At 36.4% G+C, this 144,179-nt stretch overlaps 2 protein-coding genes and 1 long non-coding RNA gene across 3 annotated transcripts in view; all 3 read left to right on the top strand.

The window, feature by feature from the left end:
• The window catches only part of fat3b (FAT atypical cadherin 3b), a 94,327-nt gene extending 34,072 nt beyond the window's left edge, over positions 1–60,255 (top strand). Inside the window, exons 19-53 of the mRNA XM_030153902.1 lie at positions 1–85; positions 532–882; positions 3,358–3,531; positions 3,630–4,160; positions 6,036–6,400; positions 6,742–6,895; positions 7,570–7,677; positions 7,771–7,954; positions 9,045–9,265; positions 10,988–11,440; positions 11,864–11,998; positions 14,846–15,239; positions 16,126–16,322; positions 21,666–21,819; positions 21,909–22,142; positions 22,392–22,570; positions 25,427–25,640; positions 27,260–27,474; positions 29,563–29,700; positions 29,894–30,037; positions 30,119–30,316; positions 30,878–31,155; positions 31,276–31,838; positions 34,368–34,499; positions 34,621–34,778; positions 34,891–35,422; positions 36,760–36,913; positions 38,360–38,513; positions 39,493–39,909; positions 43,781–44,036; positions 51,741–51,842; positions 53,820–53,879; positions 54,151–54,189; positions 57,140–57,205; positions 58,431–60,255. The exon at positions 1–85 is cut by the window's left edge and continues 197 nt beyond it. Of these exons, the coding sequence (XP_030009762.1) occupies positions 1–85; positions 532–882; positions 3,358–3,531; positions 3,630–4,160; positions 6,036–6,400; positions 6,742–6,895; positions 7,570–7,677; positions 7,771–7,954; positions 9,045–9,265; positions 10,988–11,440; positions 11,864–11,998; positions 14,846–15,239; positions 16,126–16,322; positions 21,666–21,819; positions 21,909–22,142; positions 22,392–22,570; positions 25,427–25,640; positions 27,260–27,474; positions 29,563–29,700; positions 29,894–30,037; positions 30,119–30,316; positions 30,878–31,155; positions 31,276–31,838; positions 34,368–34,499; positions 34,621–34,778; positions 34,891–35,422; positions 36,760–36,913; positions 38,360–38,513; positions 39,493–39,909; positions 43,781–44,036; positions 51,741–51,842; positions 53,820–53,879; positions 54,151–54,189; positions 57,140–57,205; positions 58,431–59,176 (8,485 nt within the window). The 3' untranslated portion in view covers positions 59,177–60,255. The remainder of the gene's footprint in view (positions 86–531; positions 883–3,357; positions 3,532–3,629; positions 4,161–6,035; positions 6,401–6,741; positions 6,896–7,569; positions 7,678–7,770; positions 7,955–9,044; positions 9,266–10,987; positions 11,441–11,863; positions 11,999–14,845; positions 15,240–16,125; positions 16,323–21,665; positions 21,820–21,908; positions 22,143–22,391; positions 22,571–25,426; positions 25,641–27,259; positions 27,475–29,562; positions 29,701–29,893; positions 30,038–30,118; positions 30,317–30,877; positions 31,156–31,275; positions 31,839–34,367; positions 34,500–34,620; positions 34,779–34,890; positions 35,423–36,759; positions 36,914–38,359; positions 38,514–39,492; positions 39,910–43,780; positions 44,037–51,740; positions 51,843–53,819; positions 53,880–54,150; positions 54,190–57,139; positions 57,206–58,430) is intronic.
• Positions 60,256–75,572: 15,317 nt separating this feature from the next.
• On the top strand, positions 75,573–126,112 carry mtnr1bb (melatonin receptor 1Bb). The gene is made up of 4 exons (XM_030154303.1): positions 75,573–76,803; positions 123,345–123,463; positions 123,550–123,894; positions 125,383–126,112. The coding sequence occupies exons 1-4, from the start codon at positions 76,596–76,598 to the stop codon at positions 125,803–125,805; spliced, it is 1,095 nt and encodes a 364-aa protein (XP_030010163.1). The 5' UTR covers positions 75,573–76,595; the 3' UTR covers positions 125,806–126,112.
• On the top strand, positions 98,302–122,242 carry LOC115433090 (uncharacterized). Its single transcript, XR_003937306.1, has 3 exons — positions 98,302–98,338; positions 108,373–108,377; positions 122,161–122,242. It is a non-coding gene; the product is annotated as an uncharacterized LOC115433090 (long non-coding RNA).
• Positions 126,113–144,179: the final 18,067 nt, after the last annotated feature.

Raw genomic sequence — 144,179 nt, 5'->3', positions numbered from 1 at the left:
ATACTTCTCTGTGGAGCGCTACACTGGGATCGTGACTGTCATTAATCCAAACCTGAGCAAAGACCGCTACCGGTTTAATGTGAAGGTGAATGATTCCACACAACACAACTGAATTTCTATTTTTTTCTCTTACTAGCTTGGATGAGCAACATACAGTTGACCTAAAAAGGCTTATATAATAATGATTTCCTCAGGGAGGTCAGCACACAGGGTCAGCTGCAGAGCTGTGCACCCAGAACCCATATTAATTCACTGTCTAGTTTCAGAATGCTTCAGCTTGTTGACAGAGTTTCTGCATTGTAGAGGACTTGTCTCTAAGCACCCCATGCCATCCTACTGCCCTTGGGTTGTTTTGTTATTTTTGTTAAGAAAAGGGCAAAACATGTTTCTGAATACACATTATGACCCAGCAGAGCCTTACCTGCATTGACATTATTCTGAGTCAGCTATCAGAAATATTCAGAGATCCCTTATGTATTCAGTGGAATTGTTCTAATGAGGCACCTATTTGTCAATTTTCTTTGTTTTAAGGTATGGGATGGTCGTTTCTCCAGCATGGCATTGGTCACAGTGCTTGTCCGAGAAGCTATAGACAGCGGTCTTCTCTTCACTCTCCCAGTCTACTCTGCCTCTATCCCAGAGAATGTACCTAATGTGACCTTGGTGACGGTTGTCAACACGGTCGGCCACCGTCTTAATGAGCCCCTGAAGTACACTCTGCTAAACCCCGGTGGCCGCTTTACAATTCGACCAACCTGTGGAGTGTTGCTGACCACGGGGATGCCTTTTGACAGAGAGGAGCAGGGGAGTTATAAGCTAGTGGTGGAGGTCAGGAGAGAAGATGAGATCCTGAGGGTGGCCAGGGTTATGGTGCACGTGCAAGTGAGTGTGGAAATATGTTTGTGTGTTTTTAGGTCGGCATGAATATTTTTAGCCTCACACAGCCCTGTTTTATGACTCATTCAACAATAAACAAGTGGATCAGTTGCATGTACAGCATATTGTGTGTTCTAATGGTGGCATGAAACTAAGTGCATTTACTCAAGTACTGCACTGTTTTGAAATACATATACTTGTCGTCGGCTTCCTGATAAAAACCTGCTAAGTGACATTTTTGGTTGGGAATAAAAACCTGCTATCTCCCCTATTATAGCTTCAAATTTCAGTCTCCTGTGAAAGTTGTTTACATTCCATCATAAGTACCAACATTAAAGGAACACATATTTTTTGTCATATTTCACAGTTTCCTGTTATATAAATAGTTTTTTGTTTCTCCTGTAAAATTTGCCAAAAGTCACATTGCAGGTTTTATCAGGAAGCCGACGTTTGTTCTTTAGTTATATATTTCCATTGTGTACAGGTTTTACTTTTGGTCTACTGCAACTTCTACTACAACCAAATCATGTTTTTCTATTTTCTACTTTCTACTGTTTTGAATTAGCTGAAATTTCCCGGAAATGCAAGTATGGTTTTCATGAAAAGCTGAGTTTGACAAAAAAGTTCATACTTTTTTACACCTGTTGTTCTCACAGGATAATGATGCTAAAAACATACAACTCCAGTGATAATCTATAAAACAATGCATTACTATAGAACAGAGGTGCCAAACATGCGGCCCGGGGGCCAAATCCAGCCCACCAAAGGGTCCAGTCTGGCCCCTTGGATAAATTTGTGAAATGCAAAAATTATACTGTAGATATTAATCATTTTAGTTCAGGTTCCACATACAGACCAATTTAATCTCCAGTGGGTTGGATCAGTAAAATACTATCATAATAACCTATAAATACTCACAACTCCACATTTTTCTCTTTGTTAATGTTAACATTTTAATGTCATTTTACTGTATTTACACTAAAACAAACTATCATTTTACAAAATACAAATAACCTGAACAAATATGAACACTTTTAAATGTCTGAAGTGCAAGTTTACCAATATTCTGCCTGTTATTAAATGTTTGGGTATTTGTAGATCCATTGTGATCTGTAAGTTTATATGTGTAAATGATAAACTGAGACATAATATTGTTAAAATTGCACTTCAATTTGTTCATGTTTGTCACATTGCTTTAAAGGATAGTTGGTAGCTGTAAACATTTTCATCGCATAATTTGACTTTTTCTTGCTCTAAAACATACAGGAAAGTTTGGAGTTGACATTATTTATATATTATTATGTTATTACTTAACTGGTCCGGCCCACTTCAGATCAAATTTGGCTTAATGTAGTCCCTGAACTGAAATGAGTGTGACACCCCTGCCATAGATTGAATTACCTGTCAGTGTATAAAGTAGCTGAAATGAGCTGAACTTAAACTATCTACAGCAGCCAAATGTAGTTTACACCTGAATACAGGAGGAGAATCAATACTTAAACAGCTATACTTAAACATAAAAGTGTCCTTATAGCACTTGTCATTACAGTATCTTTGTGAAGCTGCTGCCAGTGGTGAATAAACAGATGATCAATAATGTAAAATTCTGGGTATCATGCAATTATTTTGACAGATAATTCAGTAGATGGTATTACAGATTTGAAACACCAGAGAAACAATATAGTTGGTTTGTGAGTGTGGGGAGTTCTGTGAGTATGTATTTCTGCTAATTAGATATCCAATTTGAGATTTTTACTCTGGGCAGATTTCATTATAGACCATTTTGTAAATATGGAGAGGAATCTGAAACTGAAGCTCCCCAGCTCAGATGTGAAACAAGAGCAAACTGCATCCAAATGGAAAATGGCATGTTCGTTCCAACTTGTCATTAACGCAAAATCTGATGTTTTGAAAATAGAGCAGATTGCAGGCATCAGTGCAACTCACAGTTTTATTAACAGGCACAATCCATTCCTTATGGAGTTAGTTGTTTTGCTTTGCTAACATTTTAAATGAAGAATCTGAATACTTCTACAATCTCTGTCCTAGTCAGTCCGTTGTATCCTTGGGCAAGACACTTCACCCTCCTTGCCTCCAGTGCCACCCACACTGGTGTATGAATGTTCGGTGGTAGTCGGAGGGGCCGTAGGTGCAAAATGGCAGCCACGCTTCTGTCAGTCTGCCCCAGGGCAGCTGTGGCTACAGATGTAGTTTACCACCACCAGAGGGAGAATGTGAGCGCGAATGAATAATAGGACAATAATGCAAAGCACTTTGGGTGTCTAGAAAGGCGCTGTATAAATCCAATCCATTATTATAATTATTATTATAATCCTTTCATTAAACATCCTTAAGTATTTAATCCCTACCAAAATTTTCTTCCAGCTTTTACAATATATATATATATATATATATATATATATATATATATATATATTTTTTTTTTTTTTTTTTTAATATGAATTGCTCTTCTGTTTTCAGGTGGAGGATGCCAATGACAATACCCCTGAGTTTGTAAACCTCCCTTACTACGCTGCAGTGCAAGTGGAGGCAGAGCCAGGATCTTCTATCTTTGGGGTCTCGGCTATTGACTCAGACAGTGGTCCGAATGGAGTAGTGACCTACAGTCTGAAAGAGCAACATCGAAACTTTCAGGTGAAAATCGAATTGAAGTTAAATTAGTTGCTCATGTGAATTGTGTGAAGAACCATAGAATAGATTGAAGTCATTTTGTTCCTAAATATTTCTTACAGGTGAATCCTGTGACTGGAGAGGTGACGTTAAAGAGGCCCTTTGAAGTTGATTTATCCAATGCTGAGTATAAGGTGGTCATAGTGGCCACTGACGGTGGATTTCCGTCGTTGTCCAGTGAGGTGGAGCTGCCCATCACCATTGTGAATAAAGCCATGCCTGTGTTTGACAAGCCTTTTTATGGGGTCACTGTCAGAGAGGACGTGGCCATCTCTACCTCTATCCTGTCTATAAACGCCACCAGCCCAGAGGGCCAGAGCGTTATCTTCACCATCACTGATGGGGACCTTTCCCTCCAGTTTGACATTGGCTTTGACACAGGGGTCATCAGTGTGATTTACCCCCTGGACTATGAGACAAACCAGTACTATCGGTTAACAGTGCAGGCTACAGATACACTGACAGGTGCCAAGTCTGAAGTCGATGTGGATATTATTGTGCTGGATGTGAACGACAGCCCTCCACTGTTCCAGAATAATTCATACTCCACTGTGCTGAGTGAGAACTCCATGATTGGAACGTCAGTGTTGCAGGTGTGTGTGCTATTGTTTACTGAATTATGTCTTTGTGTACACTAACTGAATGAGTATATATACTTGAGATGCACCTCAGGAAGACTGTGGATGAATATTAGATGCCAGAATATTTATTCATTATAGAGTGATATTTTTCCTGGAAATTTCCCAGTGGTAACTCTTGACCTTTTGTGATTCATAGACTAGCTCCTTGTTCCTGTGGCACTAGTAATTGTTGGCACAGAAGTAGATACAAAGTTATGTAAATTATGTATTCTGTCTTGAAATTTTCAAAGTAATTCCAGTTATATTTTACTGTTTTATTGGCTTTTAAAAGAATCAGAAAGGACATGTCTACATATTGGATGACTTGAATATTTCTCATGTTAGATACACCGAAGAAAGCTCAGTGGTATTTAAATAGTGTCACTACATTCTGCAGGCCATGCATAGTGCATGGTTAGCCCCTGGCTTATAATTTAAAGTTTGTTTTTTTGTGCCTTGAAACAATATTCATTCTGCATCAAGGTTATTATTGTTAACAAAAACTAATGAAATGATGAAAACTAGAATTGAAAAAGCATTTTCATTAACTGAAATAAATAAAAACTATAATTACAAGAAAAAATGATAAATAACTGAAACTGTATTGTGCGCTTACAAAACTAACTTAAATGTATGAAAGTTATGGATGAAATATCCTTTGTTTTCGTCTTTGCCAGTGTCGGATTGATATGAAACCGATTTATTTCATTAGAACAATTTTAGCTGACAGCACTTCACGTTGTGTCTTCTCATCCCCAACTCTACCTGGCAACAGGGAGGCTAAAGTTGGGAGAAAGCAGCATCCTGTATGGGATTTCTTTGACTATGACGGCGAGGAAGATAAAAGATGGAAAAAGCTAAAACTAAACTAAAACCAAGCATTTTAGAAAAAAAACTAAAATTAATGAAAACTAGCAAACCTGCGCTAAAAACTAAATAAGACGAAATGAACTAAATAAAACTAAACTATAATGAAAAATCCAAAATTATTATAACCTTGTTCTGCAAATGAACAGCAAGCAGTGTGTGTTTTTGTTACCTTTGTTACCAGATGGCTCATGGCTGGCAATAAGAATAGAGGCCACACACAGAAATGTGACTTTAAAGCTTCATTTATTCATTCAAATTAATAACCTAAATAACTAGTGTGATGTGGAAAAATGAGAGTGATCAATCTTGTCAGCGGTGCCGGGATGATTGAAAGTATGGTGTAATGCATGTTGTCTGGTTCAATAACCCACAGAAAAAAGGAACGAATCAGGTGGATGGAGGCTGGGCTCAGATAAAGGCCAGAAGGACAGTCCTTTCTGTCTTTTGTAAGCCCAGCACGCATAGGCAGTTAAAAGCAGACCACCCTCCCACCTATGAGGCCAGGCTCAGTCAGGACCCGGTAACTGCAATTTGGACAACAGAGCATTACAATTATAGCACAGACAGGCAGAGTGGAAGGGGGTGTCACACAGTCTTATTATAATTCAGGTCTGCAGGATAAAATCAGAGGAAATTATGAAATTCACTATTTTAAACCTGCAGTACTGTGATATAAAACTAAACCAAGAGTAAAAGTTAAGTTTGTTCTGCTCTAACTTCTATATAGCAGCATTAGGACAAATTTTGTGTTTGTGGAATTGATTACCTGACACTGGTCGTGTGTTTTGCAGTTTTCTGTTCTTTTCATACTGCAGCAATTGTTGAAGCCAAAAGTTTAACAAATTAAATTCCAAAATTTATTTACTTTTCTCATCTGTGGGTCTTGTACCACTAAATGGAATATAGTAGGAAACAAAACAGAGTTTTTCTTGAATAATGCATGAAGTTGTGTAAAGTTTAATGCCACTCTCCCTGTAGTTGTTTGCCCAGGATCAAGACTCAGAGAAGAATGCCCTGGTGAGTTACCAGATCCTATCTGACATCTACAACAGCACCGACTACTTCAGCATTGACAGGACCACCGGACTGGTATTCACTGCACGCTTACTTGACTATGAGCTCATACAGCGCTACAACTTCATTGTCAGAGCGACAGACAGTGGAGACCCTGCCCTCAGCAGTGATGTTACTGTCACTGTGACTGTAACTGACACAAACGACAACCCACCTAATTTCAGCCAGGCGCTGTACGAGGCCTTTGTCAGCGAGCTGGCTCCCAGAGGACACTTTGTGACTTGTGTTCAGGCGTCAGATGCTGACATCTGCGATGCTCATAGGCTGAGGTAAGGAAAAAAAGTTTTAAGAGGTCCTCTGTTAGGTATTTTCTCTGTAATGTCTTGTATTATTAATGAATAGGAGTTAGTACAAGGTTTCTGTTGATGCCTTTTTGAACTCAATCTGGAACTTTTACATTCCTCATGTTAAAGCAGAACAATACCTGCAAAACAATTTTGTGGTCTTGTTTTTGTTGTGAAAATTGTAGTAATTTTCATTCTGTCATTCATTTTTGTTTTTCTCTAGTGAATTTGGCTCAGTACACCTGAAAAAATATAGACCCACGTACATTCAGCTGTTACTGAATAGAACATCATTGTAGAAAAATATTACCCTTTCTTGCCTTTAGGTACAGTATTCTCTCTGGGAATGAGAGGATGACTTTTATGATGAACCCAGATACAGGAGTGCTTAGTCTGTCTAACAAGAGGAGACAAGGCATGAAACTCTCCTATCAACTCAATGTGTCTGTGTCAGATGGAGTCTTCACCAACACTGCTCAGGTGAGACAGATTCTTCGCAATTTTTTTCCTTTTAGTTCCGGAAAGTAAGTGGCTCTTTTTTTATACTTTGCAGCAGTGCCACACTAAACACAGTTTCCTGCTCTAATGACTTCTTGCTTCAGGTTTATTACATTCAGACCTCACAGATGTCCACTATGACTGCAGTTTTGCACCGCTTGTGGCTACACTCCTCTGATAGTGCAGTTGGAGGTTAATGTGTGTTTGTGCTATTTCAGATTTACAGAGAGGCTGAGCTGCCAACTGTAAAAAATGTTCACATCTGTCTCCTAGTTGTGATTATAAGTGGAACATGAGTTTTTTTTTGGGTCTGATATGCCACTTTGAACATAAACAGCAGCTCATTTCACTCTTTTCCATTGTTTTATTTATTTATTTATTTATTTTTGATGTGACATAAAATAGAAGACAAAACCAACCTAACACTGAAAATAAAATTACCCTGAATGCAGTTTTCAGAGAGCTATGGGTGTTTTTCCATCTGGTCTGTGAACACATTAGCGACTCTGTCGTTTATTAGCCTGGTCTGCATGCGATGCAAATGTGCTTGTTAAATAAACACTGATGGTTGTCGTGATGGTACTACTGATCTGTCAGCAGACATGAGGATGTGTGATTATGGTGACATTGTTTGTAACGTTGATGATTATCCTCAGGTGATTGTGCGTGTCCTAGGAGCTAATCTGTACAGCCCTGTGTTCAGCCAGAGGTTCTACCTGGCTGAGGTCAGTGAAAATGCCCCTCCTGGGTCAAAGGTCATACAGGTAAGCTCACTTTTTCTCATTCACATCAAGAGTTTTAATACAAAGGTTTCAAGATAAACATTGTTTTATATTTTTTTTCTCTATAACCTCTAGGTTCAGGCAACTGATGAGGACTCCGGGTTATTTGGGCAGATCACTTACTCCTTTATCAATGACCTGGGAAAATCACAGTTCAATATAGATGCAGACGGGGTCATATCCACTGTTCAGAAGTTAGACAGAGAGAACCCTTTCAATAAAGACATGGTGCTGACCGTCATGGCCCTGGATGGAGGAGGTACAGTATTTTACATGCATAATATGTGATATAAGTTATCACCTGGTATATAGTGCCTGCTGTCTTAAAGTTTTACTCTTGACTCTTTTATTTTGTAATATTTATCTTTGTGAAGATTTAAAACTCTTTAAGAGTGTTTGCATTAACCCATAAAGATCCAGTGCTACTTTTTTCCCTATATATAACCATTTTTAAGTGATTTATCACCATTTCTGATAATATTATCCTCTGTATTTTGCATTTTTCAGTGTAAATCATGTCTTTTCCTATATTTAATTTACTGATCATGTAAATTTTCATGAAAACTCAGAGTAAATTTAAAGGAAAAGAAAAGAATTGAAGAACTCCATGGGTTTTACTGATGAATCAATGTTGTAGAAGATGACGGTGTTTCCATGTTCATTATGGAGCCTCTGAGCATCCAAGTGGCTCATATCTGATGATGATTTATAGCTGAGAAACTGCATTTTACCTCAGTTATTTACATGTATCGATAGGTTTATTGGATCAACAAGGATTAAACAGTTTAGATCAGTAGATTTTGGTTGCCTGTGACTTTTTGGGTCTTTATGGTTAAATTCTGACTGACTTATATAGTGTGACAGACTGAGAGAAACAGTAGAATAAAGACAGTCTCTTGTTTTTGGTTTTCTTTTGTTTGTTTTTATACTTTGTTTTTGACAGATTTTAATTTTTTTTTAACAAACAGACAATAAAAGGAAAATGCAAAAGACATAAGAGCTTCAACAAGCACAGACAGGGCAGTATCAAAACTTGAAGTACAACAGTAACAAAGTCGGTCAATGAGTCACAATATTATTCCATCATGATAAGAGGGTTGAGTTAGCTTAGGTATTGTTCTGTTTCAGTCCATGTCATGTCTTTGAGATATATTCTCATGTTACATCAGATCATGTCCACATGTGCGAAATGGTTCCTCTGTGACATCACTTTGTATTCATGAAGGAACTTCATACATTTTGCTATTACATGTAATTGAGGACATAATAGAATAAAGACAATCTCATCTATTTTCATATATTTTGAAGACTGAAAGCTTTATGATAAATTTCTTCACTTTTTGTTACAGGCCGTGCCTCATTTTGCACAGTAAGGGTGGTCCTTGCTGATGAGAATGACAACGCCCCTCGGTTCAGAGCAGTGGAATACCGTATGAGTATCAAAGCAAATGTAGCCAAAGGCTCCCTCGTCACACAGATCCAGGCCACAGATCCTGACGCTGGGTCTAATGGAAAGATCACCTATTCCCTTTACAGTGAAGCACGTCTGTCACTGGTTGATGTGCTGGAGGTTGGTGCATCGCTGTGGACACTCATCAAGAGACTTTTGATTTTAGACACTAAACTTATGCCTCTACTATCCAGATGTGCACTTGATAGGGTTGTAAATGTCATGAAAATGATATTTGAAGCTCTGCTATTGAAAGATTTGTCCTGCTCAATTAGTCCTTCATTGTGAATTGTTTTAAATTAGATTCATCCCTGAGCAAATTAATTTAATGAGAATAAACTCTACTAAAAGCAAGTGTATGCTGTAACCTTGATTTGCCTTTTGAAGGTGTTCTTAACTAACCTTCCCCTCAGTGGATTAACAGCCATCTGTTTACTGTATATTGCACATTTCTCCTCATTAGTATGTGTGGGATCAGGCTTAAACTAGAGTTCTTATAGTTGTCATCATTGCTTTTTATTTACTATTTCACTTTTTACTTCAGTTTAGTTTGACCTCAAACATGATTCATAAAGCCATTATCATTGGATATCCCAAGCTGCTATAGTTACATTGAAGGAAAACAAATACAAATCTGATTTTACTTGCAGTTCTCTTTCATTTCAGCTGATTTGGCTTTTTTCAATATATTTTTACCCCGACCCCTGAAGGAGAGGCAAGGGGTATTGTTTTTAGTTTGGTTTGTTTGTTTGTTAACACTCTAGCAGCAAAATTGTTGGTTGAATTCATACTAAATTTGGTTTATAGATTGCCATTGATCCAGAATCGATGTCATTACATTTTGGGAAAAGCAGGTCCAAGTTTCAATTTTTTATGAATTTTTAAAATCCTTTTTTTCCGCCATTTACTCATAATGGGTGAAATTTCAAATGTCTGTAGCAGTAAAACTATTGGGTGAATTCATACTAAATTGACTTTTAGATTGCTAGTGACCCAGAATGGATCTCATTGCATTTTGTGAAAAGTAGGTCAAAGTTCAAATTTTACATGAATTTTTTAAATCTTCCCATTTATTCATAATGGGCAAAATTTCAAATGTCTGTAGCAGCAAAACTATTGGATGAATTCATACCAAATTGACTTTATAGATTGCCAGTGACCCAGAATGGATCTCATTACATTTTGGGAAAAGTAGGTCAAAGTTCAAATTTTTCATGAATTTTTTAAATCTTCCCATTTATTCATAATGGGTGAAATTTCAAATGTCTGTAGCAGCAAAACTATTGGATGAATTCATACCAAATTGACTTTATAGATTGCCAGTGACCCAGAATGGATCTCATTACATTTTGGGAAAAGTAGATCAAAGTTAAAATTTTTCATGAATTCTTAAATCTTCCCATTTACTTATAATGGGCAAAATATGTGTGAGGACCGGGGTTTGTTATGCCTGGTACCACTCATTTGTTAAAGTTTTGGTTGTAGAAAACTTTATTTCGATCAACAACATGTTTCCAAAGTAGTTTAGTTAGTTAGTTTAATTTTAGTCATAGTTTTTCGTATAAGAAACTATGAAAAAAAACAATAAATAAACTTCAGTTATAAACTTTAAGAATAAATACATAATAAATGATTAAAAAGGTTTGTATGAATGAATGGAGCAACTGTAACACACACTAATTCCCCTCTGGTGATTAATAAAGTATTCTGATTCTGAAAAACAATACAATGGTTATAGTATAGTTAAAGTGCGTGTTCAATTGTCAATATCACATAATGGTAGCGCAGATGTTCAGACTTTAAAGGTCGTGGAGATAACCCTGAGCCTTTGCTTGTGTCCAGGTGGAGCCAGACAGTGGGTGGATGATGACAAAGAGCACTGTGGACCACCTCCAGGGGACTATGCTCTCTTTCTTTGTCAAAGCCACAGACTGTGGATCACCGCCCAAACATTCCCTGGTCTCAGCCTTTATTCACGTGGTTCCTCCAGATGCGTTTGTTCCATCCTTTAGCCAACCTCAGTACTCCTTCACCATCCCTGAGGACACAGCAGCAGGAACAGCCCTGGGATCTGTGTACATGGGCCCTGGACAGACCGGGTTCTTCACTGCAGTTGGAGGAGACACGCCGGATAGCAACCAGGGAGGAACGTTCGTGGTGGAGAGGGAATCTGGTCTTATTCGTCTGGTTAAGCCTCTAGATTATGAACAGGTCAGCATCTTCCGCTTCAAGGTTTCGGCCACAACAAGAAGAGATCTGATCGAGTCTATCTCCACCGTGGACCTAGAGGTTAAGGTTTGTGGCAGTAAAGCATGTCTTTTGAATTCTATTGCTTACTTAAATAATGTCACTTTTGCTCCGTTTAAGTGTTAATAAATGAGAAATAAAACAGAAAATCGACATCTAGCACAGAGCTCATACAGCCAGATAACAACACAATAGCTTTTATTGAAAATGCTGCCACAGTCCAATATCTTGCTAACAATACAGAATGGGGAAAAAAAAAAAGAAATCAAATTCGGTGTAGTGAGCAAGAGCAATCTTAAAGCAATGCATAAGTGTAAGAGCTGCAAATTAAAGAAATAAATGAATTCCAGTAAGCCGTCTAAATTACTTTCTAAATGTTGTTTGTTTTTCTGAAAAAATTGGAATTTGAGTGAAACTAATTCTACAATGTTTAATCTTACCGGCTGTTTTTGTGAATCTGTTATTTTGCAGATACTTGATGTGAATGATAACAAACCAGTTTTTGAGACCAACAGTTATGTAGCCACTGTGATGGAGGGAATGCCTATAGGGACGAGAGTAGTGCAAGTACGTGCACTTGATCCAGACTGGGGCTCAAATGGACAAGTGAGTAATACCATACTGTGGCGTGCTTGCTGCATTGCATCGTGGGTATTATGCTTGATTATGTTCTGTGCTATGTGCAGGGGTTGAGTGGGGTTATTGTGTTTGTGTAAATTAGGTTAGTGTGTGTGTATGAAGATGAAAGCTTTAAACTGAACAATCCCGTACCTATTAATCTGTGGTTGTCAATGTACATTCACGGAAAAAAATATTAGACCACCCCTTGTTTTCTTCAATTTCTTGTTCATTTTAATGCCTGGTACAACAAAAGGTACAACTGTTTGGACAAATATAATGATAACAACAAAAATAGCTCATAAAAGTTTAATTTCAGAGCTGATATCTAGCCATTTTGTTTTTTTTTTTTTTGATAAAAACCAAAATCACTTAACCCATAGAGATCCAAACAGCCACCGGTGACACAAACCATCTACTGATCTAAACAGTTTAATACCTGTTGACCCACTAATCCTATCATTTTTTATAATGAACATGGAAAGATCGTCATCTTCTACAACACTGATTAACCAGTAAAATCCATGGAGTTTGATCAGTGACAGTGGATGGAGACACTTGTTTTTATATTCAGTTCGCAATATCTTTGCTGAAAAAGTCACTTTTTCTTCATTTTTCTCTGTTTTGATATAATTAACTTTGAATTTACTCTGCATTTTCATGAACATCTACATGATCTGTGAATTAAATATAGGAAAAGACATGATTTACACCAAAAAATGCTAAATACAAAGGATATTATTATAAAAGAAATGGTGATAAATCAGTTAAGAAAGGTAGAAGTAGAGAAACATTTATTTGGAAAGTGCCACAAAAGTAGCACTGGTTCTTTATGGGTTCAGTTCTTATATCAATAGCTATGACATTGTACTGCCAAAAACAGTGCTTTTAGGCATTCCATGTTTTCTTTTCTGTCTGTTTTAGTCACATGATACACGCAAGAGTTCGTACTTGATTGCATAACCATTGTTTTTGATGACTTTTGATAGTCTAATAATTTTGTCTGCGACTGTATAATGATCTACTACTGTAAATATATCAGCTCTTCCTGTGATCCTCAAACTTCCTGCCATTCCTCCCATCCACATTACAATATTCTAGTAATTGTAATAAAATCACCTGTTGCACACTCTGTTTAATATCTTAAAAAATCATGCTTTGACTGGCAGAAGATTTGCTTCAAATCCCAAATACAAACAATAAATACCCATTTTAAATTACTTCAGTAGAATATATGTAGCACCAACTCGGCTAAACAAATTCAACCCCAATATTCCAGACACATGCTACAAATGTGGCAGAAAGGGCACATTATACCATTGCCTGTGGGACTGCCCACAAATCCAGGCTTTTTGGAGTGAAGTTATAGATATGATTTTTAATGTTACTGGTATAAAATTATTAATAGATGCCAAACTGTGTATTTTTGTTTTTTTTTTTCATGCAAATCATAACCTTAGCGAGACCAACAAATACATGGTTACCTTATGCATGCTACAAGCTAAATACACCATAGCCAAATGTTGGAAATCCACTATTAAACCAAGTGTTAGTGCATGGCTTGCAGGACTGTCGAATACTCTACCACTGGAAAAACTCACCTTTATGTTAAAGGGTAAATCTCTCATCTTTGACAGAATGTGGAGATCTTTTATGATGTTCTTAGAGGGGATGAAAGTATTGGAGGCATGCTCTTTGAATATGTCCATCAACAAATGAGTATTGTTATGTATTTTGTATATGTCTTTTTTTTTTTTTTGTTCATTTTATTTGAAACATGTCTCACTCTGAGACCACTAAGTGAACTCTTGGATCATCAGTGACCTTTAACCCCCCGGTATCCGGGTGCGCCTTTTAGGCACACTTTGCACTTCATTTTAAAAAACTTAACATTATTTTTCACAATTTAAATAAGGTTAGAATTCAAAAGTTGTTCATTTTTGCATGATCTTTAAAATTCTGGCCACCAACTAAAATGTGCACATTGTAAACAAAAGAAAATTACAAGACCAGCATCTGTCTCCTAAGTGTGCCTAAATCACGCTATTTCTTCCATTTGATATGTATGATTAGGGCTGACTTTGATTTACAAGAATAAAATCAAATTAGAGCAGAAAAATAAATCAATATATATTTAATAGTTTGATTTATAGGTGTGCATTTTACGCACACTTGGTGACAGATGCTAGTACTTTTGAACATTTGACCTAGTGCCAAAAATAATAATGCAAATTAACCAGTGTTGCTGTTAATCATTGACATATGCCAGGCTGCAAAAATCAAATAATATGTGATCTACTTTTTATGTAGTATATTGAAAAACTTTTTTTTTTTTTGTTTTTTGCATCCAAAAGAATGGTTTGTTTACATTACAAACACAGCATTTAAAGGGTTAAAAAAAAGTAACAGTTATTGGGTATTTGGTGTTTTTATTTACGGCTCAAGTTGATGAAATAGAAAAAAGTGTAAAAGAATTAAAAACAAACTGTATGAAAATTTTTTTAGACATTATTCCACAAGTGTGCCAAAAAGGCACACTTGGTGCTTAGTAAGGGCCTTGCTGGACGGGATACCGGAGGGTTAAGGATGATAAAAAAGATTTACGTCTTGGACTGTACCAACTATAATGCATGTTATTGCCCTGTCATGTTTGTTATATTGAATATGAGCCTTACTGTGATAATTGTGTTTTGCACCTATATTATTGTTTGTATTATTATTTATTGTATCAATTATTATTAATTATTTGTTGTAAAGGGATTATTTTCTTTGGAAAAATAAATAAATACACTTGTGGGAAAAAAAAAATCATGCTTTACTATACTCTGACTGCAGGTAACGTATGGCCTTGGTACTCTGCTAACGTACAACCTGGACCTGACCAAAGACGCTCAGTCCTACAGTGGCCCCTTCACTACCAGCTCTGTGTTCGCCATCGACAGTAAAACAGGTTGGATCACCACAGTCAGTCAGATGGACCACGAGGCCTGTTCCAGCTACAGCTTTGAAGTTGTGGCCTCTGATCTGGGGGAGTCACAGTCCCTCTCATCCACTACAGTCGTGACCATCATGGTGTCAGATGTAAATGACAACCCCCCTCAGTTTGAGAGGGAGCTGTATCGCGGTGCAGTAAAGGAGAGCGATCCCCTCGGTGAAGTGGTCGCAGTTCTCAAAACCAAAGACAGGGATGGCACAGATCAAAACCGACTCGTCAGCTTTTACATCACTGGTGAGAAAACTATAAAAAACACCCATGTAATAAAGTTCAGCATGTTCTCCTCTGTACTGGAAGAGATAAGGTTCAGCTGAAAATGAAATTATACTTTGGCCAAATGAAATTTTTTTATTAAAGGTCACATTTGAAATTAATGTTAACTCAGATATCAAATATGAGTAATCTCTTTCATTATATTCTATTTTAATTACGACATCAGAAGATATGCATATACAACAGAATGTCACACAAAACCAAAAACTCCATTTTTATTTAAAGAAAAAAGGTGAAATAAAGCTACCAAATAACTCACTATAGGTGAAATGTCTGTGAAAACAGTTACGCCTGTCCATACTGAATATAGATGAGGGGTTAGAGGACTTCAACAATCAGTGCACAAGTCTGTGATTTTTGCAAAACTTTGTGGCAGATAAGAACGTTAAATGGTAATTCTTAAATGCCGCAAGTAATAAAAGACAAACTTCCGTCACTCTTTTTAATGGGTGTAATAAAAACAATGAGAAGCTTCTCTGCTGGCACTTTCTCCTTGACACTGTGAATGTTTTTCTCCATTAACGTAACACATCAGCGATGATATATTTTGGCCTTGTATTCTGGCATTTAAAGCTACTGATTGGCCAAATGGACGTGTCGTAATAAAAGGTCATTTTTTTAGATTTTAAAGGCCGTAGCTGCTACACCACCAGTATGGTTTACATTATGAAGATAGATGATTATTGATTGTGTCAAAGGGTACCTGTAGCATTTGTGTGTGCATGATGTTTGCAGATGGTCAGTCACGTTTAATACCGCTGGTGAATTATTAAGATTTTAGCTCTCAAGAGTCTCATCCAGTATATCTTCCTGTCGGTGTTATAATCCTTGTCTTTGTATTCCCCAGGAGGAAACCTGCGCGGTGTGTTTGGATTGGCTCTCGTGCAGGGGGAGTGGAAGGTTTATGTGAGTGGACTACTGGACCGTGAGCAACAGGACTGGTATCTGCTCAACATCACAGCCAGCGATGGCCTATATGTTGCTCGTACTGCGGTGGAAGTTACCATCATGGATGCCAATGACAACAGCCCCATCTGCAACCAGGTCAGGCGTACACACAGAGTACCAAATGCAAACAAGCACAGAGCAGATGCACTGTAGCAGAATAAACAGCCACTGTATGTAAATGTGCTTTTTCCCTAATCATATTTCAATATTATTTGTATTTCCTCTGTGTGGATCATGCAGAAACAGCCTTTTTAGGTTCTCATAGTAATTGACGTGTCATTAATGGTTGTGTACCACATCACTCTCTATAAAGGAGAGGTAAATATGTACAGTAGCGAGTCATTGTTGATTCTGTTTGAATTTTACCATGAACTACACATATGATGTTTGTCAGTCTAAAATTAAATGTTGCAAGCTTAAAAAAGTTGCTGTTTGTTGGAAAAAATTGCAAAGTTGTGCAGACTAGATTTCTCACCTTATCTCCTACACTAAAAGGGCACCTCTGCATGTTCCACCGTCTTCTGTGAAAGAAAGTGGAAAAGTATTAAATAAGATACAAAATTTTACAAGTCAGGTCATGTAGAGAGATCCAGCAGCGAAGCAGACTGTGAAGAGAAAACACTTTTTGACTTTTGGGTGTGTAGTTTTTCTAATTACATATTTTCATACTTTTTAAAGAGTTTTACAACCTGCAACTTTCTGGATTTGGAAAATTTTCGTCTAAATAAATAAACATCAGTCACACACACAATATTTCCTCAAGGTCGTTTTATTGCACATTTAAATCAACGCAAAGTGCTGTACAAATCTGCAGATTCCAATGGAAGATGTATTAAAAACTAGTAAAATAATAATTGATACAAGCTATACTAAAACAGATAAAAAAACAGATACACAGTAATAAGATAAATAGCAACCAGAAGATAAAACAAATAAAAGCAACACATTTGTTGTTATAAAAACCAGTGCAAATACATGTAGGTGTGTCTTTAAAAGAGATTTAAAGTGCTCAATGGACTGTGCACATGTGACCTGTTGGAGGCAGAGTGTTCCAGAACCTTGGACCTGCTAAAGAAAAGGCTTCAGGCGGGTTCTAGGTACGTCTAAAAACAGGCAATTTTAGGAACATGTTTCTCTGGCTGAGATGTGCACAGTTAAAAGCTCTGAAAGGTAAAGGGGTGCCAAACCATTCAGGCACTGAAAAACATACAAGAAAACCTTCAACTGGATCCTGTGAGTGATAGGAAGCCAGTGGAGGGAGAAGCCAATACGGGGTTACTGTTGGACCGCCTTGAACTTTGATTACTAAATACATTCGCTGTGGCATTGTCTATAGCTGCCCAACACTTATGCAATGTCACTGTAAATATCACATTTATTTATTTCCATGAATTTTGCATGAATTTTTTTTGCCAAAATCATGTATTGATGCTGTTCAGATGTGATACTGGTGAGAGTCGGACTACTCTGTCTTCTCTAAGTCTTCTGCGTCACATCCCAAACATTCTCATTGGGGTTCAGGTCTAGACTCTGTGGTGACCAATCCATGTGTCTGAGCCTGATGAATCCTTTGCTTGTGTCAATAAGGAAGAAAAACCTGGTCATTCAGTGTATTCAGGTTCATCTGACCTCATTTTATGGATACATAACATTTCTGAACCTAGACCTGACCGACTACTTCTGTTGAGAGTTTCAAATCCCTCCTTAAACCTTGCTTTTTTGCACTGGCTCTTAATATGAGCTGAGCCAGGCATTTGACTTACAGTATCTTAGAGTTTTAAATTATTGTTTTGAGTGTTTATTTTTATTGTTTTAATGTTTTAACGCATGAACCATGTGTCAGCATTATTTTATTCTATTTATTGTTTTTTATTTACATTCTGTTTATGATTATGTACAGCACTTTGGGGCAGTAGTGTCTGTTTTTAAATGTGCTATATAGATAAACCTTGAACTGAATCAACCCCAGATCATAGCACTGCCATCACAGGCTTGTACTGTAGGCACTAGGCCTGATGGGTAATCACTTCATCTGCCTCTCTTCTCACCCTGACATCACATCACTCTCACACAGCGTCAATCTGGACTCATCAGACCACATGACCTTTTCTTTTCTCCACAATCCAGTCTTTGCTTCCTATCAAACATCCTTATTTAGTAAATTACACTTTTTTTTTTTGCTGGGCAGTATATTTCACCATTGATTACTGCACATATTTCTTCTAAATTATGGATCAGGATTTTGCTTCTGTATGAGATTCAACTAAACTAAATTTTAAATCCATGTTATGAGTAAACTCTTTTCAATCTTGTCTTTTAAATGCACTTCTTAGCTTTTTAGCTTACCGGCCGACAGGCCGTAAGCTATTGTCGTCATGCGGCATCTGGTGGCGTCTGTTGTCGTCTGTCATTGTCGTCGTCTGTCGTCCGTTACAAAAAGTTCAATCGTCTTCTTCTCCGAAACTACAATTCTGATTGACTTCAAACTTTGTATACAGCTTCTATATGATGATGTCAACAAAAGTTAGTGAAATTATTTGGATCTGGATCTGATTCTCAATTTGGTGCAACTTTAAAATATTTCCCCATTATAAGAGATAGGAAGTGGATCGATGCAATAACTCAGTAAATATAAATGATATCAAGTTGAAATTTCTACAGTCCAGCCCTGATGAGGAGATGACCAAAACATAATGTCCACATGCTGATCAGGATCTTCTTCTGGATCTGGGAACTTACGGAAAATTTAACATGGGCTCTTATGGGGAAAAAATTTCAATCGTCTTCTTCTCCCAAACTACAGTTCTGATTGACTTCAAACTTGGTATACAGCTTCTTTATGATGATGTCAACACAAGGTATTGAAATTATTTCGATCCGGATCTGATTCTGGATTTGATGTGACTTTGACAAATTTTCCCATTATAACAGATAGGAAGTAGATTGATACAATAAATCAGTAAGTATCAATGATATCAAGTTGGAATTTGAATTTTTTACAGATCTGATTGGAATATGACCAAAACATGGGCTATTTCTATAATATAATGAATATACATAACTAGGTGATAATAAATGCCATCGGGATACATTTCCCAAAGTTTTTAATTTGGCCGGTAAGCTACAGGGCCATTGGTCCTATTTTTTATTTTAACGTCTTGCTTTGCTGTATTTTCATTTTAATGTATGATTTTAATATAATTAATGTCTTTCTTTTATTCTGTGAATGCATTTTAAAATCACGTTTTATCTCTGACGATTTTAATGTGTTTTTTTTTTCCCTTGTTTTGATTTTAATATAATTTCAAAGTCTTGCTTTTGTCTTACTTTTTTTATGTCTTTGTAAAGCACTTTGAGTTACCCTATGTATGAGTAGTACTATACAAATAAACTTACCTTGCCTTGCCTAAATTTCAAGCCCTTTTCACACTGGACCATTTTCTACCCTATCAAATGAATCCTGGTATAAATAAGCAATAGTAGCAACTCTGAATTAGATTCATCTCTTTATATTGTGCCGAAAGTAGATCTGTGAGAAGAAAACTGCTGTGGAAATGGCAGATAATTGGGCTGTGTGGTCTTCTGGGAATAGAATATTCTTTTTCATTTAGTAGCAATCTGCAATTCAACAATTTAAAATAATTAGTTGAGAAAGTTTGACTCACTAAACTCTTACTCATTCACTTTGAAATCAATGCTTTTTTGTTCTCAGACAAGTTAGATCTGAGTAACTACAAAGTGCCATTAGCGGGTGGCAACAGTGAATGATTCAAAAGATATTTAGAGGCAGACCTTGCACTACTCGCTCTGAAATGAGTAGTATTTGTAAAGATGGCAATGACTGCTGTTTTATGCTTAAGGAATTACAAGTGAAAGCCATTGAAAGAGCAGTTAGTAAACAGCAGTATATGTATTATGTATTTTACTGTTGTAGTAGCAATCACGACAGATGCAGTATATGGCATTAACAGGAAATGTTAAAAGTAAATAGTATTAATGTTAAGCTGGTAGAAGTTAAATGTTGCTATGTCTGTTAAATGCACATGTGTCATGCCTTGAACAACATCCATGCATTTGCTGTTTATCTTTGATATGTATAGCAATTTTGTGTTTTGTGCATAGTCAGAATTTAGTCTGATATGTGTAGGATTTTTGAGTTACTTATAGGATCTGACATAGGAATTTAGGGTAGAAGAATAACTTAAACTTCATCTCACTCCTTTTTGAATATTAGACTTTCTTTTATATAATCATTTTGTTGTTTGGATTTAATGCTAATTTGAAATAAATAAACAAATATACAAAACATGTGTGTTACACCAGTAGCCTTATTAGGGCCAATAATCAATAAGCCATCATTTGGTAGCACATCCAAGCACGGACCACCAGACTCCAAAACAGAATTTATCCAGAGGCAGTTAGACTAATGAACTCTTATTGAACTTGAGCCCTGGAATGCACTTTTAATTGGCACTTTACTGCTGTGCACTTTAGAAATAGAAATTGTAGTTATTTTAGTTCTTTACAGGTAACTTTTAGGGGGGTGGGGTGGGGTGGAGGGGTTATTGTTTTTTTTTATCAGTCTTTTATTATTTTTATCAGTATTTTATACTATTTACTAAATGCTGCTGACAATTAGGGACCTGAGTGCAATGTTTTGTTTCTGTACATATTATATCCTGAAATGACAAATACATTTGAATCTTGAATCTTAGCAGCTGTTGAACTAATACAGTCGCGGAAAAAAATATTAGACCATTGAAAGTCATCAAAAACAATGGTTATGCAGTCCAGTACTAACTCCTGTGTGTGTCATGTGACTAAAGCAGACAGAAAAAAAAACATGGAATGCCTAAAAGCACTGTTTTTGTCAGTACAATGCCATAGCTATTGATGTAGGACTGAAGTGATTTTTGTTATTATCAAGAAAACATGGAAAATGTCTAGATATCAGCTCTGAAATTAAACTCTTATGAGCTATTTTTGTCGTTATCATTATATTTGTCCAAATAAATGTACCTTCAGTTTTACCAGGCATTAAAATGAACAAGAAATTGAAGAAAGCAAGGGTGGTCTAATAATTTTTTCCCCGACTGTAATTTCCTGAAAGTTGTAGAACAACATTAACTTGTGCAAAGGCAGAGTGGGATCTACTGCATGTCCTTGGACACACTACAAAAGATTTCCCATTGTATTAGTCTGTTTTTAGTGAAACAGAGAGGTCACAAAGGTTCATTTCCATCATTTCCAACTGGCAGAAGTGAAGGCAGGGGCAGAGAAGGGCACTTAACTCTGTTGTACTCGTTCTGTCAGCAGAGATAATGGATGCAGGACAGGACAGTTTTATGTGTGTGTTTGAAGCACTGGACCAGATTTTTTAGACAGTATAGTTTGACTGTGTTTTTGTCTACATGTGTATATGTGTGTGCTTTGTACTAGGCGGTGTATAGTGCATCTTTTCCTGAGGACATCCCTACTAACAAGGGCATTCTGACAGTGGGCGCAACAGATGCTGATTCAGGATCCAGTGCTGAGATCCAGTATTCGTTATTTGGCATTGGTGTTGAAGATTTCTACATGGATGCAAATACTGGTAAACTTTTATCGCTCTTTTGTTTTAATAATGAAAACAGACCATATTTCTGACACTGTCTCACTTGCTCTCTGCATTTTTATGTTAAGGTGAGCTGCGTACAGCAACTGTTATGGACAGAGAAGTGACTCCTAGCTATAAGCTCATCGCCCAGGCAACAGATGGAGGCGGGCTGTTTTGCCGCTCTGACATTTCTCTCAAGGTGTTGGATGTGAATGATAATGCCCCCTCTTTTTCCTCTGCTCATTACATGACAAGTGTGTATGAGAGTGCTGTTCCCAAGGCTTTGCTTACCCGACTGCAAGCCAGTGACCCTGATGAAGGTGAGCTGATATGATGTGATTCTGCTTTATGTTGAATGTGTGATATACCAAGCAGGGAACATTTCCTCCATACACTTAATTAAACTGCTGTCTCACGAAGGATGATAAGAACTCCGCTCGCACAGTTTTGCGTATATTCATTTTGGCTCTCTGGGAAAACAACAGAAATGAGACATTAACAGAAATTGTACACTTGAGTGTAATATATCACACTCTTGACTGTGTATAAATGTATCCTGTCCTCTTAAGGTTTTAACCGCACCGTAGTCTACTCCCTGGTGGATTCTGTAAATGGATTCTTCTCCATTGACCCTATATCAGGAGTGGTAATTCTTGAGAAATCCCTAGACAGAGAGAGCCGGGATGCATATCGGCTACGTGTCCAAGCCACTGATCAAGCTGGGCAACAGGGGGCGCTGTCCTCACAGGTTGGTGAGAATATCAATTCATGCAAAACCTTTTATGTTTTATGGAGAAATCCTCACAGGAAAAACTAACATTACGTAAGAGTTGTTAAATTTAAATCCCAACTAGTTTTCCCAGCATTTTTTATTTTTGTGTTTTCTTTATTAAACTATGTTGCCATAATAATGTGTTCGGAATCTATACGCTACATATTAAATTGCAGTTTAGTCAGCCATGGGACCATCGGTTTATCCAATCGGTATTTCTATCCATAAGCATGAAGAGAAAAGCCAATGAATAAGAACACTTTGTTTACTGCTGAGATCAGATAACAAAGCCTAGTAGATTTTAATTAAGATAAATCTTCACCAAAATAGGATGGAGCACATGAGGAAGGTGACAGTTACAGAGACAGAAACAGAGCCAGCCCAGCAACGAAGAAACACCTAAAGGCCATAAAAAAAGCTGTACAGCTCCTTTACAGCCAATATATTTGTGTCTCGTGATCATTTGAAGCTACTAAATACAAACTGGAGGTATTTTTCAGACTTTTGCCTGGATATTTTCCCTCTGTCGATGTGTAGAGGTTTAATTGCAAACAGAACTGATGCATAGAGTTACGTAGGAGTATACACAGGAGCTGTTACCGCTACATAAATTACTAATGAATGTTGTGACAGCAGAAGCAAGAATAGATAGTAAAAATACTTCCTGGTTAATTGACTCTGTGTGGTTCTTTTTATATCAACAAAGGCTATTGGGAAAATATAATTGAAGATTGATGAGTGTAGCTACAGGGCTGGTTGACTGTCCCTCTAGGGAAGACTCTGATGGTCCAACCCAAGCAACCATCTCCAAAAGCAGTTATTATAATTATAAATATCATTAACTTTTTTTTTCTTTCTTTTTTTTTTGTCAGCTCTGTTTTAATTGATTTTGCAAATAAAGTTGTAAGCCCAAGTGAATTGACTAGTTTTTGTTTAGTTTTAGTGTTGTTTGGTTATGAGGAAAACATGGATTTATTGGTGCTGAGATAGGTAAGATTAAAGAATGCCTGAAATCTAAAATGATATGCAAAACTATTGTTTCAGCCCCGTATTATGTTGAGTTTTATTAACATTACTCACATGAGAGCTTAGTAATCAGCACCTGTAGTCAAATCCAACAATTAAAACGTGCCTGCAGCTGTACTTTGTTTTAGTAAGAGCTGTATCATTCATGTAGTTTCTTCAAGTTTGTGTAAAATGAAATGATTTTTTGCTGTTAGTATTTAGGTTAGCTCTTATCAGGGTATTTCCTGGCTCTAAATGAAGTGGAGATAGCAACATCCTGATCCTGTGCAATTTGCATTCAGCTGTATTCAAATTAATATTTAATATTTAATATTTTAAGAGTATTAATAATTTTGCAAATGAAGAAAATTACAATTGTTACATTAAAACTACATTGTAATACTAGTGAGTAAGTAAAATCATGCAATACATGATAGATTTATCTTCTGTCTGAACTGTACCAGGTGTGGAAGCAAAATTTACAATATTTTGAGGCAGGGATTGAAAGACAGTGTTTGACCAATTTGTTTATTGAAAGTCATGACAATTTAAATCTTCAAATCATATTTTACTGCATTTCTAATGGTCTTGTTGTCTACCTCAAGTTCAATTGCCATTTTTCTCATGGATTTGGTTGGATCCTTTAGGATTTTGGATTTCAGAGCTTTAATAAAAGCTTTGGTACGTTTTTTTGTTGCTTCCTCCACTTCCAGACTTTCTCGTAATAGTTTTGCTCATAGTCATTCTCTTCTTTCCATTATAAACAGTCTTTATGGACACTCCAACTATTTTTGAAATCTCCTTTGGTGTGACGAGTGCATTCAGCAAATCACACACTCTTTGACTTTTGCTTTCCTGATTACTCACATGGGCAAAAGTTTCCGAAAAGGTATGGATAATAGTGTTAGGTATGATTATGACATCAATATATGTTTGGTTTCAAAACAATTGACGTAGTGCCTGCTGAGAAAAAACAACTAAATGTTCATTGTAAATTTTGCTTCCCCACCCTGTAGACACAGAAGCATATTTTATTTAAGAGCTTGAGGAAGATGTAAAAATTTAAAATCACCTTTAAACACATGTGAAGTAATATTTCTATTTAGGAGCAGCATTATCTGTGCATCATGCTCATTACAATATAATTCCAATATGTAAATGTAGCAGAAATCCACAGTGTGTATTAGAAAGTAGTGTTTTCGAAGAAGACGCTAATCAAAGATTTATTGAGAGCTGGAGGTGGAATCCCCTTGATGATAATAACATAACTCCTACACTTCATTTTCCATGTTTTGTTATTGATTTTATAATTAAGACAAAGAGCAAAATATTTCTAATTATGAGTAATGCCATTCTTATGCAGGATATAGTCTTAAACAATGGAGTAGATTGTTTTATTTATGTATGCATGCTGTGATGAAATATATCTGACTGAGCCATTGTAATGCTTTTATTAGCACAAACAATATGGGATCCAGTAGCCCAGTCCTACGGAGTATGAATCATAGGACATGGCCCAGAGTTATTAATCACATTTATAGTGCCACTGTTCTTCTTGGTCAGTCACACTGTGTACTGTTTTTCTCCTCTTAACTGATGCTGACTCAAACGATGCCCTGCCTCACCACTCTCAGGTTTTGCTGGGCACATATTTCAATTGATTTTTGCCCAAGTCCTGTATCTTGTTAGTGAAGCCTTTAGTATCTTCGGTTCCATTAATGTTTATGGTCCTGCTGCCCGTGGTGCTGAAGTTGAACTCTCACAGCCAGGAGCAGGGTGGATAAATGAACAGGCGACTCTGTCACTGACTTTTATGTCTTCCCTCAGGTTGATTTGACCATTTTAGTCCTGGATGTAAATGACAACGCTCCAGTCTTCCAGAGGAGAGACTACTCTGTAACACTGCCAGAGGATGTAGCCATAGGGACTGAGGTTCTGCGTGTGTTGGCAACTAGCGCTGACATCGGACCTAATGCCGAGATCACCTACAAGATCAGGTCGGGCAATGAGCTGGGAAAGTTCACCATAGACAGAAATCGGGGTAAGCACAGGCTCTTGTATACTGTTGCTTTCATGTCTCTGTGTGAAATAATATTTAAAGATTTTTAAAATGTATGCAGCTCTGGAAAAAAATTAAGAGACCACTGCAGTTTCCTCTGAAAGCAGCATGTCTACATGTATGACAGCCATTCCATTGCTGTGTCTGTTGAATTCCAACACAAACACACCTTATTCTACTGAAAAAGCACCTGATCCATGTCTTATTTAAGAAGGAGAGGTAAAAAAAAAACACTACTGTGGCCTTCACTATCTTCTTGCAATAGGCCAAACAGTGCAATTGGTACTGAAAAAGCAATTGGAATCCAAAAATAGCTATTGAAAACTACTGGACTTCTGCTCTGACAATGTTCCCAAACTCTGAGGACCAAGGTTATTATCGTTAATGAAAACTAACGAAATGACGAAAACTAGAATTGCAAAAATATTTTTGTTAATTGAAATAAATAAAAACTGTAATTAATAGAAAAAAACAATAACTAACTGAAACTGTATTCCGTGTTTACAAAACTAACTAAAACGTATAAGAATTCTGGATAAAATTACCTTCGTTTTCGTCTTTGTCAATGTAGGATTGACACGAAATTGATTTATTTCGCTCTAGCAATTTTAGCTAGCGGCACCATATGATATTTAATGGTCCGCCACTTGTGTTCACTTGTGGTTTCCAGTCACCTTCTGGTTCCCACTTTACCTGGAAACATGGAGACTAAAGTTGGGAGAAAGGAGTCCTGTCTGGGATTTATTTGAATACGACAACAGACAAGAAAAGAAAAGAGACGACAAAACTAAAATTAATACTAAAACTAAACTAAAACTAAGCATTTAGAAAAAAATCAAAACTAATAAAAACTAGCAAACCTGCTCTAAAAACTAATTAAAACTAACTGAATTAGAGAAAAAAAAGCCAAAACTAAATAAAACTAAACTATAATGAAAAATACAAAACTTTTATAACCTTGCTGAGGACTGATTTTTCTATCAGGACAATGCTCCTGGCCTCAGCTAGGTCAATAAAGGTGTGGATGATGGACCACCAGATGAAGACTCTGTCATGGTCAGCCCAATCCCCAGATCTGAACCCATTTTGAAAACTTCTGGAGGAACATGGATGGTCACAAGCCATTGAACATTGCTGAGCTTCTTGAATTTCTATGCAGGAGGTGCATAAATTCATCCAACCGCAATGGTGGAGAGCCAAGACGTGTGAAAATTGTCACTGAAAATCAGGGTTATTCCACCAAATATTGATGTCTGAACTTTTCCCAAGTTACAACATTAGTATTGTGTTGTTTAGAAATGAATATGAACTTGTTTTCTTTGCATTTCTGAGGTCTGCATCTTTTTGTTATTTTGACCATCTGTTGTTTTCTGCAAATACATGTTCTAAATAAAAATATTTTTATTTGGAATTTGGGAGAAATGTTGCCAGTAGTTTAGAGAATAAAACAAAAATGTTCATTTTACTCAAACACATACCTATAAATGATCAAATCAAAGTGATAATTTTGCAGTGGTCTCTTATTTTTTACCAGAGCTGTATATACTGAAGGTGTTTGTGATTGCACATCCATGTGAAATATACACTTTATGCTTTTTAAGGCTCCATTTCTGTGGCTGATGATTTGGACTTTGAGGTGTGTAAGGACTACTACCTGACTATCGAAGCGTGGGATAGTGGGAACCCGCCCCTCAGCACTGCTACCATGGTAACAGTTGAACTCATGGATGTGAATGACAACGCTCCAGCCTTCAGCCAAGACATTTACAATGTTCTGGTCAGCGAGGATGCGTCTGTTGGACAAACAATCACCAGGGTAATCATTATTCTGAATTGTTCTTTTGTGTGCACCTCATCAAATAGGCTGAACAATTCACTGAAATGTTATTGAAATCCCAATAGGCCACGTACAATGTGTAAAAGGCACAATCTGCAGTTTATTGATAAAGGTAAAATGTGTCACTGTTATAAATGAAGCATTGTGGTCCAGAGAGTCCAGAGATGCCAAAGCATTCCAATCATGTCCTCCATATGTAAAGGAGCACACTGGCATGCTACAATTGTGTAATTATTTTGAGATTTGTTAAGTGAAAATTATGTCTTTTCTTTAAAGAGGTTATATGTAGTAGTGGTATTCCACATTCTCAACAGCAGGGAGAATTGAATAGCAGAACTAAACCACCAGTGGTTTAACACTGTATAACCACAGACAGTTTCACTCGCTGAATCAACTATAAAGTTTATTGTTTGCACACATGTATTAGTATGATTTCATCAAGTTTTCTTATTCAAACAAAACCTCATAACCAATTATTTTGATTGTTGGTCAAAATCACACTACACCTTATCTTCATGTGCTCTGTCATCCAATAGTTCACATTATTGCTCTGATAACTTAGCTCTGTTTTTAAGACAGAAAGCAGCCACAAACCGCTCCATACAGGTCGTGTTGTTAATAGCTTCACTTAAGCTCTGTTTGAATCATCCAAACAAGGTCAGAACTGTCACAGTTCAGTTTGAACCAGGGATCAACAAATGCTTAACAAACTTAAAGGGGTCATATTTTGCTTTTTTTTTTTTTTTTTAAATGGAATTATACATTTTAAAACATTTCCCTGTGGTCTACATAAACTATAAATGCTATGCTTGGGTCTGAATTCTTCATTAATTAAACTCCACAGGTCCATCTTCAACCCTGTTTCTTAGTAATGACACCAGAAATGTTGTTTTGAGCGCTGGCCCTTTAAATGCAAATGAGCCACTTCACACCCCACCCACTCCAGGTTGTTAGCCGTGCTGCCCTGTACTCCGTACTCAGAGAAATGTTTGTTGGAAGTTTTGACCTTATATGTGCAAATGTCGTGATGTAACTAGTTATAGACGCAACAAATTAAGAAGGAATTAAAACGACTTTTTGCCAAAATGAATATAAAGATAGCTTTGCAGCACCTGGAGGGTTCAAATTCAAACTTTTTGAGCTATTATGGTCCCCAAATCACAAATAATTGTACCAAAGACTAATAAAAGTGGGTTTAGCAAAATATAACCCATTTAGCAAATATAATAACATCGCATAATAAATTTATACCTTCTTAAGCCTTATAATAAAATTTAAGAAATGCTGTGATTTTATCATCAAACTCCATTCTTTATATTTAGAGCTGTGTTCAGTAGTGAATAACAAAAATAGCAGGGCTTCTAGCTCTTTCACTTTCTTCATCTGTGGTCAAAGGCACTGTTGCATTAGTTTTCATCAGTATGGGAGACCTACAGAGTGACTCACTACTCCCTCTAGTGGTCACACAAATCCCTCATACTGTTGGTATAAATATATTCAGTTCATATCTCTACAATCCAGTATGTTCCCATCTTTGGCATTGTTTTAAGAGGTTGTGATTATATGTTACTATACCATATTCTTCTAACACTTATTATTTTTGGTAATTTTTTAAATATTTGAAGGTAGAGATTTTGTATATAGCCCTTTAAACTAAATATTTGTAACACAATTCAGCAGAGTTTGAAAAACTTAATATAAAACAGCTGCAAGTGTTGTTAAAAATGAAATCACAGAACAGTAGAGCTTTAAAGTAACTTAGCTGAATGAAGGTATATGGTTTTAAACTATGCTGCAAGTTCTTCCATTAGTGAGGGACAAAATTCTGGAAAACAGCCTTCACCAGTTCAGTGTTGTTGTGAGGAATTCTTACAGTTAATTTCTTCTGTCCTCTAATGCCATGATGATGAGCTCTATACTTAAGAAGGGATGCTAACCTGACCTGAAAATAATGCCAAATTCGTCTTAAATCTTGACTCATATCACATTATGCATCATAATAAGGTATAATATTGTTCAGCTGTTTTGTCAGTACTTTGCTTCAGTGTTGTCTTTATGTTTTCACAGGTGTTGGCAGAAGACCTGGACAGCCAGGTGAATGGGCGAATCACCTACTCTATCTTGAAGGGTGACCGTAGCAACCACTTCTGGATCGACCCCGTAACAGGCCTCCTCAAAGTCAATAAGCGGCTTGACAGAGAGCTCGTAAGGATTCACGTGTTCATATTCGTGCAATATCTCATAAAGAATCAATAGTAATTTTCTGGCTCATGAACACAGGCAAAACCGCTCAAGGTCAACACCCAATGAAGTCTCAAATTATGCAAGTGTGACAGTAACGTAATATCGGCTGATTCATAAAGATGCTATAATAGTCATTTCCCCCTGCTCTGCCTAGGTATCCAGGTACTCTTTGTCTGTGCAGGCGTTTGACAGTGGCTCTCCTGCCATGTCCTCCACTGTCACAATTAACATCGATATCTCTGATGTTAATGACAACCCTCCTGCCTTCACCCCTGCCAACTCTACTGCTATCATACAGGTAGAAGCTTCTACATTTTTACCTTTCTATGTCACTTTCTATGCTTCCATCATCTGAAGTCCACTCCCTGTTTACTTCCAGTTAAACCAAGCTTCTGGTTCCACCCTGCTGAAGCTGTCAGTCACTGATAAAGATTCCCCCAGAAATGGTCCTCCGTTTGAGTTTCTCATTAAGTCTGGAAATGAAGGAAATTTCTTCTCCCTGGACCAGATGGGAAACCTGAGGTCCAATCGCGCATTAGGACCAGAAGCACCCAGAGAGTTCACCCTTGAAATCCAGGTTTAAGACTGAATGTTTTTTTAAACACAGTTCTATCTGGAAAAGTTGAGTGGCAAATGCACTCTGTCAGCATGGTTACACACAGTCACCTTTGGGAGATGCCCTTTACTTCCACAATCTTTCTATGTTGGCTACTAAAACAGGTTACCTGAGTCTTGGTATTAAATGAGTAGCACTTTATAAATCAGTTTCTGTAATGGAAAAAATACTTTGACATTGAGGGAAGGTTTGTCCTTTAGTTTTCACAGTAGGCAGCAAAAAGTTTTTTGTTTTTTTTTTTCCCTCACTGCTTCACAGTTTCATTGAACACTGGAACCATTAGACAGTATTTCAATTCTCTGGTTGCACTGAAAATAAAGTGAAACTGTCAGACCTTGAAACGCAGTCTGTTTAAGAGCATTCTTTCTTTTGGCAACCATCTGCTTCTCACAAAAATAGGCCCTAAAATAAATAATAATTCATTGTTTTACATTTTTAAGGTTGTATATTTTAGAAGTGGCTGTTTTGTGTTTCACTACACTTTTTTATCCTCACACTTTAACTTTTGCTTTAATTTCCTAGGCAAGTGACTCTGGTAAGCCTCGTCTTACCTCTTCTTCCTGGGTGTTTCTGAGGGTCATTGGAAACAGTCAGTATAAACCTGCAGTCTCGCCACTGGAAATCTTCATCATCATGGTTACAGATACCTTCCAGGGTGGTCCAGTCGGCCAAATCTATGCCACTGACCGTGACCCCAATGATGTACTGTCATTTACCCAGAAGTCACAGCCCAAGAGCATGTTTAGTATTAACAGACAGGATGGCACTGTTGTAGCGCTACCAGGCCTGGAAACTGGCAGGTATACAGTACACCGCACAAACACACACAGCACACAGATTAACACAGGCTGAAAATGCTGATAAGAAAAAAGACATAATGATGTTCTGGTGTTTTGAGTGCATTTTGACTCTCTTTTCAGATACCAGATGAATGCCACAGTGAGTGATGGGCGTTTCGCTGTGATAGCAGATGTGTCAGTCCAGGTTGAACAGGTGACAGATGTGCTGTTGCGCAGCGCCTTGACCTTGCGTTTCAGCTCCCTGTCCCCAGAGGATTTGGTTGGTCGCTACCTCAGCCAGATAAAGTTAATGTTACGGGGCCTGGCGGGCTGGAAATGGTCACCTGGACAACAAGATCCCCTTCACATACTCAGTGTGCAACCGGTGGTGGGAACGTCTAATGTGGACTTAATTCTGGCCATGGAGAGGCCGGACACCCCAGGCAGTGGACGGATGGGTGGGTTCTATTCCCAGCAGGAGTTGTCTGCAAAGCTTGAGGAAGCAGCACTGAAGGGCCAGATTCGAGGTGTCCTAGGTGGGGCTGTGCTAGTGAGTAGTGCCTGTTCTGGGGATCTGGATTGCGGTGAAAGGGTGTGTGAGCAGACCCTGGTGATGGAGGGGAGCTCTCTGGTTACGTACAGCACAGAGCGGATCAGCCTGGTGTCACCGAGGTTCAGCCGAACAGAGATCTGCACCTGCCCTGGTGAGTGACAAGGAAATTCTCATTCTCATTTAACAAACCACCTGTTGTGATCAGTACATCCTGATTGATTGATTGATTGATTGATTGATTGATTGATTGATTGATTGATTGATTGATTGATTGAAATCTTAATTTCAAACATGTAGACAGTGAAATCAAAACAAAAATCAACCAACAAAATATAAGTACTGGTACATAAATGGTTGATAAGCAAACAAACAATTAATAATAATAATAATAATAATAATAATAATAATAATAATAATAATAATGGTGCAGTGGATAGCAGTCGTGCCTCACAGCAAGAAGGTCCTGGGTTCGATTCCAACACCAGTCGACGGGGGGTGGGACTTTTCTGTGTGGAGTTTGCAATGTTGTCTGCGTGGGTTCTCTCCGGGTACTCCGGCTTCCTCCCACCATCCAAACACATGCACTGATAGGTTAATTGGTTAATCTAAATTGCCCATAGGTGTGAATGTGAGAGTGATTGTTTGTCTCTATATGTTCAGCCCTGGGATGAACTGGCGAAATGTCCAGGGTGTACCCCGCCTTCGCCCGTAAGTAGCTGGGATAGGCTCCAAGCGACCCCCGTGACCCTAGTGAGGATAAAGCAGGGTCTGATAATGAATGAATGAATAATAATAATAATAATAATATCAATAAAACAAATGAAATGAAATTATACATGCTCGAGAAGGAGTTGGAAGAAGTAAAAACTTATGTACTCCTACCCCCAATCTCTTCCTCACTGTAAAAGGAAAATGCATGCACAAGTGGAATGTAAAACCAGCCACTGACAATTTGACCTTTCATGGCGATGACCTAGTGTTTAAAAACTCTGGCATTCCTTAGCCAGAGGCATCAGCGGTAATGCTCTGGAACAGCGGTCTGTTTTCTCACTATATCTTTACATATGTAAAAAAAAATACCTGCTTTAACCCCGATTCAGTGACTTTTGTGTTTTTGCTTCAAATTGTGTCCAGAGTGCTAGAAAACTTCCATGACATGAGCATTGCATTTCCGCTTAGATTTGACCTAAACTCATATATTAAAGTACTGGAAATAAGCTTTAAGGTTCACCATTAACAGAGTGCTTATTAACATAACCATTAGTAGCATGTTGGCTTTTTATTAAGCCTTATTTGCATAGGACTCATATAACCTGTGGTGCTCTGGTGTTTTAGGAATTAACCCCCATGTCTGTGTTTTATGTGGTGTGCTCTCATGGGTTTGTTTTTACTCAAATTTTCTGACATTCTTCCATGGTTCTGATGTCTAAAGCAGGTTCACCATGCACAGATAAGTGTTTAAAGACAGAAAAAAAACATCCTTTACGTTTGCTGTCGTGCATCTCATCCATCTCATCATTTGTCATTTTTCTGAACAATTTAAGTTTGCTCTTTCAGTTAACATCCTGAGTATATTGTGACAATCCTGAATTTCTACCTAAAACACTTTTAAAACTTTGACATATCATCACCAGTGCAGTCTCCACTATCCTCGACATGAAAATCGACTGAATAAATGCATGGAAGAAACAAATACACAGCATATTTGTGATGTCCATTTGCACAAGACTAAGATTATCATAGAACCTTCATGTTTGTTGAAATAGGAGAGGTAATTTGCAAAGGAATTTTTACTTCATATAGAATAAAATCACCAGCAACCTCTACAATTATTCCAGTTTACCAGTGGTTCAGAGGTAATGCTAATGTTAATAAGTCTGATTTCAGTCTCTCCAACATTTCTCAAATAACATCACTTCCTTACTTAACCCATAAAGACCAAAACATCCACCGCTGACACAAACCATCTACAGATATAAACTGTTTAATTAACTGTTGATCCACTAATCCTATCAATTCACCTAAATAACTGGTGTAAAATACAGTTATTCATCTTTTCATAGTCATCAGATATGACCCATTTGGATGTTCAGAGGCTCCCTAGTTACCGTGGAAACATCGTCATCTTCTACAACAATTGATTCACTAGTAAAACCCATGGAGTTGGATCAATGACAGTGGATGGACACACTTGTTTTTTACATTCAGTTAGCAATATCTTTGCAGAAAAAGTCACTTGTTCTTCATTTTTCTCTTTTTTGGTATAATTAACATTGAATTTACACTGAGTTTTTATGAACGTCTACATGATCTGTGAATTAAATAAAGGAAAATACATGATTTACACGAAAAATGCAAAATACAGAGGCTGATTTTTTTTTTTTTAAATGGTGACAAATCAGTGAAACAAGGTAGAAATAGAGAAAAATTCATTCAGGAACTGCCACAAAAGTAGCACTGGGCCTTTATGGGTTAAGTTATAGCTAATGTTGAATATGTTTACCATAATATTAAGTATTACCTCTTCCATTTATTACAAGTTAAATGGTACACAAATAAGGTAGATGGAGGGAATATGCATACATTTGTCTCCTATAAACAGACATAATATTCTGATGTCCTGGAGGTGTAATTTAATTTTTTATTTTATTTTATTTTACTGTGTGCTCCATCTAAACAGGAGGCTCATGTCCAACCCCTGTAGAGCTTTGTGAAGGTCAGTCCTGTCCAACAGACATGCAGTGTGTTCGCTCTGGTCCTACAGCGCCATCTGTCTGCCAGTGTCTGCCTGAACGACTAGATGAATGTGCAGGTATGTTTCAAGAGGATAACACCGCTTTTGTTTTATCAGATCCCAGTACTTAAATATTATGTGTATTCTTAGTCTTATTATCCTCTCTTTTATCTTCCTCCGTCTTCATTGTTTTCTGAAGGTCAAACCTCTCTGAGTTTCTCTGGAAACAGTTACATCAAGTACAGAGTGACAGAGAACGGTCAGAGTGGAGAAATGAAACTTGGTCTCAGAATCCGAACGCTTCAGAGAAGAGGAGTTATCATGTTCACTCGGGTTAATCCCTGTACGATGCTCAAGGTGAACTCACACAAATGATTTACTTCCATGTTTTTTAAAGCCAGATTTACTCAGAGAACATTCACATATACTGAGTTTGTATTTTTCAGATAGTTATACTTTTCTCCTACAGATTGAAGGGGGTCGGCTGTGGTTCCAGCTGGACTGTGACAACACACTTGGTATTATGGGTATCTCTGGCAGACCAATAAACGATGGACTCTGGCATGCTGTTGCCTTGGAGCTGACTAGGAACTACACCCTGCTATCATTGGACGACAGCTATGTGGAGCGCCGTCGAGCAGCCAGAGCCCCAGTTCGCCTTTGGCCTCTGGCCCCAGATTCATCCTTCTTCTTCGGAGCCCAAGTGAGACCACCTAACAGCCAAGGCGAGAGGCAAAGTCCAGGACCAGGGAGAAACCAAGCCGGACCGGCACTGGGTGACCGTGGGACGAGGGGCCCACCAAGAGCCCAGGATGGCTTCCAGGGCTGCCTAGGTTCGCTGATGCTGAACGGTAACGAGCTGCCACTGCAGAATAAGAGAAGCCGTTACGCGGAGATTGCCGGCCTGAGCGAGGTCAAGTTGGGTTGTGTGTTGTATCCAGATCCATGCGTGAGTCAGCCCTGCCTCAATGGTGCTATCTGCAGCAGCCTGCCCTCTGGAGGTTTGTGTAGATGACACTGGCCAAACACCTGTATGATATAAAGCAGAGGTGTCACACTCATTTTAGTTCAGGGACCACATTAAGCCAAATTTGATCTGAAGTGGGCCAGACCAGTGAAATAATAACATAATAATATATAAATAATGTCAACTCCAAACTTTCCTCTATGTTTTAGAGTGAAAAAAGTCAAATTATGCAATGAAAATGTTTACATCTACCAACTATCCTTTAAAGCAATGTGAATAACATGAACAAACTGAAGTGCAATTTTAACAATATTATGTCTCAGATTATCATTTATGCATATAAACTTACAGATCACAGTGGATCAACAAATACACAAACAGTTAATAACAGGCAGAATATTGGTAAACTTGCACTTCAGACATTTAAAAGTGTTCATATTTGTTCAGGTTATTTGTATTTTGTGAAATGATAGTTTGTTTTAATGTAAATACAGTAAAATAACATGAAAATGTTAACATTAACAAAGAGAAAAATGTGGAGTTGTGAGTATTTATAGGTTATTATGATAGTATTTTACTGATCCAACCCACTGGAGATTAAATTGGTCTGTATGTGGAACCTGAACTAAAATGATTAATATCCACAGTGTAATTTTTGCATTTCACAAATTCATCCAAGGGGCCAGACTGGACCCTTTGGTGGGCCGGATTTGGCCCCCGGGTCACATGTTTGACAGTTCTGATATAAAGTAATCATGTACACTACAACCAAAGAGTTAAGGATATTTTTAATTTTTGGGCTATTTTTTTCAGTTGGGATTCCTGCACAGCACTTTTTACTTTTTTGTGTGTGAACTGAATTGAAACACATTTTTTTAATGACCAGACATAGTTTTATTTACAAATGGCAAAAATGACAAAAAAAAGACAAAAAAAACTGGAATACCCTTAACTTTTTGTTTGTAGTGTACATATGCATCTACAACATATCGTCACCTTCTTAAAGTAATTGCCTAAGTATTTTTTTCTGATTTTTCAGAAAAATACAAAAAAATGTAACCAGGCCAAGCCACACTCTTGACAGGGTAGAATCATATGATCTATTCAACTGAGACTGTAGGTAATTTTACCAGAAGTGGAAAGCATCATGAGATTATTCAGACCAAAAAATAATTTTTGTCAAAAAAATGACTTAAGCACTTATTTTATGAAGTTAACAATATTGAGTCATATCATTTTGGGTTTATTTTATGAAAAAAAAAACACTACTGAGTGATTTTACCCTCACAATCAGTTTATTAAAGGGATTATTTGTTGTTATTATGCACAGATATTATGGAATGACTTACATTTTAAACCTCTTGTCAACAGGCTTCATGTGCAGTTGCAGTACAGGCTTCACTGGGGGGCGCTGTGAAGTCGAATTGACATCTTGCATGCCAAATCCATGCCAGAACGGTGGAGACTGTAAGCCTGTAGGCAATGCATTTCTCTGTGCCTGTCCCAGAGGACTTGGAGGACTTATGTAAGATAACAAAGCTCGCAATCACACACATGTACTTTAGGCTTTAATTATTGATTGTGCAACCAGTGGTGGCAAATGGTACGTCTTATACAGAATGTACAATAATCACAGTTAGTGTATGACCATGCGCGTAACCATTATCGTCCTGTGCTTTATACATTTTAAATACACACGATCATGTTTAGAATTCAGTAATAACATTCACAGATATTAGCCCAAATTAGCACCCTAGCACCTGCTTTGTTAGTTGTAATTGTGTGAGATAAATTAGTGCTTCTAATTTAATTCATTCAGGATGATTTTGGTTGAAAAGCCTATAATCATTCTGTAGCTGCTCTCTTAATCACAGCTCACTAATTGCCTATAAAATATCCTCTCTGCTGCTTGGGCTGTTCAGCGGAGTCACCACTAGAGAGCAGTTTTTCCCTGGAAGTTGAAACTGTTCTGCTTTTCATGCTTTTTTACAAAGATATGAAGAGCTTTTGGTGGATTTGAGTGAAATTTAACATGTCATTGATTATTAACAAAGATGTATATGATGTATTTTTTCAAGCAGCATATTGTATGAATAAACAGTGATTGAAACTATAGATAAAGCAAATATTATATCCTGCTACAAGCTGTCATTTGGTGAGAGCAACTGACTATGAAATTATATTCTTTGCCAGATTGATAAAAAAAAATATAATACAGACATATGTGCCCTGGAAATAATATAACATGTAAAATAAACCATAGATTAGCTCTGCAGTGCAATACCAATGTGATATTACTTGAGACTGCTAAACCCTTGAGGATTGTTAATTCAGATGTACAGTATTCATATTTTAAATATGCATGAGGAAATATGGCGAGATGATGAGACAACCACAGCCTTGTTAAGTCAACTCTTCGTACATAAGGATAAGAAAAACTACAAGGAAGCTGTTTGATATACTCAGAAGTGCTTTTTCTTTTTATATCAGACTTACTCTTAGTGTTTTGAAAACCCCATCGAAAAAAATATAATTGAAAAGAGAAATACATGCATTTCCCATCTTTCTCACAGCAGGTGACCATCTATGAAATGACAAGATGAGCATGTATGTGGAGGATGTGAAATTGTGGTTGTGTATTTGTCACAATTCTTTTCTCTATTCTGGAGTCTTTGTGCATAAGTGTGCAGGTGTGTGAGTGTGTGTGTGTGCGTGTGTATGTGTGTGTGTGTGTGTGTGTGTGTGTGAGTGTTAAACCACAGCCATATCAATGAGGATAAAAGGACATCCCTGAAGATAATACCTCCATTTAGCACAAAAAGGCTGTCTGAAAAGATAATCTCCGAAGTCTTTATTTGCTTTCTCTCACCTTAACTCACTGCTACATTTCTAGCTTTTTATTCCTCTCTTACATGTCACATCGTCTTTCCAACTCCCATGTGCCGCCATTTATTTGTCTGCGCCTCTGCAGATGTGATGAAGATGTAAATGAATGTGACCAGGAAGAGTGTGCAAATGGAGACTGTGTCAACACATTCGGATCATTTTACTGCAACTGCTCCGAAGGCTTCGAAGGTGTGTTTTGTGATGATCAGACACCTGGTGATCTGGGGGATGACACACAGGTATGGTATGAATGACAATCTAAAATGTTCAGTAGATTTCACTAAATGTGCAAACATATACCGTCAAGTCATTTAGAATGTACTAGCTTTTCACATTGTGCTTATTATGCGTCCAGCTTTCTCCTAATTGAACTTGGCATAGTCAGTGAAGCTGATGAGAATTCTGAGTGTGCTCTGGCCTCCCAGAAGGGTTATTCACCAAGTTGGTGTCTTTGTCTTTGCAGTAGATGAATGAAAGTGTGGGTAATGGGTAAATCACAGCCTCCATTTAAAGCTGTCACGCTCTTGACTTTGTATCGCACTGTATACCTAATATTGAGGCTGCAAGCCCAATTAATGTTGGATATTGTAGGAAAGAGGGTGCTTTTATTATTCCCTGAAAGACTGTAATTAGCGGAAAAGTAACCCAGACAGACAAAACCTATTAGGCCATTTGCTAACATTGTTTTTGTTTTTTTTGTTTTTTTTTTGGCACTTAAAGGTTTTTAATGAAAGCATCTGTAACTGGAAATAAAACTAAATTAAATCTTTTTACTACAGTCTATTTTTCACATTTTTTCATGTATTATTATAAGCCTCTGTGAAAATAGTCATTTTACCCCTTGTACAACAGCTTTTAGTTGTAATACTTTGATAAAACTCAGATGTATCCGTGCATATAAAACAGTTTTACAATATCCTAATTTTGACAAGTGTGTTTGTTCCTAGCAATGATTATGTTGTACAACTATTGTGTGTGAATGTGTAAACATGTCTCATGGCTTTCTGGATAATGTGAAGATGATCAATAATAGATAGGGTTACTCTATAGGTTAAAAACTCCCTATACACTTCACAGATTTGACTGTATATAAGGTTTTGTGAAGGTTAAGACACTCCATAAGCTGTAAATATTCTTTTTAACAGAACATAATTGGGCTGTGGTAAGACACATTATCTTCTATGTGTATATTTGCTGATTTTCTGTCATGTTTCCCAGGCGGAGCCCTTGTCTTATGTCGGACCAGGAGAGATAATTGGCATCGGGGTCCTTGCATTTGTCATCCTCCTCCTACTCATACTCTTCATCGCCTTTAGGAAAAAAATCACCTTCAGGAAAGAGTCAGACCCTGGCCCAGCGACTCAGACTGTGATGGGAGTCTCTACTATATCCACAGAAACCAGCTATATGCTGCACAAGACCGGCATGGGGGTGGAAGGGATTGAGTTTAAAGCAGTGCGTGTGTCAGGTTCACCAGGGACCAATAGTAGCTATGGTGAGGTTGGAGGAAGCACGGTGGGCCCTCCGCAGGTCATGGTACGTCCAAATGCCCACTCCCCTCTACCTGGAGGACTTGGCAACCAGGGCCTGAGGAGCGGAGACGGCGACAAGACCACTTTCAGTGATGGCAGTCAGGTACGCAAAAACATCCAGTATTGTGTAGTGGGGGCCGGATGCTAAACAAGACTGGGGGGTGTAATAAACGCTGGATATAGTTTAACCCTTTCATGCATGAATTATGAGAACATTAATGAAGTTTTTTTTTTCCTGAGTGTTTTTATTCCTTTTTATGCATGAAAAAAAGAAAAAAAATATAAACCTGTTTTTTATGGAGTGGCAAAAATGTCCACTCAGCTGAACACCATTCGTTCAATTTTAGAAGCAAAGAAACATGTACAGGGGTTGGACAAAATAATGGAAACACCTTCACCTCAAGATGATAATGCCCCAATCCATACAGCTAGAACTGTTAAAGAATGGCATGAGGAACATTCTAATGAAGTTGAGCATCTCGTATGGCCGGCACAGTCCCCAGACCTCAACATTATTGAGCATTTATGGTCAGTTTTAGAGATTCAAGTAAGATGTCGATTTCCACCGCCATCGTCTGTAAAAGAGTTGGAGGGTATTCTAACTGAAGAATGGCTTAAAATTCCTTTGGAAACAATTCACAAGTTGTATGAATCAATACCTCGGAGAATTGAGGCTGTAACTGCCGCAAAAGGCGGACCTACACCATATTAAATTATATTTTGTTGATTTTTTACGGTGTTTCCATTATTTTGTCCAACCCCTGTATTTATGGATATACTGTGAGAAAATTATGAAATAAAAACATGTTTAATGCTGCTATTCTGATGTTTTCTCACATTTTAACAGCCTTTTGTTAAAAAAAAAACAACCAAAACTTAATTACAGTCTAATAACAATTAGCAATTTTTTTTTTTTTTTTTTTTTACAGTCAAATATGTAACTGCAGATCAGGTTTATCTAGAACAGCAAATTTACAGTAATGGTATGAATGTCAGTGTATGGGATGATCTATAAGTGTTCACTGTGTTGGCCGATATGGAACTAAAACATCAAAATCCATAAATATACAAGAGAACACCTTTGAACAGCTGTCCACTGTAGTGACCTCTATGCATGAAAGGGTTAACATAAGAGACTAAATCAGTGGTTCCCAACCGTTCTGGCTCGTGACCCCATTTTAACATCACCAATCTCGGGCGACCCCAGATATTCAAAACTGAGACATTTTTTTTGCTAAAATTAATTTGTTTTTGATCATGTAATAGTTTGCTATACTATGTTGCAAATATATGTTAATTGTAGACGACATTCAGGCTATATAATGTATAATATATAAATATATACTCTGTTCAGTCCAGTTTTCTGATTGCAGCTGTGTCCGAGCAGGTGCACATGGTCACATGATCGGGTCAATCAAGATATGCCCTCTCAGATATTATTTCCTGCATTTTATTTGAACTTGTTACGACCCTAAGGCTGAAAAACACTGAACTAAATAGAGGTTAAACAGAGGTGTAGCAGGTGGAATAGGATAAACTTTGTCATCTGTGACATTTGGAGCTGGTCGATTATCTGCTTTGCGATCATTCTGGAGGACAAGAAAATAAATACAATTCAGAGTGCAGAAATTAGCATGTGATTCTTTAATCCATGCTCAGGAAGTAAACATATTCACACAAAAATGATTTAAATACAGTTAAAAACAAGTTAAAGAAATGTTGCCATGAACTACAGGACAAGTATTTTATCAAAACAATTTAAACACGTTTTTTTATTACAGTGATTTTTGTTAATGTTAATATTTTTAAGCAGCTGTTCTTGAACAAGGGTCAACACCCTGTTCTGTTTTTAAGTGCCTTTATTTTACTACTTTGTACAGTTATTTATTATTCAGGTGTTTATATTAGTTATCTTAATCTTAGTTATTACTGAATTTATTGCCTACATCATTTCATTTCACGTCAAAACATGATGACAATAAAGAACCGTGCCATAATGTTAAATTGGGTGGCACCCCCTATCGATCAACCACCGCTGTCATTATATATAAAGAAAAAAATATCTTCCCATCACAATGGTTAAAATGACATCAAAGGGACTGAGACACTAATAGTATGCCACATAGGAAACAGTGTTATGTATGCAGACTAGTCATTCACCAACTTTATCAGCTCAACATAAGGTTTGGGTCCCAGATATTCAAGTCTTCCCAGAAAGTAACAGGGAGTAACAAAAAACAAGGTGAAAAGTAATATTAGCTATCTACCTGACACTAGAAACATGAGGCAAATGCACGCGACTTTTGAAGACAGGGTTCTTAAAAAGTCTTAAAAGTCTTGAATTTCTAAATCTGCATTTAGTACCTTAAAAAAGTCTTTAAAAGGTACTAAATTTGATATGGTAGATCTTAGTTATGTTGCCATAAACTGTGGTTAAATGTGTCTGTTAAATGTCCAAACTTCAAAGACAGTAACGTTAGTCTACTAGGTTCCATCCGTTCCAACCTGACAATTTATATTGAAATTAGGAACTAATTATCACTAACTTTGCAGCTCCTAGTGAGAAATGATTCAGAACAATGGGAATCAAGGCATTGGAGTTAAATTTTCCTAACTTCTTTTCCTAACTTCTAGGAGTCACAAATTTTTGCCAGTATGGCTGTGAAATAGGGATTAAATTCTGTTCTAAATAATCTTAAAAAGTTCTTGAAAAGTCTTAAAGTTAACTTGTAGAAATCTGTAGGAACCCTGTGAGGATGATTACTTTGGAGATGTTTGCCCACTTTGTAATCTTTAAGCTTTACTGAGCACCTCCACACAAAGAGTTCTGCAAAACTGAAAAAAACAAAACAAAAACAATAACAGTCTCCTTCTACTTTAGTTAGGACAGTTAATTCATATCATGGCATCACTGAGTATTATAATCTGCCAGCAGGTGACCTATTAAAAACCATTTTGGACCCTAATCAAGACTGTGTTTGGAAATGAAATCAGTGATACATGTTGTTAATTAAGTGTAGAGAAATTATTTTCATAATATACAGTATAATAATACAGTGTAATAACAGTATGCTCATAAAGTTGAACATGCTGGTGCAGACTAATAAACTGAAAGTCAATAAAACAGCCAAGTGTGTTGGTCTTCACAAATTCACTCACTCAGAAGAGTTAAAAAGTGTGTATCATTCAAGTCTCCCGCTGGCTTTCAGATGGGCACATTACATTTATTATGGTATTGCAGTAAACAACTTGCATGAAATAGCAATTTATATCATAATATCATAGGTTATGTGATGTGAATATGTCCTCCAGCCCATCATTTTGATGATGCTGTGTTTCTGTAATTCAGCTTTTATCCTTCTCAGCCAACTTCTGGCTGAAGGGGTTTTGTAATTGTTTTGTCATCTGTCTGTCCGTCAGTCCATTCAATGACATAATTGCATTATCTGAAGAATGCATTGTGATATCTGCACCAAGTTTACACAAAGACAATGTAATCTAAATTATAGGGTAGTAACTTTCAACAGAATCTTACACTATATTTAGCCGAAGGGTATTAAAAGTGTGCAGCATGTTATGTTATTCTTTTACAATGGGGAAGTGACTCAGAACATACTGTTTATAGAGATGAGCCTTGGAATTGGACAGCTATACATGATACGCTGGCAGGAGGTAAAAACAAGGGCGAACATGCTTTGATATTATGGAAAATATGATAAAGTGACATTTCAGCAGTATTTCTATTTACTGTTGAGCTGCAGGTAGGAGCTGTATAACAATGAGCTTTGAAAATTATTGACTTTGGCATTACCCCAGTGGAAAAATGTCCTGTCCCACAGTATTAAAAATATCCCAAGCACATCTGACCGGGGGACAAGTGGAATAGGAATAACAAATAAATACTTAATAGTGAGACAAACTTTGACTTTTAAAAGAAAGTAAATGTTTTGTTTTTTTTTTCTTCATTTCTACAGATGAGTAGCTTCCTCTCAGACTTGTCTAATGTCAGAGGAGGCGCTAACAGACGGGGCATCGCAGTTTGCAGCGTGGCACCCAATCTTCCATCAGCTTCGCCCTGTCGCCCAGAGCTCAGTCCAGCCCACAAAGTGTCCTGGGAGGTGGAGGAAACGAGGGAGGAGGGGCTGGAGAGGGTGAGAGACGAGAGAGAGGAGGAATGGGGACAGAGAGCCTTTGAGTTGGAGAGAACACAGAGAGATAACAGTCCACAGGGTAAGAGTGAGAACACACACACACACACACACGAGCATGTGCACACACAGTGTCTAACGCCTGATCAAAAAGCCACACTATGCTGAGTACACAGGCCGTAAACTCATTGTGCTACACCCAACCATCTTCACCAATCAGGGAGCTGATTTCACAGTGATCTATGCCTTTTGATCGCTAACATCAAAGAACCCACAGTAAGCAAGTGTAGTTAAAAAGAGATGTTTTTATTTTGTTATCATTTCATTTAAATTTTACTATTTACTTTCTGGGAACACCAAATGACCCTAACTCAATTTTCTGTTATAGTGCCAAAAATTGGCAATTATGTCCTCTTGTATCAGAGTAAGTCTCTTACATCTCCTGTGCACTTCTGTTTGAATGGTCAGGGTAATCAGCCAGAACTGATGTCCTATGTTCTTGTCCTACTTTTACTTAAAAAAAAAAAGTCAAAATCAAAGTAGTTGGAACTTTTTCACTTAAAGAAAGTCAACTTTTTTGCACTTTTCCTCTAAGTTTGCTCGATGTGCATCTTTGCCAACTTAGATGGCAACAAGCAGAGTGAGAGTAGTAATGTTGACTTATTAAAGTAGAAAGTTCATAGCTGTCTGTCAATAAAATCGTCACGTTGCAAATAACTGTTAGATAGACATCATTTATTTCAATTGTCTGTCCAACTTGTCTTAATATTATAGCCTGTAGTGTCAACTTCCTGCCTGTTAATTATTGATTCCTTCCTGTGGAAAGGAAATCGGGGTCTATTATTATTTTTCTCCCCCTACCCCTTGTGGTCACAGTCACATCACAGTCCATTAATTAGCATGTGATTAATGTTGTAGGCAACTAATGTCCTGTTTATTGTATAAATGCTTAATGACTTAACAATGACCAGTTTATTCAATCAATAACAAACACTTAAACATTTATTAATGTTGCAGCAAAAATAAACAAGTAAATTAGCTATAAATATTGCAATACACGGACATGAGTCGATACTGTAGTAGAGATACTAACAAACAAGGAAACATGTTGGTCGTTATTCTGTCACTACCTGCTGCACCATGAATAAATAAACGGTAATGAATAATTTAATGTGTGGAAAACACTTTATGAACAAATCAGGTCCCATATTACGCAGTATTATAAAATATAGGTTATCTCAGAATTAGACTGGCAATCTTAATGATCCTAGGGATTAAATTCTATTAGTGGAGGATTTTCAGTTTATATGTAATAACCATTATTCTGACAGGATGTCCTCTTTCATCAGCATTTCATGTTGATGATTATAAAGCAAAGCAATGAAAGCAATTTGTGATATTTGTGTGTCCTATAAAAGATAAAGCAGTATATATTTGTAATTGAAATAATTATTTGTTAATTATGGTAAAAGAGGAGGAAAACAAATCAGACATAACTCATGTGACTCTAAGAAAAAAATAATGACCGGACTGTGTTGTACACATTTTTAAGAGCAGCCACACTGCAAAAAAACAAGAAAGGTTGGGTGAACTAAAAATTTCAAGGCAACAAACGTCAATAAAATTTTAAGTTGGGCCATTAAACTACATATTTTAAGTTTTGCTTTTGAGTTTGCTCAACTCTGAAATCTGATTTTTGTCAACTCAACTCTAAGTGTATTAACTTATAATTTTACATTGTTATAACTTTTAATCCTTACTTCTGCTCAGAGCCGGCCCCTCCTATAAGCAAACTAAGCAGATGCTATAGGGGGCCCACATTAAGTAAAAGTGTTGTTGTGGTGAGACCAGGAAGTTGCTTGTAAATGTCTATACTCTCACAATCAACACTTATTTTGACAAGTCACAGCCCACCACATGAAGTGTCATTCTGTTTGATTTGTTGATGACTTGGCAACCTCAGACTGTGTATTGGGTCTCTTGCAGGGCTCAATAAAATTCCTGTATCATTTTAACTAAATTTAATTAAAACTAGTTCGTTAAAACTTACCTGTGTGGACTCCAGCTCGAGGCAGCACAGCCACAATGAGACTTCAAGTGAAAAGTGTCAACAAAGAAATAAGAGTTAGCAGAACTGTTGTCCCTTGTATTGAACCCCAACTTAAAGATATAAGTATTAACAACTCACCAAATTGTTTGGAGTACACAACTGGCTTGCTTGTTGTGCTAACTCACATTCATTCATTCATTTTCTGAACCCGCTTTATCCTCACTAGGGTCACGGGGGTCGCTTGGAGCCTATCCCAGCTACATAGGGGCGAAGGTGGGGTACACTCTGGACAAGTCGCCAGTTCATCGCAGTGCTGGGCTAACTCACATTATTGCCTTAAGTGTCAATGCTTTATATTTTCTAGTTTTACCAACTTAAATTACTGTTTTAGGCCAAAAAATACAAGTTGGATTTTTGCAGTGCAGGTCATGACAGAATTGTAAGGTGAATAAGTGAAAAAGTTAGTATTTTTGACAGCTCTTACAACTGGGGCAGTGTAGAGGATTTAAAAGTTTGGGGCCAGGATCAGGATATAGTTTGGCTGAGTGTTAGTGTTGGGATTAGTGCAGGGGTCGGGCTTGAAACCTCTGCCAACTTTGGCACATGGCAGTGTAGACAGCAGCACAAAAGAAAATTAGGTAGTGAGAAAAGTCAACTAAGAAGAGAAAGAGGAGGAAAAATGTTGATTTTTTCTTTTGGGATTGTGTTGTAGTGTCCCTGTGTCTGTATGCTGTATTAGACTGGCCCTTTCTTGTTTACTTTGATTGATCGTACTGTCTTACTGCTCGCATTCCCACAGGACGGTTTTACTTGTTTCATATGCACTGGACCATGACCTCCAAGCCTGAGCTCAGAGACTTGATGTCCAGACACCATGGTGTTCATTGAAGTTGTATAGTTTTGTTTATATGATAAACAGTACCAGGAGTGCTGCCAAATATCTGGCGAGCAATAATTACAGAGTCTGTGATTGACGAGGCACACATCCACATAGAGACCAGTAAAAAAACAAATGTGACCTATTTCTGAGCGAAATTATTTACAGTGGGTTTTTTTTGTTTTGTTTTGTTTTTTTGAGGGGACTGTTGACCTTCACCCTCTGTTGTTTTGCCAGATCAGGGGTGAAGGATGAGTGGGGAATAAATAATTACTCTTTGATTTGGTGATACTATGAATTTTTTTGCTACCTGACATCCAAACCCACACCTTATGTGATGTTGTAGCAGATACTTTGACCTAGAAAGTAAAGTCCAGTGGGTTTTTCTTGATTGACAGGATTGGTTATTTATCCCTATACATTTTTATTGGATGTATTCATTCATATATGGTCTTACTTTAGGATAAGTCATGCATGTTTCTGTAATATCTGCACCATAACAGAGCAAAAAACATACTTTATACACTAAAACTATACTTTTTTTTTTATATTAACCCTAACTAATATGTCAAACCTGTCAGTAATCACACATAAACTTTTCATAATTATATAACATACTCTGATATTAGTACTGTAATACTGCTAACTAGTGTCTTTAAATCTGCAAATGTCTATTCAAGATTATAATGTACAACCCTTTCTGCTTTGCACATTTAGGTCAGTATTGATGTAAAATACCTGGCCTTACAGCAGAAGAGGAAAAAAAAAAAACTGAAATGTCGGTACACTGTTTTCTCTTTCTGCTCTGTCCTATTTGTTCCACCTACAAACCTAAAGCCTCTTTAGCCTTTCCAAAAGTAACTTTTAATCACATTAGCAAAGCTGCCAGTTCTTATTTTCAAGCTGTTTTATTTTCCAGGTAGAATTGCATTTCGAGCCTATACCGATGATTTCTGCTCTGCTGCTCTTCTGTACCTCTTTTCATTTTCAGCACTAATGTGAAACCAGACGTTATATTACCGTTGATTTGAACACCTGGTTGAGAGATGTTACCTGTCTCTTGGGTTCTCAGACATCCGCGTTCAGAGAAACTATCAGACAGAAGCTGTTGTGACACATAAAGAACGTGCTCTGCCCCTCTGACAGTTGTTTGACATGTGATCACTCACAAGCAATTCTCAGTGATTTGAGTGAGCACAGCCCTTCGAATAACAGCCTGGCAAATCCAAACTGTGTTAGGGATCGTTTTGACTTGTAAGCATCTATTAATTTGAAGTGTTGCCTGTGAAGATATGCAGGTAAGGGCTAACTAGAGTCTATGAGGCTGGCAGCGCTCATTGAATGAGATCTAATCTTTGCACAGATAAAAGGTCAGGCTTGAGCAGCGTGGCCTGTCAAACTTCTCAAAAATTTTATGCAGTATTGTTCACCTCCCGACTCTTCACCCTCCCCTGCAGTTGATGAACTTCATCATGATTTTAGGCTGCATTTTCCCCCCTAAGCACTTGTTGTTTTCAGGAGTTTCACATCTGCTCGACGGAAGGGCAGCTTAACAAGTAACTTTGTGGTTTACAATCTGTGCGACTGCTCCAGCTGGTGAATATGTTGTTAAATGAACAGACCCAGAGCTGCAGTGGGTGTACTGGGATTTGTTAAAAAATGCTCTACTCCATAGCAGTTAGACACCATTTGAGAACAGGTCCAATTTCATCTGGAGCAGACAAACTGAAGCTTAAACTGCATGTGTGAGCGGTTTGTTTGTTTGTATGTCAGTATAAAGCAGGAGTGACAAATTCAGGTTTGCTCTATGCGTTTAACTTAACCCTTTATTAGGCAAGTGACGATTTTATTTAATAAGTTCTGCAAAAATTACATATGGAGCCAATCCCATGCCTCAGTGAGGTCAAGAAGCGTGTTGGTTTTGATGACACTATACAGTGATTCAGAGAGGGGTACTTCTATGAAACCGGGTACATTTTGGTACCTGGCACTTTGCCAGCTTTTTAGGACCCAATAATAAAAGAAAAAAATTGATGTATTTCACCCCAGGATGTACCTAATGATGACCTCAGATAAATGCAAAAAAAAACAAAAACAAAAAACTATTCTCTTGCTCTGAGCCATCCCAAAATTAATGAATTTTTGATAAAATATTAGGCCCAAAAATAGGACCAAAATTGGGACAGAGAAAACTACCTGCAGGTGTCAGTGCATTTTATCTGGAAAACATGGCTAGAAATGGTCTTATATGGCGCTATAAATAAATTTGATGATCCTAGTGGTTTTTCTAATCCAGACATGCAGGTTTTTCATGAATTGGCAGTATGTAACCCATTGTGTCCACTTGTGTTACATGCAGAACCTGCCCAGTTAAATGCATATAAATCGCAAATGATTTTGCAACAGTGGTCATTTTTGTGAAACACTCTGCCTTGCATAATTAGTTCAATTCCCAAAATGTACCAGTGAGAGAATAAAGAGATATTTTTTTAAAACTAGTAGCACATAATTTTCGTGTCCTTTTGACCGTGTAACATGCAGATTTTTGCATTAAATATAATGTAAAATATAATAAAAATGTGTTTTGTCTGAAAAATTGTTTCTCTTTTATCTCAATAAGTATTTATTTTTAAAATTGACCCAAAATGCTTCCAAACATGCTTCATAACATTAGTCTACATCTGGTTGGAATTTTTAGCCCCATGTCCTGTTTTTTAGGGACCAGTTTCATAGAAGCACCCAGAGATTTTATAGAACTTTTAAAGCTGTAAATAGTGAATATGAGTGATTTTTGTCAGTTTATGACCTTATAACAGCTGTTTTATAGCATATGTGTACTTTTTAGCAAGTGCTGCTTGGATGTTTTATGGTAAGAGGAGAGAGACTGTTGTCACGCTGTCTAATAACACGCTGAATTTCAGAGTATTTCACTGAGTGCCCTATATAGGGTTAAAGCTGGCAACATTTTATATTTTTTCCATGTGTATGATGACAATTTTTGTGCTTTGGATGTGGCGTTCTAGTGAGTATTTACAGCAGCAGTGCATGTGGGTTGACTCACAATAAACCACAATGCTCATTGTGATGAAGCCACATAATACATCAGTGTGGCAGGTCGATGCTTTTGTAAATGTTTTTGAACGACAGTGGATATCAGCAGTACAGACATTATACAGTCATCTTTTGCTGTGATAAATTCTGCTGCCCATGCTGGTTGTGTTGAGATCTACTGTCATAACATACTTGACTAACAGTGCTGCTTTTGGAAGGTGTTAACATGATGCATCAGTGTTAGGGACGTGTCGAAATAATTGTTAAGTCAATTAGTCAAAATGGTAAACATAGTGGACTTTTTAAGAGTTTTTTTTAATAGTCAACTCATTTTTCATTGTGGGTGGGTGTGGGAGGAGGTTTATGGTTTAGACACAGAATTAATGTTTATTGGAATAGAATAGAATAGAACAGAACAGAACAGAATAGAATAGAATAGAATAGAATAGAATAGAACAGAATCTTTATTTTGTCAGTAATAGTTTGTCACACACGTAAACATACACCGCACACCAAAATTTGTCTTCTGCCTTTAGCCCATCTCTAGATCATGCATCACATACACTGCATGCTAGGAGCAGTGGGCAGTGGTGGGGATTAAATGGGAGGGTTAAGTGCCTTGCTCAAGGGCACATCAGCCAGCAACTCTCTGCCAGTCCAAGGAATCGAACCGGCGACCCTTCGGTCACAAGCTGACGACATTGTTTGTGTTCAAGTGACGTACATGTGAAGTAAAGTCTGAAAAAGAATTTAAAATGTTACATGTAAAATGTTAAAATTATATATCAGTGCTTCATCAACACAGTGACACAGTAGTGCACTTGTGCCTCACAGCAAGAAGGTCCTGGGTTCGATTCCAACACCTGTTGATGGGGGTGGGACCTTTCTGTGTGGAGTTTGCATGTTCTCCCCGTGTCCGTGTTCTCTCCGGGTACTCCGGCTTCCTCCCACCATCCAAAGACACGCACTGATACGTTCATCGGTTAATCTAAATTGCCCACAGCTGTGAATGTCAGCCCAGCAATGAACTGGTGACATGTCCAGGATGTACCCCGCCTTCGCCCATAAGTAGCTGGGATAGGCTCCAGTGACCCTAGTGGGAATAAAGCAGGTTCAGAAAATGACTGAATGAATGCTTCATCCATTCCTTGATTGGTCATTTTTTATAATACTTATTAATTCCGTCTGTCCGAGATTTTTGTCAAACCCATTTCTCGGACACTGTTCACTAGATTCTTTTCAAATTTCACATACGTGTTCTTTACCACTAGGAGCGGTGCAGTGCACAGTTTGAGGGCTGAATTTCAATTTTTGAATTTTCTTTTACAAATCTTTGAAAAATTTGTCCAACTGATTTCTGTGACACTACTCAGCTGATTCCTTTCAAATTCAAAAACACACGTTATTTAAATGTACCATTGTCTTAATTAGTGCATTTCTTTTTTTTTTTTTTTTTTTTTTTGGATAGCTTTTGAAAACACTGAAAGAAAAGACTCAAAATTAATCCCTAGGTAGGCAGGGTATCAGTGAGCAGGAGGGGCAAAGTGTTGTGCAACCGGGCAGGGTATTAGTAAGTGCTGCTTACTTTTGCACTTGGTTATTATTATTATTATTATTATTATTATTATTATTATTATTATTATTATCATTGTTAGTAGCAATAGTAGTGGTTGGAGGTTATATGTTGACATAATATTACAACTAAGCTAATTCTACTTCAGCAAGTAAAAAACATATCCCTTATTTCTTTTGTAAGCTGTAAAACACGTGTTTCGTATTAATGTGTTCATGTGTCTTTGTGTCTCTAGCAGACCTGTCAGAGCTGGTGGATGAGGTAACGTGTCTGTCAGACTCCACCTCTGAAGATCACTCCGTCAGTTCTTACACGTCTGAGTCTTTTGATGACAATGGTAAGACTCACACACTCAACACACTTACAGTGGTCTGTAAAGGAGATCATTTGTTTTTTGATGCTGTTAATGTAAAAAAAAAAAAAAAAAAAAAGATGCAAACATAGCATCACTTCAAGCCTTTACTGTAAAAGTTAAAGACTGTGGATCTCTGCGGTGGGTGAACAGTTCAGGTTGTACTTTTACCGTAGCGACAGGACTATTTTGCACAAGCTCATACACTGCACTGTTCACTTATTCTCATGCACTTTATGTCCTTTGCACTCATTCTGTATATTTGTCCATAGCACTTATATCTGTATATATGTTCCATACCACCTCACATCTATCTTCTTCCCATTATACAGGGTGGGGAAGCAAAATTTACAATGAACATTTAGTTATTTTTTCTCAGCAGGCACTACGCCAATTGTTTTGAAACCAAACATATATTGATGTCCTAATCATACCTAACACTATTATCCATACCTTTTGAGAAACTTTTGCCCATATGAGTAATCAGGAAAGCAAATGTCAAAGAGTGTGTGATTTGCTGAATGCACTCGTCACACCAAAGGAGATTTCAAAAATAGTTGGAGTGTCCATAAAGACTGTTTAGAATGGAAAGAAGAGAATGACTATGAGCAAAACTATTACGAGAAAGTCTGGAAGATACTATTAAAGAAGAATGGGAGAAGTTGTCACCCGAATATTTGAGGAACACTTGCGCAAGTTTCAGGAAGCGTGTGAAGGCAGTTATTGAGAAAGAAGGAGGACGCATAGAATAAAAACATTTTCTATTATGGAAATTTTCTTGTGGCAAATAAATTCTCATGACTTTCAATAAACTAATTGGTCATACACTGTCTTTCAATCCCTGCCTCAAAATATTGTAAATTTTGCTTCCCCACCCTGTACATAGTGAGATATTGTTAATGCTATATGTTATGTTCTTCCTGCATTTACTGCTTATTGCACTTCTGTCTAGATGCTAATTGCATTTTATTGCTGGATACTTGTACATGACTGACAATAAACTGAATGTGACTGTGAATCTGAGTCATGGTTACTGTGAGTGTGTATGGATGTGTTGTGCTCTTAAAGGCCAAGTATGTGATTGTTGAATCTTTTCAAACATGCTGTACTTATTCTTTCTTGATGTTTATACTGGTTTCATAATGAACTTTTTTATGAGAGCTGTGAGCCCTTTTCCCTGAGCAACGATTGTACAGAATATCTATGAAACATTTGGCTTTTCTAGTGTTGTACAAATGAAGTGGCATTCTTCCCAAGTCACTGTACAGTCCATTTGGTTCAATTTTTTTTTTTTTTTTTACTTAGACACTTCCAGTGATCTGTGGTGTAATAATCAGTAGGACTTATTTGTGCAGAAAGTGTTGGGTTTGTTTTGTCTGACATCACATAACATGTAAAGTGTTAATCATCTCATCTTTTAATGGATTTTATGAACAACTATTAAAAGTGTTTTTTTTCATGATCAGATAAACAGGTAATCATTGATCAAACTTAAAAAAATCTGCCTTTAGTAAAACCAAACTAAACTACATATAAATGCCTATATCATACCTGTCCGTTAAGGGTTAGAAAAATCTTTCTCTTGAATTCTATACCCTGTTTTTCTCCCAGGTAACTCAATACCATTGATCTCTCCTTTGCTAAATATAACAGGTTAGAGAATCACAGTAATGAACATGTGTGTGGGTGTACGTGCAGAGACAGGATCCTATGCTGTTTCTTTGTTTCCTGTCTAATTATTGTAGTGGTGGAGAAAACAAGAATCCTCGTGCCTCTTTCAATTCTTTGTAAAACACACACATCTTAGTGAAAGCATGATGTTCTCACTGTTCACAACACGTGTACACGCACATGCTGACACCAATTCATGTCATTTCACACCCTATAGATCTACTGTAATCGTATCCTATTCATAAGCTCTGACATTGTTTCCTTTCTTTTCTCTTCCTGGTCTCTACCCAGCCTCCATAGTGACAGTCATACGTCTTGTCAATGATGCTGTTAATAATATTGAAAGTGAAGGTATGAGAGAGTATCTTTTGTTGACTCTTCCATCACGTTTGTGGTTGTCTCCTGAAGTGTTTATTCAGTTGTGACATACTGTACTGAACTCAGCCAAGCCTTTACTGTTCAAACTCTTTTCTTATTCAGAATAAAACCCCCTGCTTAGATTTCCAATATTTTTGTCAGTTTCTGACACTGGATCTCTCTGTATTTCAATTTTTCCCCCTTTGGTTTATGTGTTGTTTGTCTCAGTCCTCCTCTGACTCTGGCTGTCTCTCTCCCTTTGTAGTGTCAAACATGGACAAAGAACAGCGGCGGAACAGCCCTGGTGAGTGAAATGCAAAACAACTGAAAAACATCTTATTAACTTGCCATCCTTTTGGCTTTATTTCTCAAGCTGTGATCTCCAAACCCAAACTTTTGTATTCATTGCATTATGTCTTTTGAATGCTTTCATCACACCCCATACAGAACAGAGGGCAGTTTTGTTGTGGCAATTTGTTGTTGCCTAGACAATGAATGTAAAAGCAGTGATTTTACTGACTTATTTATATCTGCTGTTGGTTTAAAAGCAACTGACGCATAAGTCTGTCAATATGTTAATATGTTATGTTGTAGTCAAGACCACCTAAACCAAGACCAGGTCGTGACGGAGACCAGAGAGCACTAACACCAAGACAAAACTATACTAGATGCACAGCAAAAGGATTAATAAAAACAGGTTGCAAATTTTCCAGAGATCCTGGTATAATATGAGCAAACCATTTTTTTTTATTTTTTTTTAATTATTTTATTTTAGTTTATTTTTTTATCACAACACTGAAAAAAACAAAACAAAACAATTTTCAAGGCAGTTAAACTTCTAAAGTTTTGTATTTTTTGAGTTTCCAATATGTAGCTGAATCATGGGAACATTTTGCACCTAAAAGATTTTTTTTTTTTTTTTTTTCTGAATCACAGCTTTGATGTTAACAAATAAATTAGACTATACAGAGGCAATTCAGTTGTGGTTTCAACCATTTGCCTGAGACGAGACAAGGCTGAGTAAAAATGTGGTCAAGACAGAAATGAGACCAAGATCTTAAAAAAAACAACCTTGAGGTTGTTCTCGAGCACCACAACCCAAATATATGACAGTAGATTATCACAGATACATACCAATCTATGTTTCTCATTAATTAACAGGAAGTTGCAGTACACTAATGTTAAAAATATTCTCTGGGTAATTGCGTAGGTTTGTTTCTATAGCTTTCCTACCAGAGGGCCTTGGCAGGATTTTTTTGTTTGTTTGTTTTTTTCTCAACTCTGAGGCACATTAATTAGATCTTTTCAAATCTAGAATATTTTAATAATATTTCAACCAACAGAGAATTGCATCTACTAGTGAAAAAAAAGCAAAAACTCTGATGTATTATAATGTAATCAGAATTTCCCCATAGAATATTCATATCGTTTTCGGTTTTACATACAAGTCATAATTATTTCTGAATACTCGTAATTAATGAATAAAACCAAGAATTGTTTTTGTGGTAATTTCCAAATTAATTTTTATCTACATTTAACCATTCTTAGGTAGATTGTCAGCATTTATTACATTATCATCCTCTGGAATTTAGCATTTTTAGTGGAAATTCGGTGTTTTCTTATATTTAATTCACTGACCGTGTAGATGTTTATTAAAGCTCAGAGTAAATTCAAAGGTTATTATATCAGAACAGAGAAAACTGAGGAAAAAGTGACTTTTTTCAGCAAAATATATCCTTAACTGAACATAAAAGAAGTGAACTTCTGAACGTCCAATAAGACACATCTGATGATACAGAAAGGCTGAGAAACTGCATTTTACTGGATTATTTACATGTACTAATAGGATTAGTAAAAAGTTAATAAATATTTTGGGCCATTAGATGCTTTTGGTCACTGGTGGCTGTATATATATCAGTAAATTCATTAGTAGTTTATACATTTCACTCGATTATTATTTTACATTTCATTCATTCAATATTTAAAGCATATATGCAGCATGCACAAATGGATCTGAATTGTTAATGAGTATTATTTCAATTATGCTGAGATTAAAATGTTTGGTCAAGTGGGGTGAGCAAGCACCGCTCCAAGAAAAGCAAGGCTTTCACCCCAGCTCCGTTGAGGGTCTCGGCTCAAAGGGGCACTTTGAGCCGAGCCTCACATCGACACAAAATGGCAGAGGCGAAAGCAACTTCAATCACTTAATTTTTCACACTAACTGAAGCATCATCTACAGGCTGTGCACTGACTTTCTAGTTGCTCCAAATGCATGGTGACAAGGTCTGCTTTGACTAAAACCATAGAATTAAATCTATAGTGGCAAGTTCACTTAACATCTGTATCTGTTACTGAGTATGGGATGCGGTCTTAAAAAAAAACAATATTAATTGGCATATACTCACCAAGTCTGTTTGTTCGGAGTCATGTGTAATTTGCTGCATCTAGGCAGCATTTCATTGCTTACCAAAAGCGAGACTATGTTTCTGTGTCTGTCACTGTTGAGACACTAGAGGCTTTATTTCAACCAGAGAATGACAGGAATAATTATATTTCTTGCCAATGGTTGTTCAAATAACTGGATTTAGTGCTATCCTGATTTTGACTTGCTTTTACATATTTTGGTGTTTTAACATCCTTTTTTCTGCTTCTTCTTGTTTTTCAGAATACTTTAATTTACTTAGAAAAAAAAAAAAAAAAACTTAAAAAAAAATCTTTAAAAAAAAAAAAAATTGGAAAAACACTAAACAACAAAACAGCCATTTATATATTAGAAATATTTTCTTATAATTTTGCATTTTGTTCAAGGACACAATGTGCTCTCTGGTGAAAATAAAATTAGGTAGAGTGTAGCAGAAACAACAGTGTAAAAAAAAAAAAAAGCCTGAAATAAACAGTACCATATGGTTAATTATGAGAAAAATGTTTACGTCCATTACAATTCAAAATGAGATTGGAAAACATTCTCTCCATTTGACATATGACTAAAACCTTGCGGTACGTCGTATGTGTCTGTTTGTGTGTGTTACTTGTATGTATTGCATTTGTGCATGTTATTTTGTCTGTTAACATGTATCATTGATGCGCTAAAAGGCTCTCTGCCAGCCTCCCCCTCCTGTTATCTAGTGTGTTTTCTTCCGTGTCATAATTCACCATGTCTTTCAGCATTCAGTTGTTTCTATGTGGAGAGCATTTCATCATCAAAGCCTTCGTGTCCCATGAGATATTTGTTTTGTTTTCCACTTCACTGACAGCGAGTCGCCACCTGCAGAGCAAAGATGAGATTTGTTTAGAGTTCGTCAAAGAGTACATTGTGGATTGTAAGCACATTCATTTAATTTTCCCCTCTTACCTCACATTTAAAAGCATCTTAACAGGAAATAGAGATATCTGAGAAGCATGGCATGCACTCTCAAATATTATCTGGATCCTGGCAAGCGAGAGTATTAGATATCACCGACCGCACATGTGTCATGCAACTAACCAAGAGCTAGCCGTGCTAATGAAGTGTACCCTCCATCCCACACACAGGGTGACCCCTCTGGCTCCTCTCTCTTCATCAATATGATATTTTTTCACTCACAGCTCATTAACCTAGCCATGAATTATGCAACCTGCATGCTGTACTTTCTGGGAAGTAGTGGATTAGAGGGGAGTTCTGTGTCACTCTGTTTAACTGCATGAACTCAAATGTGGAAAAAGAATTTTGTTGACTGATTTTATTTGCACATTAATAAACACTGGAGAGGAAGTGGAACAGTTGCGCAACATAAACATACAGAAGTCCCATGAAGCCATAGTAAACCCTGCTGTAATGCAGAAAAAAATACCATTTGTGATCCTGCTTCCTCAAATGTACACCCACATGTGTTGAACCCACATTTATGCACATCTGACTAACAAGCAAAGTAAATAAACTGAGACCCAGGGAGCGATACGGAGAGGAAAAACTTAAGAGTAGGAAATTAGAAACAAAAACCACAACTGAAGTTTACATTCGTATCAGCTAATAATGACAATTGGCTTTCGCTAACAGAGAGTGTTTATTCGGGCACATTAAATACTCACCTCTTTAAGTGAACTATTCTGACTTTTAGCGCAGCAAAGACGAGATCTGCAGTGATTTGACTAATTGTAAACAGCTTCAGATCAGTCACTGCATTACCTGAGGCACAAACACATTCATTGGTGTCATCTCACTTGTTTCCTAACATTGCAGTGATACTATTTTATTGATGTGGCACCTTACAATGGCTGATCCCATTAGATGGATAATCTAATTTTTGGCACACACTGTGCATTGCAGAAAAAAACTGTTAATTAGACAACAAACAAATTGAACTACACACAACTAGTCATTTGGCAACACTAGTTTGTCCAGGGAATAAAGCCTCAGGCTCCCAATGCAGTGTGTAGATTCAAATCCCTCCCTTAAGTCTCTCAAGTAGTTAATTTCTGTACTTGTTATTTAATTTGTTCTTAAAACAGTTTAAAGGGTTTTATTCTGCATTTGTATTTGTGTTAATGCTGTCCTTGTCCTTGTAGCGTACTGGGAGTCTTCCAGTCAGACAGCTAGCTGGGTGTCACCATCACGTCTACGTCCACCTGAGGCAGGATCTCATTACGACCTCAGTGACACCCAACAGAGTATGAGACGAGGAGGTAGCACACGCTCCCTCCAGCTGGACTACCGGCTGATGGGATACACCAGTGACAGAGGTCGAGTGCGGGGACGGGAGACCGGGAAGAGGACGTTCCAGTGGGAGAGGAATCAGTCAGGTGAGTGGGAGAGGAAGCGCATCCTGGACAGGGAAGAAAACAGAAGACACGACGGGGAAGATAAGACTACTGGCAGCAAAAGCAGGGACTCAGGAGCGTGGCAAGACCACAGAGACCACAGCCATGACAGCTGTGAAGACAGCTCCTCTCCTGTTTACGAGGAATACAGAGAATCCGGCCATGACCCAGAGCAAAATCAAGACACAGAGAGCCTGTATGACACTCTTCCCCCAACCCGGCCAGCCTATGAGGGATACCCATCCAGCCCCCCTGGCCTAAACCTGCACCCAGCTCAACTTCTGCCTCCACTTCGAGCATGGGATTTACAGACAGGGGCATGGAGGGGATCGCAGGAGGATCGAGGAGGGCTTAGCTCCAGCAATCTGGCAGGTTCTGGGGACGAGCTTGAGAGACTGCTAAACCTGGTGTCACTCAGAGCCAGGAGAGCTACACGGATAAACAGAGCCTCGACGGGATCTGAACCCACAACTGGCTGGGATGGATTTAAATAAGCACACAAGACTATTAAAAAACAAATTGAATTATTATTCCTTTATAAATTAAAGAGAAGCAGAGACCGCCCTTTTATTATACTTGACATTTATAACACTACACTACTGTCCCAACATCTAAAAATGATTAAAGCAGAGTATTACCATATATACTTTTATTATTCTGCATAATTATCCCACTTTAATCAAACACTAATCCACCACAAATCCAGTGGCTCATTTATAAGCCAGCAGAAATATGTGCATTCTTTAGACGCTATCACCTGTGCTGCATGAGCAATGGCAGAGAATCACTGTGATTCAGCGCAGTTTGATTTAATATTAATAGAATTACTGGGGCACAGCATTTATTAACATAAAATTATGAAAGGGGCCATTTGTCTTTGTTTTCTATAATATGGATGTATGTACTGTATATATGTGATCGTGTGCTTCATATGTTGTGGCAGGCACACATAAATAATCATTTGTTAAATCAGCCATTATTGACACATGCCGGGGGCACTTATGGACATAACAATTCACTTAAATCTGTATACTACATACACTATGTGGACAAGAATTCTGGGACACAACACCCCCACAGCTTTTAGGACTTCAAAATCCTGTTACTTTGAAACATTATCACAATCAAAATGTCCTTCTCAGTTGTTATAATAATAAATAATTATCACAGTAAACAAATGTTAAATCAAAATTTATTTTTAGTTTAAAGGCTGATTTTTATTCCCCAGTGAGAGCTGAAGAAAGCAGATGGTAAATTGCAGTTTATATGTCAGAAATCTAGAGAAAGAACATATAAAACAATTCTAATGATAAAAAGAAAATCAACACTGAGTAAAATTAATATTAACTCTGACTTTTTTTTGAAGTAATTTAATGTGTACAAACGATCAGTAATGTAGTTTTATTTCCTTATAATTTTAGGTGAAGACTCTCTTGTGTGTTTAAAATGCAGGACTGCACTGGTAGTAAGTGTTTTCTGGATGGAGGGATAAGCCTTAAAAGAAGATGGATGTTTTTGGTTTGTCTGGTTTAAGGAAAAAAAAAAAAAGATAAGTGAGTTGAGCATGAGTCTCTTGCCCCCCCTCCCATTCTGAACAAAACAAAAGCAACATATTTTTAAACAAAATTGCAAAAACACTAAATAAAAACATTTATTGCAACATTTTTTTCCACAATATATAATCATATTATGACATTTTTGTCATTTGCATTTTATAGCCCAGTTTCCTGTCATGAGACAGCTGAATTCACCGTGTCCTAATACTTCTGTCCATAATAGTATATATCTTTCAAATTCACAAGATTACTAGAATTTTGTAAAATTGAATGTTTGTGTAATTATAGGTTTTTGCCATGGCAATTTCTGTCATCATTTCAATTATTATTTGTTTAGACGGTTAAGAGTATATTCATAAACTCGAGTATCAGCCGTATCTGACTCATATGACTTTGAAACAGATTTTGTGGTTTTGTTGTTGCTATCAATGGATGGAATTTATCCTATTATATATACAGATGGATGACAAATTAAAGTAAAATCTGAATAGGATTGGTCTCTTTGGGGATGACAGTGCCCTTGTCCATGAGACATGAGGGGTCACTGAATAATTATATGGGTATGACGTGAAACGAATCATGTGTTATAACCTTCATATTCACCATTTCTAAACCTAACTGAACACTTTCATCAAAACATCAAATGAGGTTACAAAAATGGTGTTTCTGAAGGCATCACAGTGTGGTCAAACACTTTGAACATGTCACCTCCCTGTATTTTAACAAAACAAATTTGCTTTACACCTGGCATTAACATGTAATCTAAAGTGACTATGTGCTAAAAGGCTTTAGGAATTATGTGGGAATGCAGCCGTGAAGTACAGATTCACTCATCCACAACAGGTACACACATTTGACTGCCTCATTGATAAGACCTTAATTTTCAAACACAACAACTAGAATGTGAATGGGATTCAACTCCATGTTAAACACCTTTCAAACCCTGGTAACTGAAGTGAAACATACAAAAAATGGTAATGGCTACTGCCACAGTACTGTGGCATGAAATATCAGTTTATCTATTGCCACAGAGCCGATCAAGTCATCTGAATTCTGCACTCTGAACGTTGTCCCAGTGGCTGATTTATATTCATCAAAAACCAGGCAAATTCCTCATATGAAGCAAAACAGTTGCCATGTTTCGTGTTGTATGCCTTCATGCTGAAATTGAAAGTGTGAATAGGCCTACAAACCAGCTTCCACTAACTGGTACCCTTGCCTTTTCCTGTAACTGGATAGGCACATGGCATGTGCGATGCTTATTGCCTCAGTGCTGTGGCAGCAGGGTGACAGGGTAACAGTCTACACATGATATAATGAGGGCGCTGACTGGCTCTGTGGTTATAGACAAATGAGAAAGTAGTCCCATAGTACTGTGGACATAGCCACTTCGATAAAGAACAGCAGAGTTTGTAGTCATATTTTCCCATTAACCACATACCCATCTCTTAAACAAAACCTTGTTATGAATAACAAAAGTTGAGAATTGTGTCTAATAAAATGCTGTCCTTGCCTTGAGGATTTTAAAGGATTTATTCACATCTTTTAAATAAAGTAAACAGCAAATGATGTATACATACAGAGGCAATCTGTGTACTACTCCTGAAGGACAGAGAGGATACCAGGTATAAATGTAATTTAACAACATGCTGTACACCGAACACATACAAACACATTTTAATGGAAATGTAACACTGTGAAGGTCTACTCAGAAATACAGCACTTAAAATGTAAGAAACTTCAAGGGTGCACTGCCATTAGGGAATTCTAATGGATTCCTAATAATTTTTTATAAAAACTGCGAGTAATATATACTTTTTACATAACTGTTGTGCAAATGAAAAATTGGCCTGCCACACTAGGATTAGTTGGAAATAATGTTTTTTTTTTAAACCAAAAACCAATTAAAAATCTTTCTTTCCCTGCTGACTTTACTGTAGATTTGAGAGGATGTTGTAGCTGCTCAAACATCAAAACCACAAACATGTACAATCATGATTAATGCCAATTGTGTGTTTCCCTCATGGTATAGTGTCTTTAATTCTATCCTTCCTTCCTGCCTATTCCTATCTGGGTTTACAGTGTAACAAAGGTGTTGAAGCGTGGTCCAACGTGCATCAGGCGAGAGAAATAACCAGAACAGGTCAGACTAACACGTGGACTAACACATTCACACCTGTGGGCACTTTACAGTTTCCGGTTGACCTGGCCCTTGTGTCTGTGGACTGTGGAATAAAATGGGAGCGCCCAAAAAACCCCACAGGAGCACAACATGACAACATGTAAACTCGACACAGAACAGGAAATGGCAAGGCTGAAATCCAGATGTGAACCTGATTGAATCGATGCTTTATGGTCATCTATTGGAGCTGGATTATCTTCTGAGTTTTCATGTAAAGTTATCAGTAAGATGCTGAGTTCCTGGAGAAACATATGTGTTTACTTAAAAATCAGGATACGACAGCCTCTGCAAATAATATGACATGTTTCAGGCAAACATTTTATTCACATTTATTGGAAAGAAAATGGCATTCGTCCTAGGGGTAAATATGTACCAGGTGTTCTGTTGCAGGTGAGTTTTATATATACGCAGTTTGTGAGATAAATAATCCCCATAAAATATTTAATCCTGTCAAGACAGTCTTGTCACGCTTCTTATATGTTTTTTTTTTTTTTTTTTTTCTTGCCGACTCGAATCCGGTAGATTCATTTAACAAGTTTGAAGTCATTGACGTCCAGGGAAGACACAAAGGCATATCAACGGCTTCCTCAGTGTTAATTACATATTCTATATGATAGGTGGAATAAATGCTGTGAAATCATTATGAATATTTGGAGGGAAAAGTGTTGGCTTGAATAGATTTTCCTGTGTACGGTGTCACACATGAACCCATTTCAGTGTAATGTCATTAATATATTTTATTCACCACAGAAGCTGCTTCCTTTTGCTGACTTGAATAGATGTGTCAAGCTTATTATGTGGTACCCTCTGTTCCCATGTGTTTGACTCTATTTTCATATTGACCCAGTGCAATGATCAAATTATGCACACTGTGCATCTAGAACTGCATAGATTAGATTATGCTTCTGCTTTTTGTGCAGATATTCGTTATGAGTCTTGAGACCAAGCATGCAGAAAATGAAAACTCTATTTAAGTATGGATTTGTTTGAAGCCACGTCCTTTTTGTAGCTATTGTCTCTAAGGCTTAGAGATATATTATTCATCAAAGTTATCACTGATATGTGACCTTTGTATGAAAAAAAACATTGTGTGGGCAGGAAATAGTCAGTTTACAGGTTTATATAGAAGTTCAGCCACAGTACCTAAACCAATTTATGTACAGTTTTAATTAAAATTTAGAAAACTGATTTACCCACCAAGTGCAATAGGTCAAAGGTGAAGAATGTCATTCTATAAACTGTTGGGGTTATTTGCAATGCACAGTTTGAGTCTAATTTTAAACTTTGGCTCATATGTAAGTTTTCTTAAAACCTGCATAATTGTGTCCCTGCTGTTGTATCCTGCAGTGTCTAAATATTTTTTTCTTAGGCATCCAACTTCCATAAATTAACTTGGCAAATACAATCTTTATTCCACTGGATGGCCGCGACCCTCATCAATCTTCAGCATTTTCCATCATGACTGATAGATGTAATATTGCACAGCCATTAATATTAACATCTACAGAATGCACATTGTGGGGATATTCAGCACAGTGTCAATGTAAATACCATGAAAACATACTTTTTTATTCACTAGTGGCAATATTGGTTGACTCTACGCACTCAAAAAAAAAGTATCTGACTTTTTTAATCTTGACGAAGTGAAATTAAAAAATGATTATCATGATTGGAGAGTTATTTGTAACACACTGCTGCAGTTAGGTATGATTATATAATATTTCATTATCGATGCCTCATACACATCTCCACCTCATTCAAATTAAAACACTTTAATTAGCGATACTTGGACGGTCTGCACACAATAGCAAAATGACATTTCTTAATTGCTTTATCTTCTTCCTGAGAAGGTGACCCATCATTAATTCTTGATTGGCGACAAAAGGTTGTTTGCGGGCAGTGGTCAGTGTGGTTTAGATTGCTGCTCTGCACTCACTCCAGCTGTATCTAACAAGGAGATGCACCTAGAAACCTTTGTCATTCTTGATTACCCCCCCCCCCCCCCCCCCCCCCCCCCCCCCCCCCCCCCCCCCCCCCCACGGAGCTGACACACAAACTTTGTCCTTGTTATCAGCCAACCCTCCTTGTATAAACACCACCAAGCTGACTGTCTGCCAGAAACCATTCCCATGGCAACCAGACATTCCCCTGATCATGTTTGTGTTTTATTTTCCCTGTCACATAGAGCACATTTTAGCCAATTAGTGGGTGTGGAGGTGTATATGTGTCTATGTATTGTAGATGTGTGTCCCCACGTGCATCTGTTTTCGGTATTTCTTTTATATGAATGGTGTCTGTCTGTGTATCCAACATAGCTGTTCACAAAAAAAAAAAACTGTACGTCTTTGATGCAGTGAAACCTGGTGAGAGAGTAGAGTTGTTCAACACACTTAAAAGAATATGCCTCCTCTCATTCCAAAACATAATAAGTGCACTTCCACAGAGATGTAAGCCAGGATTTAAGGGTTTCATGCATGTGGTTCTAGGTGAGAAAAAGGGGACATAAAAGCATTAGAAAAAATCTGACATTATACGCTTTAAAATGACTTTGATAAGTACTCGATAGCCGATTGCTGCAGCAGTGGCTGGCAGCAATCATTTTGTCAAAGTAAGTGCTACAGTTTTGGAGCAGTGGCTACAATGTTTGAGCGAAATATTTCATATATCTTTTAGGGGATGCCAGTTTGTGTCAGTGAAATAGATGGAAATAGCTCATAGTCAAATGTTGGCTGGCTTGTTCCAGTTCTATTCTCTCTGCCTGCAGGAACCTCGAACCACAAAAGGCTCAAATAGGTACAAGGCAGAACTCGAGGGAGATGAATCTGTTATTTTCCTCAGCCCAGGAAGAAAGCATGCATTGCTGTGTAAAATGCACATAAAGCTTGATGAAACTTGTCACTGCTTGGGAGATACTTAAACTTTTATTACTGCCTTTTACTGCTTAAGAATAATCTGCTTATTTGCTCCCGATGTGATCACAACACCTGAACGTGTGTTTCCTCTATGCCTGTCACAACAAGGCAACACAGCAAATTAGATTTCATCAATTAGCATAATATGCTAAAGATGTGCCAAGTGATAACAGCCAGTGGCCTCAGAAAGGTGTAAGTGGCATGTCAGCGTTCTCTGAAACTTCCCATTCATTTGTTTTGGTTTTTTTTTTCTTTCTTTTTTTTTCTGTAGGGACTCTGCCGTCATTTGAGGTCTTTAAATGGAGAAAGAGAAGAGTCATTGCCCAAAGCAGCCCACACACATCCTTAGAGGCAAATCTTACATAACATTATGTGTGCCTAAAGCTGTATGTGTGATACACAGAGAAACAAAAATGTAAACAACACACTGCAGGTACACTACTCCCGCAGTGCAGTCAGAGGGAGGGAAGACCTACTAGCAATTTATTCAACCAAATTCACAGCTTATTAAATTATTCCAACAAGGATTATGCAATATGTCCCAATAAGTTACATACTCTTTCTGCCACCCATTTGATGACCATCAAGCTTGTTATACGTATTCCAGACATGCTGGCTGTCCGAGTGACAGGCTCAGGGTCAAACCAAAGTCAAATACGAGGGTGTGTGAGGGGAAAAAGAGACAGCGTGCGAGAGCAATAAACAAAGTGACTGTTGTGTTTATTCATCGTGCATCAGAGGAAACTGATGAGAACCTGCCAGTCCGTTTAGCTGTGCTGGCTTTTCATTGGACCATCTGGCATTTACACCATAGAGTCAGCTAAGCCACTTAAAACCTCTCACTTCCCCCACATCCCCCCATTTTTTTTCTTCTTCTCTGCTCCATTTTTCACAATGACATTCCTCCAGATCTGGGTAGACACAGCAGGGAAGAAAAGGGATGGACAGAGGGATGAAAGAACGTTACATAAAGAAGGAGGGAAATGAAAGATAGATCATGTAAGGAAGGCGAGAGATGAGTAGAGAAGTGGGAAAAGTAAGGGAGATTACCATTCCCCAGTTCCTACTTATTGAGGGGTTGCTGTGTGGGTGATTATAAATCCACGCTGTTCTCAGTAACACCAGGATTACACACCCAACCAGACCTAATCTATGTGCCTAACATCTGCCTCTGATGACACACATGCATGCACACTGGCATGAACATGTAGGCTCACAGTCATACATGCATGCGCTCACATAAACACTCACATGACCGTGATGGTTACGAATGCATTCAGTGTCACAAGCAATTCTCTCGCCTGTATTATTCATGAATACTGTAATTTTATGAATATAATTAGGTGAAAAAAAAACAAAACAATATGCCCACGCTGCTTAAACAAGACAAAGGGGGGGGAGGGTAAATTAAAAGAGAAAGAGTAACATCCATAGACATGCGTGACAATAGGAATTCACAACAGAGAGCTGCCCTCATCTGTGCACAGAGGAAGCTGAGTGTAGCCGGTGCATGCCATCACCCCCCCCAACCCCACCCACAGCCGGCTCTACACCCACCTCTGCTGTTTTAACAGATTATTACGAAGGCAATCCTCTGGCATATGTCTCCAAAATTCCAATGGGTGACAGATAAGTTAGCATACGTCATATTCTTTATTGGATTTCCTATTACATGATGAAAGAACATAAATGCCTTTGGATTATGTCAACTTAACTGCTGTTGAATAGTAGCTGTGGTACATACATGACATTTGAAGACAATCTTTAACAGTTGCACATTTGTTTTGATGGAAGGAAAACTTGTAATTGCTCTCATTTTTAGCCAAAGTTCACACAGTGCAATAAAATGTCCGAATTGCGTTATGGCTGATTTGTTTATTTTACCCTCCATAAATCTGGAATTGAGCTCTGATGTGCTTATTTGACAAATGCTTTTAGTGTAGCGCTGTTGGACTTTATTACAGCAACCCCCCCGTTTGTTCTGACTTTGAGAGGAAATGCTGCCTTAAACAGATGTAAGGCGGAATGATGGATCAGAACGCTGCTGAAAATTTTGGCTGTGTATGGGCCTCAGAGCTCAGCTTGTTATCTGCTTTAGCTCTGAGGAATTGGTACGCTGTCACCCCTCGAGACTGCTGAGATCTGATTTTGGTAAGACAGAGGTCTGTTCTGTGTTGTGCTTTGATCATCAGGGGTTTTTATGCAATCTCGCAGAATAAGCATCTAGATTTGCTGAACTTGCTGTGATTGTAAGAATTTTTATGAGATTCTCGTTGAACTGTGCAAGTGTGAAATGAGTGTAGTAGTAACCTTAACAGTCATTCTGATGACTCTAATGTTAAAAGTACCAAAACACACACGACTGGGAGGCAAACAAACCTAAAAGGCAAATGGAGAACACAAACTTTTGCCAGTGCTATAATATTCAGCAACTTAGTGTTGCAATAACTGAGTCTGAAATGTTTGTGTATTTAACATTATTAACTACGGTGGCCCAGAGGTGCAACAGCCCAAAAAATTATCCACTATAAGAAAAAAAAGAGAACAGCCCAAAAAACTTATTCACTAGCCCAAAAAATGATCCACTATAAGGAAAAAAAGAGAGCAGCCCCCAAAAATTATCCACTCGTCCAAAAAATTATCCACTATAAGAAAAAAAAAGAGAACAACCCCAAAAAATTATCCACTAGCTCAAAAAATTATCCACTATAAGAAAAAAAGAGAACAATCCAAAAAAATTATCCACTATAAGAAAAAAAAAGAGAACAGCCCAAAAAATTTATCCACTACCCCAAAAAATTATCCACTATAAGGAAAAAAAGAGAGCAGCCCCAAAAAATTATCCACTAGCCCAAAAAATTATCCACTATAAGAAAAAAAAGAGAACAACCCAAAAAATTATCCACTAGCTCAAAAAATTATCCACTATAAGAAAAAAAGAGAATAATCAAAAAAAATTATCCACTATAAGAAAAAAAAAGAGAACAGCCCAAAAAACTTATCCACTAGCCCAAAAAATTATCCACTATAAGAAAAAAAAAGAGAGCAGCCCCCAAAAATTATCTACTCGTCCAAAAAATTATCCACTATAAGAAAAAAAAGAGAACAACCCCAAAAAATTATCCACTAGCTCAAAAAATTATCCACTATAAGAAAAAAAGAGAACAATCCAAAAAAATTATCCACTAGCCCAAAAAATTATCCATTATAAGAAAAAAAGAGAACAGAACAAAAATTTATCCTGTAGCCCAAAAGTTATCTACTATAAGAAGAAAAAAAGAGAACAGTCCAAAAATTATCCACTATACAAAAAAAAAAAAAAAACATCATCCACCTTTTCGATTAAGGGGAAGCTGTTTACACAACAGGTCTCTTGCTTTAAAATTAAGGCCACCACAAAAACATAAAACCATAGGCTGGAAATTTTTAAGGCCTTCAGCTAATGTGGCTAATGCTAAGGAAGTAACCCACCAGAAGTGGAGGTCGGCGCGCAAAAAATAAGATAATTTTAAAAATATTTACATTAATATAATTTGCAAAGCGGTTAAACGATTAATTAAGGTTCCTGTGTCTGCCTTAGGTTAGGACTGGGTGGTAAATGGTTAAGGTTAGGGTTAGCGTATGGGTGCGGTCAGTTTTCAGTGGTAAATGGCCCTTGTGTGCACTGTGTGAAGGGTTCGTTGCTAAGCTAATGCTAGCGTGAAAGTTGATTGTAACTTTGTGAACTACCAGTGTGACTAAGTAATTGTGTGATTATGGTGTTGAATTGTTCAGCTGCCTGGCATTTAATATTATTTTGATGAATATTAACAACAAGAAGTTTTAAAATTATTTTATTTTGAGAGGAGGAGAAGGAGAGCTTCCTGTGGAGCCCCACTATCATGGCATCACCTATTTAAACAATTAAAGAAGGTAATTTTTTTGGCTGTTCTCTTTTTTTTCTTATACTGGATGATTTTTTGGTTGTTCTCTTTTTTTTTTCTTATAGTGGACAATTTTTTGGGCTTTTATCTTTTTTTTTCCTTATAGTTGATCATTTTTTGGGCTGTTCTCTTTTTTTTTTCTTATAGTGGATGATTTTTTGGGCTGTTGCACCTCTGGGCCACTGCATTTAACCCATAAAGACCCAGTGCTACCTTTGTGGCAGTTCCCAAATTTAGTTAGTTAGTTTGGTTTTATTTCAAGCCCATAGAATCATCAGATAAAGAACCATGCAACATGGCCAAACAAAATTTTTCAGCGCTCTAACAGGAGTGGGAAGAAGTATATAACTTAGATTCTCACCCCCTTTTTACAAACTAATAATTAAATTAATTCTGCTTCCTTTGCTTTGTTAACACTTTTTTTTACACATATATTTTTACAATAACACAAAGCATCCGTACAAACCATTCATGTACACTTTTTTAGTCACCTCACACAAAATCAGATTTGCACAATCAACCTTTTTTTAAAATATAAACAAATATTTATATGCACTTTAAGTATTAACTACAAATACAGTCATTAATAAATGTGATAATATCCCCTTATCATGATAATCTGTATTAATTAATTAATTAATTAATTAATTAATTAATTACAAATAGGCAGCACACATTAATATCATGTTTTTATGCATTTTTCTATATTATAACTAAATATTCACTTATTCAGATAATGTTCCATATGAATTTTTCTCTCTATTTAACCTGTCTTAAGTGATTTATCACCATTTATTGTAATATTATCCTCTGCATTTCACATTTTTCAGAGTAAATCAGCTGTTTTCCTTATATTTAATTTACTGATCTTGTAGATGTTCATGAAAACTCAGAGTAAATTCAAATGCTATTATGTTACAACAGAGAAAACTGAAAAAAGAGACTTTTTCAGCAAGGATATCAATGACTGAACATAAAAATAAGCATTTACAACTTCTGTCATTGATCCAACTCCATGCATTTACTGGTGATTCAATGTTGTAGAAGATGACGGTGTTTCCATGTTCACCATGGAGCCTCTGAACATCCAAATGGGTCATATCTGATGACCATGAAAAGATAATAAACTGTATTTTACACCAATTATTTACATGTATTGGTAGGATTAGTGGATCAACAGGTATTAAACAGTTTAGATCAGTAGATGGTTTTGGTCACCAGTGGCTGTTTGGGTGTTTATGGGTTAATCCACTGGACATTGTGTTTTTACCTCTGGAATTAATTAGAACAATTCTAAATTATGATTATCCCCCAAAAGAATACAGCATTATCTTTGAGCTTTTTAAATCTTTTTTCACCAAATCTTTCTGGCTGAGAGGCACATTTGTGTACAGGATGAGCTCAGACTACTGACTTGAAACAACTAAATAACTGTGCTGAAAATACTCATGTCAGGTAGTTTTCATTTCTGGTTTATGTCCAGGTATGAAATGTTCTATACTATTCACCAACTCGCGCCACACTTCAGGAACAGATCTACAAATTTTTACATGAGATGACAAAGGCAGAACGTCATATTGTCTGTACTTGTAGTTCCCCATATATACGGTATGTAAATGGACAACAAAAATACTTTAAAACTATTAATTGTCATACCATGGTCTGTATCAACACACTACCTAAATGTTCTTACAGCACAACATGAAAAAATGTGTAAACAAAACAAAGCATTAATATTCCACTGCGAGTAAAAAGTTCTACTATGTAAAAAAAAAAAAAAAAAAATAGAAATAAAATAAAATAATTGCCTGTTTGATGTAGTGGAGGGGAAGTTAATTTCTTTCCATTTACTACTTGTTTCATTGCTTTGAGAACACAGTTGGTAATTAATATAATTGAAACAGTTATTACAGTAATTTATAGTCTATATTGTTTATATTGAAGCAAATTATCATCCTCATCATCTTTAAAACTACATTATAGCACAGTGACATGCATCAGTATGAAATAAAACACTTCTTAATTAGCATGAAATGTACTTAGGTAATAATAAATTGATAATAAAGTTTATGTAACAAGTTATGTGACAATTTCAATCAGTAGCAATTATGAAATTCAAGTTATGTAACAATATCATTAGTTAATCACATTAAATGAAAAAAAAAAAAAAAAAAACACAGATCAGCGCATACTGTTCTTGAAAACACTAAACATATTTAAATAGCTCTAGTGTTTCGACTCCTTTCAGATCAACTATAGCATGGTGTTTATCCTCTCTCTCCGACAGTGTAACATCACTCTCCTCCAAAGCTGTTTGTCATCTCAATAAGTGGTATCACTATTAGATGAAATGCCTTTGTTTGTCTGCATTACTGCATATAAATATGATTATACTCAGACTTGCTTCGACATTTATCACAACAAGGAGACACATATGAATTGCTAGTGTAGTTTCCCCTTGTTTTCTTTACACCCTAATCTCCAGGCAATTGTTTTGTGGCACCATCTGGTGATTTTAACAGAACTCTCTGCGGAACGATGACTCTGAAAGTTGGCTAATGAAAACTGTATCATCAATATTAATAAAAGCGTACTGTCCTATAGACTACAGGGTGAAGAACATAGCCATGTGGTGTGCCTACATACCTCCACATAGATTCTCTTTCTGCTTTTGTTCCCAGACAAAAAGTTTTTAAACATTATTGGCTCAAACGTCCGTGAAGTAGTCCGCCACAGTCAATCCCCGATGTATACAGTATACAGAAATATTTTAATACTGATGTGTTTGGTGTGTTTGTTGTGCTTGATGAATGTATTTATGTGTGGGAAGAGTGTAGTCTGAATGTTATTCGTGTTTCTTTTATATGGGGGGCACGTGCAATTTCGTTGTATTCAATATGCAATGACAATAAAGCTTCTATCTATCTATCTATCTATCTATCTATCTATCTATCTATCTATCTATCTATCTATCTATCTATCTATCTATCTATCTATCTATCTATCTATCTATCTATATTATTAGAACTTTGCTCTTTTGAGCTGACATTTACATACATTTTTCTGTTTTACTAGTGCCACTGGTTTAACCCATAAAGACCCAAACATCTATCACCGACCAAAATCATCAAATGATCTAAAATGTTTAATAATTTCTGATCCACTCATCCTATTAATACATGAAAATACTTGGTGTAAAATGCAGATTGTCATCTTTTCATGATTATCAGATATGACCCATTTGGACGTTCAGAGGCTCCGGAGTTACCATGGAAACATCATCATCTTCTACAACATTGAATCACCAGTAAAACCAATGGCGCTGGATCAATGGTCGATTTTCCATTGACCCTCAAATTATGCAAATATAACTTGCGCATAAAAATTTACCTAATGGAAAAACAACAATTTCACCAAAAGTCTCATTTTTTGATTAAAAGTTTTTGCGCTGGCAAGAGGTGGTTTTTCGGGCGTAGCACAAATGGTATATCACGCAAAACTGCGATGGACAGACTTTTTTTCACAACAAGAGTCAGGTGAATTGAAAAACTGGATGTTACGTATGTTACAACAAGCGAAGAAGAGAAGAAACATGTCGCGATATGTGTGGACACACCAGGAAACCCAATAATTTTTTAAATTTAGTACAAGATAGAGGGGTAATATATAATAATAATGAATATATCTGTAAATCAACAGCATATTTACTTTCGTCGCCATGTTTATGGAATGACTTCTCATGTCATCTTGCGATAATAAATAAACAAATCATAGCATTTGTGATTTAATGGAAAAACCGACATTACGCACATCTGTTTTTTTGACATTTAGTAAATATCGTTAAAGTTTTGCGCAGATGTGCGATGGAAAAGCGACTTATGACAGTGGATGGAGATGTTTAATTAATGACATCTTTGCTGAAAACGTCACTTTTTCTTCAGTTTTGTTTGTTTCTGATAAAATAACCCTCAACTTTAATTTGAGCTTGTATGAACAGCTACATGATCATTTGAACTGAATTGAACTGAAAGATCTTTGATGTCCCCGAAGGGCAATTTGATTTGCAACAAAAGTGTACATATCTGGCATATCACCAAAACAATCAGTCTCACGTAATACAATAAATACAGTAAATAAGTCATCGTAGTTAGCTCGCCTACAGGCTATTTAAAAACTTAACGGCAGATGGGAGAAATGATTTGAGATATCAGTTTGATTCGGCTCTGCAGGGCAAAGTGTACCTTCTCTTAGATGGAAGAAGCTGAAACTCTGCATCAAGAGGATGGAAAGGGTTTACCAAAATGCCTTTTGCCTTCTGAGTGGCTCTGGCTTGATACAGATGATCAAGATCATTCAGTGAATTACACAGAAGAAAATACATAATTTTCACAGAAAAAAATGCAAAAAATGGAAGATAATATGATAAAAATTGGTGATAAATTACTTAAGAGAGGTTAAATCTTGAGAAAAAAATTCATTTGGCATCTCCTACATAAGTAGCCCTGGGTCTTTATGGGTTAATCCAGTGGTTCCTAACCTTTTTTGGCTTGTGACCCGATTCTAACATCACAAATTTCTGGCAACCCCAGACATTCAAAACAGAGACATTTTTTTTTTGCTAAAATTAATTTGTTTTTGATCATGTAATAGTTTGCTATACTATGTTGCAAATAAATGTTAATTGTAGACGGCATTTAGTCTATATAATGCAGGGGTGTCAAACTCATTTTAGTTCAGGGGTCACATACAGCCTAATATGATCTAAAGTGGGCCGGACCAGTAAAATAATATAAATAATAGGATAATAACTTATAAATAATATCAACTCCAAAGTTTTTTTCTCTGCTTTTGAGCGAAAAAAGTCAAATTCCGTAATGAAAATGTTCACATCTACGAACCGTACTTGAACATAACATGAACAAATATGAACAACCTGAAAATTCTTAAGAAAAATAAGTGCAATTTTAACAATATTACGCCTTAGTTTATCATTTTTACATATGCATCACAACTTACAGATCACAGTGGATCTACAAATACACAAAACATTTAGGAAGAGGCAGAATATTGTTAAAATTCCATATACTTCTCTTAAGAAATTAGTACTTTACTGGTCTGACCCACTTGAGATTGAATTGACCAAAAATAATTCGAACATCCTTGAATTTTAATATCGTCAGTGTAATTTCTGCATTTCACAAATTCATCCCAGGGGCCAAATTGGACCCTTTGGCAGGCCGGTTTTGGCCCCCGGGCCACATGTTTGACACCTATGATATAATGTATATTATTATGGATGGAGGCAGAAAAGCCAAGTGTAGATTACTGCACAAAGTGATAATTTTATTTTCTTTGGTCAGGATATGAATAGTCAGTCCAGCTTGGATTTACAAGGCTGACAACTAATACTTAAAAAACTCAAACCATGAATTATGAAAGAGCTGCAACATCTGAAACTGGCCACAATGAACATTTCTCTCTCAACTCACCATATATTTTTTTTATTTGTAAGTTTTTTTGTTTTATCAATTACTAGAAATTCCCAGTGAGCCCATTTGAATTTCAGGCGACCCTGACCCCAAGGTTGAAAAACACTGGGTTAATTTATATGTGACATTTTCCTCTCTATATATAATCTAGAGTTCCCATCAGCCCTGTGTTCTGGGCTATTTCTCAGCTGTTTCGTGCTTGTGCTTGTGCTTATTCACACTGTCTGCATATGTGTGACACTGACTGACCTCGTAGTCTGAACTGTCTCCTGGTCATCACATCAAGCCTGTGGGACACATCACCCTGCTTTGTGGCTGGCACGATGCTTTGCTCTAATCTGTCCCTGCTGCTGTGCTCGAGGGCATCCGCTGCAGCCATACACCCAGCACTAAAGAGTTAAAAGAGTGAGTGGGGTTGGCCTCAATATGTCACCACTGGCACTGACAGTATCGATGACATATGAATCCACTGGATCTGATGGAGAGTTTGACTGTACTGTTGCCACCAGTTACCCATGTTAGGATGAATGGGATTAGACTGCCACCTCCACTTGCTCTGACTGCACTGTGCTCAAAGTGCATCATAAAAATGGCACCCTGGTGTAAGCATTCACACACTGGTATTAGTCCAGTGCTGCTCTAAACTCTTATACAGCATATACTTTTGTTGTTGTTGTTGTTGTTAAATGTTAAATACATCATTTAAAAAAAAAAGAGCCACATCAATTATAGCTCATTTTGTGATGTTTAATTGCTGTATTTAACACATCTGTCATCATCACAGGCTAATGTGACACATGTTCCACATTAATCACAGGGTGCAAGATTGGACTTCCCGTGCAGACCCACCGTTGTGCGCACACTTGGAGCACCTCGGAGCATTGTGCAGAGATCAAAGACACATTCTGGGGAGTCACGCTGGGAATAGACAGGGGAAAATGAAGGAAATCTGTGTTTGCTCGCACACCTCAGCGTGGTACGAGGGAATGGAGAGAGACAGGCGTAGACAGTGAAAAGGAAAGAGGAAAACACTTGGAGTTCAAGTCAGTGGTAATGTGTTGTCTGAGAAAGCCCAGTCTCTCTCCTGTCCTCCCTCTGTGGATTTCTCCACATCCTGCTGTGCGCCTGACTGTGGGCTCCTCTGTGTGATATTTACCATTTACCACAGTGCCGCCTCGCCACGCACAGAGCCGGATGGATACGTCGTAGTTCAGAGCAAAAAGCAAGGGCAAAAACAGAAATGGTAAGAGAAAGAGCGCAGTATGTTTGTGTGCTTGTTCTGTGAGGAGTAAGTTCACACACGCAAGGATTCGATGCGATGCAAAGGGTTTGACCATTTGAAAAGGAGGATCCTACATGTTTGCAATGTCGTGGGCGCATGCAGACGGATGGGAATTAGAGATGCCACGAAGGATGATGACAGGAACACTTGAAGAAGACGAAGACATAAAATATAAATGTTTTAGTCCTTCTGTTATTGAATAATGATCCAAGTGGTGTAAAGACAATTCACAGATTACGCAGATTATATTCCAGATTGATGTTGTGCCACCGTGTGTCCGAGCGTTACGTGGCACATGGATGGACGACTTTTACGTGAAGACAAAGAAAGCCAAGAGTCTGTGCAACTTTATATATATATATATAGGTCACACGTGATCACCGCTTAATATCAAGTAACTCACGTCGCCTGGTTAAAGACGCAGACTTGACGTGCGCTCTTAAGGAACTCGGAGAGAAACTCAGGTGCGCTCCATGGGTCATCCAGGACAGACCGGTACCGGTGGTACCTGCGGGACATAAGACAACAGTTCTAGACCTCAAAGCGGTTTTTAGGGCTGTGGGCCAGTGATGCCGGACACATTCACGCTCATAAAGAACCGGACAGAGCCACGGCTGGGGCAGCTAGAGCGCACACTGGCCACGGAGGGGAGCGCACGCCCTGCCTGGGTCATAGCCATCCTGGCCAGCGTGTTGATCTTCACCACGGTGGTGGACGTGCTGGGGAATCTGCTGGTGATCATCTCTGTGTTCAGGAACAGGAAGCTTAGGAATTCGGGTAAGCTTTTTTTTTTTTATTTGTAGGAATAAGACAGTGAATGTTGGGAAACTTGTCTCTACACTAACTTTATTTGCACTTTTGTGTTCACGATGGAGATTATTTACTGTGATATTAAATATGTACACAATAAGTGAATGAAATGTAGGTATATAACAGTTCTCATACACCTCTTCTCTGTCTAATTTGCTTGTGTACAGTCAGACCCTTTTCTTTCTAATGTCACCAACGCCAATAGTGTCAGAAAAGACACGCTTCTTAATTTTAATAAAATGTACATCAATAATAGTCATGAGAGAACATCATCTGTCTCAGGTAAGTGCTCATGATTTAGGGCATCATCCTGCTCCTGTCAGCCTGCATAAGGATCTTGCCAACATTGTCCGGACACATATCTTTTCATATCTGAAAGGGAAATTTACAGCAGGGAATTGGAAAATCAGTTAGTTAAAGGAAATGCTCTACTACTGTAATAACAGAGTGTATATTTTGTTTTTGTTTTTTTCCAGAAATGTCAGGAATTTACTCCTTCCAGCTCCACAAACATTTCTTTAAAATGAAAAGATATATCACCTTGAGAAATTACAAAAGGATGTTTTCACTATTTGCTAACATTTGACACACAAAGATGACTGAAAAGAGGACAAATTAAAAATGAAAATAATGATCAGTTGTAGTTTTTATATAGAAGGCTGCAGGATTGCTATGAAACATTTAACTTTCAAGAGTAGAGTGTAGAAAACACACCAGTGGTCAATTATTCTTACTTTATACCTTGAGGAGTTCAATTTAATGTAACAGTATGAGGTTTCTTGCCTCTCCTGTGCGCTTTGTTTGGTGAAGTTCAAAGGTAAACCCACTTGTACTCAGTGTTGAAGAGCTGGTTAATAAGCACAGGTGAGTCCTTTTGAGAAGCCGACTATAATGGTGTAGATGAATGTTTGCTGATGTGAATGTGTGAAATTACCCAGGAGGCTTCATGCTGATACAGAGGAGCATAAAGCCAAATTAGAAAAACGAGGAGATGGTCTTTCAATGAACCATCTCTCTGGGTAAAAAAAAAATGTACTTCAAGGGGTTTAATGGAATTCTTTTATACTGAAACTAAACACCTTTCAAGGATTTTCATAAATCATCCACAATCTTTGATGGTTTTTGGTTCACCACACGCTTTGACAACACACAGATGGTTTTCTGAGTCTGAAAATTATCAACACAAATTCATAACTGAAGTAAATACTCCATCCAGAGAATGCTTAAAACTGTTAAAAGACCAAATGTGAGATTAGAGACTTGTCAAGATGGATATTTTTGTGCAGTGAAGTCTGCTGCACTGTGCTGACCTGCTATTTTTCACTTTATCAGGCAACAATTAGGGCAGGAAATATGCATTTATTTGCATATTCTGTAAATCAGCAACTATTTGCCAGCCAGTAGGATGCAAGTCTTTCCTTCTTATTAGTTGAAGGGCAAAATACCCAGAGAATTAGGGGAAAAAAACAACAACTTCCTTATATTTAAGGACATTATGAAACTCTATGTTCAAATGAGAAAACAGTTTTTCACTCCTTTGTTGAAGCATATTTCTCTTTTCCGAGATGGACACAGAGATCAGTGGAGCGTTTGAATACATCCCTGTTTTTCAGAGAAGGACTCCCACATTCTGCACTCTGGCTCAGACATTTTTCTTCTTTTTCATGAAACTAAGGTTTAGGTAAGGTTCAGCTTATTCATAGCGCTGAATCACCTTAAACCAAGGTTATTTATTGAAGCTGCGAAGACACGAAACTTGACACGGAAAAGTTAAGAAGAAAGAAGCACATTTGTAAGAAAAATGTCAAGTACGATTTCACACGTGAAGAGTCGCCTATGAAACTGCACTCAAATGTTATCAGTATGGAAGAGGACAAACTGAAGTTAGACGGCAAGGTTAAGTTAGATGCCTTAACACAGTTATTCAAATTAAGTGAACTCAAAGTGAATTACAGTCATTTTGTGGGTGAACAAGACACAGATTATGGGTTATTAAAACCGAGATGCATGGTTGCTGTTACAAAAGAGCATATATTAAGCATAGTTTAACATATTTATCGCTGCTGCTTTCCATTTTCACTCCCTCTCTGTGATAAACCCTTTTAAATGTAAAGCCAGACTAAAAACACATCACACAGAAGTGCACAAAGCCACGTACCCCCAGTAACCCACGTATCAAACATTCATCTGTGGCATTTTGTTCTGCATATTAATCTCACAGTGCACTCACACACATACATACAACCACTCTTCGAACATCTTCATACAGGATAAGATCACGCTCTATCCTGCAATCACATTTACCCTTTGGCAAAACACGTTTGTCTATGCACCAAGCGGTATAGGAGTACCTCTTTTGCTTCTCAGAAGGAGTACTTGCAGCTTGATTGTTGATGGATCAGGTGATAATGATGGGGTTTTTTGCTGAATTAGGGTCATGACCCTCGCTGAGAGGCCAGACACTAAATTTTGCATTCCAGGAGGCTCAGTATACCCGCTCTCAGTCCTTAAATCATATTTATCTACAATATATATATCACATCTCTGTTTAGCTGCTATTTTTCTTATTTTAATCTAGAATTTTCAGTCTTTTGCTCAACCTACAACAGCAGCTTGAACTCATGACATGTTAACTCTTACATAACCTGTCCTGAATTTCCTATTTTACTAATTGGATAAGACCATCCAGGGAAAAAAAAACATTTTAGCTCCCCTGATTTAGTTAGGGGAATGAAATCACAGCAGATCATGGAAATTTGCTTGTCTGTATATCTTTTTTTTTTTTTTTTTTTTTATAGCTCACCTCTATGGAAAAAAAACAGGGATAAAATGCCTTTTTTTTTTCCCCGCAGCTCTCACACACTGTATTTATACCTTAAAGCTGATCTCCCTCTCAACTAAACAGCCCACTCAGCAGTTTAGAAACCACGCAGAAAGCCACAGTCATGAACTTGAATGACGGCTGATTGAAACAACCCACTCAATAGTTTAAAGGGGAAAAACACCTGACTTGAAAACAGTGTATAAGAAGTCGCTGCAGGACCAGGGAGTAGCGTATTATTACTCGCTTTAGTTTCAGAGTTTTTTGCTGAAGTCCCTGCGGTGAAAAAGGTAAACTCCGAGTTGGGCCATTATATTTTGGTAATTGCTTGATTATTGAGGGATGTGTATCTGTTAACTAGTCACAAAATAGTGATCTACTGTATGTACAATAAAAAACACATTACCAGAAGGAGCACAGATATATTTTTCTGATACTAAAGTGGAATAAGGACACCTGTGATTCATACAAAACTCACATATCCTCCTGAAACCCAGAAAATTTAAAGTTTTAGCTTTTTTACATTAAAAAGTTGTCTTGATTGGAAACTGCGTAATGTAACAGTTTTTTCAGAATTTTTTTTTCTTTATTGCCATTATCAGCAAAAGACAAGTATGACCAATAAACAAAAACATTGCCTTGAGAAAAACTTTCACCGTACATAAATGTATGTATGAGATTTCATCATGCAATAAAAGGAAAAAAAAAAAACAAAGGGAGGAAAAGCAGCCTTTCATTGTATATATCTTCCATTCTTGCAAATGTACATTTCTCCGGATTACAATGTGAAGATAAATGTACATCCCTATTATATATATATATATATATACATACATTGTCCACATTTAGGCATACATATTACAGTTATGATGAAACCAATATGTACATATACCATCATATATATATCCACTTTGGGTTGTATCAATGGGGAGAAAAAGAGAGAGGAAAAAAACAAAAAACAAAAACCTGACTGAGATAATCAAGGATTGGAGCCCATCTCCTTTTAAAAGTAGGGAGTTTTAGTTGTAACTGGGCTGTTAAGCATTCCATCATATCCACATGTTTGACTTTGACTAATGGAATGTCCTTTGCAATGCACAGCATTTTTTAAGCAAAATTGTCAAACTTTTGTCCCCTACAGAGGACAAAAATGCATTGCTGGGTCTCAGGAGGATATAGAATTATGAAAGTATCCTACATACAGTAAAACCATTGTTATGTCTTCTCAGGAGGCTTTTCTTACCCGTCATGCTCTATTGTATATTAGCAGGTTTGTGTCTGCACATGGAGGCACATAAACACACAGACACCACTTACATATGCATGCATTTATGACACATTAGAGAACAGCTGCTTTACTTTCAGTCCAGCACAGGCTACTACGCGTGTGGTTTATTGTAAGAGATGTGTGTCTCTGTACACCAGTTCTGCTTTGTCCTCTGATGTTTTGTCTTTAAAAAGCACTCAGCTACACACTCTAAAGCGCTCTAAAATGCTGCTGTGTGCCTGTGCGCAGAAACACATGCAGCAGACTCAGGAATCTACAGTAAATCCACATGTCTTAATGCGATATTGTTCCTTCGTGTGTAAATAGCATATGTAATGTGTAAGTAAAAGAAGTGCCTCGTACAGTTGTGTGGGGCAGAGGTTTTTGTCCCCTGAGAATTGTCTTTGAAGGAGCTTAGGTGTTGCAAACCTTCAAAGAGAGTTAGACAGGGTAACACATTACAGACTCTCTTCAAAGAGACTTTATTTACATCATACCCCCCCCCCTCTCATTCCCTCTCCAGCTACTTCCCTCCAAAGCTCTCTGCCTCTACAAAAATAATGCTTAAAATATTCTTTAGTTAAGTCTGAGGCTTGAAAAAGCACTCTTTACTCAGCACAGTGTTTTATAGGCAGTCTATCTCTATCCTTCTCTCTCCGTGGTGCTAAAACATTCAGACCCACCCTCTCACTCTGTCTTCCTCTGTAATCCTAAAACATTCCAACTCTGTGACTACTAGCGCTACTAAACACAATTGCTGTACTTTTAGTTTATCTCACACTGATAAAATTAACAAAGCAACCCAGTCACCAAAAAAAAAAAAAAAAAGGTTGCCGTTGTATGTTTCTGCCAACTGTGGATACTTATAATCTTAGCAGAATTTGCCGTTGGAAGCAAAAGTAATGTGTTATGTTCTATAAAAGAGAGGTGGGGTGAGATTTAATAGGTTTTCTTCTTCCCACTCCTTTTCGAGCAACACATATTGAATTTACTTTGTTGTTATAAGTGTGCATATATTGTCTTGATCGCCTCGATTTATTAATTTATTTGCTCTGCTATTAGATCCTTGTACACACAAAAGTTTTGTTTTTCTTCTGCTCGAAACAATTAAATATAATAATAATCTACAAATATTTTGGTTTTCCTCAATAGGGAAAAAAAAAACTCTAAGACGTTTCTCCTTTATGTTGAGACAATAAAAAAGCTTTGGTTTGGAGTTTGTTATAGATTGTGGTTTTAATTTAAATATTGCTAAACATATTGTAAGTCATTTTTATCATGTCTCTGCAGACTTTCTCTGTGTTAAAAAGCATCTTTGACAAATCATTACCATGTGCTGTCTGTGCCTAAACTACACCATAAAAATGGTTAAATAGTGACTTTATTTGTCTGTCTGTCTGTCAGCAGCTTAGTGTCCACAATTTAGGACAAATCATCCGGATGTTTTTTTCCTGATGTCAGAGACTGCAGATTATGAAATAAGCATGTTGTTATGGAGCTTGCCTTAGTGGAAGATAGTGTTCTGTGGATGCTGTTTTCTGACGAACAGGGTTTGATTGAGTTTACATGTGGGTGCGTCTATGAAACTGGTCCCTAAAAACAGGACATGGGGGCTAAAAACTCAAACCAGATATAGACTAATGTTATGAAGGAAGTTTGGAAGCACTTTGGGTCTGTTTTAAAAATAAATATTAACTGAGATAAAAGAGAAACAATTTTTCAGATTAAACACATTTTTATATATTTTTTATATTTTTTTATACAAAAATCTGCATGTAACACGGTAAAAAGGACACGAAAATGCGCTACTATTTTTTGGAATATCTTTTTTTTCTCTCTCAGGTACATTTTGGAAATCGAACTCATTATGCATGGCAGAGTGTTTCACAAAAATGACCGCTGTTGCAAAAATCACTCACTATTTATATGTGTTTAAATAGGCAGGTTCCACATGTAATGCGATTGGACATGATGGATTACACACAAAACCTGGAATGAGACTGCTGATTCATGAAAATGTCTGGATTAGAAAAACCACTAAGATCGTCACATTTAACACAGTGTCTTTATTTATAGTGGTATAGAAGACCATTTCAAGCCATGTTTTCCAGATCAAATGCACTGACACCTAGGTAGCTTTTCCTCTTCCAATTTTGGTCCTATTTTTGGTCCCAATGTTTTATTAAAAATTCATTAATTTTGAGATGGCTCTGAGCAAGAGTATAATTTTTTTTGCATTTATCTAAGGTCATCATTAGCTACATCCTGAGAGGAAATATGTCTACATTTCTCTTTTATTATTGGGTCTAAAAAGCAGTAAAAATGCCAGGTACCAAAATGAACCCAGTTTCATAGAAGCACCCTTGTATCTAGAAATCTTGAAATGAAATATAATTTCCATTTAGAGACATTGGGGTTAAACATCTCTGTTGTTTTTATATGCATGGATACAGATTTTATTACAGCAGCAAGAGGGAGTAATATGGTTTAATTACATTACATCACATCAATGCTGAACACCTACTGACATCATTGGCACTTTAGTTTGTCTGGATAAGCCTAGGGCCACAATTACTTACTTACATGTGGGTTTACATAAAGTGGATGCATGCACATCAGTTTTCTATCCCCTGAATGTAGCAAGGCTTCTATGTGTGCATGTGTTACTGAGGAAACAAGTGAGTCAGAGCAAGAATCTGTGAGTCGGAAATGGAATACTTTGGCTTTTTGGTTTTTGGGGCAGTTCCTAAGTCTACACATCTTTACATTTTAGGCATTTAGCTGACACATTAATCCAGAGTGTCTCCCAGTGAATAACTTTGCGGGATTTCTGTGTCTTGCTTTAAGACATTTTGACAGGACATAAGGCTGTTGGCAGACTATTACAAGGAATGTCTCAGAACACTTACACCAACCCTCTGCCCTGCCTACACTGATAATTACTGAGAGATGTACATTACTTGTCCATTTCTGTAATACGCAATGAATGAGTCAACAGAAATAAAATTCTGTTAGAGATTAACATAAGCTATTATCATATTTTTTTCAATGCATTTGACTTTGAATGCCACAACATCTGCTACATTCAGTAAAACACTATTCTTATTCCTGTCTGCTTGAAAAACCAATGTAGTAGTCATAATAGTAGAGCAGACACTGTATTTGTCCTGCTTCATGACACAGGAATTATAGGCAGGCTTTTCAGTGAAAATAAAATTGTGACATTAGGTTGAACAAAGTTTGGAAGGATGTCTTGTGCATTTTAGGATGCTGTATTCCTCAGTCTTAGAGTTCAAGTTCAACACAGTTTATGAGAGCAAATGAGCAAGATTTTTACATTTTGACACTTCAGTAAAACAACAATTTAAAGAAGGCTTGTGAGACATACAGGCACAGACTGTTCCGTTTATTTTTAAACGTGTAGATTGTCGGATTTAGCAGCATCTAGTGGTGAAGTTGCTGACTGAAACCATATTCATTCTTCTCGCTCCACACGCCTTTTTCCAAGCAGGTGAAAGAGGCCTGCAAAACCTTTAAGGTCTACTGTAGAAACATGGAGGTCTCATAAATAGGGGACCCACTCCCTATATCGATATAAACCAGGAATAGGAACATGATCCAATACATACCGTTAAACCGACATGTGCATGCACCTTCAGAGTGTACTGGTAGAGAAGCTGCGAGTGAATAAAAATTTTGGAAAGATATCGAGATGCATCGGTTATTGAATGTTTGTATCAATAACATTCGATCCATTCAATAGAATATATTTTTGCTTGCATTTAAAAGTGTTACTATTTATTTGGGTAAAGTTTTTCTTTTCTGAAGACCTACTTTTAATGTTGGGCCATGGATTCGCAAATCTGTTCACTGTACACTATAGTATGAGCTCCGCTGATGAACTGTGGTACATGCGACACAGATGAATACTATATTGATTCGGTGAGGGAGCAAAAAGTTAGAATTCCCCCCTTTTACATCTTAGTTTTCTTCACCATATGTAAATATCTGGGATCTTTATCTTTATTTTAACTCTTCTAAAATGTGGAGAAAATATACCTAAAAAGATGAAACTAAAGAAATGTTATTTCAAATGTGTTGGTAAGTTCTTATTAATAATTTGTTTATGAGGAAAAAGTCAAGGCACCCTTGTCTTCATTATTTTAAAGATAGAATCCTGAAAAAGCCTCTCTAACAATCTTCAACTGGTTTCAATCTGCATTTTAGGCATCGGGAGTAACTAGCGGCATTGTACCTGTGGTGCCATTGTACAATAGCAGGAGAGGCTAAAATCGCCCAGCACACCTCACAACATTTGAATACGGACATAAAATTGTGCCTAGTAGATAGTCAGGTAATGTTTCTATTCATTTGGTGAGTTTGGCGGCGATCGGGCCTGTGAAGGTCTGTGGTGAGCTTGGATTTGGTTTGAGGTGAGCTGGGACCCGGTCCGAGGTGAGCTGGGACCCGGTCTGTGGTGAGCTCAGACCCAGTCTGAGGTGAGCTGGGACCCGGTCTGAGGTGAGCTGGGACCCGGTCTGTGGTGAGCTCAGACCCAGTCCGAGATGAGCTGGGACCCGGTCTGTGGTGAGCTGGGACCCTGTTAAAATCACTCAGCATACCTCACAACATTTGAATACGGACATAAAATTGTGCCTAGTAGATAGTCAAGTAATGTTTCTATTCATTTGGCAAGTTTGGCGGTGATCGGGCCTGTGAAGGCTGAGGAAAATCTGTACAAACGCCCTCCTAAGCTGCAACATCGATCGGACGGACGGACACAGAACATGCATTATATAGTAGGATAACAAACATAAGAGTGTCCCAACTTTTCCTCCCAAACATATTGAATTTACCAACATATTTTTAAAAACATTTCTTTAGTTTCATCTCTTTTGGTATATGTGCTCTATATATTAGTATTGTTATTTTTAAAAATCTGAATCCCAGATATTTATATGGTAAATAAAACAAATTTTAAAGGGAGTGTCCTAACTTTTTCACATGACTGTATGTGAGGCATGTGTTCTGAAATTGCACAAAAGCCAGTTTGTGAAAAGTCATGGTTTTATTTTTGATAAATAAATAATCAAGCTCATTGAATTGTACTGCGTATTCTTGTACCAAAATGAATGTGTTGAATCAGAATGTGCTTAATCCCTTTATATCGTGATTTGGGTGTGAATCGTATCGTATTGCATCCCGAGATACCACACACGTATCTTTAATATATTAGATCGGAGATGCTGTATCGAGATGCGTATCGTATCAGCCTTAAAACTAAGATTCCCAACTCTGTTATAAAAATAACTCAAAACACAACTATGACTGATACAGAGGACTGAACTCAAATGAAAACATAGTCATGAATATTTGTTCCATTTCTGCAAATAGATCCCCTGATTCCCACACACTGCAGCTTTAAATAATGGATTTTCGCACTTACTGTACCATTATAACTTAGCCTTTCTTCAACAAGGCACATAGAATGTAAAGATTTTAGCTGGCATAAAATCCCCTCATCATAGTTCTCCCACCTCCTCTCTTCTCCTAAGTTTAGAATGGATTTTAATATTCCCCGCATCACTTTTAAAACATAGTTATGCCCTTCATTTCCACTATGACCCAGTAGGCATCCTCAAATCCTTCACTCTCTCTGGCTGCACAGTAATTTATGCTCCCGACCAAGGTTTTTTGCCATCGGGGCACTTGGATGTTTGATTTTAATTCATTAATATCAAAACAGAAGATCAGCCAGCTGAACAGGTTGTCAGATCAATCAGATTTTCTTTAATCCTGAAGAGCTTTCTCAGCTTTCTAGAGCACACTTTTCACCAAACTAGGGAGTTGTTCAGCTCACGCTCTCCAGCCGCCAACCCTATTGGAATCTTTTTATGTGTGTAACAGAGGAGATAGATGCACAAAAAGGAAGAAAATCACAGAGCAGGTAAAATGGAAAAAGAGTGTTAAGCTGTTGCACAAAAAGAAACGAGGAAGATATTAGACACATGGGTTTTGTTGGAAGTTTGATTTGGATTAATCCATTTACTTGAGAGTGAATAATTTGGAATCACACATAAAAATTGCAACTGACATCCCATTTTACATCCCATTGTGACAAATATTAGCCTCTCTGTCTGGATTCATCATGTAGTTTCACGTAGAATCCATAGGGGAGCTGAGTTTCCACTGATCTATAATGCATGGGAAGAGAGTGTCTGTGTGGCTTTGGGGGATTTTCTGTATGTGTCGAGGCTTTGCCATATAATTCTTTCATCATTTGGTTTTTCTGTTTTTTGTGTTACTCAGTGAGTATTTAGGCAGAAGTGAAGGTTGGACATGACTGCTGGGGATGTTTTCAGCAGCTTTAAGTGCTCTGGGAGTCTACTTCAGCCTGAGCGGTGCCCAGACACTGTCCTGTATCTTTTGGGTGAAGCACGACTTCTGTAATTCCCTTGAACACAGACAGCTGGATAAAGGAAGCAGGAGGAGCTCTGACCAAGCTAGATGGAGAGGAGCAGAGCTGGAGAGAAAGAGAGAGAGAGAGAGAGAGAGAGAGAGATGCAGAAGGCACAGTTTGGAAGCAGCTCAAAACAGAAAAATGACAAAGACAGAGGCTATAAAATAGAAGACGACAGCTCAATGTTTAGATAAAAGAAGAAAAGGCTTGAAATCTCTCAGTATGAAAAGTAGGAGAGTGATGCTGTTTTAGAAAGGGAAGAAGTGCAGCAGAGACAATGTAAGAACTACTGTCATGTGTCATCAGAATCACCCTGTTGTTATCAGTACTTTGGTGCTGTGATGGGGATGATTCAGTAGCACAAGTTTGCACATATGCATGCGCACACAGAGCAACTGACAGAACAATTTTCTTTAATCTAAGTAACCATGAACATGATAGATTGACCCACTTAATCTGCAAAGGAAGTGATCAGTAATTTCATTCCTTCATCCCTTATCAAATCCCATAATGCCTGCTGTATCTCCCCATATCCATAATACATGCATTGTGATAATATGAAGTGTATTATGTAACAGTTTCGCAAAACCCTCAGGCAGCAGTGGGTGAAGAGGTGGAAGAAGCAGGAGATTTCCTGCTAGAGAAGGAGGAGAAATGAGAATGAAAGGAGTAGGGAGGTGAAATAGAGAAGATATGAGAAATCAAGTGCAATCTAGGATGACAAAATGAGAATAGGAATAGAGTGGAGAGAGGTGTTGCTGGAATGCGCAGCCTCGTATTCATGCAAAAGACTCTGCAAACAAAAGAGACAAACAGAATATTTCAAACATACCAGTGAGAGAGTCAAGCAGGATGGGAGACGAAAGCCTCTTAACTAAGTACTGCAGGATGCAACTTTACAGAAATGCAGATGAAGGCTGTAAATGATAATGAAGATTTTAGAGTCCAATGTGAGGCATTTTACAGCCAGGAAGTTATTTCATGTCAGAATTTGTGCCTCTGTGGTGGAATAAGTCTGCTTTTTAGTAATAACGTCACAACAAAGTAGATTTAAACAATTCTGTAGATATCACAACATTAAATCATAGATATATTGACATTATTGGGACCTTTTTCATTTGAAGAAACATTGTAATTTCCACTAAAAGCAAAAGAGATCATTTTACAAATGGCAATATCCTGTCAGTGATATTAAGACTGAGTGGTTTACTTCAAAGATGCAATAGATTTCTTAGATCTTTTATTTTCATTCAACTATTTTTCTATTTAGTAAACTATAAATACTGTTAATTAAAAAATTATCCTAGATATTGAATTGATTAAAAAAGAACCATGTTACATGGAAACATCTGTTTCATATTGATTTCAAATACCCTGCATTGAATACTTAATCAAAATTTAATGACCTTGTCTTATGGTGTAGTCTGTCTTATATTCATTAGAAGTTGAAGGCTTTCTGAGTGTCATCGTGATGGTAAAGTGGAAATGATATTATTTCTAATGTTAATTTTTCCACACTTTCCCCTCATAGAAGTTTTCTGTGAACATCTCTTTTATGCTTTGGAAGGTAAAAGGTTGGAAAGACAGATAGAATTAGACATATTAGACATATTCTGATATAATTACAGACACATGTAAAATGTATCTGGTAGGGCTTATCATACTGCTCAAAATATTTATTTAGCATGAAAAAAAAATGTTTATTTAAGAGGTTTTCAAAAAAGCATATTTGTGAAGAAAAAAAAAACCTCTCCTGAGGGGTTACATGTCCTTTGCTTTCTGTGCATCTGTTGCAACTTTCAATCAGAGCGTGTTTGCATCGCTGGTATAACTTGGCAGGAAGGGAAGACAGTTTGAGTACTCAAATGCTGTGCATCCAAAATGTCAAGCTTTTTGATCAAACACAGAATGCCCAGAGAAATTAAAGCCCTTCAAAGGCTGCAGCTGGTCAGCTGAAAGTAATTCTGTAAGGTTTATGATGTGAGAAAGCAAGCCAAACATTTTGCATAACCAAAGCGATGGTACCTAAAAGACAATCCTTTTTTTGTTTTGTTTTTTTTTTTGATGGTTTCACAATCAATATTGTCAATAGGCTTTTCTCTCTTTGTGCAGTGTGGATTTATTCTGGATTTTTATTTTCCCTATGTTCACTGTTATAATGATGAGCTAAGACAGCTTTCTGATTTAATCATCTGCTTTGCTTTACAGTTCAGTGTGCACTTCAAAGGTCAATCTCCTAGGACTAACCAGACTTAATGTCTGCCTGCTTCACTCAGTAGAAAAGCCAGTAAGCTGCTGCATCACAGGATCTTTTGGGTCCAATGTGTAAATTTACCAAATGGCAGATATAGGGAAACATATCACTGGGAATTTGAGCAGATGGGTAACCTTTTTCTCCTCAAGACAAATGTTGGAGTGGTTGTTAATAATGTCTCGTGAAAACATAAAAATACAGTATGTGCAAAGTCAGATCATTTGTTCTTTGTACTTCCGTCCCCAAACTAGCAGTTGAAGTACCATGAATGTCCTCTGTGTTTAGGGACAGACTGAGGTATATCTGCTGTTAAACCTCACAGCCTGGTAGGGTTGGCAGTGTGTGCTGCCAGGCTGAGCAGAACGGCATTTTTAATGTGAAGGAATAGAGGGGAAACGGACGAAGCCTGGTATTGTGCATGCTAAATGTGGAGGGATACGGAGGGTTTGGCTTGCCTGAGGCAAAGTGTCCACAAAGTGCATTTTGAATGTGAATCGTCTTGACCTGAGTTCATTTCTATGCTTGAACAAAACCTTACCAACAAATGACAACTTCATATTAATACAAGTGTCATTTGTAATCCTGTGATGCACACATATTGGTTTTCTGTTATTCACTGAACATGATGTTGAGAAAGATTTTATCTGGATTGAAAGGCAGATTAAGGTGGATTAACAGCCTTGTAGAAGATAAACATTTGGCAGCAGTGTCTCCATTAGCTTCTGATAATCTGATAGTCCAGTACAGTCAAGTCCAGTACATCTTTTATCCACAACAGTCAAATTTACTGGAACTCATCAGTGGCAACAGAAGGGGAACTTTGTGGTAAGGATACTTCTGCCAAGGCCCCTCAGGCTGTCATTCAATCAGATCTTAAAATGATGGAAAAAGTGAATCTGCCATAAAATGTTACAGATTCCTCTTTAGCCCTTGCCCTACCCTTCTGCCAAGTTATATGAAAGTTACTGAATAATCCTGCTGACAGTCAAACAAACCAACAAATAGAACCTATTTGTCTACGGTTACTGTATGCATTACCAAAAGTTATTTCAGAGCAAAGTTAAATATTGTAACATGGTTGGAGGATTAGTTGGATGTTAACTCAGCGTAAATTAAATTATACAGAATGTGCTTTTAATTTGGCAAGCTTAAAGTTAACAGCAAACAAGACATCCATAAAAATGGATGAACAGGAAAGGGATTGTTCGGCCTATGGCTTTCACTAATGGTGCACTTCAACAAAAATACAAACACAAAAAGGCCAATAAACATTGCCATACACACATTAACCCCAAATTTACACTAACACCGCAACCCTGCTGAACCCCTGCACATAAAAATAGCCCATAATCAAACTACATGCCCAATACCCACAATGCAATGTGGTAAACATGCCACAATATGTTTGACATACCATTGAAAACGCAGAACCCTACTCATGAGGCAAAATGAGAAATCTCTTTGCATCTTGCTAAACAGACTTTTCTCAAAGATAGAAAACACCCAATCATTGTTACAAACCTTTTATATTTCCTGTAAAATACACCTGTATTTAAGCAGGCTTCAAAATGAGGTAGAGGTCATACCACACTGACCGTGAAGCATGTATATCAGGCCCTCAACTGTTGACAGGTAGCACTTGAGAAAAAACATGTTTTGTGAGTTCTAATGATGACATGTTGATAATATGATTGAAAAAGTTACACTTATTTTGTTAAAATATTCAGGTGTTTATATTATAATTATTAAATACTTGTAGTAAATTATCACCTCTGGCCGCTGGCTATTTTGTGACATATTATTGACATTATTTATGCAACTTGAACCTAACCTTAACTTAACCTAAACATTCTTATCATAATGGTATCATCAAATTAAAAGTGGGATCTACAGGAAGCATTGCAATTAAAACATCTCTTCAGTAGAACCTGATGGACATTCATTGTTTGCAGCAGGAGAAAACTGTTTTTAGTAGTTAAAAAAAATAAATAAAAACAAAAACTGTGTAGCCCCTGTCCATCACCAAAAGTTTACAAACTGTCAGTGAGCTGCCATGAGTGAATTTTTAAGTTTAGTCACGCTACTTGAAGTGACGGTATCAATAAAACATACCGTGCCCACACAGTGTTATTATTTTATAAACTCCTGTGAGTATAGATGGAATTTAAAAGTAGAGCTATTATCAAAGAGCTGGTTAACATCACAAAGCATTTAATGCTAGCAGCTAGCTTTGGCTAATGATCAAGTGAAGCTTTTCTGGTACAAACAATCTGAAACTCTCTGTTATCACATTGGCATAATTACTGTTAAAAAGAGGTGACCTTTCTGGAGAGCTAGAAGCAGCGCCAAATCTGATGTAGGTGGTTGCCTCATAATTCAAATGCAGAAAAAAAAAAAAAAAAACCCTGGTTAATCACTAAATTAGTCTAATTTTAATGGGCTCTTCTTCAGCCCACACTCTCCTGTTTTGCCAAGTTTCATGACAATCACTAAAACACTGAAATCGTGTTGAAATCAGCGGCTAATGGTCTGCCACTTCCTCCTCAGTGATATCAACTATTGCTCATGCTGATGTCCCCTTGACTATTTTTCCTCTGCATTCAAAGTGGCGTACTGATTAAATACAGTCAATTCTGGCATAGAGATGGATGAGAAAAGAAAACGTTATTGTCTTCAAAGTGTGAGGGAAATGTCATTTACCAGATAAATAACTGTCTTGTAAGTTGTTGACAGCACGTATACCTCATAAGTATTCCTTTGAGATAAAGCAGAACATTAGCTTCACAGCATAATTGCCTAAATTGTATTTTTTTTTTCAGGTCATAGCCAATGATGAAAAATGAAGCCGCAGTGTTAGGAGAATAAAGTTACGCAGATACCACAATTTGGCCAAAAATATGACTTAAACAATTATGCTATGAGGCTGACGATAAGTTTGTGTGTTGATGTACTTATACTGAACTGATATATGAATAAAAACAAAAAAGGTCCCCAGAACAATGTAGATGACTACTGTGTATTTATATTACCTCTGTTGTAGGAGGATAGAAAAAAAAAGAAACAAAACCAATTTATGTGCATTTAATAGGCATTTATATCATCAATATTCAGCTAAAATTTGCTTAGAGGTTTTATTTATGTCTTTGTGCATAAGAAATCAATATAAGTGAATCTCCAAAGGAACTTTGTGTTGGTAAATGCAAGTTCTGCAAATTTACAGGATTTCAGTTCTGTTGCAACATGTTGATGGTCATAGGAACTATGTTTTCAGGTCAAAAATGTCCAGTTTCATCACAATTAATGCTATATTTTCATGTCACAAATGGCCAAGTTATATTTTAACTGAATTTACCTGAAAAACAAATATTCTATTCTTTTATATTCCCCAATTTTTCTTCCAAGATTATATACTACATATCATGTTTTATTTTTACAGGTTGCAATGTGGAGTATGGTGCTGATCCATCCTGCTTATGTTACGCAAATACATACATTAAGAATGTCACACGTCACTTTTTAAATCAACAGTTTTCTGATAATAAGCATTTTTATAAAGAAATAACAATTCTATATTGTTATTTACTCTTTAGTATGATGATAAACTATACAATAAATAATTCTGATCCTAGTTTTTGCACAGGGATCATTTGTGGAAACGGTGACATGGCTGCCGAGCATCAGTATGATGGGATCTGTAACAACCATGTCACATCTGTCCACTGCCACATTTTGTGTTTTTGTGTCAGCTGTTGTTGTTTTAGATCCACAATACTAACATTTATGAATAAGAGGATAATTAGCAATTGTAAGTATATAAGTTTATTACTAATAAAGTACTGGTACTGACCAGGTCATCATGGGTAATGTCACGTCCGTCCACCAGCAAAAGTTTTCACATACACGTGCTATTCAAAATCCAATATTTCTGAAAATATAGCTTCCACTGTCAAATAATATCAGTAGTCTGTGCACAAATGGATTAGCATTATTTCAGCACAGTTCTATGCATTTCTTACAACTTTCTTTTTTTTTTTTTTTTTTGACAAAAAAGGCCACTCATTTGACCCCCTAATTAAATTTTAGCCGTATTTTATACTGACTTACACTGAACATAAAAAAAGTCTATGTCAGCCAGTCTTCGGTCACATGATGGGCACCAGTAGAAACTGTGAATGGTCAAATTGGCATAGCCAGTACTTCTGTTTATGTCGCAGAGGAAGAAGTGTCATGCCATCAGCCACTTTTCGATCTCAGCATTGCTGAAAAATTGGCCTGGTACTTTTACTGTAATCCTACTGACAGACAGACAGATGGCAACGGAAATATAACCTCCTTGGTGGAGGCAAAAATCAGACCATCTCTCCCCTCTCTATATTTATAGGTTTCCTCTGCGCCAACAGCTTGGATGAAATATTGCATTTCCTGTAAAAAGGAATTGTGCACTGCATGTGAGCAGATAGTATGTAAATGAGAGCTCCAAACTCATGTCATTACAATGTCATTATATTTTATGGATGGTGTCAAGACATAAAAGATAGGCAGCAGCAGGTGATGCCTGATAATATGTAAGGATAAAACTGATAAGAAAATATGTCAATCAGTGGTTCCCAACCTTTTTTTGGCTCGTGACCCCATTTTAACATCACAAATTTCTGGCGACCCCAGACATTCTTAACAGACACTTTTGTTTTGTTTTTTTTACTAAAATTAATTTGTTTTTGATCATGTAATAGTTTGCTATACTATGTTGGAAATAAATGTTAATTTTAGATGACATTTAGTCTATATAATGTATATTATTATGGATGGAGGCAGAAAATCCAGGAGTAGATTACTGCACAAAGTGAAAATTGTATTTTCCTTGGTCAGGATATGTACAGTCAGTTGAACTTGTATTTACAAGGCTGACAATTAATACTGAACAAACAATAACTCAAACTAGGAATTATGAAAGAGCTGCAGCATCTGAAACTGACCACAATGAACATTTGAAAGATAAACAGTACCACAGTGCTTCAGTTTCAGCTTCACAGTTTGTCATGTCTTTTATGGATTGTGATTGTCTCTCTCAACTCAACATATATTTTTTTTTTATTAATTCCTTTTTTTTCTTTTATCAATTACTAGAAATTTCAGGCGACCCCATTTGAATTCCAGGCAACCCCATATAGGGTCCCGACCCCAAGGTTGGAAAACACTGATGTAAATTGATTCAGTCCAGCCATCACTAATTGAAGTATGAGATTAGTTAATGATACAAATATGTCTAACATTAACTTCCAGCTGAAAAGTAGTCTATGCTAATTCAGATTTGATGTTGCCTGTAACAGGTGAGGAAGTGTTAAATATTCACCTCCGTAAACTGAACATAAACTGCAGCTCCAGAGTCTACTGTGCTGTTCGAAAACACTTTGATTATGACAACAAGTATTCAGCTGCTGCAAGGCACACTCAGGCTACATACGGCACCTCTGCATGTGGGAAGACAGAAAGTCTAATCACATCTGATTAAAAGAAGGGGGAAAAAAAACTAATTTGTCACTACAAATCCTGCTCTGAAATACACTGACAGACTTGAGCCGTATTTTTGTGCTGCGTTGATTCACGTGCCTGCGTGGCGAAGGTCAGGCTGGAAACCAGTGTCAAGAGTAGCATCACTAATGTGGTATGCATTAACGATACAAATTGAAAGTCACATACAATGGAGTGGAAAAAATAATATAAACCATTCATGATGCCTATTAACAAATTGATGCTTGAAGAAATATAAGCATTGGAGCAGGAAAAAAAAAAAACATGGGTATGGTTAGTAGATTAAGTCATTTGAGTTTACACTTTCAAGGGCAATTCACATGGTGGAAAACCCTGCTCTTTTGGGCCAATGTGAATAAATACATTACCGTCCAACTGTTATCCTCACATACATGATTATATGTTTTTTTTTTTCTTTTTTTTTATGTTTAATTTTTGATATGATGTATCAGCCAAATCGATGTTTTTGTATCTACAGTCACAGCTAGTCTGATTAACTACAAAAATTCATTTACCAAGCATTTTCATAAATTTCTACCAATTTCTTTAACAATTTGCTTATATTTGACTTTTAAATTACTTTATGTACAATTATACAATTTCAAAATGTTCTTTTTTGTCACATAATATTATTCTTGTTTGTCATTGTTCCCTCAAGTTTGTTTGTTTTCACCTTGGAAACTTTGTTAAGGAGATATAATTAAAAATTTACCAGGGTCACTGCTCATTCTTTCATGCATTATAAATGTTCGTGTACTATTTTATAATTATTACAAAGTTAGGTGTGCCCTCTGAGAAGCCTTGTGTACTTTTAATGATAATTTTCAAAACAATACCTCACATTAAAAAGCGACCCTGAAAAACTTGGGCCTTTCCTCTTCATAAAATATTGAATTATACTTATTTTTTATGTTGTAGCTTCAGCAAACAGTTTTAGTTGATCTAAAGTATTCTGTAGCGTGATATCACTGAAAAACAGCAGAACATCAGGCTGTGCTCCCTTGCCCTGTTCCTGCTTCAGATGACTTCTGAATTACAAAGGTCTTACAGGCAGTGCCGTGAGCTGCAGCCTGCAGTTGAATAGCAGCTAACCTCGTTGGTGAGTGTCCTGCCGGGTCGGAACCAGCAGCACCATTGCCTTTATCTCAGGTGATGAGTAATGAACTGCTGGGAACCTACAGGTACAGCTGACTGGTAGTATACTGGCACAATGCAATGCAATATTTATTCAATATTTATCAAAAATAAATGCACTAGTTTTTATATAGACCTGGTTCATAGCTATACATACTGTTTTACATAATATACATACGGTTTCTATAGGAAATACATACTTTTAATACGATACATACTGTTTTACATAGGTATACATACTGTTTCTGTAGGAAATACATACTGTTAATACTATTACTACAGACACGTACTGTTTTACAAAGATTTTCATACTGTTTTTATAGGATATACACACTGTTATTACTGTTAATACAGATACATACTTTTTTACATAGATATACATACTGTTTCTACAGGAAATACATACTGTTAATACAGATACATACTTTTTTACATAGATATACATACTGTTTCTACAGGAAATACATACTGTTAATACAGATACATACTTTTTTACATAGATATACATACTGTTTCTACAGGAAATACATACTGTTAATACAGATACATACTTTTTTACATAGATATACATACTGTTTTACATAATATACATACTGTTTCTATAGTAAATACATACTGTTAATATTGTTCATAGATACACATACTGTCACATACTGTTAACACTGTAAATTGTGCCTATTCATATTTTATCCAACTTTGTTTTTTATTCTACTAAGTTCTATTCTTATGTTGCTTTATTAAATTGTAATTTTTTGAAATGATCTTGTCTTATCTTATTTTTTAGTTTTGTAATTTGATATTTGCTCTATTCTTATTTCTGTAGCACTGGTGTTTGTACATATAACTGCACTGACTGACTAATTTTGTTGTACATAAAATTAAAATAAAGGGTATTCTATTCTATTCTATTCTATTCTATTCTATTCTATTCTATTCTATTCTATTCTATTCTATTCTATTCCTTTCTGTTCTGTTCTATTTTGTTCTATTTTGTTCTGTTCTATTCCACTCCAGCTGCCAGCTGTTGCCAACTAAAACTACAGTACATTCTCCTTCTGCTGTGAGAAGGTGGTTTGTTTTTCACTGGACTGTGTTGCTCACAGACACAGAGCGTAAAGTGGGAACCTTTGTGACAACAGGGGGGGCTTGAAACTTTCTACACAGATAGACTGAAAATGCAATTCGTAGCTAAGTGAGCGCCAAGAGGGAAGCACAAACCCTTGTGTTGAGTCGGTAGACATGATAAGGAGCTTACCCTCACAGCCAAGTAGACACACTCGCTCTTCGGACTGGGCTCTCTGGTCTTCTTGGTTGGGAGGTAAAGGCATTGTGTGACAAGCCCTCTGAGCAGGAGTGCACTAGTTTTCCCAATGTAACTGAGGCTAAAGTGGCTACTGTATTTTTTTTTCTTTTTCTTACAGATAGAGTGCATTAATAGTTGACAGAACAGCAGGCAAACATCCAGACATCACAGCTGGATATGGTCGGCTGTGGCACCTTTATATCGAATGTACTAATAGATTAATAATGATGGAATTCTCTTCAGAGGGTATGCAGACTGTTAGGAATGGCAGATGCCGCTATAGTATACGCCAGGGCTGTCGACTCATTTTAGTCCAGGGGCCACATATGGCCCAAGTTGATCTCAAGCAGACCAGACTAGTGAAATAATAGGTTAATCGCCTACAAATACACGTCAACTACAAATTTTCTCATTGCTTTAGTGCAAAAAGGTAAAATTAAATTACAAAATATTCATGTTTACAATCTGTCCTTTCACAAAAAATGTGAATAACATTGACAAACCTGAGATTTCTTAAAAATAACTGCAATTTGAACAATATCATACCTCATCTTCGATCTAACTATCATTTATAAATGTGCATTACAGATTGCTGTAGATCTACAGATGCACAAAATATTTAACAAGCATAATATTGTTAAAATTTTTTGGAATATGGAACTAAAATGAATTTGAAACCCTTAACTGTTAATATCCTCAGTATAATTTTTGGCATTTCACAAATTCATCCCGTGGGCCAGATTGGAACCTTTGGCAGGCGGGTTTTGGCCCTCGGACCATATATTTGACACCTCTGGTATACGCAGTCCAGTCATAGAATCTAAAAGGCCATTTTTGAAGAAAAAGTGATAAAAGTATTTTAGTAAGGAGCGATGCATATAGTGCAATGATGTAACTGTGTTTGGACTTTATCCCTTACATTTACAGAGTATTACATTTAAGTTGAAGGTACTGTAATTATCAGATGATTAAATTACAATATTTCCTCAAATAGTGGCTATACCCTTAATTTACCTCAGCTGTAGAAGGTACCAGGCCTTTATTTAAAGAAGACAGTCTTTTATTTCTATTTTTCTCTGATTTCTATGTAGAAAATTCTATGAAATCACATTTTTATCTGCCCACATTCATGCCCAGTGACTGTAATGGGCTCCCTTAACAAAATAAAAGCCCACTATAATGAGATAGATAAATACACACACCTGCAGTGACTGAGATTGGATTATAACACTTGTGAGTGATCTTGAAGTGTTGAAAACTGCTGGATTTTATTGTTGAATGTATTCAATTAAATGTTTTGTTTAACTGGCAGCAAATTATATGGCAGGGCCCAGAGGATTATTCATATTATTTTTTCTTTCCTGTTACAGAGAATATGCTTTGATTTGTTTTGTGTCAGTTCCTGTTAGTAGAAACCTAGCTCGTGATAGACCTCGGGTTTTATTTGAGATAATATGGCAGGTGTAGTTTTTAAAAATGTTTTTTAAAAATTCTAAAAAGAAAACATATGTTGTTAGTCATATTTGAATGCTTAGAATTACAGTGTAATCAGCATGAACATTGAAGGTTTTGACAGGATACTCATATACAGATGGGAATTTTGGTTCCCTATTCCCATTAACATTAAATACATTGCATTCATTCTCCCGCCAGCTGCTCATTTCACCTGCCTGGTGTGCCCCAAAGACCTTCCTTTAATCTCCAGCTCTTTGATATTATCTCAGCACAGTCCTCCATTACTGAGGTACGAGCAGTGGAGAGATGTTACAGAGAGGTTGTGATAAACTAAGTTTCCTGTCTTGCCCAGGCAAGTGAGTGTACATGACTTGTGTAGTGGATGAACTTGAACTTTCTAATGTCTAGTCCTTGAAACTTGTGATGTTTCTTCAGCGCACACTCTGATCAATACAGCACTTTAACTTCACAGCAGCCTCCTAACTTCTGGATTTCACAGATGTTTTCTGATTATCCCGAGATCTCTCTGCGTCAATCTCTCTCTCATTCCTTTGCTCTGTCTCTCTTTCTTTAATAATCCTGCCCATATGTACAGCTTACAGACACAGGCATGAGTAAAGCTGTGTGTAGACATATATCCCTCTCTTGTCATGAGTTCATCTAGTATGACTCTACTGCAGGAAGATCTGTTTTTATAAAGCAAAATGTGTCCCCATTATAGCTCAAATGTTACATCTGACAGCAATTTCCACCTAAATTACAAAAACACACATTCTTTGTTTCCTCTTTTTGTTTTTTCTTCAGTTCATATTAATTGTTATAATTTTTTTTGTTAAGAACACATTGGAAATAGTTCTAATTTTCTATTCATGTGCTCAATATTTCAAGACAACACATTGTTAAGTATAATTATATATTCAGCAAAAAGATTTCTGTGTTGCTGTTACCTTAGATAACACAGAACGATGCAGTCATCAAGATCAAACTGTAATGCATGTGTATATAATTTAAATCCCATTTTAAAGATATGGTACACGACAGCACGACTGGTGGTTCACGACCTAAAAACTAGTGAGGCTCAGTGAGACTATATAAGATGTTACATCCAGCAGTGCTGAAACCAGGATTTAATGTTAAACTACATTATTCACAAAGACAGTAAAGTGAAGGAGATGGGTGCCCAGCGAAAAAGAAACAGAGGAGGGGGAAGTCTGCAAACCAACTGTGCAGTGAACCATCAAATTCTGACACAATCATCTAAACTAACCAAAATAAAACCCAAGAACAGGTAACTCAAACTTGAAATAATATTAAACTAAACAGAGCGGCTAGAAGCAATTACCTCTTAGGAAGGGCCCTGTTTTTTAAAAGCAAGCTTTAAAAAATATTATAGATTAATATTATACTTATATTCTTATTTTTATTTGTGATATTTATCTGTGAGAAGAGCTTTTTCATTCATTCATTCGTTCATTCATTCATTCATTTATTTGTTTTGAGCAGCAGAAAAAATTAAACATCTGTTGTGTACAAGGAACTAATGGTAGAGAAAAACATTAATAAACAAAGGTGATCAAGACAAAATAGTAATTGCCATGTACACTAGCAATAACAAAATAAATTCAATATGTACTGCTCAAAAAGGAGTGGGAAGGAGAAAACTTATTAAATCCCATCCCCATCTCACATTTATACAACATAACACATTACTTTTGCTTCCTTAATGATATAGTAACATCTGTTTAGAGTCCTAATAATGGAAATAGATTAGGAAAACTGATGTACGAGGGCTGTTCAATAAGTTCATGGCCTCACCCAGAAATACTGGTTGTTATAATACAGGATGTTACATTCTTTCGTGATGGGATAGTGATGCTTGAACATCGATGGACTAAGTGCATTGGTGTAAATGGAGATTATGTTGAAAAATAAAATATAAATTATCAGTCTGTGTTGTTCTGTTCTGGGTGAGGCCATGAACTTATTGAACGGCCCTCGTATATTACACATAGGAACTATCTAAATGATAGTCTGAATAACTTATAATACAATGTATTTCAACAATTATCACATACCAACATGGTAAACAACGACAAGCACAAACCAACAAAGGTAAGAAAGAGCAAAGGATGGAATGGTTCAGCAATTACCAATAAGCCCCGCCCTCCCTGTACTGTGACCAAACCATCCGTTTGTAAAGTGATTTAAAACTGTGGATATTTTGGCATTGTTTGGGGTGAAGAGCCAGACTGTTCCACAGTTTCACCCTACATTCAGACAGACAAAAGTTCTTCCTGGTAATTCGAAACTTAGGAAGTGTAAAATGTCCAAAGCCTCTTATGCTGTAAGTATTCTCTCTAAGCTTTATAAACAAACTTTACTTCACTTACTTTGCTTTACATTCTACTTTCATTGAGCATTTTTTCACCTGTATACTCATCATATACTAATTCATTTCTAAATATTTTAACCCTATAAATGTCAGGTCATGATGCCATGGTTTCAGATGAAACAGAAAAAAATATTATTTTCAATATACTGCATTGAATCATTACAGCCTGTTATGTCAATGATTAGCAGTGACATATATTTTATGCATTATTTTTATTTTTGTACAATGTCAAACACTCACACTTGTACCACTGAGTAAAAAAATGTGCTTTTCCTTTAGACATTGATTTGAATGTGCTTCAATGTCACATTTTTTGCACTTAATTGTTTGAGTATGACTTGAACATGTTTGTACGGTGTATTTTCAACTTTCTGTAGCTAGAAGTAACAAGATCCATGAAAAAATATATGCTAAAATCCTTGCCATTTGCATGAACACAGACATAATGATCAAAAAAATGAATGTGCACAACAGTCCCTAAGGGTTAAGGATGCCGCTGGCGGAAAGCTCCGCCCCTCTAGCTTTATCTGCCCAGAGTTTTCCCTTCAGCCAATCGGCACTGAGGAGAGATTAAAGGAACAGCAATTGAAAAAAACAATAAAATATGAAAAGTATGAAAGTACATTCTTGATCCTAAGCAGTTAAGCAGGAAGTCATATGGTATTTGTCTTTATCTTCTTTTTCTACTTAAATCCATTGCATTTTAAGCTGCAGCCGGTCAGTTTTGTTTTTCTTGTTTTTATGCTCACTGTATTGTCTCTGGTTTGCTAGAAAATTGGTTACATAAGATGCTGCATTTATAAGCTTGTGTTCACTCAAAGAGCCAATTACTTTCACATAGTGTTACAAATTGTGAAGAATTTCCAGATCTGCCAGTTCCCATTGGATTTTCACGTAGATTCCGGCCAATTGTACATGCCTGACATTACATGCACCATTTTGCTTATTGATGAAATCTGAAGGTGACATTATTCCATTTTTCCGGTGGAGTTTTATTATGACATTGATTTATGATTTGCAAGTTGCTTATTTACTTTGAGTGAGAATCCTCCAGGTTTTGAATTTCTTTTTAAATGGCTCTGGCACATTGATGCTTTTCTTAGCTGAAATAATGAACGATTTATGTACATGCTTTAGGTCAGTGAATATACAGTTAATTTAATGTGGTCCCAGTTGTTGCCTGAATTGCTGAAAGGTTTAACATTTACATATGAAGAGGAAACTTCATCCATTATTACATATTTTTAAAATCATGCCATAGGAATATGAAGCAATAGGTTATGATATCCAAAATGGGTTGATTTGTCTCCCAAAGGTGCAGTATTTCAATGCAATACATACAAAAATAACAAATGAAAAGAAAAATAATGTATATATAGGTTTTTATTTTCTTTTTTTTAAGTAGAAGCAGGTAAATTGTTAGCTCCTTGAATCATGGAGACCAGGATGAACATTTTGCAGAACTGTTTTTGCATGTTTTATGCATCTATGGTTGGAATCAAATCACCAGCTGTAGATTTTTACTCATCCTTTCACCTGACATTCCTTTTATCACGACATAACATTGTATTATCATCCATATGCTGACTTGCTCTTGCAGTGTGCAGCCAATGTGTGTTGACCAAACAAACAGAAGCCCCAAAGCGTGTGCCTGAACATAAAACAGCCATATGTATGGGCAGAGCTAATTATGTAATGACCAGACAGCATTGAAATACAAATGTGCCTTTCAACACTGTGTTTCAAAGCCGTGGAGCTTTCAGATGAAGCAGCTACTGATATGATATCACAGAAAGAAATATTTTTAAATATTTCATAAATGATCCTAACTCAAAGACTAAGTTATTTTAATTTAATAACTTTTCTTTGATGTAAGTCCAATACTGCATGCTCTCATGTATATATGCTAATAAAGCCCTGTCATCGCATGACACACAACCATCTGCTTAAAGCGTCGCTCAATCTGAAAAACAATCAGTCTAACTATTCAGTTTCATGCAGACTTTAGTGAAGAAAGAAATGCTTTTTGTTCAAAATTCAATCTCAATCATTCTCCCTTCCATGCAAAGATAACCTTTTAGATTATCTGGTGAGGTTTGTTTGTGTGTTTGTTTATTTTGACTATAACATTAAAACCAAACCACAAAAAGATTTATATAAAAAGAAAGGAAAACATTCAAAAAGGAGCGGGATGAAGTTTAATTTATAATCTCCCGCCCCCTTACCCCATCCTCCTACCTATCCTAAATTCCTATCAGATCTCATAAGTAACTCCAGCATCCCACACATATCTGACTAAATTCTGACTAAGCACAAAACACAAAAATGCTGTACATATCAAGGACAGACTTTTTCAACAGCATTTCACATCAGAATAAACTATGTCCCTTTTGTTGCAGTAATACACATATCAAAACCAAAAATAAACTCTGTCCATTTCATAACAATAATAAACAAATCAGAATAAAATATCCATTTCTTAGCTGTAATATAGATATCAAAAATAAACTCTGTCCATTTCATAACAAAAATACATATATCAAAAACAAAAATAAATGTATCCATTTCATAACAATAATACCCATATCAAAAACAAAAAAAAACTTCATCCATTTCATAACAATAATGCCCTTATCAAAAACAAAAAAAACTTCATCCATTTCATAACAATAATACCCATATCAAAAACAAAAATAAACTCTGTCCATTTCATAACAATAATACCCATATCAAAAACAAAAATAAACTCTGTCCATTTCATAACAATAATACATGTATCAAAAACAAAAATAAACTCTGTCCCTTTCATAGCAGAACAATAATACCCATATCAAAAACAAAAATAAACTGTCCATTTCAGAACAATAATACACATATTTAAAACAAAAATAAACTGTCCATTTCAGAACAATAATAAACAAATCAGAATAAACTGTCCATTTCTTAGCAGTAATATACATATAAAAAATAAACTCTGTCCATTTCATAACAAAAAATATGCATATTAAAAACAAAAATAAACTCTGTCCATTTCATGACAATAATACATATATTAAAAAACAAAAATAAACTCTGTCCATTTTTAACAATAATACACATATTAAAAATAGAGATAAACTCTGTCCATTTCATAACAATAATACACATATCAAAAACAAAAATAAACGGTCCATTTCATGACAAAAATACACATATCAGAATAAACTATCCATTTCTTAGCAGTAATATACATATCAAAAATAAACTGTGGTACATTTTAACACTGCAATTTTCAGATGAAGAAATATCATAGACAAAACATAGATAATATCCAACTTGTTTAACATACACTGGTATTCAAATGGCTAAATAAGTAGCACATAATCATAAAAAAACCAGGGGTGAGTGGCTTTGGTTGGTCCGTTCATCAAAAAGGTGACCCTTTGTCCTGTCTATTGTGACACAGCTATTATTAGGAGATTCATATGCATATTTACTACGGAAAGGCAGAAAATAATCACTTCATTTGCATGATAACATAGCAGCAGAAAACTGTATAACTGCTTTTGCAAATAAGGTGCACTTACAAATAAGAGAAACCATTTAGAATTAAAAGTTTTTCTTACCAAATTTCACAGTATAAAGTAATTCAAAGTCCATGTTGCACTGGCTCTTGTTTAATAAGCAGTCAGCTCATCATCTACATTCTTTTCTTACACTTCTGGGGAAGCACTGTACAATTTTCCTCCACACTCTCTTTCTTTTTTGTGCATGAATGGACATGATTTAAGTTATTCCTTATCATTATGGGGGTGATTTACTGAGCGGTTATAGCTGGTTTGCATGGCTGCCTTAAACTCAGTTTATACTGCATGGCAGGTCCTTTATTGGTTCTCAGATAATTAGTGAAGAGAATAGGGTTGTGTTGATTTTTGTGATCGATGTGTTGCACCTTTTGGGCCTAAACCCATGCAAAAGATAACAGTAAAAAAAAGTTATTGTGGGGAAAAGAGCAATCTCTAAAAGCAGGTGCATCTAATATTTTTTTTAACATTTATGCCTCCTTTGGGAGAAACTATTATTGCTGAGTTTATTTGTGAGTAATAAAAGTTGTAGTTAGATAGTTTTATGCTTTTGTAAGATAATCATTGATAGTTCACATAATGCAGCTTTTTTTATTGAAAATCTTATTGATTGTTCGCTGCCTACATTGTAAACAATCTCCGGATAGAGATACATCCAGAAATCCACATCTGAATCACACTGAAATATTTAGCAACCCTTTCTCTTAAATGTTAAATTCCTCCGAAATAACAGCTACATTAACACGTTTTCCATCTACTGCTAGAATGTACCTATATGTTCCTATATACTAAACCCCTGAGCTGGTTTTTTAACATTCTGGTGACATAAATGGCACAAAATGACTTGTTAGATTTATTTATTTTTTTCTACTATTGCTAAAATAGAACCTATAGCTGTAATAAAGGTCACATAAATGGAAAATATGATCAAATTAACAGCTGGGTAAACCACAGATTGAAGTATAAACTGTTGTGTTTCATAACATTTAATGAACTCGTCTGAATATTTTATCATGCCTCAAAATTTTTGGCTATTGTACGCACAGTTCTTTAAAATCCTGTTGTTGTCATCTGAGTCTGCCAACTTCCAGAGTTGCCTGCTGCAGCTATAGTGATTATTTTTCTCAAACAGATTTCAAAGTACTGTAGGCTACAGTCGTCCTTGCTCCTTCAGAGACTATAAGCTCAGAGTGTAAACTTCAACATACACTAAGCGCCCGGGGTGATGACTGCGATTTAGCTACGCCATACATACTCTGAACTCTGTATAAGAACAGACACAAACTCTGGATGCTGGGATGTTTCCTATATGCCCCATCTTGTGAACTTTAGCTAATATTTGCCCATTGCGCCTTATTATAAGGCAAAGATCTCAGTTTTAGTACAATGCCGTCATGTAGAATGCATCTTTTTTATGCTGTGAAACATTGTTTTTTTTCTTTTTTAGTGGAATAAATACATATCACATTACAATGACTGATAAAGTGATTTTCTTTTTTTTTTTTTGTACCATCGTTGGTATATAATTATTATAATGTAAGTTGACAGTTAACTGTTACTCTTGGTAACACCACCAGGAATGTACTTTGTTTCTATTTTTCACACACATTTTGATTATATAATGTAAATACTGTCAAATGAGTTCATTCTAATTTGGTATAGGCCTATTTTGTTTATTGTTCTGGCTTGAAGTCAAAGGACAGGAGTGAGTATTTAAAACGTTATTATGTTAAGTTATTTGATAATGAGAATGAGGGTGGGATTAAATAAGTTTTTCTTCTCCCCACTCCTTTTTGAGTGTAGAGGAATGATTTTGGAATTTTGAATTTGCATGTATTCTGTATATGCTCAAAATAAACAAATGAATGAATTAAATGAGTGAATGAATGAATGAGAATAACAATTTTGATATGAACATGTGTGTAACCACGCTATATGGACACAAATACTAGGACACATAATGTTGATTTGTAATATTATATGATACAAATGTTCATGTTAGTTGTTCTGAATAACAATCATCATAATTTATTTATTTTTTCTGAGTCAAGGGGTCCGTGGCTTAAAAAGTCTTAAATCTGATAGTCCTAAACTGAGGCCTTAATTACCCAATCCAATCCAATCCAACTTCATTTGTAAAGCACTTTAAAATAACCACAGTGGACCAAAGTGCTGTACAGAAGAATAAATAAAAACCAAAATAAAGAATAAAATACAAGAATAGATTAAAATACATAGAAAAACTATAACCCCCCCCCCCCAGTGCTGTACAGAGGAATAAATAAAACCAAAATAAAGGAATAAAATACAAGAATAGATTAAAAAACATAAAAAGCTGTACAATTAAAAAACAACAAAAAATTAGAAAAATAAACCAATACCAAATTATCGTTAAAACTGATACCAATTCCTTAAATTAAAGGTCTTAAAAAGTCTGAATTTGGAAATCTTTGTAAAGGATTAGTCAAATTTGTAATTAATGTTCAGCATTTTATCACAAAACAGATGGGAATGAGTTTAACCACCAGCAGTCCTCAGTGGAGGGTTCAGGTGTGAGTTTCAGCAGCTTGAATGCCAGTAGCAGAAACATTAGTCATAGAGAAATGAAAATGAAATGTTACGATTGGATGGAGGCAATAACTATTTTTTGTGGATGTAAGGTCTTAAATTTGATCCAAGACACCTTGAAAAACATCTTAAAAAGTCATAAATCTGGCTTCCTTAAATCTGCAGATACCCTGCTGAGTGAGAGCTTAACAACCCAGATGGTTTCTTGATGTTTAAAATGATTATTTATAGCCAGAGCATGACAAACAGAAATGATTTTTATTGCCATATAAAATTATTTTATGACATTTATCACTATCATTTTGTAGCCAGCCCTCTATTAGAAATGATACACTTAAATTCAATGTGTCCTAATATTTTCTCCATATAGTGTGTCTGCTGAGGCTGAATCCCAATTCACCCCTTAGCCCTCCCCCTTACCCCTACCCCTCCATTTTGAGCGTACACGTGAAGGGGTAGCGTTGTCCTGATTCTCAATTAGACGGAGGGGAAGGACTAAGGCGGAGGTCTATTTGGCCCTCGAAACTGAGATTTTCCTGGACCACACTATGAATAGAGGGGTAAGAGAAATTTCCCATAATTCTGTTTGAATCATTGGCAAGATGGAGGTAAACACAGCTAAAAAGTGCAGCAGTTTGATGAAAGAAACACACAAATGTACGTATTTTCTTCGTAAACAACTTAAACACTTGATCGACCGTTTAATGCCATTTCAATGTGTTATAGATCGCATTTCTGTGGTTTATAGTTGATAGATGCAAAAAGATGACCAAAGCCCATGGAACAGAGGTGGTTACAGCTACTGACAGCATGGTGAATACCTCTGGAAAAGAAAGTTATTGCATCTGTTAATAGCAGCATCGATGACTGCTGATGATGTAACAGGTCTCAAAGGGTTGTGCCATTTCATAGGGGAATGTTTCAACCCCTAACCCAGTGTTTTTCAACCTTGGGGTCGGGACCCCACATCGGGTCGCCTGAAATTTCTAGTAATTGATGATATTATTATTATTAATAATAATAATAATAATAATAATAATAATAATAATAATAATAATAATAATAATAATAATAAAAACGTACTAATAAAAAATATTTGGTGAGTTGAGAAACAATCACAATCCATAACAGACATGACAAACTGTGAAGCTGAAACTGAAGCACTGTGGTACTGTTTATCTTTCAAATGTTCATTGTGGTCAGTTTCAGATGCTGCAGCTCTTTCATAATTCCTAGTTTGAGTTATCGTTTGTTCAGTATTAATTGTCAGCCTTGTAAATCCAAGCTGGATTGACTGTACATATCCTGACCAAGGAAAATAAAATTCTCACTTTGTGCAGTAATCTACACCTGGCTTTTCTGCCTCCGTCCATAATAATATACATCACATAGACTAAATGTCATCTAGTATAGCAAACTATTACATGATCAAAATTAAATTAATTTTAGCAAAAAAATGTCTCTGTTTTGAATGACTGGGGTCACCAGAAATTTATGATGTTAAAATGGGGTCATGAGCCAAAAAAGGTTGGGAACCACTGCCCTAACCCTTGCAGCTCCGTTTCAAGGGGTAGTGCCAAGTGCAAGGGCCAAGGGGTAGGGGTAAGGGTAAGGGGGAGGGCTAAGGAGTGAATTGGGATTGGGCTTTACAGTGTTATTACCACTTATTTAAACACAACTGCAATTATATCTGTTTAACTCTGTAAAAAGTGCAGTGAGTTGGAGACAAAAAAAATCAACTATCACTTTTTTTTTTTCAGCTATTTAAACAGTAATGTAATTAATAGAAACACAAAGACATTTTAGCATAATAATTGATGTGATAGAATGCAAGACAAGGGTTGATGTAGCGCACTAGTTTGTGTTGAGTCGAATGCATTTAACCTCTGAAAACACGGAAAAAGATAACAGATTGTCAGCGAGGACCGAGGACCACTATCAGGTCATGCTAGCTTCCCAGCCTGGGAATGTTGCAGTAGCAGTTAAACGGACAAAATGGAGAATAGATAAGAGTGGGAGAAGACATTGCAGGAAGGTTGTGGGGTCAGCTGGGCCTGACTGAGGCTGACATGTATGACCAGGCAGTTGACATGGCAGCGGAGTGAGGAAGGGAAACTCCAGCACAGACCATCATTTCTCTAGGCGCAGTAGAAAAGGCTCTGATGCATAGTGGTGATGACAGGACCGTTTATTACCTTTCCCACAAAACCGGAGAAAATTATTAGTCTTTTATCTTGTATTCTGTCATCGGTATATTCACTTTCCTCTTCTACAGATAACAATCCCATCCACTGCTGACCTTTAATCTCTTCTTACTGTTCACCATCTTCCTAATTTTCCATTTCCTGTTGACAGCTTTGTCCATTTATCTTTGCAGATTGAGTCCGATATTACCTTGTTCATGTCCTTGTGTCATGTTCTTTCATTAAGAGCCTGAAGAGATGAGCAGAGGTTGCATCCTCATTTTAAAAATAATAAAGGGCTTAATTGTCTAGATCATGTCCCAAGGGATATGTATTATTTACCCAGTTTAAATTAGACGGCCAACTCTCAACTTTGCCTTTCCACATGAACATGGAGCTTTTATCATGCTTGACCACTTTTCCCTCCACATCACTCCCTTCTGGATTCAGTCCTCATTCCTGTCATCGCTCCCTTACTGTCAATTTTTTTGCCCCTGTTCCGTCACAGAAAACAAATTTAAATGCAAACAAGGCAAATCTGCCTAGCATGTCCTCCCACAGGAAAGACATTTTTATAAAAAAGCAAATGAGAGGAAAATCGCTGCAATCTCTTCCCTAAGGGCATTTCTTACAGACTTAGATGGAAAATGTACAAAGTCATTTTGGATTCAATATTGTTTATTACAGCAATCATTCACACATTCCTTTGACAAAAAAAAGATTATATTTCACTCAACATTTCAATAAGCAATTATGTGAACATCCTCAAAAAGCTGTCCAAATGCAAAAAAATAAATAAATAAATAAAATATTCAAGGTCAATGAAAAGTTAACCAGCCCACTTACACTGAATGCACAGTGTATTCAAGGTAAAGAAGAAGTGCACTTAAACCCTGTTGGAGTGGAACTAGTATAACTGTGTGCCTCCAATGATTTAGAAATTAACCACATCTGAGATTCAGAACACATTTGCACAAGGTAAACAAAGTCTGTTCTGTACACCAGTTTACTGATGTTATTTCTGACATCAAGTGCAAACCTGCAGCCTTACAGATATTGATAGATAGAAAAATGTTCCTTACTGTACACTGCCATGCATGTCATCCATCTCATCATCTTGACACGTATCACTTCTCTGGTTTAGTATTCACGTTTGGTCTTTCAGTGACTATCCACACTATATTGCAACATGACCTCTCTGAATATTCATCAACAACACTTACAACTTCATCATCACCAGCACAATCTCCATAGTCCTCGATCAGGAAATAAGCAGAACAAGTGGTTCCGGGCACAACAAACCCTGCCCCTCACACGAATTGTAGCTTATTTTGGCATCAATCCAGCTGATGTCATCATGTCTATGCATGTGCTGATGTCAGCATATCAATTGCCTCTATATATGTGCCAAATCTGAAGTAAACTGAAACAAAATTGATGTTTTTATACACGAGTGAAATGCTTATGTTTATGCATTTGGCAGATGCTTTTTTCCAAAGCAACTTACAGGGGAAAACCAATCAAATCACTGAATCAATCAAATTTTATTTATATAGCACCAGATCACAACAAAAAAAGTTATCTCATGACATTTTATATATAGAGTTGGTCAAAACCAGACTCTAAGCCAATTTACAGAAACCCAACAGAATTTCACCCATTGTAAGTAAATGGAAGATAAAAAAAAAAAAAAAGATTTTAAAAAATTCATCAAAAATTTGAACTTTGACCTACTTTTCCTAAAATGTAACCACATCTATTCTGGGTCACCGGCAATCTATAAATCCAATTTGGTATGAATTCAACCAATAGTTTGCTGCTACAGACATGTGAAATGTCGCCCTTTATAAGTAAATGAAAAAAAAAAAAGATTTGAAAAATTCATAAAAAATTTTAACTTTGACCTACTTTTCCCAAAATGTAATGACATCTATTCTGGATCACTGACAATCTATAAACCCATTTTGGTATGAATTGAACCACTAGTTTTGCTGCTAGAGTGTTAACAATGAAAGAAAGAAACAAACAAACAAAGAAACAAACAAACCAAACCAAAAACAATACCCCTTGCCTCCCCTTTCGGGGGGGCAGGGTAATAAATGTTCAGCATGAAACAAAACATGTCACACCAAATCACAGAGATGTCAATAACAAAGCAAATAGGTTAGATTAACTATGGAAGCTACTCAGTGCACCCTAACTAATGTAGTGAGTAGCTTCTCATTTCTTTAACAACCATCAGTTTAATAGAAAGTTTAAGACTGGACTGTGATTCAATGGAAAAAGGTCATGTGGCCTGATGAGGTATGGTAGATTCACATGAGACATTAAGATCACACACAGCCTCTGCAATTATTACAAATTATTAGACATCCACAGGTAATACTGGTCCACCTCCACTAAGACTCCATAGTCCTAAACACTTCTATATAAAGAGTAAAAAAAAGACGCTGAAATCCAGGATTGTCCCTTTCCCACGCCCTACCCTAGAAACAGAAATGAAGTTGTATTCTAACCATTACTTTCACGATAACCACATTTAAGTCTCAACTGTCATCTAGGAATAATTATGAAGTGTGTTCACCTGCATAATCCAGGGCCTAGGAAACATATGGTTCAAAAATTTCACAGGTGTACTGTGCATCTGTCTGTTGCCCCTCACATGTAAAACCCTTGCTGCTTGTCTATCACGTGCTGTTTCCCAGCAGGCGAACGGCGGAGAAAATGAAGTGGCCAGCCACTGCTCTCTCGTACCCACATGTACACAGACCTTCATTTTCTGGGTCTATGCCAAGGCAATACACATGTGGGAATGAAGCTTCTGGATGCTCAACTAGAAAAGTCATCATCAGTATCTATCACAGGAAGGATTTCCCTTTTAAATTTTGCTGATAATCACGCTGCCGTCTGTTTTATTTTCTCTCTTATTCTAGCAGTATGACTCACATGCCCACATTTGTTTGGGAAAAAAAAAAGCCCCCAAACAATTCAGCCGTTTATCCCATTCTTGCACATTTAACAGTCGATTACATCTCATGCTCATAATATTCACTCAGTTGTACAAATATGAAATCATGTAAGATTACTACTCGCTACTCTATTATGTCTCAAGGAAGACAAACTTCCCACATGTTCATAAAGGAACACAGCTTAAAACAAACTTTTAGAGCTTTACCAATTAAAAGCCTTCACTGCAGCTTCACAGGTGTTTGTGTATTGTATTGTAAAGCAAAGACAATGTGACAGAACAGAGGCCAGTTTCATAGGTCAGACATTTTGCAGATCACATGGTGTGATGATTGTCTTTCTAAAGAGAAAATGGCTTTCATACCTGTGTGATAATTGTATGAATAATTTAAAACCTGAGTGCATACAGCTGAACTGTTATACTTTATAGACCAAATTCTTTTGGACTTGTTGGAAGGGACTGTGAAAGAAAGAAAGAAAGGGACATAATTATTAGAATACTTTCATGCTTTTCTGATTGCTCAAAGAACATTACATGCCATAACATGTTTCTAATTTTTGAATTATAAAGAAAGGCAAAAATCAATCAATCAATCAATTAACCCATTAAGACCCAGCGCTACTTTTGTGGCAGTCTATATTTAACTTTTCTTAAGAAATTGATGAACACTTCTTGTAATATTATCCTCGGTATTTTGTGTTTTTTCAATGCAAATCAAGCATTTTCCTAAACTTAATAAACTGATCATGTAGATGTTCATGAAAACTCAGATTAAAGTTGTGGCTTATTATATCAGAAAAATATCAGATATCATATCAGAAAAAACTAAAGAAAAAGTGACTTTAATGATTAATCCATAAAGACCCAGTGCTACTTTTTTGGTAGTTCTCAAATGATTTTTTTCTCGATATTTAAAATTTCTTAAGGGATTTGTCACCGCTTATTATGAAATAATCCTCTGTATTTTACATTTTTCCAGTGAAAATATGGCATTTTCCAATATTTCATTTACTGATCATGTAGATGTTCATAAAAGCTCAGATTAAATTTGAGGATTGTTATTCCAAGAAGCAGAGAAAACTGAAGAAAAAGTGTGTTTTTCAGTAAAACATACCTTTAATTGAACATAAAACAAGCATGTCCATCCATTGTCCTTGATCCAACTCCATGGGTTTTACTGGTGAATCACTGTTGTAGAAGATGACAGTGTTTCCATGGTAACTACGGAGCCTCTGAGCGGCCAAATGGGGTCATATCTGATGAGCATGAAGAGATGACAAACTGAATTTTACATTAATTCTATACATGTATTAATAAGTTTAGTGGTTCAGAAGTTATTAAACATTTTAGATCAGTATATCATTCTGGTTGCCAGCGGCTGTTTGGGTTTTTATGGGTTAATTAGTTGCCTGCTTTTTATATAAATATAGAATGCATGATGACTGCAAGGAAAACATCTTGTCAACCATTATTTATTGCCTAACTTGTAAAACAGAATGAACAGATGTTGTTGTGGGAGCTTTATATTTATTAATTCATTAAAGTATTCTAATAGTTAAATGACTGTATGTTACACATAATCAAATTGACGAATCTTCTGTGCATTTAGGCACATCTGCCTCGAGAGCAACTCATAACCAGTCAAGTTAAATTAAGAATTGATTGGACATTACATTTACATTAAATTTATGCATTTGGCAGATGCATGTCCAAAGCGCCTTACAAGGAGAAGATTAACAATTAAGCTCTCTCTGTCTGTCTCTACTTTATTTGTAAAGCACTTTAAAACAACCCCAGTGGACCAAAGTGCTGTACAGAAGAATTAATAAAAAACAAAATAAAAGAATAAAATATAAGAATAGATTAAAAAGACATAAAACAGCTGTGCAATTTAAAACAATAAATCAATACCAAATACCAAATAAAACAATACAATAAAAATACTAATAAACATGGAATGGTTGAAAGTGTTTGAAACAGTAATTGTAGCAAAAACTTAAACGTTGTTCTTAGTCTGAAGAATAATTCTATAAATATTGTAGCAGCATCAAGGTGAATGTCATCCTCATCTTTTCAGATTTTTCTTTTCAGGTTTGAGAGTGCATAAGCATTCAGAATTTCACTTGTGTCTCTTTGTCATCTAATCTATTGAATGTTACATACGAACAATGATGCATCCAAGCTTATTTATTTTTTCATCATACTTGAGTCATACTGATGTTAATATATAATACACTATGACATCACTCTTTTCATTATACAGTTTTGGCCATAATTACAAAGAATGGACCATTCACACAGTATTTTACACAAATGATATGCTAACAGATGCATAGCTATGAGATTTGCCCCTGTTTAGCATCAGACCTCTCTGTTTTAGTTCTTAGTGGCCATTTCTCAATATCAAGAATGCAGAGTATGGTTTTGCAAACTTGGCGAGTATGGTCCTGGTAAGAACGGTCCCAGAGAATGGACTTGTCCAATTACAGAGAGAATGTAATTCTCTCTGTAATTGGAACGGCTGTGTACGTGTGAACTTTCCCTGTCTGCTGTATTTCCACCATCAGCTCCACAGTGTATTTCCCTTAAATCACTACAATTTCACTTGATTTTATTTCAGTACATTTGTACTAGTATTTACATGTCATTTAACCGTTTCATGCATACTGGTCACTACAGTGGACAGCTATTCTACAGCTGTTCTCTTGTATATTCATGGATTTTGTTGTTCTTTTCATTATGTTTTTTTTTTACACGTATCTTTATTAAAGTCTTAAGACACTACATATCTTTTCTGACATAAACTGGTAACATTATGTAGATCTCTCCTGAGCATAAACCTCCAGATTCACAAGCTCTCCTGTAGTTTTCAAACAGTTTATCAGTAAATACATGTTTCTGTGCATCAAAAATTAAACGTGTGGTGTCCAGCTGAGTGGACATTTTTGCAACTTCATGAAAAATAGGTTCATAAGATTTTTTTTTTCATTATTATTTTTTTTTTTTTTCAATGTATTTTTTCAATGTTTTTAATTATTTTTATTTTATTTATTTATTTATTTATTTATTTATTCAGAAGAAAATTTTCAATCACATTGTTTTTTCATGCCTAAAGAGGAATAAAAACACTCAGGAAAAAAATTTGATTAATGTTATCATAATTCGTGCATGAAAGGGTTAAACATTTTGTATATTTTTCAGAAGTGTAATACATTTCACTGAATCCCATATCATGATAATAAAGATAGATTTCTCACTATTCTTCTTCTCGTTCGTGTTCTAACATATTACATCATCTAGTGACGGTCATCTAGTCAGTTAAACATTTCTGAAGTAAGTTATCACAGAATAGAGTGCTGCAACCTGAACCGAGCCCGACGGGACCCGATGGGTTTAGGAGTGCTGTTTGGGTCGGGATCGGACACTAACATTGAAGTACCTGTCAGGTTTGGATGCAACTGTATTAGGCACGGGTCTGGTTCAGACAGAAATATGCAGCCCGAGTCAGGGTCTATCACAAAAGCTGCCATAGCATTCAAGAATACCACAAACTGCATCATGGGATATTTTCCCAGCCAAGTCTATATGAGTCACCAACCAGTGCATCCTTAGTTTAAGCTAGTTTACAAGAACAACATATATATTCCATGTGTTCTTGGTTTTATGCAAACTTGCAATTGGAGCAGTACGTGGGCTACAACTGATGACGTTTCACGAGAATGTGAGATCGGAAGAACAGACAAGAACACGTATTGAGGACCGGCCAGTGTTTCAGACTTACAGGGAGAAATATTTGTAATAAAGCAGCCTGGTATTCATCAGCACTGTCAGAACTGTCTATGTTGAGTCTGAGATAAGCCCCAAAGCCACCTGATTCTTTGGTACTAAATAGTATTTAATAGTATGTAATCCGTTAGTAATGCCTCACAGACTCTAAAATAACATTAAAATCAAAGTGAGTGAGAGGTGAGTGTGTGTAGTTGGCAACAGCATTGTGCAGATTTGTGCTGGTCTAGAGGGTTTGAGCATGGGACTTAATGAGAAAGGGGCTGAGTTTTGACAGAATGAATAATCCCTTATTTACATCCATGCCAATGATGACGCAGTTTATGATGAATTTCACCCCTTGTGGCTGCTTTCTTTGTAAATCACAAACTATATTTTTGTCTCGCACCAATTTTACAAGTGCAAAAGCCATACAATCCTTCTGTGGATCTTACTCCATGTTCTTTTTCACCTTTGCACATATTCAATTTCTATGAAGAATTACTGTAACAATATATGATGAAGTCTGATCCAACCAAAATTGAAGATTTAATAATGCATTTTCTATTCTCCCAAAATAATCTTTCCTTTTCCATAATATACTGACTTTTTTATTGCTCAAAAAAAAAAAAAAAAAAAAAAAAAAAAAAATAAATTGATAGCTGGGACTTAATGTGCCAAAGTCAGTTTAGATCAAATTTCCTTTTATGATATCAAGGATTTAACATCATCCACAACATAGATAGAAATTCAAAGGCAGCCACTGATTATGTTTGTAAGGGCAAAATGAAGAGCTTTATTTTTTTAAAACATACATGCAGCAATGAAAAATTTGTTTCTGGTATAGCTGTAGCATTTCTATTCTGTTGTTTTTTATGAATCAATCAGAAAGAAAGAAAGAACAGGAAACAGCAGATCAATCAGATGAGCCTACTAACTTTGCACCAAACAAGTCTGTCTATTACTAGCAGTTAAAGTGGCCAAAACGTGCTTTATGTGGTTGCAATGATGTTTGTCCACCACAATCTAATCATTTTATCCTGTAGCCCAAGTTAATCCTTGAACCCCTGAGACATTATTCCAGGTAAATGTGCTGCTGTGAAGTGTCATTAAAGCTGCTGTATGTGCTTGTGTTCCTTTTCTTCAGTCATTTTGCTTTACTCTGTGTTTTAGGGTCAAAACAAGGTGGAATAACAGAAAAAGACAAAGAGAGGAAGTGAAGTTTAACAGGTTTTTTACTAAATAAGGCACTCAGAATGTGCATCAACAAGATATTTAGGATGTTGAACATGAACTGCGAAGTCGAACACACTGAACAACAAGTATTTGAATATTACCCCAGTAATTTTTTATTTTGGGGCTTTTTTTTTTTTTTTATAAATCAATTTTTGGCATCTGGTTGAACTCCAAAAAGCAGTTACACAGTCAAAAACAGAGTAAAAAAAAAAAAAAACAATAAAGGAAAATCACCACAACACCACAAATGACAGTGAAAACAAAAAAACATAAGGAAAATGTTGTAAAAAAAAAAAAAAAAAACAAAAAACATGTAATGTAATGTAATGCAAACATGTAATTATTTTTTCCTGTTTTATGCATACAAGTTAAAAATCAATGGAACTTGTCATCCATGGTGACAGATCTCATATCCACCTTTACACTTCCATGCACAAAAGACTTTTATTTTGCACAATTCAAATTAGCATTGTTCACTAAAGCATGAAAACTGACCCAGGACACTGGTGTCAATCAAGGGAGAATTCAATGATCAATAAACACATATGACCAAATTTTCAAAATGTCTTCACATTTTGATTTTATATTGTTTTTTCTGAAAATATACTTTTTTCTGATCCACCCTGTAGTGAGTTGCTCTCACTCACTGCCCTGTGTCGCCCTTCCCCCATTACACAGGTTTGCTGGGGATATACTGAGCATGCTCAAATGTCTATGGAAAGAACAAGGTCTATTCTATGAGCACATGTAGAAAATTTTCCTATTGATTTTATTATTATTATGATTATTATTGTTATTATTGTGATTTTATTATTATTATTCTATTGATATTTTCCTTTTATATACACTAATATTTTCCTATTGGTTGAATTTTTATGAACATGTAAAATAAATCGTACATACAGAACTCCCACCATGGACATGTTAGGGTTTAAAGGGTTAACATTCTTTCAAGACATTCTGTGAAATCAAATAAACATGAACAGTCACATTTACATTAGATTTTTTTCAAACAAAATCTTTTCAGTTTATCCTTGTGTCCAAGTGAATGTGCCAAATTGTACGACTTTCTGTCACACTTCTTGAGATACTGCATTTTAAACATAATGTGGATGGACGGACACGCTTTTTTATAGAGATGTGCTGAGGACACATCTAAAAAATATTAAAAATACATCATCAGTTGTAGTGGTCCCGTGGTAAGCCCTGCAGGACCCATATTCCTTTCTATTATAAGTGAAGCGTTCTGCTCTATGACACTTAAATGTTGCAAGAGCAGAGTCCTAAGTGAATCCCTCACAAACACACCTCCCACGAGGAAACTGCTGTCCTTGTACAGAAGGTGCTGTCTCCACTTTGTGCATCATGGTACATAGTGACAGTTCTAGGTTGACAGCCACACACCAAAGCCACATATGCATGCGTACTGTAGTTACAAAAATAAATGCAGAATGTGTTTATGCATGCCACGTTTGCTCAGGTTCACTTTGAATGTGAACTTTTGACATGATCTGCTCACCGCAGCGCATTATACCAGGCAAGGTAACTACATACTCTCAATCCCCTTGAGAGACTTCTATGAACATGATACATATGAGAACTCTGCTCACATTCACCACCATATGGGTCTATGGTTCCTCAACAGTTCTGGTATTCATAATGATTAACCCATAAAGACCTAGTGCTACTTTTGTGGTAGTTCCCAAATAATTTTTTTGTCGATATTTAAAATTTCTTAAGGGATTTGTCACCACTTATTATGAAATAATCCTCTGTATTTTACATTTTTTCCAGTAAAAATCAGGCATTTTCCAATATTTAATTTACTGATCATGTAGGTGCTCATAAAAACTCAGTTTAAACTTGAGGGTTGAGATCGAAGGAATTGACTTTTTCAGTAAAATATATCAATTATTGAACATAAAACAAGTGTCTATGACCACTTTTATTGATCAAACTCCATGGGTTTAATGGTGAATCAATGTTGTAGAACACAGGTGTCAAACATGCAGCCCGGGGGCCAAATCCAGCCCGCTAAAGGATCCAATCTGGCCCGTGGGATAAACTGTGAAATACAAAAATTACACTGAAGATATTAACAATCGAGGATGTCAAAATCATTTTAATTCAGATTCCACATACAGACCAATTAGATCTCAAGTGGGTCAGAACCAGTAAAATACTATCATATTTAACCTATAAATAATGAAAACAGCCAATTTTATCTTTGTTGTTACTGTAAAAAAGTAAAAATTCATGAAAATGCTATTATTAAAAACTGTTATTTTACAAAAAATGTGAAAAACTATGTCTTAAGATAAGTAAATGCAATTTTACCAATATTCTGCCTATTATTAAATGTTTCATTCATTTGTAATTGTAATGTAAATTGTAATGCACATGTGTAACTGATAAACTGATAATCTGAGGCAGAATATTGGTAAAATTGGACTTGTTTTTCTTCAGATGTTTCCAGTTGTTTGTGTTATTCAGATTTTTGTAGATGTTACAAAAAAAATCTTGAATTAAGCAAAAAAAAAAAAATCTTGAATTAAACAAAAAAAATCTTAAATTAATCCAAAAAAATCTTGAATTACGCAAAAAAAAAGTTGAATTAAGCAAAAAAAAAAAAAATCTTGAATTAAGCAAAAAAATATCTTGAATAAAGCAAAAAAATAAATCTTGAATTACGTAAAAAAAAATCTTGAATTAAACCAAAAAAATCTTGAATTAAGCAAAAAAAAAAAAAACATCTCGAATTAAAAAAAAAAAATCTTGAATTAACTAGAAAAAAAATCTTGAATTAAGACAAAAAAATCTTGAATTAAGACAAAAAAATCTTGAATCTAGCAAAAAAAATCTAATAATAATTATATATTGTTAAAATTGGAGTTGTTTTTCTTAAGATGTTGCCAGTTGTTCATGTTATTCAGATTTTTGTAGATGCTAACATTATCATAATTTCATTTTACTTTTTTCCACTGTTATTATTTTAGTGGTCCGGCCCACTGGAGATCATATTGGGCTGAATGTGGCCCCTGAACTAAAATGAGTTTGACATCCCTGTTGTAGAAGATGACAGTGTTTCCATGTTCACTACGCAGCCTCTGAACGTCCAAATGGGTCATATGTGATGACCACGAAAAGATGACAAACTGCATTTTACACCAGTTATTTACATGTATTGATAGGATTAATGGATCTACGGGTATTATACATTTTAGATCAGTAGATGGTTTTGGTTGCTAGTGGATGTTTGGGTCTTTATGGGTTAAAGCAGGGGTGTCCAATCCTGGACCTCAAGGGCTGGTATCCTGCATGTTTTAGATATTTCCGTCTTCCAGCACACCTGACAGTCATTATCAGACTTCTGCAGAGCTTGATGATAGGCTTATCATTTGAATCAGGTGTGTTGGAAGAGGGATACATCTAAAACATGCAGGATACCGGCCCTCATGGACCAGGATTGGACACCCCGGGGTTAAAGGAATGATCAGTTTTCAATGTCTGGTCAATTGTCACTAATATGTAAGATGATTTATTTTTGCTTTGGTAATTTTATTTGTATAATTTAACTGGGTCTATATTGTTTCTGTTATTGGGACTATTGTAATGGATTGGCGGAAGGATACTGTAGGTCAGGGGTGTCAAGCTCATTTTCTTTCACAGGCCACATTCACCCCAATATGATCTCCAGTGGGCCGGACCAGTAAAATAATAACATAATAACCTAGAAATAATGACAACTCCAAATTTTGTCTTTGTTTTAGTGCAACCCCCCCCCCCCCCGATTAAATTATGAAAATACTTACTTTTATAAACTATCCAAACAAAAAAGATGTGAATAACCTGAAACAAATGAAATTTCTTAAGAAAAATAAGTGTAGTTTTAGCCAGTGAAAAAAGTGAAATTACATTATGGTAATGTTTACATCTACAACGTTTCCTTAAAAATCTGAATAACGTGAACAACTTGAAATGCCTTAAGAAAAACAAGTGCAATTTTAACAATATTCTGCCTCAGTTTATCAGTTTGTCATTTACACATTACATTTACAACTTACATTACAATTACAAATACACAAAACATTTAGTAACAGGCAGAATATTGATAAAATTGCATTTACTTTTCTCAAGACATTTCATGTTGTTCATATTTCTTCAGGCTATTCCCATTTTTTGTAAAAGGATTATTTGTTAATGTAAACATTTTCATGTAATTTTACTTTTTTACACTAAAACAAAGATAAAATCCGTAGTTGTCATTATTTATAGGTTATTATGACAGTATTTTTCTGGTCTGACCCAATTGAGATCTAATTGGTTTATATGTGTACATATGGAACCTGAAATAAAATGATTTGTACACGACTGATTAATATCTTCAGTGTCATTTTTGCATTTCACAAATTCATCCCACGAGCCAGATTGGACCCTTTGGCGGGCCGGATTTGGCCCCCGGGCCGCATGTTTGACACCTCTGCTGTAGGGAGAGAAGGTCATGTGACAGAGAGAGTATGAATGTAAGTGAGAGCTGTCGACAGATAATAAATATTCTTCCTGTGGAGTTTTTACCTCTTATCCCCTCTTATTCCCCTCCATATTGTTTCTTCATCCACAACCTCCTCAAATTTTGGGTAACCCCTAAACCCACAAGTGTTCTAAATGCTACATCCTGACCTATTATTATTGTTGTCCTCAACAAACCTAAAACAAATGCTAAAACCATGTGTTCTGTGACTTTTTGGCTTCACATCCTCAAAAGTGGTTTTACAGTTTGATTTAGTGGAAAAGAGTTTGGTCCGTGTGGAAGCTTTTTAATGAGAACTCCGTTGAAAAAAGTCTTCCTCACAAAGATACAGTGTATTTTAGTGGATTAGGAAAAATTAGGTTGATGGAGAGAGCAGCAAAAGTGTGAGGTAATTACAATCATTATAATGACCATGCTGTGCCGCAAAACCAGCAGCTGGTGAATAAGCTACTGGTGATGCATAAATGGAGCAGCTCATACTATTGAGTTAATGAAAACACAACTTCAGCATTCTTCCTACCACACACCAACTGGACTGTGAGAGCTGCAGATCGCACTTTGGATTAGACTGAGGTTTAGTTAGATGAAAAACGACCTGTGTGCCCCCGGTGTCACAGTAGCTCAAGTGCAGTGTCTTCTTCTTCTATACTCTGTCAAGTCACACCAACTCTGCCTTCTCTAATAAAACTTAGTTCAGGACGAGGCAACTGGCTGTGGGGCAGAGGCTAGAAAACTTTAGTGTGCAATCACAGCCCACTCTGCCAACAATCTTGTTGAAGTCGGCAGCCAGATTGGCCCATGGGTAGGCAGATATTTGCACTTAACCATAGCAGAAAACAACTTGCAAACAAATTACCAAATCCCTCTAGCTTACTGAATATTTGCGGGGAATAGTTAAGTTTCTACCTGATTAAGATGTGACTAACTCCTGTCTTCGAGGTTCGTAACATTTTGCAAATTAATGTGCTGAAATGAGTAGGTTATAGAATAAATGCAGCGTTAAAATGCACAGTACATAGACTATGTGGCTCAAATAAGACAAAATTATTAGTAGTGTTCCTGTGTTTTCTGTCCAGGTAATGTGTTTGTGGTGAGTTTGGCCTTTGCTGACCTTGTGGTAGCCTTCTACCCCTATCCCCTTGTGCTCTACGCTCTCTTCCACGATGGATGGGCGCTGGGAAACACACAGTGCATGGTAAGACCAAATCAGATACAACACATGAAGCCTGACTTTACACCAGTGCTACTATTTCTTGACATAAACAATTTGCTTCTTTACAGGTCAGTGGTTTTCTAATGGGACTGAGCGTCATCGGTTCCATTTTCAACATCACCGGAATAGCAGTAAACAGATACTGCTACATCTGTCACTCATTCTCCTATAGCCGGTTATACAGCTATCGCAACACTCTGTTGTTTGTTGCCTTAATATGGCTTCTCACAGTAGTGGCCATCGTCCCAAATTTCTTTGTTGGTTCCTTACGTTACGACCCGCGGGTCTACTCCTGTACTTTCGCCCAGAATGTAAGCAGCTCCTACACTGTGGCAGTAGTGGTGGTTCACTTCCTGGTTCCCATTGCCGTGGTTACCTTCTGTTATCTACGCATCTGGGTACTTGTAATTCAGGTCAGTTTTTTAAATTCTCTTCAGTTTATTTATGACTCTACCGCCACGCAAGGCACATTAATTAAACCTGTTATTAATGAAAACAGTATGATTAGGGAATTCAAATGAACCTGTAAACACATTATTATCCATAAATGATGAATGCGCCTCTGTGATTATATAATAAGATCATCTAACCAGATTTCGAATTGGACCTGCAACACTGGTCTTTCCAAGTTTAAAAATTTTGACCTTCAGTTTTTGACCTTTGACTAAAGAAGCCAAGTTAAATGCCAGAACACTCGGACAAAATGCATCACCTCTCCGCTGAAACCACACAAGTCACTTTGGACATTTTTGTAACATTTGATATTTAACCCATTAAGACCCAGTGCTACATTTGTGAATTTTTCTTTCTATTTACCCTTTCTTAAGCTATTTATCACCATTTGTTGCAATAGTATCTGCTGTGTTTTGCATTTTTTCAATGAAAATCAGGTATTTTCTTATATTTAATTCACTGATCATGGAGATGTCCATAAAAGCTCAGATTAAAGTCGATTGTCATAATGTCAAAAACAGAGAAAAATGAAGAAAATGTGACGTTTTCAACAAAATGTATCATTAACTGAGCATAAACTAAGTGTGTCCATCCACTGTCATTGATCCAACTCCATGGGTTTTACTGGTGAATCAATGTTGTAGAAGAAGATGATGTTTCCACGGTAACTATGGAGCCTCTGAACGTCCAAATGGGTCATATCTGATCAGCTGTGGGCCCCATGAAAGCATAAACATTGTGGACCCTTCACAAATTCAGTATCTTCCCAATCTGGGGGGTATGTGGGTGGGGGTTCAATCTGTACATAACGTCACTTATGCTAGCATGAAAAGAAACTGAAACTTAACATACTTTCAACATCCAACTCCCGACTTCTATTCTCTATTCTCCTGTTTTACACATCGGATCTTACACGAAATTTTCACAACTTCTAACCTGTATCCACTGGACCCCCTCCACTGCTCTATGGGCCCCTCACAAATGCTGGGCCCCAGGAATTTGTCATGTTTACCCCCCCTTATGGGCGCCCCAGTATCTGATGACCATGAAAAGATGATAAGCTTCATTTTATACCAGTTATTTACATGTATTGATAGAATTAGTGGATCAACTGATATTAAACAGTTTAGATCAGGAGATTTTATTGGTCGCCAGTGGCTGTTTGGGTCTTTATGGGTTAATAGTACAGCGTAGATTAGAAGAGAGGCTCTAGATGTGCAAAGATGTGCCACATTTGGTGTCTGTGATATCAGCTGTGGTATTATGTTTGATAGCCGAGTGTTGAAAGTGTGGATGTTTGTGCATTTCAGTGTGTGTGCCACTGAAAGTGTGTCGTTTTGCATATCGATGTTTGTGTAGAAAAAGAGATGCTCAAAGAGATAGATTGTCTTATCTATGTATATGTATATGCATGAAAGTCATATATCATGTCTTCTTATCTTGTCCAGGTGCGACGTAAAGTAAAGACTGAGGAGAGTCCTCGCCTCAGACCCAGTGACATGCGGAATTTCATCACCATGTTTGTGGTATTTGTGTTGTTTGCCATCTGCTGGGCTCCACTCAACCTGATTGGCTTAGCAGTTGCCATAGATCCGTCCCGTGTGGCTCCCCGTATCCCAGAGTGGCTCTTTGTGGTCAGCTATTTCATGGCATATTTCAATAGCTGTCTGAATGCCATCATCTATGGCTTACTCAACAGGAACTTCAGGAATGAGTACAAACGCATTGTCACGTCAGTTTGGGTGACTCGCCTCTTTGTGACAGAGACCTCCCGAGCCGCCACGGATGGCAGGAGCATGAGGAGCAAGCAATCACCGCCTCCGCCGCTCAACAACAACGAGTCAGTCAGAGATCGCACAAACAAGGAATGAAGTCTCAACTACGAAACCTGGATTTTTGAGTGTGTTTAATGGTAATTCCTGTTTTTATGTGACATTTAGATGGTTGTGCAGCTTAAGAGTATCAAGCAACAGCTGAAACTGAAATACACGGCTTTGTTTTCGTTGACATTTGTCGACGTCTATCAGTTCTGTGTCAGTGGAAATATTTATAGAGTTTTATGCAACTGAATTTTCAAAACATCATCTGAAGATCCACCCAACAACTTTGTACAAAAAGTTTTGTCTTGTTTCATACCCATTTAACAATACCAGTGCCAACATTAAAAAAAAAAAAAAAAAAAAAATGCTATGTCGTTGGAGAACTAAGCAATGCATTCCAGTTTCATGTTGTTCTTTGAGAACTCTAAAAAACAATCTGAATGGTACTTTAATATTACATTAAAATGTAATATCCTTTAATCTTTGCTGCTGTAAACTCTTAGACATGTTTCACAAAAATGAGCAACCACTGATAAGCATACACCTCTCTGTAGTAACTTCAAAAGCCTCAAATACTTCAACTTGCCTCACGTGAATGCTACATTTGCAGAGGAGGAGACTGTGTTGGTCTGTCTATAATGTACAGTATCACTCTGATGGGATCTGACATAGTGACAGAAATACAGTGGGATAAACACACTGAGCCTAAACATGGCAGTAGCATACCACTGTGCTGCCTAGTCTGGCCCTCTTGCACTCCAAAGAATAAGAAAAGAATAAACTTAGTAATAAACTTAATAAAGCTCATACAGCTTATTAATGCTTAACATGATTCAGGAGCAAAGTCAGCATCAGATTATTCAAAGCAAGTCACGTCCACAACTATATGACTATATGAATCTCATTATTCATGACTTCTTTAGTTTTCATCTTAACACGTCATGTATGTGATGTAGTAAGTAGAGGACACCTACAGTGGTTATCTGCTACTGCTGCTGTACTCATCAAACAAGCATGTCACATTTTTTATCTGGTTTTTAGAATAAAAAGAAAAATGCAATTAAAGATGCATGAAAATGTATAATAAGTTACAATACGTTTAACCTATATTGGTAAAATAAACATTAATTTCCTAGTTTTAATGAATGGCCTAGTGCTTAGACTTTTCAAGATATCAAACAATAAATGAATATGCAAAATGCCACAGATGTAGTTTGACTAAATATGGAAACAATGTCTCAAAATGAGCCTAAATCAACAATGCACTGATTTGTGAAAAGAGCAACACAAGATCTTTAGTGTGTTCAATTTTAGGACATATATATATATATATATATATATATATATATATATATATATATATATATATATATATATATATATATATATATACATATATTCGTATATTCGTTCTTTTCATTTTCAATCAAGAATCAACAATCGGAAAATGAAAAAATGACTCATTTCATTATTCATTTACAAATCAAAAATCAAAAAACGAGTTTTTCATTCTTTTGATTGAATGCACAAATAAAAAATCGTAAATAAGCAAATGGACTAAATGTCAGGTTTTAAGTTTTTTGTTTTTGTTTTTTTTTTCTCAAGTTTATTAAGCAAAATCTGGCCCAGGAACCAGTTTGGTGGAAAAAGGGGAGGACGACATGACAACTGAAAAAAAAAAAAAAAAAAAAAAAAAAAAAGAATAAAAAATAAGAAAGAAAGAAAGAAAGAAAGAAAGAAAAAGAAAGAAAGAACGGGGGTGTCACATTAGTATTATTATGATCACACGAAGAAGTCAGTAACTTCGATCATACAAAATTGGATATCAAAAATGTCAATATGAAACCCCACATTAAGTCTATTTGTTTATTTCCAATTTTTAATTTATGCATTCAGTCAAAATAATGGAAAACAACTGTTTTTTTTATTTTTAGTTTTTGAATTGTACACGAATAATGAAATGAGTCATTTTTTCGTTTTCCGATTGTTGATTCTCAATTGAATATGAAAAGAATGAATGATACACGGACTGTATATTGATTTAGGGTATTTCCAGGTCCAATTTTGTGTATTTAAATGTAAAAGATCAGATTAGTAACCTTTGGGATATTGTCAGTATCTTTGACGAATACAAACATATCCCCACCTTTGTATCGTCCATGCTTTTATTCCAGTGTTTCTAAAAGCAATTTGATGAGGCTTGGATTCAGATCTGCTTTGCATATCTTAAACTCAGTGAATGGTAAGCAGTCCACCTTTTAAGGGACATGAATGTAAAAAGAATATATTGATCAGGCAAGTCACTATTACAGGTTGAAACCCTTTTATTTTGCCTGGAAGAGAAAAAATGATTACTGTGATTTTACTTAATGTGTTTGCTGTTGATGACTACTGAACATATTAATCAACGCATCCCAGACAAGAAAAACAAAATACATTTATTTTCAGCTTCCAATGAATGGTTTGAGATAGATAATGTTGAAAGTACAGAACAATCTGACAAACAAAAGCCCACACTGATGTCAACGTATTAAAAAGTCTGCAGTGCAATAGTTTTTCATTAGCATTCAATAGCATGAATGGCTTTCTAATACTTTGCTTTCTGACATGGAAGATCGCAGGTTCTGTCTGATTGACTTAAAATGATCAAACCCAAGTATTTCAGACGCCACAATGTACTTCCTATCTCAGAGCCACAGAGTAACAAAAAACATTGAATGATTTCACACATTCAGCTGCCTCATAAAAGACGAAATCTTCCGCCCAAGTGGAAAAAAAAAGGTCAAAAATATACAACGAGCAACAGTATAAATAGGTTCCTCTTCTTCCTGCATCATATACAGCGGCTATTTTTCCAACGTTTGAGTGTTAAGCCTTATACAGTTGCAATTTTTAGGCTTTGATTTCATATGTAGTTGATCTTAATGGAGTTGATTTTCTAATAAAAAACTACATTTCTGACATATTTTGATGCTTACAGTCTTTAAAAACAAAAAAAAAAGAAAAAGAAGAAAGAAAAAGCACACATCAGCAGAAGTGTCAGGAGTTGTTGTCAATTTGTTGTGTTTAATTTGACAGAAGAGTGACATTCATTGCCTTTTAAGTGACTTGTGTTTTGAACGATGTAGATAATTCATCAAGCTCATCTGTATTCCCATCTCAGGGTGCCTATCGAGCATTATGTAGTGTTATAATTGTCGGAAATTAAATAGCTGCCATATAAAGGGAGTATGAAGACATCGTAAAGGGGTATTTTGTAAATTAGTGTTAGTGTGGTTTATAACTGTTATATTTCTATTGGTGATGTATACAAAATGTGTTTTCATCATGCAATTGAACTTCAACATCCCCACACAATCGACAGTTTATTATTGGACTATGCTTAACCTCCTTATCCAGTAATTCTCTACAGTTGCAAAGTGCATCTAAAACAGCCTCCCAGATCCCCTGCTTCGACTTCACTGCATCACTGTGAATACATTAGCTTTCCAGTGTTGGACTATTGCTCATGAAGAGAAACCTTGAGCAAAATTCCACAACAATATTAACTTCGAATTGTATAGATTGTGAATTATGGCACAGATTAAAAGGAATTTCAGCAATTTTCATTTAAATTCCATTGTAGATTATTGTTGTCTTCTTATTAAAGGAAAAGAAGGTGCAAAGCCATAGATCAAGAAGGGTAACAGATGCAAAATTATGTGACATTATAAATATTCATAGCAGGTAAACAATGACCTTTGTGGTGAAAAATATTGTGGAAAGCAGAGGCACATTAAGTGTTTATTGCAAAGAAGAAATTAAGATGAGGACCACCACTTAAGAAGCAGAAGTGGCATCCAGGTAGCTTCAGGGAACAGAGATCTGAATTAGTACAAACTCCAGAAGTAACATCACAGTGGTGTAAAGTAAAAACTGGAGAATTGTTTTAGATGCACTTACAGAACAAAGACCTATATTCAAACCAAAGACATCGGCATAACTAGAGTAGTTAGGTGTATTCACTATGTAAAGTTATTACCCTTTGGAAGATCTACTTCTTAAGGGTCTTCTTTTCATTCAAAAGTACTGCCTTACAGATTATACAGTAGTGTCAATTATAAAATATTACGGCAAGTGCCATATTTTCTATTAAAACTACCCCATTCTGAAAACCCTGTTTGCCTCCATACTGCTTCTTTTTATGTATTCAGGACATTCATCTATAAAAAATGTCCTCTGCAGCATCGCACAGACGTTCACATGCAGACCTCAGGCAGGGGGCTCAATTGCCGAAGCAGAAGAACAAATATTGTCTTTTTCCCCTTTGTGTTTTCTTTCTATACACCCCACAGCAATGTTATGTAACTATGTTCATTTATGTTCCCTATGCACACTGTCCACACTCTTACTTACCACTTCTGCATTCTACTGAATGTGACACCTTGTCGGGCAGCTTAAAGGGTATGTGCGCTGTTTTTCAGCGCATAATTAAAATGTTCTGTCCTGTCATTTCAACTTGGCACAGCAGCATCAACTCACAGCTTTAGTCTTTTGGAGCAATATCTCACCGGGCTTTAACACAGTCTGTTATTATAACCTCCAAATCCTGTGATGAATCTTGTTTTCATACTGAAAAGATGGCAGTTTTAATATGTTCTTCTGAACAAAAGGGTTCTAATCCACCTTTCAAGTATTATTAACTTCATTTTTGCAGAATATGACTTTTGGGTAAATCCAAAGGTAATAGAAGCAGATAAAAGCATAGTTTGAATCTATTTTGTAGCATTAAGGGAAGCGTTTTGTGAGCTTCTTCACATTTTTGAGCTGGAAATCTATCACAGTGAAACATTTCTAACATCTTTAAACTGTATGCTAAGTGTCAGTTGACAAAGCAAATTTATGGATGTCAATACAATTCTGCCTTCAACATAAACACAGTGAGTAGTGAAGGGTGTCACACTGTTTTCATTTGGAGGAGGAGAAACACTAAGGTCTGTGAGTGTGGTGAGGCTAATCATTCTGAGTGCTGTACTCAAATGAGTTGACACACTCCCAAATGTCAATATGCTGTTGCTTGCACCCTGTCTAGCCTTCAAGCACAATCTACTAAGAGACATTCCCTTGTATTTATGGGCTTGGGAGACTTAGATCCTGTCTTTTTTTTTACCAAGAGATTTCTGTTCTCTCAGCACCGTGGCATTTATTAGCTGTTTCACACAGCTGCTTTATTTTGATAACTGGTACTGTGTATTCAGCACAACCACACAGATCGCAAGATATTGACAAATCACAGAACTTAGTAATTAAATCACATGTCAAGAGAGGGCAACGCTATCAAAACAGGTAAAGATACAGTAAGCAAGATATATGTTGAGGCAAATTTTCAATAAGTATTACAAAATATTATGACAAATAAATGGCTAGAGGATAGTGTTTATCCAGTAGAAACCAACTCGGTAAACATCTGGAATCCTATGGTTTATAAAATGAATGCAGACACAGGACTCACATATGACTGTGTTATTCTCTTCTTTTCGTTTTATCTATCTGCCTAGTTGTGTTTTGCGACAATATTTAGCTTAAGTAATGGAATCGCAACATTAGCTCACACTTGAGCATAAAATAAGGACGCATCACTGTTATATTTATGTGAAAAAAAAAAAAAAAAGGTGAGCATTGGGAACATAACTGACTGCCCTTACTGCCATAAGGAAAAAACAGACTGACCACTGAAAAAGTGAAACACATTTTTCTATGCACCTCCTGTTGTGTTTACAAAGAAAAAAAACAATGTACACACTTAAAACTATGGAAAACATTAGAGAACCAGCAATTCAAACCATTTGCAAAGCACAAACCCCTTTTCACCTAATAAATATTTACCCTCAATAGCCAAGTAACTGGCCACAGTCAGTAAAGTTTCTGTTTGCCCACATCGATTCTGCAAGGCGTTCATTAAAGTGTTGCTAATGTTAATATTTATCAAATGTGGCATCTGAGTGTGTTTCTTATATCATAAGTGACTCTTGTGTAAAAAAAAAAAAAAAAAAAGAAATATGGTAATGTTTTATTATTTTTCTGGTGTAAAGAGGCACCTGATTAAATTGGACGACACGGAAAAGAAAGTTTTGTAGAACGTAATTGGGAATTGGTGACTGAAATGGCATTGCTTCCTTTAAGGCTTTCAGCCACTTGACTTTGTTGTCTTAATAAATGTCTTTTGTTCCAGAGGCTGTGTGAATGTGCATGCTTGTCTGATGTTATTTATGATCAATGTTCATTGACTAGAATTCACCAAGAGGTGCAGGTCGTGATACCCAGAGGACAGTCTTAGTAACAAGAACCAAAGGGAAAACTGTGGAATGTAATGGAATTTGACATTTTGGTTCTCCAGAGGCTTGGTTGTGACACTGAGTCTCATCAAAAAATAAGCTTTGTGTACAAAAAGAAAAAGAAAAAAAAAAAAAAAGATATGCATTATGTGTACAGCTCTCCTGAAACACAATACTATGGAAATAAATATTAATACATCATACTTTGTGACAGCTGCTCATTTGTAAATGTCTGAAGTCAGTGCACGTCAATATTAAGTTAAAAGTGAGAGTGTATAAAAACTGTTCTTTTTGATGCTTTCTTCTGTTTGTTTTCTTAGTGTAACCAACTTCTCAGATCTCTTTTCCTTTTTGCACACTTTCCCATCTCCTCTTTTATCTGAGTTCTGTTGCCCTTTAGTTGGGACTCAAACAAGACTCAAACTAGAGGAAGCATCTGTTTAAACTGGCAAATTAGTGTGCTCTGCATGTCCGTCACACTGATAGATGAAAACTATCTGTCTAATTAGAAACATGTGTACTTTCTTTCACCTATAGAACCCCATCGTCCTTCTAATAAATTCACTTCTACGCTCCAGTCATCTGAAATACAAGTCAGAAATTACCATAAGAAACGATACATACACTTCTTCATTTGCCTGTCAGCGCAATAATAGACTTCCTAATCACTCTTTGTGCTGAAATATTTTCAAACAATTAGTAGCCTCACAATAAACATCGTCGTACACTTTGCCAGCATTGTTCTGCGGAGTGTGAGAGACAGACGTAAGAACTGCCACAGACGAGGCATTGGAAAAGTAAAAGCAGATTAGATTGCAGCAGACAGCAGGACATGGACAAGTGGCTGGAGGTGATCCAGCACCAGAGGCAAGGATTATGATTAAGAAAGAGGGGGGGGGGGGGGGGGGGGGGGGGGACAGAGAAGAAATTACTGCTTGCTCATGATGAATAATTGTAGGGGATGCTATCCAGATTGTGGTCTTGACTCATCCTCACAATCAAAGTCAATGCACACGTGCCAACACCATGCGATGTCAGAGGAATGAAATCAAGGGAATGAACTGAATGACGCTATACCTGTTGATGACATTTTATTTCTGAGAACAACTTTGAATAAAGATATAAAATTAAGAGACTTATTAATTAAAAAAAACCAAAACAAAACTCTGTAAATGGGTTGTTAACCCTGTAACACCAAACGTATCGTATTTGATACATGAGTTTTGAAGCCCTCTACATGATCAGTGTGATATTTTTTTCTTGAAGAACCTGATGTATACAATTAGATACATGCAATACATGGATAATCCACCAGGGGGAGGAATTCATTCACAAGAGGCCTTTCCAGTGACACTACAACAGGGGTGTCAAACTCATTTTTTCTGTGGGCCACATTCAGCCTAATTTAATTTGAAGTGGGCTGAACCTGTAAAATAATAGCATGATAGGCTATAAATAATTACAACTCAAAATTGTTTTAGTGCAAAAAAAATAGCATTCAATTATGCCAATATCTACATTTACAAACTATCCAAACAAAAAGGATATGAATATCCTGAAAAAAAAGAAATTTGTTAAGAAAGATAAGTGCAATTTTATTATCAATATTCTGCCTCGACTTATCATTTATACATGTGCACTTACAGAGCAGATCTACAAAGGCACAAAACATTTAGTAACAGGCAGAAAATTGTTAAAATTGTGCTTAATTTTCTTTAGACATTTCAGGTTGTTCATATGTGTTCAGGTTATTCACATTTTATTGTTAAAGGATAGTTTGTAAATGTAAACATTTTCATAATTTAATGGTTTTTTGCACTAAATCAAAGAGAGAAAATTGGTGTTGTCATTATTTATAGGTTATTATGATATTATTTTTGAGTTTGATGCCCTAACTTGCACTTGGCACATTCATCCCGTGGACCGGATTGGAACCTTTGGCAGGCCGGTTTTGGCCCCCGGGCCGCATGTTTGACACCTGTGCACTACAAGATTGTCATTGCAGGTGGAGTGCGAGATGTTTTCCTGGAGCATTTTTTACTATATTGCTTAAAATCCCCTTCACACCGTGATTACAACCAATTATTAAAATGCTCTAACACAAAAATTAAAAAATGTAGTCACCTGTGGAACGGACAGGACTGAAAAAACACCATCCAATCATTTTAAGCGCCCAATCGAAATCATTGAACGGTGATATGTCTATCAGATTCAACTGTCACTTGTCCCTCCCCCCTCTATGCGTACCCCTCTTTGTGCATGAATCGTCCGTTCTCAAAGGCTTAGAGCACTGGTACAGGAAAATAAGCCTGAGCCAGAGCTTGGCTATATTAACTATATTTGGATGGAAAGTTCACCGGCAAACTGTTTTGTCACCAACATAAATCACTAGGGAATGTAACGTTAGTCAGGTAGGTATAAATGGGGGTGTTCTGTAAGAGTGGGGGTGTTGGAGGAGACTGAATAAGGTATGCATGGACGGCTCATGCTTGGGCTCCAGCTGTTTCACAGGTGACTACATTTTTTTATTTTTGTGTTAGAAAATTTAATTAATTGGTTGTAATCAGGGTGTGAATGGGGATTTTTAGCAATATCATAAAAAAAGGCTCCAGGAAAACATCTCGCACCCCACCTTTAATGAGGAAGGACGCAGAACTTTTCCAATTTTGATAAGGAATTACCAATTTGTTAGACATGTTTGTGTTATATTATGCTTTTGTTTGTCCAAAAATAATAATATTTGAGCTCTGAGGCCCAATGTATCAAATACAATACAAACTTGAAACTCATGCATGGAAATTGATATTTAAAAAAAAATTCTGGGGGGGTTGTTCAGAAGGATCAATAAAGGCTCCAGTTTAAAAGAACTGGAATTTTCTGTCAATGATTTAACGGTTCAGGCTTTACAGGGTTACTGTTTATAATTACGCCTTCATACTAATAGTCTGCATTGATTCCATTAAAAGGCTGCTTCTCCACTGTAATGCATATGAGGAGGATAAAAAGTTCAACATATCTTCTGCTTCACAGAGGAGGAAATCAGCTGAAGTGATTAACAGGCTCTTAGATATAATAATTTCACCAATGACTCATCTGTGCTAAAATTAAACATCAACATCCAATACCACCACTGATTTTTAAAGTTGCAATATCTGTTTAATACGGCAAAGAGCTGCTGCTTTAAAGTAAAGTTCATAGTTCAACACACACTTTCTCTCTGATCACAGGCATTATCATATTTCTGAATCACAGTAACCAGGCAATTTCCATATAAAGGCTTAACTAACTGGTGGCTTTTGCCTTTTTCTGATTACCATTTAATGAGTAAAAAGGTACTTTAATTGCATCTAATGCATGGATTAACTAAAATAATCCATGCATTAGATTAAGTTTTGCTAAGCCACGCATTCATTTAAAGCAGAAAAATATGATACCATTTCTTTCATTTAAAACAGATTATAGGACACTCTTTTATGAAATACCATGGATTTACTTAATGAAACCCAGTCACAGATATTATGAAATAAATACTGAATATGTACTACATTCTGATTAACTTTTAATTAAATAGACCTTACCTGGAATCTTTTTGCAACCCAGTACTAAGACATAGAAAACATCCGCTCTAAACCCATGCGCCCTTTTGACACACAGACCCCTTCACATTTAACCAAGAGATACGTAACAGTTTCTTCAACGGTGACTCACCAGACTGGTACACTCAAAACGTACCAAAAAAAAAAAAAAAAACCCAAACTGTAATATGTTGAAACAAATATGCAGAAAAATCCCCACAAGACACATAAGATACAAGACACTAATTTGTACACACATTTGGGAAATTTATTTTTATTGAATATTGACTTATTTTTTAAGCTTTAACCATTATATACACACTGCTGCCCATAAAGGTGGAATAATTTTGTTTTCAGACATTTTCCTGTTTTTATTCCTATTTATGCACATCGCTAATCACCTTTGATCAGGTACAATGATTACACACAGAGTCCCAGTTACACTTTATCAAGAATGAATCCCATTGTCACAATCATTTCATGAGAAGAGGTAAATATATTTTATTCCAATTTTATAGGCAGTTTATATGTAAACCTCAGAAATGTGCTACATCCTTCTACAGCCTATATCAGTAGTAAGGTAAATAAACTGAAAACAAAACTGAACTCTCAAATTGATTTTATACCATGCCCTCTTTCTTTTTTCAGTTATTGAAAGACTCAAAGCAAACCTTCCAAAGTGTTTCCAAGCCGCTTCCTTTTTTGGGAACATTGCACAATCCTTGTGCGTCACAAATCCACACTGACGTAGGCCAACTGGAAACTATTTGGATGATAAAAATGTAATTTTCTAAGGCGTTTGGGTGCACAGTTTGAGTTGGTAATGACCAGCTCAAAAGCAGTCTGCAGTTTTTTGAGGTTTACTAGATCTGAGCTACAAAATAAAAGTAATTAATTGACAAAGTTCAACTGAAGTTTAAAAGATTTGACCTTTCCTTATACCTGAAAAAGATTACTATAATTACAGTAACCGTCTTGAGAAGTGTGTCATTCTTTGAGAAAGCAGACAGCTTGTTGAGTTTGAAAGACTTAAGTGTCGGTGTTAAGATTTCTTTTTAGTGCCAGCCTTGATTCGCAAACTTGGCCAACAGAAAAACATATCCAAAACTATTGACTCTGAAAGGCCTTATCCAGATTACAGCTTTTGTCTCTGATGCCAACAAGCTCCTCTGCTGCTGCTCAAGAACAGCAATCATGGTCGCATCGCTGCCCCACTCTAAAACACTTTCAATTGCTCTACTTCAAAACCAGCAAGAGGTAGCGACTTAGGGCTACAGAGTCAGCTGTGCACTCTTTGCCGAGGACCAAAAGGACCCTGAGACATGTATACCGCCTATGGTTGTCATGGTAACAGATGCTACAGGCACCAGCCCTTCACAAAATCAACAGGGCTAAATATCAGAGACTGTAAAGCAGCCAAAGTTCCATACTACATTCCATCTGGCAGTATGAGTATTTATCAGTGATCCAGTCATTTTCTTTCCTTCACAAAGTTAGCTGCCACCTGAATAACATTAACTCTGCATTGCTGTTTTTGCACTTTGAGCTAAAATCATAAGTTATCAAAAAAGTTTCTCACTGTGGACTATCTGCACGTTTAGTTACATTTCCACTGAAAGCCATTAGTGTAAGTGGTTTGATTAGTTTTTCATTAGAAACACCACATCATTGACAAACCAATCAGTCATATCTATTGGGGACTTGAAAATGAGAGCAATCGCTTAAATGATAAGTAAGTATATTCTCTTATACAATCTGAGCTGCTAGAGCTGCACTTACTGTGGGTTATATTGACATTTTGTGCCTTAAAAGACTTTCTCTTTATTGCAGCCACAAAATACTGTATCTTTGACCTGTAAACAATGCAACAAAACATAATATGACATTTCACCACATGGAATATATCGTTTTTACCAAAATAAACAGTCATTTCAGTTTTGATTCCTGCAACGCTTTACAAAAAAATGTATCCTGCTGTGGTGTTGCCTTTTCTTTTCACACTTAAAAAGCTGTTTAAGGATAGAAGACGCCAAGTGATGAAACGTTTCAAGTGTAATTTTGTCCCATTCTGCATGCAAATCAGTCTTAATGACGTTGAGTACAACGCCTTTGGTACTGCATTTTTCGTTTCAAAATACTCCACACACTCTCTACTGGAGACTGCATCAGGCCGGTCCATCACACAATGTGGTTTTAGAGTGTCTTGAAATATGCATGGGTGTCCCCGGAAGAGTTGTCGTCCTGAAAGCAGCATGTGTTTCTCCAAAACCTCATGGTACGTCTCAGCATTAACGGTGCATTACAGAAGTACAATGACCTCTGCCAAGGACACTGACAAAACTCCAGACCATGATGGATCCTGGTTTTCAGACTTGCTGCTGGTAACAGTCTGGATGGACACTTTTGGCTTTGGTCCAGAGAGCACAACTGCTATTTCTTCCAAAAAAAAAAAAAAAAGACCTGGATACTGATTGGTCTGAGCACAATCCATATTTCCACAGTGATGGCCCATCCCAGATGCCTAAGAGCCCAGAGAAGTCAACAGTGTGTCTGAACACAGATAAAACAGACAAAGACAAAACATAGATAAAACATCAGCTACAGACAAATGATGTTCTTGATGCGGTGCTAAGTGATCAGAGGTCAAAGTGTTCAGCTTAGGCTTAGCCTCGCCCTTTGTTCACTGAATTACACTAATTAATTTTATATACATATATATATATATATATATATATATATATATACATATATATATATATATATATATATATATGTATATATATATGTATATGTGTATATATATATATATATATATATATATATATATATATATATATATATATATATATATATATATATATATATGTATACACAGGGTGGGGATCAAAATTTACAATATTTTGAGGCAGGGATTGAAAGACAGTGTATGACCAATTAGTTTATTGAAAGTCATGAGAATTTATTTACCACAAGAAAATTTACATAATAGAAAATGTTTTTAGTCTATGTGTCCTCCTTTCTCAATAACTGCCTTCACACACTTCCTGAAACTTGCGCAAGTGTTCCTCAAATATTCGGGTGACAACTTCTCCCATTCTTCTTTAATAGTATCTTCCAGACTTTCTCGTAATAGTTTTGCTCATAGTCATTCTCTTCTTTACATTATAAACAGTCTTTATGGACACTCCAACTAGTTTTGAAATCTCCTTTGGTGTGACGAGTGCATTCAGCAAATCACACACTCTTTGACATTTGCTTTCCTGATTACTCATATGGGCAAAAGTTTCTGAAAAGGTATGGATAATAGTGTTAGGTATGATTATGACATCAATATACAGGGGTTGGACAAAATAATGCAAACACCTTCACCTCAAGATGATAATGCCCCAATCCATACAGCTAGAATTGTTAAAGAATGGCATGAGGAACATTCTAATGAAGTTGAGCATCTCGTATGGCCGGCACAGTCCCCAGACCTCAACATTATTGAGCATTTATGGTCAGTTTTAGAGATTCAAGTAAGACGTTGATTTCCACCGCCATCATCTGTAAAACAGTTGGAGGGTATTCTAACTGAAGAATGGCTTAAAATTCCTTTGGAAACAATTCACAAGTTGTATGAATCAATACCTCGGAGAATTGAGGCTGTAATTGCCGCAAAAGGCGGACCTACACCATATTAAATTATATTTTGTTGATTTTTTAAGGTGTTTCCATTATTTTGTCCAACCCCTGTATGTTTGTTTTCAAAACAATTGACGTAGTGCCTGCTGAGAAAAAAACAACTAGATGTTCATTGTAAATTTTGCTTCCCCACCCTGTATGTATGTATGTATATATATATATATATATATATATATATATATATATATATATATATATATATATATATATATGTGTGTGTGTGTGTGTGTGTGTGTGTGTGTGTGTGTGTATAGGTGTGTGTGTGTGTGTGTGTGTGTGTGTGTGTGTGATTTCAGATTGTTTAGAATAACTGAATAATATGTAATATTTCTTGGCCTCAAAGCACTCAGTCATGTGCTTATACATTGTGGCTGACTGTTCAGTGAATAGAGTGATTTTTTTTTTTTTCTCTTCAGAATTTTAACACAACAGTACAAAAACATGCAGGTCAGATAAAATGGGTGCAGTAAATTGCCTGTATGTGTGGTGGTGAGAATGAATGTGTCTGTGATAAACCAATAGCCATGTGCACACACACAAAAAGAGAGACAGGGGTTTGGTTCAGCTCCATAGGAAAAACAGAAAAAGGTGAAAAAGAAAAACAAAAAATAAATAAGTGGTTTATAGAAACCATAAAATCGATTTTTAAGTGTGAAAACAAAACACTTACTTCAGATATGGAGTGTATTTATATATCCAAGAACACATTATTTCCAAAGTATAGTCATATAAATGCACATTTACATACAAGAAGAATAAACGTTTTACACAGTAACAATAAAAAAGGATAAAATATTAAAGTAAGTATTACAACTATTTGATCTCCGCTGTATTTTTTGTTTTGTTTTCTTTATCTATCAGTTCCCAACATTAATGTCTCACATGCTTTCCTGTCTTCTGTCTGCCATCCCCCCCCCCCACACACACACACACACACCCATCACTCTTAAAATGCTTGTTTCAAATAAAAAATAGGGTAATTTTTCCTGTCTTGGTAGTTTTGCTTTCTATCATCCAGCATTTTTGCATAACACATGTTTCATTGTTAGGTAAGTGATATTTCATTCCATCTATCATCACCCACGAATTTTGCTAGAATAGAAACACTCTTATGAATGTTTGTGTTATTGAACACAATGCTTTGTGGGAAACATGGCAGACAAATGCAGGACAAGAGTATTTAATACAACAAATGTGTATTTCCTGTGTAACATACCTGCTGTGAAATAAAGCCTTTTGATTTAACTGCATATATTAATATCGTCATCAGCATTCAACTTCAATAACTAATCTTCCTTAAGACTTAAAATCCTATTTGTGTTGATTTTCTTCAAACAACATACACAGGATTATTATAAGAACCTGCTGATAAGTGCACAGGTTCATATACTCTTAGTGGCTAATCAAAAGGAGTTAAAAAGGCTTCATTTGAGGATTAACGTGTGAAACGCATATTAAGTATTGAGGATCGATCTGTCTGAGAAGTTATTAGCATGTATACGGGTTTGTGTTAACAGTCAAACTTAATTGGGAGAATGCGTTTTAAACCCGGATGATCAAGTTTATCTTAAATAGAAATAGGCAGCGAGCGCGTAATTGGTTGGGCAGATTTAATTTATTCGGTGTTCTTTTGTCCTCTGTGTCCTTTTCAGTCAGAGCACCACAACCAAGTCTTAAAAGCAGCAAAGTCTGAAGGTCATTCATTGTTTTTTAAGGACCTTTTGCTCTACTGCATATAACTCACATCTTTCAGACTGCATACATTTTTTCATGGATTTCTAATTTATCATCATGTCAAAATGTCAATAAAGAGTCATATGGCATTATTTTGACAGTCTTTTGATCTTGATATGCTCTTAGTCTGATGATCTGGTTGTAAATCTGGATTCTCTTGGTGTATCTAATAATATATCCTTGCAAGTGAAAGTAAAAATAAGTATAAAAGGATAAGTTAATGTGTGAGATCTGACCCAGGAAATTAGCATAATAAACATTGTTGATTTTACAGCAGAAATGTTTAGTTTAATGGTCAGTCAAGTAGCTGTTGTATTATGTAAAAGCGTACACGCTATAAATGTGAATACAATTTTTCACAAAATATCTTTGCCCACATGCAAAAATCTAGTACGGACAAACCACTGTTTGTGTGAAAATAGTGGGTAAAACTGGACGCAGCCGATGCAGAGGTTAATCTGTCATGAAGGTAAGCATCAACAAGTTATACTATAAACTAAAGTTATTTAGTCTTTTTTTTTTTTTTTTTTGGACCTATAACACTGTTAATGTGTGGACAAGAGGCCATTTTTTCAGGTGTCTGCATTAGTGTGTACAGGACTTTAGATTTCAACTTTTGGTGGAATTTGATATTAAAGGAATATCATATCAAACAGTGTTACATTATATGTTTTTTTTCATCACTGTGACAATTTACATTCCCCTGAAATTGATACCACTTTTAAAAGGTATGTTTGGCAATTCTTAAAATATAATATTTTAACAGATCATATTATATGAATTTATTTATAATGTCTGTATTGTCGTATGTTTTATGGTATATTTTAGTTAATGATGATGTATTCTGAGTGATATTTTGTGGCGCTTAAAGTTAAATAAATTATTTCACTTTGCTCTCTAAATTTATTCGGTCTGCACGAGAAAAGAAAACAGCTATTACACAGTTTCTATCGTTCGTCCCACCATGCAGCACAAGTTGAGTGTCAGTGGGATACATCCAGATCTATGACACAATCTTTTTCTCTGTCATCCCCATATTGCATAGACATCATTTGGTTGGAAACATTTGTAAAATGGATAATGGATTTTTCTTCAGTCCCTTTGTATCATGGGTGAACAGTGAAGCTCTTTATGTGTTTCAGTTTCATATCTGAAGTTCACATAGTGTTCATATTTCATGAAAGTGTTTGTAAATGGCACACATCTCAGAGCGACAAAACTGCATTTCATGGTTCTTTACAGATGAATGCAGTTTAGTTATTAGGCTATTTCCTGAATGCATTAGAGCCAGAGTACACATGCAGAGCATTCAGTGTGCTGATTGGCAGGCAGTCCCAGCTCTCCTGATCCAAATCTGCTCAGCAGAGGCAGTCCAGAAGGTGTCTCAGTTGCCTGACTGGAAGGATTAAGGACGACATCAAACAGTAATCTGAGATCTGTTCATTACAGCTCCGCTGATAAAATGGAAATATGGATGTGAGTTATGCAAGTTGAACAGTGGGAGAGACAGTCCCAAAACTGTAGAGGTGGTTTATTGGTGCTGGCACAATGAGATTTTCTCATTTGCAATAAATCAGATGAATCATAAACTGTTAAAATCCTCAACAACTTAAGTCTTTAATCATATAGGCTTTCATACTGTATTATAAATTACATTATAACTATTGATTATATGACAGTGTGAGGGATTTATGACAATCTGACTTTACCTACAAGGGAAAGTAATACTGCAGCTTTAGACACAGTCTTGTGGATTTGGTGGAGAAATTAATTCAGATCACCAAAGTAATTTTTGGAGGGTTTGCATTTGTGATACTGATTTCATAAAATAAAAAAACTGAGTTGCAAATTAATCTTTGTTCTTCCAATGAATTGCTCACAGTAGCAATGACATACAGTGTCACTTGAACGTTCGTGAACCCTTTACAACTGTGTCTTTTTTTGCATAAATACAAGTTAAAACATTATAAGATTTTCATGCAAGCCGGAAAACTAGATAATGGAAATGCAATTAAACAAAAACAAATTAGAAAAAACATTAAATGTCTTCAGTCTAAACCTTGTTAACTGTGCTGCTGCTGCAAGGACATTTTTGGTTCTTTATCTCAACAAGTCTTTCCTGGTTTAATAAATGTCAAGCAATTAATTGTGAAATCTTAAATATGTGGGGTAAAACAAATCTAGACTTTTTGGAGTAGCAATTCATTTGAAGGGAAGTCTTCAAGACCCTGAGGTCAAAATCTGAACAAACATGACCTTTAATCCTCACCAGTAGGGGGTTTCAGAAGAATTTCTAAAGAATTATTATTATTATTCGTAGTAGTAGTAGTAGTAGTAGTAGTAGAAGTAGTAGTAGTAGTAATAGTTGTAGTAGTAGTAGTAGTAGTAGAAGTAATAGTAGTAGTAATAGTTGTAGTAGTAGAAGTAATAGTTGTAGTAGTAGTAATAGTTGTAGTAGTAGTAATAGTTGTAGTAGTAGTAGTAGTAGTAGTAGTAGTAATAGTTGTTGTAGTAGCAGTAGTAGTAGTAGTAGTAGTAGAAGTAATAGTTGTAGTAGTAGTACTAGTTGTAGTAGTAGTAGTAGAAGTAATAGTTGTAGTAGTAGTAGAAGTAATAGTTGTAGTAGTAGTAATAGTTGTAGTAGTAGTAGTAATAGTTGCAGAAGTAGTAGTAGTAGTAGTAATAGTTGTTGTAGAAGTAGTAGTAGTAGTAGTAGTAGTTGTAGTTGTAGTAGTAGTAGTAGAAGTTTAGTAGTAGTATTTGGTTTGAGTGGAGCAAACTGTGTAAATGATGACCCCAAGACATAAATCTGTGACTGATAACCTCTTCACATGGAGAACCGAGGTTACTATATACCAGAGTCGATTTCTCATAGACTGCAAGGGAAGCTCGGCTTCCCCTAAAATTACGAAAATTAAATGGTTAAATATGTTCAGTTGTGTTGACAATTCATTGACTACAAATGTGTTAGAACACGTTCATCTCACAGACGAGTTCGTTCAGAATCAGCTTTTTCACAAATCAACAGACTCGATGTTGTTCACTTCTCATACATTCCTGTTGCGCTGTTTTCTCATTTGATCTCTGCTCAGTGCATTTGTCCGTAGATGCTCAGCGT

Source organism: Sphaeramia orbicularis, chromosome 14 (genome assembly GCF_902148855.1).
Source record: "Sphaeramia orbicularis chromosome 14, fSphaOr1.1, whole genome shotgun sequence".
Lineage (NCBI taxonomy): Eukaryota > Metazoa > Chordata > Actinopteri > Kurtiformes > Apogonidae > Sphaeramia > Sphaeramia orbicularis.
The sequence above is the reverse complement of the archived record's forward strand: the minus strand, read 5'-3'. Positions and strand labels throughout refer to the sequence as shown.

Excerpts from the sequence above, each read along its gene's own strand:
- mtnr1bb (XM_030154303.1), top strand. The coding sequence starts at position 76,596 with ATGCCGGACACATTCACGCTCATAAAGAACCGGACAGAGCCACGGCTG. Across the intron at positions 76,804-123,344 it reads CAGGAAGCTTAGGAATTCGG|GTAATGTGTTTGTGGTGAGT; the intron begins GTAAGCTTTTTT and ends TTTTCTGTCCAG. Across the intron at positions 123,895-125,382 it reads TCTGGGTACTTGTAATTCAG|GTGCGACGTAAAGTAAAGAC; the intron begins GTCAGTTTTTTA and ends TATCTTGTCCAG.